The sequence below is a fragment of the Rhinolophus sinicus genome, chromosome 12, assembly GCF_057876585.1.
Source record: "Rhinolophus sinicus isolate RSI-liver-muscle chromosome 12, RSI-T2T, whole genome shotgun sequence".
Taxonomy (NCBI): Eukaryota; Metazoa; Chordata; class Mammalia; order Chiroptera; family Rhinolophidae; genus Rhinolophus; species Rhinolophus sinicus.
In genome coordinates, this window is record NC_142512.1 from 38,121,756 (window position 1) to 38,244,412 (window position 122,657).

At 49.0% G+C, this 122,657-nt stretch overlaps 7 protein-coding genes, 4 non-coding genes and 1 pseudogene across 20 annotated transcripts; 3 read left to right on the forward strand and 9 right to left on the reverse strand.

Annotated features, from left to right (window-relative positions):
* Positions 1–4,259: 4,259 nt before the first annotated feature.
* On the forward strand, positions 4,260–29,903 carry LOC109451973 (MLLT6, PHD finger containing). 6 transcript variants are annotated; one of them, XM_074319953.2, is made up of 22 exons: positions 4,262–4,813; positions 6,000–6,079; positions 6,556–6,610; positions 6,832–6,941; positions 7,865–7,968; positions 8,216–8,309; positions 10,586–10,762; positions 11,447–11,545; positions 14,024–14,240; positions 14,638–15,252; positions 15,722–15,903; positions 16,106–16,214; positions 17,323–17,389; positions 17,591–17,736; positions 18,226–18,423; positions 18,551–18,639; positions 19,755–20,104; positions 20,531–20,621; positions 21,215–21,571; positions 26,985–27,020; positions 27,922–28,041; positions 29,494–29,903. In XM_074319953.2, the coding sequence occupies exons 1-22, from the start codon at positions 4,705–4,707 to the stop codon at positions 29,671–29,673; spliced, it is 3,585 nt and encodes a 1,194-aa protein (XP_074176054.1). In that variant the 5' UTR covers positions 4,262–4,704; the 3' UTR covers positions 29,674–29,903. The 6 variants fall into 6 exon arrangements, with proteins under 6 accessions (XP_074176052.1, XP_074176051.1, XP_074176050.1 ...); XM_074319951.2 differs by lacking the exons at positions 26,985–27,020; positions 27,922–28,041; positions 29,494–29,903 and adding an exon at positions 22,161–25,962 and having other exon boundaries at positions 4,260–4,813; positions 14,024–14,159; XM_074319950.2 differs by lacking the exons at positions 26,985–27,020; positions 27,922–28,041; positions 29,494–29,903 and adding an exon at positions 22,161–25,962 and having other exon boundaries at positions 4,260–4,813; positions 10,589–10,762.
* Positions 29,904–30,115: 212 nt separating this feature from the next.
* Positions 30,116–41,603, reverse strand: PCGF2 (polycomb group ring finger 2). 4 transcript variants are annotated; one of them, XM_074319954.2, is made up of 10 exons: positions 41,498–41,603; positions 35,313–35,464; positions 34,622–34,718; positions 34,307–34,362; positions 34,170–34,220; positions 33,839–33,947; positions 33,623–33,677; positions 33,437–33,532; positions 32,347–32,427; positions 30,116–31,772 (listed from the first exon to the last, which is right to left on the reverse strand). In XM_074319954.2, the coding sequence occupies exons 2-10, from the start codon at positions 35,422–35,424 to the stop codon at positions 31,395–31,397; spliced, it is 1,035 nt and encodes a 344-aa protein (XP_074176055.1). In that variant the 5' UTR covers positions 35,425–35,464; positions 41,498–41,603; the 3' UTR covers positions 30,116–31,394. The 4 variants fall into 4 exon arrangements, with proteins under 4 accessions (XP_074176055.1, XP_019596188.1, XP_019596189.1 ...); XM_019740629.3 differs by having other exon boundaries at positions 33,437–33,535; positions 41,498–41,589; XM_019740630.3 differs by lacking the exon at positions 41,498–41,603 and adding an exon at positions 40,766–40,859 and having other exon boundaries at positions 33,437–33,535.
* Positions 41,604–45,011: 3,408 nt separating this feature from the next.
* TRNAN-GUU (transfer RNA asparagine (anticodon GUU)) lies at positions 45,012–45,085 on the reverse strand. The gene has a single exon. It is a non-coding gene; the product is annotated as a tRNA-Asn (tRNA).
* A 757-nt stretch (positions 45,086–45,842) lies between these two features.
* PSMB3 (proteasome 20S subunit beta 3) lies at positions 45,843–53,662 on the forward strand. The gene is made up of 6 exons (XM_019740633.3): positions 45,843–45,995; positions 46,316–46,500; positions 48,648–48,755; positions 50,955–51,132; positions 52,595–52,689; positions 53,564–53,662. Exons 1-6 carry the CDS (start codon positions 45,993–45,995, stop codon positions 53,610–53,612), a joined length of 618 nt encoding a protein of 205 aa, XP_019596192.1. The 5' UTR covers positions 45,843–45,992; the 3' UTR covers positions 53,613–53,662.
* A 1,503-nt stretch (positions 53,663–55,165) lies between these two features.
* Positions 55,166–81,490, reverse strand: PIP4K2B (phosphatidylinositol-5-phosphate 4-kinase type 2 beta). 2 transcript variants are annotated; one of them, XR_002138079.3, is made up of 11 exons: positions 81,179–81,490; positions 71,605–71,702; positions 68,236–68,332; positions 65,732–65,884; positions 64,710–64,856; positions 63,630–63,668; positions 63,011–63,124; positions 60,498–60,756; positions 59,927–60,030; positions 57,753–59,281; positions 55,166–57,668 (listed from the first exon to the last, which is right to left on the reverse strand). XR_002138079.3 is itself a non-coding variant. In XM_019740652.3 (10 exons), the coding sequence occupies exons 1-10, from the start codon at positions 81,335–81,337 to the stop codon at positions 59,201–59,203; spliced, it is 1,251 nt and encodes a 416-aa protein (XP_019596211.2). In that variant the 5' UTR covers positions 81,338–81,490; the 3' UTR covers positions 55,166–59,200. The 2 variants fall into 2 exon arrangements, 1 of the variants encoding a protein (XP_019596211.2); XM_019740652.3 differs by having other exon boundaries at positions 55,166–59,281.
* Positions 81,491–82,252: 762 nt separating this feature from the next.
* Positions 82,253–102,841, reverse strand: CWC25 (CWC25 spliceosome associated protein). Its single transcript, XM_074320573.2, has 10 exons — positions 102,652–102,841; positions 100,292–100,464; positions 94,143–94,379; positions 91,591–91,660; positions 90,753–90,880; positions 90,085–90,148; positions 89,244–89,455; positions 88,773–88,871; positions 84,428–84,589; positions 82,253–83,872 (listed from the first exon to the last, which is right to left on the reverse strand). Exons 1-10 carry the CDS (start codon positions 102,667–102,669, stop codon positions 83,758–83,760), a joined length of 1,278 nt encoding a protein of 425 aa, XP_074176674.2. The 5' UTR covers positions 102,670–102,841; the 3' UTR covers positions 82,253–83,757.
* LOC109451938 (mitochondrial import inner membrane translocase subunit Tim17-A pseudogene) lies at positions 95,370–95,935 on the forward strand (annotated as a pseudogene).
* Positions 102,842–106,463: 3,622 nt separating the features above from the next.
* TRNAC-GCA (transfer RNA cysteine (anticodon GCA)) lies at positions 106,464–106,535 on the reverse strand. Its single transcript has one exon. It is a non-coding gene; the product is annotated as a tRNA-Cys (tRNA).
* A 1,456-nt stretch (positions 106,536–107,991) lies between these two features.
* On the reverse strand, positions 107,992–110,968 carry SPMAP1 (sperm microtubule associated protein 1). The gene is made up of 3 exons (XM_019740582.3): positions 110,605–110,968; positions 109,111–109,210; positions 107,992–108,242 (listed from the first exon to the last, which is right to left on the reverse strand). The coding sequence occupies exons 1-3, from the start codon at positions 110,818–110,820 to the stop codon at positions 108,085–108,087; spliced, it is 474 nt and encodes a 157-aa protein (XP_019596141.3). The 5' UTR covers positions 110,821–110,968; the 3' UTR covers positions 107,992–108,084.
* Positions 110,969–112,999: 2,031 nt separating this feature from the next.
* Positions 113,000–117,047, reverse strand: RPL23 (ribosomal protein L23). The gene is made up of 5 exons (XM_019740689.3): positions 116,973–117,047; positions 116,305–116,388; positions 115,904–116,032; positions 113,269–113,382; positions 113,000–113,155 (listed from the first exon to the last, which is right to left on the reverse strand). Exons 1-5 carry the CDS (start codon positions 116,983–116,985, stop codon positions 113,073–113,075), a joined length of 423 nt encoding a protein of 140 aa, XP_019596248.1. The 5' UTR covers positions 116,986–117,047; the 3' UTR covers positions 113,000–113,072.
* LOC141569050 (small nucleolar RNA SNORA21) lies at positions 116,141–116,273 on the reverse strand. The gene has a single exon (XR_012492444.1). It is a non-coding gene; the product is annotated as a small nucleolar RNA SNORA21 (small nucleolar RNA).
* Positions 117,048–121,174: 4,127 nt separating the features above from the next.
* Positions 121,175–121,246, reverse strand: TRNAC-GCA (transfer RNA cysteine (anticodon GCA)). The gene has a single exon. It is a non-coding gene; the product is annotated as a tRNA-Cys (tRNA).
* Between the last annotated feature and the right edge of the window lie 1,411 nt (positions 121,247–122,657).

Consider the following 122,657-nt stretch of genomic DNA (forward strand, 5'->3'; position numbering starts at 1 on the left):
TAACAATTGTCACCCCAATAAACTTTAATTTAAAAAAAACTATAAATGATAAATAGCACTAATTGCATAGATATTACAAAATAAATCTTCGGAAGCCTAAAAAAAAGAAAAGAAAAGAAGAACACAGCTGGACAAGTGTGCTGTTCATCTGTCATCCCTCAGCTGGTAAACTTCCCCAGGAGCAGTCATCAACCACAGAATGTTAACTCCAAGGGGATTTTCAAGATCCGATCACTCAACCAAATGCCAGAGAGGGCAATTACTTTGTCCAACGTCACACAGCTGGCTAGGGGCAGGGCCGGGACTAGATTCCAGGTAGCTCTGGAAAAAGTTTGGGTACATGGCTACCTCATCCCATGAACCTCTTCCCTTTCTACCCATCTTAACTTCCTAAAGGAAGTGCCTTATGCCCTAACATGGTCAAAGGGACTATTCATAGCTCACTCACAGCTCTTAAAGCACCTGCTGGGACCTTGGCTGGCTGGAGTTGCCAAAGCCCTATAGATTGGAGGAGGAGAATCCCATTATCCCCATTTTACAGATTGGTAAACCAAGGCAGCGAGGCTCTGTGTCATACTGCTAGCTAATGGCAGAGGCAGTATTTGACACTAGGTAGAGAGAGAAAAAAATCCCACTTGTGCAGAGTCACTATTTACAATAATCATGACCACTGGCCTCCTATTGCCTGGGGAATCCCCTCACTCCCACCAGTTCCTCTTTAAGTCAAACCTTCATCCCTCTTGCACAGGATGTCTGATTTAGGAAAGAACCAATACACCCACCCTCACACCCCCACCAAGAGTCATAACCTTTGATGGGGAAATCACCTTTGACATTGCTGAATTTGGTACTACCGCCCCCATTCTGAGGTGGAGAAACTGCGGATCCCAGACAAGACATTGCTAATCCATGGTCAAAGCCAGTAAGTGGTGAGGCTGGGTCTCGAACCCAGTTCTTCCTGGCTCTAGAGCCCCCTCTTTCTATTCCGCCACGCCAGACTCTCCTACTCCGCAGGTAAACCACCTGAAGCTTCTTACTGGCTGGGTTATTTCGGGAAAGTAATTTAACCTCTCTGGGCAACCCCCAAGGTCAAAAACTTTGCTTTCGGGGAAGAAATCGGTATTCAAACAAGACACAAGCGAAATGCAAACCCGCGGGCGCCGGCACAGTCCTTTCCCGGAGTCTGGGGATTTCTAATGGGAGGGTGCGTCCCCAGACCCTGGGACCTGCGAAACCAAGCGCTCGGCCGGCTAGCAGAAACTAGACCTCAACACCCTTCTGCTTCCTCCGCTCGGTTCTGGGAACCCGCGGGTCAGGCTTTGTGAAAGCGCGCTCCGCTGCGCCCGCCTGGGGCCCCGGGCCCGCCCCGACTACAGCCCGCGGTCCCAGGCCGGGAGGTGAAGGGACCGGCGCGGTCGGGCCCGAGCAGCAGCGCGACGCGCGCTTCCGCCCCGCTCGCTCGGCGGCGGCCGCTGCGGCCCCACAATCCCCTTCTGGCTCCGGGGACGGGCGGGGCGGGGCGGGGCGGGGCGGGCAGAGCGGGCGGAAATAATTTTCTGTTTGGTCCTGTCTGCCCCAGTCCCTTAGCCGCGGTACGCGCGAGAAGGGCGAGGAAGCCGGAGGCGGGAAGCGGGAGCGGGAACGCGCTGCTCTGGCATGCTTAGAGGGGTGGAGAAGGGGCGAACGGGGATTGAGCGCCTACTGTGTGTCTTTGCGCTTTACAAAAGGATTTTCGTTCAACCTTCCCTACTGCTCTTGCCAGAGGGACTTAACGCCCCGTTTAAGAGGGACAAGCTGAGCCGCTGAGAAGTGAAGTCACTCGCCGAAAACTGCACACCCTGGATCAGCGTGACACCCCAAATCAGCACTTAGTTATGCGAGGAGACCACGATGAACTTGAACCACTTGTTGGCCGTGTCCCACTCTTGATTTTTTTTGAGGAGGGGGGATAGGCACATAGTAGGTGTTCGGAATAATTGGAAGATGGAGAATGAGTTTGACAGCTCAGCCTTGGAAGTACCTGCCGCGAATCCACCTCAACTCGCGGGGCACCGGGTTTCCCCCGACCTCGGAAGGGAACTTCTGCGATGGGCGGACATTCTAGTTCGATACAGGCATTCGGCGAACAAGTGGTGGCGGAGCCCCAGCCCTAGCGAAGGACAGACTGGGTTCAAATCCCCGCTCTTTCTTTTTCCACTTGTGTGACTTTGGGCAAGTCATTCAATCCCCTGGAACCTCAGTTGCTCCATCTATAAAATGGGGACATTAACACCCACCCTAAAGGGTTGTGGGGAGGATTAAGTGAAACTGTTTCTAATGCACTTACTAAACGCCTAAGTATCATCGCGCGTTCATCCCACAGGTTTCCCGCGGTGCACCGCACGGGATAGGACCCGAGACAAAGACTCCTTGGTCCCAGTCCCTAGGTCGCCCACCCCTGGACGCAGGGACCAACGGACCTTCCGACTGACCCTCGTCCAGCGAAACCCGAAACTGCGGCCACCTCTGCCGCGATGGGTCCCGAAAGTAAATATTGAAATATTCCGAAACTGGCGCATGGGTAGGGCTAACATTTTTGCGTTTAATCTTCTTGAAGTTTTATTCTTGTCAGTATAGTAATTCGTTAGAAACTCTTAAGTGAGACTTCCCGTCTGTGTCGTGTCTAACTTTTCGTGTGAGCGAAGTTCACAAAGCGGACCAAGATACTCGGTTGTGGCAATCCTCGCGGGGATCCCAACCTTCGGACCCGCCCCCGACAATCCCCGGGCTCTCGGCCCCTTCCCCAAAGCAAAGACGCGGCAATGACAGGCCACCGCTCCGCCCGTTTAGACAGGGACTCTTCGTCCTGGCAGCCCTCCGGGATTCCCGAATCCCTACAGGAGCAAGGGGAGGTAGGGGTTGCAGCCCAGAACTCAGCTTCTCTGACCTCCCCAAACTCCAGCATAGCCAGGATTAAAGGGAGTAAATCTCTTGACGCCACAGACCAGGTCAAGGACAAGTTCTCCCCCGCCCTATTCCCCCCACCCGCCTGGGCGGGGATTCAACCCCCCTTTCCCTGATGAAAGGTACTAGATAGACGCAAAGGGAGGGGTGGCGGCGGGCCCCGGCCCCTTGATGTTCCAGTTGAACAGGTGCTGGTGAAAAGGAGGCGGTCCCGGCGGAAGAGTTGGCTTGGGGGGCAGTCCGCCAAAGAGGGGGCAGCCTCCTCCACCTTCAGTCCCCTGCGGGTCTTCCCCTCTCCTCTCTGTCTGCCCCTCCTCCGCAGGAAGCGTTCCCGGCCGCGATGTCTTTGAAGTGTTGCTGAAGCCCCCCAGGGCGGCCTTTCCCCCTCCACCACCCCACCTCCCGCTGAGGGAGTGTAACCTTTGGTCCCTGCGGGCGTCCACCCCCTTTTAGGAAGTAGGGGGGTCAGATTTAGTCCCCTTTGCCCACACTGGTCTTGGGGAATGAAGCCTTCGAGCCGACATCCCCTCACTTCTTTCCAGACCCAGTTTTAAGGACTTTAATCCTTTGGGGGGCTGTGAGTGAGTTTATGTGTTGTGTTTGTGTGCATGCCTAAAGGTCAAGTGTAACTCTTGTTCGTCAGCACTTGTAGTCGTAGTCTTGGGTCCCTAAATCGCGTGTGTCTCTAAGCGCGCCTGTGGGTCTGGCTGGCATTTGCGTCTCCCTGAGAGGGTCAGGTGGTGTGTCTGGATGAGGCTGGGAGTGAGTTTGTGTCTGGGTGCCTCGGTGTGCCTCTAAGGTGAGTCCCTGTGCGTGTGCGTCTGTGAGCTGAACCGGAAACTCCCCGAGGGCAGGAATACCTGTTTTGTTCACTGTTGTATCCAGAGGCTGCACATAGTAAGGTCAATAAATACTTGTTGAATGAGCAAACCTCTGCGTGTGAGTGTCCACCCTCCAGAAGGGCCTCCAAGGAAAGAGCCCCCAGACACGGAGGGGCGAGCGGGTCGCTCCTGTTCCCGTGCCCCTTTCCCTGCTCTCCACTCCCAAGTTTCCTTGGGTTTGAAAAACAGCCTCAGAGAGGAAGACTTGGCCGAAGGGGCTGGAGAATCGGAGACCCGGGGCCGAGACAGAAGGGCAAGGCACAGGGAGGGCTCAGGAGCGCCAACCGAGAACCGCAGAAAGAAAAAGAAAGGAAAAATTAGCGCGGAGTAAGCGAGCGAAAAGCTCCCTACCAAGCCAGGCTTTGTTCCCTGAACCTAAGACTTTACCCAGCCGCGGGCGGCGGGCGGGCCGGGAGCGAGCGAGCGGAGGCGCGCGGCCATGGCGGCCGCGGCGGGGCAGGGGGGCCAGTGGGGCGGCGCGTGAGCGGGTGGTGCGGGGCGGGCACCCGCGATGTGCTACTCGGCGCCTCCCCCGCCGGGCCCCGGCTGCGTGGAAGCCGGGCGGCCCTGGTAACTGGGCGCGAGGCGCGGAGGGGGCGAGCCCGGCGCGCGGGTCTCATTGTTGGGGGGGGCCCGTCGGGGCATGAGGGCGAGAGCACGGCGGGGGGGGCGGCCAGACAGAGCGTGCGAGGAGGAGGAGGAGGAGGAGGACGCCGAGGAGGAGGAAGGAGGAGGCAAAGAAAAGAAGCGGCGGCGGCGGCGGCGGAGGAGGAGGAGGGAGCGAGGAGGCGCGCGGCCCCCCGCTCCCTCCCTCCCCCCCTGACCCCCGACCCCCGCCGGCCGGCCCCCCGCCCCAGCCCCGGAGGGAGCTCATGGGAGTATGAAGGAGATGGTAGGAGGCTGCTGCGTATGTTCGGACGAGAGGGGCTGGGCCGAAAACCCGCTGGTCTACTGTGATGGGCACGCGTGCAGCGTGGCTGTCCACCAAGGTACGGGGGTGGCCCGCGGGGGGCGGCGGGACCGCGGGGGCGGTGTGCGCAGGGCGCCCCGGGCCGCGCCCTCCGGAGACCTCCCGAGGTTTGGGCGCCCCTCCCCCACCCCACCTGAAGGGAAGGGAGGCGTCGGGGGCGCTCCCCCCGCCTGGTCCTGGAGGACCGGGTCAGGCATTGTTTTCTTGCCTATTGTTCCAGTCCCGCGCCCCCCACCCCAAGTTGAGGGAGTTTGGGGACAGTCTAGGGGGCAGTGAGTGCACTCTCCGCGCTCCACACCGCCAATGTCGGGGCCGCTGGCAGAATGTTTACCTTCGAGGTGTCCCCTCCTGCCCGGTTATTTTGGTCCAGGCTCCCAGAGGAGAGGTCAAGGGGGAGTCATCCCCCCTCCCGCTTCCGGATACTGGGAGGAGCGGAATTGAGAAGGGAGGAGAAGGGTCCCAGGGGAGAGGGGACTCCAAAAATCCTCCGGGGAAGAGCTGTGGATAGGAGAGAGGTTGTGCCGGGGGCCGGAATCGAGAAGAGGGAGGTTTGGAGTTTCCCCCAGCAGCACATGGTTCGGGAGTTAACTCCTTGAGGAATCTTGCCGAGGGCGCAGGCTGGTATCTCCCGCTTGTCTGGCACAGCCAGCTGCCTTCCCCCTTCCTGGGACTGCCCTAATGCTGTCGCTGTAGGCTCTTCTTGCCATTCTGCTATAGGTTACCTGCACTGCACCTGCCCTCAGCTTTGACTTTTGACCTGTACTTGTTATAGTTAGAGGCAGAAGATGAGGTTCTTGGACCCCCAACTTCCCGGCTCTTACCTTACTGGCCCTTTAAGAAATGACACCCCCCCCCCATAACAACCAAAACTGTGTTTCACTATTGTAAATGTTGCCCCTGTGGTTTTCTCTATTCCGGGTGGTAGAGGCTGGGTCCAGAAAGGGCACAGGGGGAGGATCTAGAGTTTAAGGTCAAGGACTCAGTCTTCCTGCCCCTGCTTGGAGTGCTTGGTTGTGTGGTTGAAGGCTGGCCTTGTGCTGTTGGGCATTCTTTGTGGTCCTGCTGGCTAGCTAGTGGGAGCAGCATCTGCCCCCCACACTGGAACTGTCTTTAGTTAGTCCTTTAGAGTGACCCCCCTTCCCAATTACTCTGGGAGAAGCCACTGCTGACAGATTTGCTCCATGACTCTCCTTCCCCACCCCTAGCTTGCTATGGCATCGTCCAGGTGCCAACAGGACCCTGGTTCTGCCGGAAATGTGAATCTCAGGAGCGAGCAGCCAGGGTGGTAAGTTTGAGACTCCCCTCCCCCCTCCAACCCATATACCTGAGCATCTCCCCGGGTTAAGCTAGGGTATTCTGAGGCTGAGGCTAGGGTGGGACTGTCACACAGGACTTCCTGTTTCCTGCACACCTATCACCAACCCCATCTCTCCCTCAGCTCATCCCTCATTCTGCCCCACCTCTGGCCCAGGACCTTTTATTTTTGTTTGCTTGTTTGTTTGAACTTTTTATTATGGAAAATTTCCAATCTGTACCAAAGTAGAGGGAATACTATGACTAATCTCATGTCCCCATCATCCATCGTCAACAATTACCAACTTGTGGCCAATCCTGTTTCCTCTGTACCCCTACCCATTCCCCAATAGACAGCTTATTTCCTCCTGGGACCCTTTGAATGTGTTCAGGGGGTCCAGCTCAGCAGATCACCCACCCCCTTTTGGAAAGGCTCCCCTCAATTCCTATGCCCGTTTGCATTGGCAGAGGTGTGAGCTGTGCCCACACAAAGACGGGGCATTGAAGAGGACTGACAATGGAGGTGAGGGGGGACCTGAGCTCCAGGGCTCGTCTGTTGAGGTCAGCAAGGCCCCCTGAGCAGGGTCTGGGAAGGCGGGGGGGGGGGGGGGGCTCAGCTTCCTGTTTGGCACTGGACTCTGATGGGAAAGCCATGGACAAGGGGACTGTCTGCAGTGTGAGGCTCTGAGTGGTCAGGGTCTCGGGCTTGCCATGGCAGCTGAGGCCAGCCCCACATTGTCCCAGGTTGGGCCCACGTGGTGTGTGCCCTCTACATCCCTGAGGTGCAGTTTGCCAACGTGCTCACCATGGAGCCCATCGTGCTGCAGTATGTGCCTCATGATCGCTTCAACAAGGTCAGCAGCCCCTACGGTGCCCCGGTGCCCTGTACCAGTCCCCTCCCTAGCTGGGTGCCTCCACCTTTCTCTTCATCCAGTGTAATTTGATTCTCTCCAGCCGACACTTTCAGGGAACTCGGGAGGTGGGGAGGCACCTAGGCACCATCCACTGACAGACATGCTCATGCTCCGGAGTTAAGTGCTGCCCCAGGGTAGACCTTAGCAAGCAATTCATTCGTTCATGCACTGAACACATTTACTGATTGACTACTATGTGCCAAACCTGGGGCAAGGTACCACTAGGTACAGTTTTCAGTGTTTTTCAAGAGAGATGTGCTCCTTGCTCCATGGAACTCACACTCTTATGTGGGAAAACTAAATAGTAGTAAACAAGTGAATAAAGTAAATGCAGTTTGTGGTAAGTGCTGTGAAGTAAACATGGTACTGAAATAAAGAATACCTCGGGGGGGGCTCCCTTTAAATAAAGTGATCAGGGAAAGAGCTATTTAGGCTGAGACCTGGGAGATGAGGAGCCAGCCTTGAGGAGGGTGGGGTTCCGGGTTGCAGGCAGAAGGAACTGCATACATAAAAGTCGAGAGGTGGGACTCAGCTCATCGGTGAGCAAGGCAGACACAGCCCCTGGCCTTGCAGGGCTCACTGCAAGGACTGTTCTATCCATTATGGTAGCCACCAGCCACATTGGCTATGTAAGTTAATTAAGATTAAACAGTATTTAAAATTCAGTTCCTAAGCTACATTTAAAGTGCTTAGTAGCCAGTGTGGTTCATAGTTACTGTATTGGACAGTGCAATATAGAACATTTCTATCATCACAGAAGGTTCTGTTGGATAGCACTGACTTAGGATCATGGGGAGAGGATGGAATTGAGGGGTCCCTTAGGTGGAAGGGAAGAGCGGACAATTACTCTGTGTGTTCTGTAGACATGTTACATCTGCGAGGAACAGGGCCGGGAGAGCAAGGCAGCCTCAGGAGCCTGTATGACCTGTAACCGCCACGGATGTCGACAAGCTTTCCATGTCACCTGGTGAGACCCCTGCCTGCCCCCACGCCTCAGGGTTCTCTGGGATCCCAGGCCAGCTGTACCCACCCCTCCCGATGTTTGCCATGGATTCCCGCCAAATGGGCTCGTCCCAGCTGCTGTCTCTGGTGATCATGGCACTGCTTTCCTTGGATGATCTTCGCTTTGCCCTAGCTGGGGTCCAAGAGAGGAGAAGGGAGGAGGCCGGTCTGGTTTGTGGCCACACCTTTCTCAATCTGACCTCTTTGGTTAGTGCGCAAATGGCAGGCCTGCTGTGTGAGGAAGAAGTGCTAGAGGTCGACAACGTCAAGTACTGCGGCTACTGCAAATACCACTTCAGCAAGATGGTGAGTGCATCTGCCAGGCGTGAGTGGCTCAGTCAGCCATGGTGTAGAGGGCATGGGCTTGGGGCCAGGCTGGGGCCTGCTGCTGGGAGGACAGAGAGGAAAGGAGCCTCGTCCCTGCCCTTGTGGATCCCTTCTTTGGGTGAAGAATAAATTGAAGTACAGGCTGAGGGGTGTGAATCAGAGGTGAACCAAGCAGCCCATCCCAGAAGACAGAGCTCAGACTCTGCCCCGCAGAGTCTGGGAGGCTTCAAAGACGAGTTTGCATAAAAGCTGGTGGAGGTGGGAACAAGAAGAGCCAGAATGTGGGTGGGGGGGATTACTGTGCCCTGGCCACTGGACTAAGCTCTCTATGTGTGTTACTTTGTGTGATCCTCCCAACAACCCTAAAAACTAGGCGTACTGTATTTTCCCATCGTACAGGTGAGTAAACGAAGACCCAACCAGGTTATGTCACTTACTTCACAGTGTACATGGCATTTAGAACAGGCAGTCTGATTTGAAAGCTCCTCAGGAGCTTGCCAGGCAAAGAGAGGAACACTGGGCAGGGGGACTAGCATGGGCCTCGTCCTGAAAGGAGGAGAATTGTGTGAGCAGCAGAACAGGGTGTTGGGTGGGGACGAGGCAGGACATGAGGTGAAAAAGCTCAGGCAGGGCCACAGCTGGGCTTGCTTCTGTCCCAGGCTTCAGGGACCCAAGGAGAGAGTTGAGTAGGGGTCCTGTCTCATATCTGTGGAAAGACTTACGTGTTGCAGAAGCTGTGGGGTGTCCTGGAGAGGTAGGCTGTAGTCCGATTGGGAACTCAGCGTGGACCTCACCCCCAGGCCACAGGCTTGTAAGGCTGCTTGTAAGTGGGAGGGTAACATGATCAGATTTGTTTTTTAGGAAGATTACCCTGGCAGACGCTGTGAAGCTGGATCCAAAGGGCCGGAGCTGGCGGCTGGGAGACAGCTGCGAGAGGGGGGGGATGGAGGGATGAGGCTGGACTCTCGAACCGTTTCTAGGTAGATTTGCCTACCTGTCGGGATGGCTGAGGAGGAGTTGAGGACGGCATATAGGAGGCAGGCTCTCCATGCTAGGTGCATCGGGCTTGAGCCCCTGGGAGTGCTGTGACTAGGACGCAGCAGGCTTCTGTAGGATTAGCGTCTGGCCTGGTCTACCCCAGACAGTCCCAGTTTGTGCCTTTTGTCCTCATGTAATAATTAACAGTTACTCCTTTCATTTTCTATTGTGTCCTGGTTTGGATCATAAGCCATGTGGTCACCTTGATGTCAAGGTTTGATGATGACTTAGGACAAGGTAGGGAACTCAGTTTGGTTTATAAGACGCGCCACATGAGAATGTTTAGGTTTGGTGGGTGTCAGATCTCCAGACAGGGTGGTAGTGCCAGCCCCAGCTATAGAAGGCTGGGGCTGGAATCCCCAGGTGCCCACCAGGGTAGGGTGTGAAGGGAACCATGAAGCAGAGTTTAAGGGCTTGGCAGGATTGGAGTGATGTCCATCCCTAGGAGGGCGATTGGGTCAGACGAGGTCTGAAATTAGTCCTTGGGTTTGGCAATTGGGAGGTAGTGGGTGACCTTAGAGGGAGCAGCTGCAAGTCGGGGACAGGGGAAGCCATCAGACTGGGCAGTGTATTAGCAGTGAAGGGAAGGCGGGGGCAGGCCCTGGCTGGGAGGAGGGGCAGCACAGAGGTCATTGGGTTTTCGTTGTGGACGTTTCCTCCCCTTTTCTTAAGGGCAGCAGGTCCTTTGGGACAGAAGGAACTGTGTTTGGTGGAGTCAGAGGGCCAGGAACAAGGGAGCAGGGCTGATAGCTGGAGCAAAGTGTCTGGAGGGGAGGATGGAGTGTGGAGTGCAGGGGTGCAGGGGCTCTCACAAAGGTCCCTCACATCTATCCCTGGGAAGGAGGTGGAGGTGGGCCATGGCTCAGGCTGCCTGAAATAGGCCAAGAGGGCACCATAGAAAGAGGTAGATGGAGAGTTAGGACCGGGGCCCCACTCCTACCTCCAGCATGCCTTGCTGCAGCCAAAACACCCCTGGCTCTTCTGGGCCTCAGTAGCCAAAACTGTGCACTGAACAGGCCAGCTGGGGAAGCTCTAGAGAATGCCCTTCTGTTGAGCAGAGTATCGTTGAGGACACAAGTTCTTCTTAGTGCCAGACAGGGCAGGGGGACTGGCCCCCAGGATCCCTTGAGCTTCAGGAACCTTTCCCTAACAGGAACCTTTCCCTAAACTAACGACAGGAGACGTTGGCAGCTCCTCTCTCTCAATTCTCTCCCCAGAAGACTTCCCGGCACACCAGCGGGGGAGGTGGGGGAGCAGGAGCAGGAGCAGGAGCAGGAGGAGGCAGTACCGGGGGAGGTAGCAGTGGCTTCATCACCGGCCGGAGAAGCCGGTCATCCTCGCCACCCACCCAGCAGGAGAAGCACCCTTCCCACCACGAGAGGGGCCAGAAGAAGGTAAAAGTCTTCTCCCTCTACTGGTCCTGCCTTCACTCACAAATATGCACCTCCTTCAAGAAGCCACCACAAGGTGCCCCCAGGGCCTTGGGACCTGCATCCTTTCTCCCACTGAAGCCCCTGAGAGCTGGGAGGGGACTGAGGAAGGAACAAGTGAGGGTCATAGAGTGAGGCGAGGGCCTGGCTTCCCTGGGGCGCTCTGTGTTTGTGTGGTTCCTCCAGTGTCCTTCCCGTAGCATGACAGTGTCCCCAAAGCTCCTAACACATGGCCCTGCATGTTCGCAAACATCACGACAGTCTAGCCTTGTAAATGTACATGCCTGCTTCCCCTCATGCCACACGTACCCGGGTGCCCATCTCCCGTTACTCTGCACAGCTCCATGTCCTGAGTGGACACCCTTGCAGGTGCATGCTCACGTGTGTGGTGCTCTGTGTCACTGGCGTGATAATGGGACAGGCTATTTTTAGCAGGCAGGGAGGAGGAGGGGGAGGGGCTTTGGGCTCTCAGAGGAACCTGCCTGAGCCACTTCTGTCCAGCCAAAGTTCCCCTGTTTCTCCATAGGGGGAGATGACGGCCTCAAAGCCCATCTCTGAGAAGAGTCCACTCCCCACATGAACATGTCATATTCATATTCACCCCCAAATGCCCCCAACACCAATATCTGGTCACCTCTCCTTCCCCAGAGTCGAAAGGACAAGGAACGCCTTAAACAGAAGCACAAGAAGCGGCCTGAGTCACCCCCCAGCATCCTCACCCCTCCCATGGTCCCCAATGCTGACAAGGTACGCTGCTCACACCCAGGAGGGATGGCCATGGTGGGGGGAGGTGGGCCAGGGACCTGGACACTCACAGCTGCAGGTTAATGTGCCTCTGTACCCCACCTCTACCCCTGCTACTCTCCTGTTCCAGCCTAGGAGGAGCCTGTGTTTCTCAGCCCCCTGGATCCCTGACCAACCAGGAGGGCGGGGGCAGGGTAGGGTACCGCCCTGTCTGCTGGCTCCCAGATGTTCACATCTGCTTCTGCCCAGACACAGCCTCAGCACTGGGCTCTTGTCTGCGGGTACAGTACTCAGGCCAGTTCTCCAAGCTTCTAGGGCCCGTACCCGAGAGTTAGGTAGAGAGGACCCTTCCGTCTCACCCCGCCTCAATATCAGACAGACCCCCAGAGCCTGTTCCGTAACCAAAAGCCCACTGCATGCAGGTTGGAGGGGCTGAAAGTGTAGCCCATGGTAGCATGGGGGGACAGGCCCCTGACAACTGAGCTCCCCACTCATCCCACCTTCCCAATAGGGGCAAGGTATGTGTCAGGCCTGTCTCCAGAAATGGGCAGCAACTGTCATGCCCTACGTGAGGCCAGGGTCACTAATCCAAGCCAGAGCAGCCTTCTCTGCCCCTCCTTCCAGCCAGCCCTCCCCAGGGAAGGAGAAAAAGGGCCTGGAGAAACTGCTTCCTCCTGTCACCATTATTGCCCCATTCACCTTCACTGCCTCAGGAGGTTGGCAGAGCTCTGGGCATCTTAGCAGGAGGCTCAGGTATCAGGTTCCCAGGGTGATGTTGCTGTGACAACTGTCCCAGTAACCCTCTCCCTGCCCTGCCTCCCAGAACTCACCTGGGAAAGCTTGTCATCTCTGCCCTCTGACCTTTCCCAGGGACCTGCAGGCACATGGAAAGAGGACCAGAGATCTGGGAGTTGCCCGGTGGCTAGGTGTCCCCTTGGACATGTTGGAGCATTCTGCCCTTCCTCCTCCACCCACCCCAGCATTTCAGCTACCCCTCCCCCTATTCCCTCTCCTCCCTTGCTCTCAGAACCACATCTGGCTCCCTTCAGAACTCCAGCTGTTGAAAAGAACAAAAAAGGAAGAGGAGACAAGGGCTCCGCCCAGTGAGGGCAAAGCAGGGTGGCTCTCATTCCCTCGTCCATCCTCCCTCTGGCATTTGTTGGTTTAGCAAACGTTTACTGTATACCTGGTCTCTACCAGAAGGAAAAGCGCCATCCCTGGCAGTTAATATGAAGCCCTAACTCACTCACCATCTGCCAGCGTCTCTTCTAGAACATGGGGATGGAAGGAGAGCGTAGGGATTAGCTCATTTAATCCCCCAAATAGTCCAATGAAGTAGGTCTTTCATTAATCCCATTTAATCAATGAAGAAACTGAGGCACAGAACATTTGCCTAAAAGTACACAGCTAGTAAATGGTGGAGTCAAGATTTGAACCCACGCAGTCTGGCTTGAAGGCCTCTACTTAACCACCACAGACACCGTCTCTGCAGTGTATTAATAGCAGCCACAGCCATCAGAATCATCATTAATGACCACACACTATGTATCTGGCATTATGCTCCTCGGAACTCTCAATAGGCATAATTAGCCCTGGACACTGAAGCTCAGCGAGGTTGAGACCATGTAATATAAACACGGCAGTAAATGGCAGAGCCCGCCAGGCTCACAGCCTGTTCTGCCCGACCCCGAGCCCATGCTTCACCAACCCCTGCCCTACCGCCCTCAGAGAGGTTACTGGAGGCCTCAGACATGGGGACAATAATTCAGTACAGTGTGGCAGCTATTGACATGGCTGCCGTGGGTACCTGGTGCCCTGGAAATAAGAGGACAGAGTAACTTGTACCACTCGTGGTGTCGAGTGGCTTCATGAAGAGGGGACTTCCGAGCTGGATTTTGAAGGATGAGACGTTTTCCAAGAAGAGTAAGGATAGGCTATCTTGGCACAGGACTTGGCAGTGCAAGCTCAACATTGTCTAGGAGGGCACAGTGTGGCCAGGGAATGGGGTGTCAGTCCCAGGTGGCTGCAGCTTGGGGTGAGCAGAGAGGGAGTGGTGATGACTGGAGGGCCTAAGGGGGGGGGGGCAGGGCAGCCCTCTTTGCTGCCCACACCACTTCCCAGCACAAGTCCATCCCTCTGGGGTCCCCCTAAGTATTTCTTGAACGAATGAACAGATGAGTACATCCGTATAGACTCGGGGACCATTTTCATCTCTCTCCTGCTTGAGGTGAAGAATAGATAGCTGCTTGGGTTCAGTGCACTCCCCTCTCACACCCAGATGTTCCACAGCTGCCTCCCCATCTCCCTGGTCTGTGGGCTCTCACCACCATCTCTCTCTCTCTGCCCAAAAGTCCTTCCTGAAGCTAATTCCAGACTCCCAGTAGAGCCCCAAGTCTTGTGTGTTCCTGCTCCACTCACAAGTCCAGCTGAGCCTAGGCCCAGGCAGCTGGCGTCACCCTTCCCCTCTCCTCCTTCCCTCAGGTCTCCTCAGCTGCTTCCTCTTCCCACCATGAGGCCGGCACTCAGGAGGCCTCTGAGAGCAGCAGGGACTCGAAGGGGAAAAAGTCTTCCAGCCATAGCCTGAGTCACAAGGGGAAGAAGCTGAGCAGTGGGAAAGGTGTGAGCAGTTTCACCTCCGCCTCCTCCTCCTCTTCCTCCTCCTCTTCCTCCTCCTCTGGGGGGCCCTTCCAGCCTGCAGGTGAGTGTGGGCAGGTGAGCCTCCTGGAGGCTGCCGGGAGTGGGACAGCCTTTGGCCCTGCATTTTTCTAGCAAGGGCCTTTGCATATTGGTTTGCATCTCATTTGCTTCTTAAATTGGTTCGTGTTAAAGATGGGGTATCCCCACCAAGTTACACTTCTCCAAACACTCCGCTTAACCCTTCTCTCTTGAGCTGGAACTCTCTCCTCCCACTTTATCATAAGTGGGGAAGCTGGGGGGTTGGTAGGGGTCACTCATCCCAGGACATAGAAACAGTGGCACAGCCGGGACAGGAAACCAGGCTTCCCCATCCCCCCCTTTCCTACTATTGCATGTTGGGAGTGGGAGGGAGCGAAGGATTTGGGGTCCAGCTATAATTCCGTTTTCCCTCTGTGCAGTTTCGTCCCTGCAGAGCTCCCCTGACTTCTCTGCCTTCCCCAAGTTGGAGCAACCAGAGGAGGACAAGTACTCCAAGCCCACAGCTCCCACCCCGTCAGCACCCCCCTCTCCCTCAGCCCCCGAGCCCCCCAAGGCTGACCTCTTTGAGCAGAAGGTGGTCTTCTCTGGTTTTGGGCCCATCATGCGCTTCTCCACCACCACCTCCAGCTCGGGCCGGGCCCGGGCCCCATCCCCTGGGGACTATAAGTCTCCCCACGTCTCTGGGTCCGGGGCCTCAGCAGGCACCCACAAGCGGATGCCCACACTGAGCGCTGCCCCTGCGCCTGCTGAGGAGACCCTTGAGACAGGCCTGAAGGAGAAGAAGCACAAAGCCAGCAAGAGGAGCCGACATGGGCCAGGCCGTCCCAAGGGCAGCCGGAATAAAGAGGGCACTGGGGGCCCAGCTGTTCCTCCCCTGCCTGGTGCCCAGCTGGCTGGCTTTACCGCCACTGCTGCCTCACCCTTCTCCGGAGGTTCCCTGGTTAGCTCCGGCCTGGGGGGTCTGGCCTCCCGCACCTTTGGGCCTTCTGGGAACCTGCCCAGCCTGAGCCTGGAGTCCCCCCTGCTAGGGGCAGGTTAGTGACCCTTGGGGATGGAGGGCATCTCAGGGCCCAGCCAGTTTAGTGATGAGACAGAAGCATAAACATGCAGTTAGAAGGAAATGTGATAGAAACTGCTCTAAAGGACAGATAAAGGATGGAGGTGACAGTTACCTCCAAGATATTCCCTGTACCTGTCTTCTGCATGTTGTGGTGGGAGAGATTGGGTTAGATTGTCAGTAGAACTTAGAAAGTTTTGGTTGGTGTATTAGAAAAGCTGGGAATTCCCTAGGCCTGGGAAGGGCAGTGTAATCAGCTGTCATGTCAAGCAGATGTCACCCAGGCAAGAAGTGACATCTCAGCAGCAAGAGGGTTAGACTGGTGTGTATGTGGCCAGATCCAGGGGAGTGTTCTCCTTGCGGAGGGGCTGCCCCAGCCACCTGATTGAGGAGGGATCTGGGAGACTGGTGATAATATGCTTCCCTCTGTGTCCTCGTGCCTTTAGGCATCTACACCAGTAATAAGGACCCCATCTCCCACGGTGGCGGAATGCTGCGGGCTGTCTGCAGCACCCCCCTCTCCTCCAGCCTGCTGGGGCCCCCAGGGACCTCAGCCTTGCCCCGTCTCAGCCGCTCCCCATTCACCAGCACCCTCCCCTCGTCCTCTGCTTCTATTTCCACCACTCAGGTGAGGCCTTATTCCTGGGCTCCTCCATCCCTGGGCAGGTGGGGGACAGGCAGCCACAGACCCCAGCCCTCCATGGGAACTTGAGAGATTGGGCTTGATCACCCCAGAACTTCTCCCTCTCTCTGATCCTCTCCTCCCCCGCACCCCTGTGCCCTAGATCCAAGCATAACCACTAGGCTGGACTCTGCCTCCTTTCCTTCAGGTGTTTTCTCTGGCTGGCTCTACCTTTAGCCTCCCTTCCACCCACATCTTTGGAACCCCCATGGGTGTTGTTAACCCCCTCCTCACCCAAGCAGAGAGCAGCCACACAGGTATGTGAGTCTCTGACCCCATGCCCCTATCCTCCCAAAGTCCCGAGGGGCACCCATCACCTGCATGTCACCCCAAAAAGGATGGGAGGGCTTTCTGGCTGCCCCCTCCCTCTGGCCATTGCCCACCCTACCAAAAAAAAAATCACAACAAACCAGGGTACAGGGAAGAATTACTACACCATCTCACAGGAGAAAGGCAGAGCCAGAGCTCAAATTCTGGTCCCCTGACTCCAAGCCCAGTTCTCTTACCGCCACAGCATAGCTCCCTGCTGCCTCTTAGTGAGTTCTTGGGTTCAGCGTTTATGAGATTCCGGAGCTGGGCAACCTGCTCTACAGGTATTTAGATGTTAAAGGGGCGGGTCACAGGCGCCCCACCCTCTCCCTGGAGAGTCAACGCCACCAATCCAGAGAGCGGATTGGTGCAGAGACACCACCTGGCCGTCTAGGGGGCGAGGTCTACCTTCCGTCAACCAATTCAAGTAGGCCTTAAAGGGGCCCGAATCGGATTCCATAATTAAAGACCTGAGAGAGAGTAGGGTGACTTTCTTCCGCTGAAACCCAAATCGAAATTCTGTGGTCCAACCAAAGGTTTTGCCGTCCAACTTGTGAGTTAATGAATATAAAAAGTCATACAAAACATTGTAATAACTATAATTATTAAGGGCTTGTTGCATGCAGTTTAACACTTCACATTTATTACCTTACTTTAATCCACAAAACAGTCACTTCAAAGGTTAGTTTCAAGACCAAGTTCACAGAGCAAGGATCAGGTCCAAGTTCAACCCAGGACTGTCCCCAAATTTCTATAACTCTGAAGCTTCCAGGAAAGAATTGGGAGGTGGATCTGAAAGTTGCTAGGCAGCGGGAGTCTTTCTGCCTAGAGAAAGGGATGGAGACCAAATCTATGGATTTACTTTCCAAGGGACCGGGTTTCCAAGCCGGGGCTCCCAGCGCCTTCCGACATATGTAACTGCTAGACGGGGGTTGGGAGATCCTGGGGAAAGGGATCTGTGGTAAGGCCCCAGATCCCGCACCCACTTACAGGCGGGGACACTGAGGCCGACCGCACCCCGTCCCCACTGATCCCTGCTCCCCTTCTCCTTCCAAGAGCCAGACCTGGAGGACTGCAGCTTCCGGTGTCGGGGGACCTCCCCCCAGGAGAGTCTGTCTTCCATGTGAGGGAGGGGGCGGCGGCTTGGGGGAGGGGCTGGGAGCGGGGCTGGAGGGACTTGGGAGGAAGGGACGGAGAGGTGGGCTCCAGGAGAGGGTGGGGTCCAGAAGGGGATGACTGGAACCCCGGAGGGGGGAGGAGAAAGAGAGGGAGACGAGTGAGGGCGTGAAGTAAGCCTGAGCTCGGTGTTACCTTCTGGCCCCAGGTCCCCCATCAGCAGCCTTCCAGCACTTTTCGACCAGACTGCGTCCGCACCCTGCGGGGGCGGCCAGTTAGACCCAGCAGCCCCCGGGACGACTAACATGGAGCAGCTGCTGGAGAAGCAGGGCGATGGCGAGGCCGGCGTCAACAGTGAGAAGGGGTGGCGCAGGGCTGGGAGACCTGCTCTGGGACCCCCAAACTTGGTCTCCCTTCTCCCCGAAGTCCCTAAACGTCTTTAAGGTTCCGCGCCTTGGCCCTGCCCCAGCTTTAACTCTTGCCAACCTTAGCCTCACCTTTAATCCTTGCTAGGCCCTGCTCCTGGCCCCTACCCCTCTGTACCCCGCCTTTGGTCCTCGCGGCCTGCTGGTCCATACCTTACTAAGCCCGAATTTCCACCACCTCTTCCCTGCCAATCACAAGGCCTCGAACCGCGCCTCAGACCCTGCTCCTCGCTCCTCTGGCTCCCCAGCTCACCAGAGTCCTTCGCTTGCCCGCGCCTAGTCTCCTAGACGTTTTTCAGATTTTCTCCGCTAGGCCCCGCCCTCCAGGCCACGCCTCAGGCCATCTGGCCCCGCCCTCAGCCCTTGCCCCGCCTCCCCAGACCCGCGGGGCTCAGTAGCTCTCGCCTTTGCTCTGCAGTAGTGGAGATGCTGAAGGCGCTGCACGCTCTGCAGAAGGAAAACCAGCGGCTTCAAGAGCAGATCCTGAGCCTGACGGCCAAGAAGGAGCGGCTGCAGATTCTCAACGTGCAGCTCTCTGTGCCCTTCCCCGCCCTACCTGCCGTCCTGCCTGCCGCCAACGGCCCTGTCCCTGGGCCCTATGGCCTGCCTCCCCAAGGTAGGTGTGATCCTACCAAGCCAGGGGTGGGGGGGGTGGGGGGAGGGGGGAGGGGGGCCTCTGCCGGACGTTAGGAAGTAGCCCTGACTTCAACCCCTGACCTCTTTCTCTGATCCCCCTCCCTCAGCCGGCAGCAGCGATTCCTTGAGCACCAGCAAGAGTCCCCCGGGGAAGAACAGTCTTGGCCTGGACAACTCGCTATCCACGTCTTCCGAGGTGGGCACCACAGGGAGGGACACTGGGAACGAGCAGGAGATGGGAGGCTCAGGCTGTATTGGAGGCTGGACAATGAAGTGATTGGCTGAGCAGTGGGTTGACTGATCCATTCATTCATTTTTTAAATAAGTAGTAATTATGAGGTGTCTACTTAGTGCCAGGCACTGGCCAAGCAATCAGTGAGCAAAATGGCCAGAGTCCTGCTCATGGAGATAAGTTAAATCTCAGCATACAATCAATAATTAGAAACCGGGAAAAGTGCTGAGATGGAAATAATTTAAAGGCTGTAAAGAAGGGGGGGGGGCAGGATTCTTCCGTACATATCAGGTGGTTAGTCAAGGCCTCTGTGAGAAGTGTTTGTGAAGGGTTTGTTGTAGTGCCTCACACAAAAGAATTCCTTTGCAATTGGTGATGGTTGGGGTAGCAGTTGCTATTGTTACATTGCAGTTATTCAAATCAAACAAACTTGTTTCTTGTTCTCTCTGCCACTTACTGTGACTTGGGCAATAATAATTATCATAATAACTAACATTAATTACACACTTGCCCTTTGTCATGTCCTGTGCTGAGATGTTTAAAAGTATTGGTTTGTTCTCCTAGTCTTCACTATGGAATAGGTACTTACGAAATAGGTACTACTGTTACCTCCATGTTTTGAGTGAGTAAACTGAGGCAGAGAAGCCTTCCAGGCCATTGCATTATGGACATAGGATTTGAACCTGAGCCTTTCACTCCAGCTGTCTGCAGAGTTACTTAGCCTAAGAATCAAGGGCTTCACCTGTAAAATGGGAATAGTGAGACAGTGCAGGTTAGGCACTGAACCCCGGGTCTGGTTTACTAGATGCTCACTATCATCATCGATGTTCGGTATCAAACAAGGATGATGAGGGGTGCTGCGGCCCCCAGGAAGTGGTCTCTAGATATGACTTGTGAAGACAGTTTGGATTCTTAGCCTTAAGCCCTGGGCCTTGCTTCTTCCTTCTGGGTGGCTCTGCCTGGGGGTGAGGTATGGGTGGCTGTGCTCTGTGAATGCTGACGGGTGCTGGGCCGGGGGGCCAGAAAGGTCATGCTGGCCCCCTGCCCCTCTGACCCCTCCCTTCCCCCTCCCTCCCCAGGACCCACACTCAGGCTGCCCCAGCCGCAGCAGCTCGTCGCTGTCCTTCCACAGCACGCCCCCACCGCTGCCCCTGCTCCAGCAGAGCCCTGCTACTCTGCCCCTGGCCCTGCCGGGGGCCCCTGCCCCGCTCCCGCCCCAGCCACAGAACGGGCTGGGCCGGGCACCCGGGGCAGCGGGGCTGGGGGCTATGCCCATGGCTGAGGGGCTGTTGGGGGGGCTGGCGGGCAGCGGGGCCCTGCCCCTCAATGGGCTCCTGGGGGGGTTGAATGGGGCTGCCGCCCCCAACCCTGCGGGCTTGAGCCAGGCTGGCGGGGCCCCCACGCTGCAGCTGCCAGGTTGTCTCAACAGGTGAGGGAGAGCTCAGCCTGGGAAAGGGAACGGGGAGGCTGGCTCTGGGAGGGACTCCCCCCAAACACCCATAGTCCCCCAAAGGAAAAATATCCTCCAGTCTTACAGGGTATAGAATCTAGTCACCTCTTGGCCCCAGGAACTCCCTAGGTATAAGTGCCGTATGGATGGCAACTCTGCATTGACAAAATCGTCTGATTATCTCTTATACCCCAATCTAGGTTTTCCTTTTGGGAAAATTCTTCCATCTAACTTGTCTCCCTCCCACTATATTCTCTGAGCTCAGTCTGTTTCTCTTAGTTCACTAAAATCGCACATCCCTGCCTCTCTCCACCTGGGTCTGAGGGAGTCTGGGAACTTGTGGGGGCTAGGGAGGAGTGTTTCCCTGTCCCTTCCCATGGTCTGTATTTTGTCCCTCTGCCTCAGCCTAACGGAGCAGCAGAGACACCTCCTGCAGCAGCAAGAGCAGCAGCTCCAACAGCTCCAGCAGCTCCTTGCCTCCCCCCAGCTGACCCCGGTAATACCCTCCCTTCACAGGCCACCTACCCTCCCAGAAGGGCCTGTCTCAGGGGGTCGAGGCCACCCTGGGGAGGGAGGGCAGCCCCAGGCTGGGCTGAGATTACACCTGTGAGACTGGGGCTGGGCACCTATGGAACATCGGCCTCTGTGGAGCATCCCTTATGGGACAGCGGGGAGAAGGGTTGCTCTCGGTCCTGGGCATTGGGGAAGGGACGCTGTAGTGGCCCCAATCACATCCTATTGAGAGCAGGTCTAGAGGGCAGTGAGTCCTCAGTTACTGAGCATTTCCGATCTGCCCCAAGGATCTTCAGGGGGGTTGAGGAACCGTGTTAGTAACGGGGGTGGGGCCAGGGATGTAAACACCCTGTGCTTGGCCTGTAGTGCCCCAGCTGACCCACTGATGGTGTGCAGCCACTTTCTTGCCCGGATGGGGAGACTGACGCCCAGAGTGGGGAGTTAGAAACAAGAGAAGCTTGACTATGTCCCAGGTCTCCTGCCTCAGGGCTCTACTGTGACGGGAGGGGACCCAGGCCAAGCAGGGCATGCTGGCTGCGGGGACCACCGGCTGCTGACCCGTCTGGCCTATTGCAGGAGCACCAGACCGTCGTCTACCAGATGCTCCAGCAGCTCCAGCAGAAGCGGGACCTGCAGCGGCTGCAGATGGCGGGGGGCTCCCCGCTGCCCATGGCCAGCCTGCTGGCAGGAAGCTCCACCCCGCTGCTGTCCGCTGGCACGCCTGGCCTGCTGCCCACAGCGTCTGCCCCACCCCTGCTGCCCGCCGGAGCCCTGGTGGCTCCCTCCCTCGGCAACAACACAAGTCTCATGGCCGCAGCAGCTGCAGCCGCAGCAGTAGCAGCAGCAGGCGGCCCTCCAGTCCTGACTGCCCAGACCAACCCCTTTCTCAGCCTATCGGGGGCAGACGGCAGTGGCAGTGGCCCCAAAGGAGGGGTGAGTAAGGGGTCCTGGGCCATTCTGTCTTCCTTCTCCACGATGGGCAGAAGTGGAGCATCAGAAGGTACATCATTAGGAGGAAGGAAGTGACCCCTAGGTCAGCAAAGCACCCTTTCCAGATGCCAGGGCCTCTGCTAGCACGTGGGTGCCCTCCTGTAGATGCAAGAAAGATACACTCTGAACATAGACTAATAGTAAAAGGACCAATTAGAAAGCAGCATTCCTCTGGGTACAATTTGAGAAGGCCATTTCCTCTCTGAGTGGACCGATTAGAAAAAGCTGATGCTCTGGGTGGGCCATTTCCCGAAAGGCTCTCCCTCCTTCCTCTGAGGGCATACTGCAAGAGCTCGGGGTGCTGGCTGGCGTGGGCTGGCACAAGCCTGCTTAGCCAGGCACCCCTGTGCAGGGCAACTTCTCCCTCAACAAGTTGACCCTGGTGTGGACCCACCCGAGCCCAGTCCAAGAGCTTCAGCGGGGCTCCCTCACTGTACTCGACAACAGCTTTCTTAACCCAGGGAGCTATTTTCAACTGGGTTTTGGGACCAAACACCTTCCAAACCCCCAGCTTCCCTTCCTCTCTTTCCAGACCGCTGACAAGGGAGCCTCAGCTAACCAGGAAAAAGGCTAAATCCACCCATACCCCTCCTGACCTCCCCCCCCCAAGTGGAGGGGGCAGTCCTGGCCTCAGGGCCTAACCTGGAGCAGGCACCTGCGCCCAGACACTGGAGAGCCCAGGCCCAGAGCACGTGCTGAGACCTGGGGAGTGTTTGACATGCTGGCTGGCGCTGAGGACTGAGATGAGAGGGAGGCGTTCCTTCCATCTGGCCCCTCCCCCGTCTGCACTAACCTTTTGTGAGGGGCTCAGAGGGAGGACAGGCTCTAAGTCCGCCTAGAAGCCCCTACTCTCAGCAAATGTTTTAAGGTCCCCCAGAGAGCAAAGTGGGCCACAGCATAAGTGGGGGGTTGGATGGACCTGCCACATAAAATGGATCAGCACTTGAGTGGGGAGAGTGGGGGGACAGGCCCTGGGCCTGCCCCTTCACAGAAATCTTAGAAGAAGGGGTGGTCCTACTGTACCTGCAGTTTCTTCCCAACTTGGGTAGATGGCAGGAGGGATCCCTTGGACTGTTCTCACCACTCCCCTTCCGCTGCCCCCCAAAAAGGGTCACAAGCTGAGCTTGTAAAAGCCCATAGACTAGGGGGCTGAGGAAGGGGTCGGATGGCCTCAAACTCTGCCCAAGCCTCCCCACTCGGTGGGGGTGGGCAATGATGGGATGGTGGGGGACAGGGAGGAGGTCCAGCCCCCTGGGTGCCCTGCCCCTTGTTTGCACTATTGGATTTAGGAGTGCCGAGGGTGGGGAGATGGAGCTGCCTGACTCAGAGAGCGTGTGTGCGTTTGCGTGTGTGTCTGTCTGTCTATCTCCCCCTGGACCTGGAGCAGCTGAGGCCAGGGGTGGAGTAGTGCTCGAGGCGGGGGAGGCTCCCAGCTCTTGTTTGTACCTTCCCCACCTCACCAACTTTGGTCCCTTTCCGGGGCACGAATGGTTAACAAAAACCAGAACAGTACTCCAATATTGGAGAGTAACTGGGCGCTGAGGGCTTTGAATCAGGGTAATATCCTGCCTTCCCTCCCCCAGACCCCACACGGTCTCAGTGCCCTTTCAGAGCTCCCCTTCCCCCACTGGTAGTTGGTCCTGCCTCCTGGCACAGGGGAGCTCCAGGGATTGGGGGACAGGGCAAGGGTGGGTAAAGTGCCACTTTCTTTAGTGAAGACCTCCCTCCCAGAATTAGCCAGCCCGTTTCCTGCACCCTACCCCCACCCCCACCAACCAGGGGAGACTTAAGCTTAAGCTGACCTAACTGTCCTTTCGCCCACCAGCTATTTCCCCCTGGGTATAGTAGGCAACACTTAAATTTTCACCTTAAAGAGTCCACCTGCCCAGAGCCTTTGGTGACTAAGGCCCAAGGGCCGGTGGGACAGCCAGGAGAGGGGCTAGGTTGAAGCCTGTGTCTGTGTTTCAGTTGCACTGGGGTTGGAGCCAGGAGAAGGCATTTCCAGCTTTCCCTGATGCTCATGTCTTGTCAGTTTCTTTGCATGTGTGGATTTTTTGTGTGTGTGTTTCTGTTTGGGTTTTTGTTGTTGTTGGTTTTTTTTTTTAATAAAGCAAAGAAGATGTGTATATTTTTGGCAATGACAGAAATGTAGTGCAGATATATTTTTGCCTGTGCTGCTCAACTGGTTTTTTTCTGATACTGAAAATAATATTAATATTCCTGTTGATAAGACTTTGTAAGATGTTAGGGAGCTGATAATGGAGGGGGGGTGGGACTCCTTCAGAGGCAATTTCTTAGGCACTTGCAAGGGCTTGTGGGAGGGGAGATGCAGTTGTGATGACCTCAGAAATACTTTTTATTAATGCTAAATATCAGTTAGAAAGAAATTATAGAATTCAGCATTTTATTCATCTTCATCTATTAAGCTCTCTAACTCCCTGCCCCCAAACCACTGAAAAGAAAAATAACCTTCGGAGATTCTTAAAAGAATTATTCATTCACACCCACACCCTTGCCCAAGGCCCGCCCACTTAGAGCTGAAGTCAACTTCTCTGCTGGATGGTGATGAAGTACATCCGCCCAAGACTGCTGTGGTGGAGAGTGAGAGGTCTAAATGATTTAGTGCACTGGAAACAAGGCCCTCCCTCCCAGCCCCCACGAGTCTGGGGTTCTCATCTCCAAGAATCTGTTTTCCAGCTTTCCCCAGGCTGGGGTGCAGCAGCTGTTTGTCAGGTTAGATTTACAGACAGGACCTAGGCTGCATATGGGTTGGTGCTGTCCCTCTCCTTCGATTTGGGGTTGGGGGGCGGTGTAGGAGAATGGTGGTATCTTTCCACCCTTTAGGGAGCTTTATATTAATAGGAAAGGTCTGGAGATCTTCACGAGGGATCAGGGTCCCAATATGGGGGGGGGGGGGGAGGATGGCTATACTGACCTCACCCTCCTCTCCAAGCCTCGGTCCCTTTTTCCAGGATGAATTTGGATGTGGAGTGGGAAGGGATGCAGATTTATAGATCTCTGTCTACGGGAGCGGAAGGATGTGGTTTGTGGGGCAGAAGTGGGGTTTGAAAATGCATGAGCGTGGAGCTTCGTGTGTCATCACCCTCAGCTTGGAGGTATGAGTGGGGTATGCACGCAGAGCTACTGTCTGGTCTTGAGGTCACAGCTGGTGCATGAGTGTCAGAGCTGGAAGGGACCTGTCTTTAAAGGTTTGAGCCAGCTCCTCACTTCACAGGTGATACCTCCAAGCCTCAGAGGGATAGGGGACCAGCCCTCAGGACCCTGGCCTCCTGGTCCTCCACTCTCCCCACTGCACTGCCTCCATGGGCTGTCTGTCTGTCGCTGTGTGTGTGACGTGCGTGAGTGCAGGGCTGTGCCCAGGGTGGGAGGGTATCTATGTAGCACTGTCTTAGCTCAGAGCTGATGGATCCTCTTCATAGACAATGACACTTTAAAGATTGCTTTTGAAAAGTTTTTCCTGTGTGTGAGTTTCTTTCCCTCAGGCTCCTGGGTCTGCTACTGCCTCCAGGTGCCCTTACCTTGAGGCTGATGAGCACACACCTGCCATCTTGTACTGAGTTCTAGGGAAGTACTCCTAGGAAGGGCCCAGACCATGAGGGGAGCCAGAGCCAGGGGCCAACTCTGAGGAAGGGTAACCTCCACATTTCCCTTTCCCAAACTGGAAATGCAGACAAGTTTTCAAAGGCAGTCTCCCCCTGCTAGTTTCCAGCATCTTCCTTGTGTGGTGGGCCTGAGTTAGGGGTAGGCAGCTTGCTCCCAATTCTCCTTTGTCTCAACTTATTTTCCTGGGGCGAGGTGCCTGGAGGGATTCAAGTCACTTCCATTGGGAGTTTGGAAGAAGGTGGGGCCCAATATGGGCAGCCTCCAGCCACATCAATCCCATTAAGTGTCTAGCTCCCTACCACTTTGACTTGATCTGCTGAAAAGTTGGGGACTGTGGGGTGCCTTCCATTGCCCGTTGTTTGTTTCCTCCAGCCCAACTTGGGACTTAGGTGGGGGGACTGGAGACCCAAACCCTGACTCCTACCTCCCCTTCCCATCCCAGCCTGTCTCAATGTAGCAGACCCTTCCTCGGGGAGCAGGGAGGGAAAGCCACAGTTTGCAAACCCAGGGCTCCTTTTTCATTCTTTCTAAAACCTCCTTTATATCCGCAACCCAAAAGGCAATGCCCCCCCTGCCATCTCCAAGCCTGGAATTGTGCATAACCTGGACCTTGTATCTTTGTATAACGGATGTTATTTGTACGAAGGGCAGTTCGTATACAGCACTTGTTCTTTTAATAAAAGAATGTTTTACAAAAAACAAAAAAGGAAGAGACCCTGCTTTGTCTGGCTTCATTAAAGGTAAAGAGGTGGCCTGCCAACTGTAGGAGCCGTGGGAAGGAATGGGGGGCAATCTTACATTTGTCCAAGCACTCAGAATAATAGGTCACAAGAATGCACCAGATACCCAGGCTGCATATTGAGCGCTCGGATACCTGTGCCCCTCCCACAAGGATGTGATGTACAGGCCTGGCCGACAGGAATCTGGTCAAAAACAAGCTCCCTAGGTGATGAGATGTACTCGCACTGCACTTGTAGAAACACTGCCTTAGACTCTGCAGGAGCAAACGGCTCCCAGGAGGGTCCTCACTCACACGGGTGGTGGGAGGGTGTGTGTGGCCTGAGAGGAGCAGGCAAGGAAACGCGAAGCGATGCTCTGCGGGTCATTCCGCAGACACGCCTGTACGAGAGGGGGCTCCGGGAGAGCCCCAGCCACACCCCCAGGAGACCCGAGCAGGCTGCGGAGCTGACATTTGGTTTGGCTTCCGGCGGCTGAGGCTGGACCGGACAGCGCAGGCCCTCAACCCCCACCCGAGCGGAACCCCGCGGAGTCTTCCGGGCCGGGGCGGGGCCCGGTTGGCCCGGAGGCGGGGGAAACGTTAAGGTGACCCCGGCGCAGGGCGGAGCCGGCACGGCGTAGCGGCGGGGACCAGTATGGGCGACGTGGGCGCGCTCCTGCGACGGGTGGCCTGGGTGAGCATCCCCCGCCCCCGCTCCTTGCCCAATGCCCCCTCCCATGCCCAGCCCCGCCTGCCCTCCGCTGAGCGTCCCCGTCTCCGCATCGCCTTGTGCTTTGCAGCCCTCCCTGAGCATTTGCTGCGTGCCAGCACCTCCCCAGCGACTCTCCTTCCCCTCTTGTGACCCATTTTCTCTCCCTCTCATTTCTCGTACGGCCCTAAGCCGTTGTCTGTTCCCTCCCAGATGACTCCCTTCTGGAAGTTCTCCGCTTCTTTCTATTGACTTTGTTTTTCTGCTTCCAAACCACCGTCTGGTGATGACTGTGTGTCTTGCAGAATCTGAACCAGAGGCGGGATATCTCCTCCTGGCTGGTAAGTACCCTGTCCCCCGCCCCCCCTCAACCAGGCTGAGATCCCAAAAGTAGAGACCAGGGAATGGAACCAGAAAGGGTCAGCCCTGCTTCCGGGACTCTAGCCTGAGAATGCCTTGCCCGTAGCCACCTCCAGATGGCTCAGGGCAGGTAGACTGGACCAGAGGGCACAGGGCAGGGAGCTAGTCTTCTGCGCTGGGAACAGTGGTGCCTGCTAAACCAAGCCCCAGGTGCAGTTGGTCTGCTTGGGCTGTCATGCAGGGTGTCATGCAGGGTCTCAGCTCCCGCTCCCCACATAAGAACGCAGAATATGGTGAGGCCAAAAAGGAACACCCACGGAGCCACAGATAGGGGAGTCATACCAGTATACTCCGCGCCTCGCTGCAATCCGCGCTTGCTAGCTCAGCCACTGTCCGCTTGCTAGCCCCCATTTGCTGCTAGCATAGCCACGGCAGTTATATTAGTGGCCAATGGCTCACTGGTTACAGCTGATGGCCAAACTAGCCACAGCTGATGGCCATCCAATCACAGCTGATGGCCATTTACTACCCGAGTGAGCACCTTTCCACATGAGGGCGAGAGCCTGGAAACTGTACTCCTGGCTCTGTCCCCACAAGCTGTCAGGATCCTGGCCCTCCCCTCTAGCATCCAGGTGGAGCCAGGGTTTGAACGGAAGGCAGCTGGACCCCAAAACCTGAATGCCTTGAAATCCCTTCCCTATCTTGAGCTCAGTGCTCTTATAGTGTCTTGGGAGGAATATCCTTGCTGGGTGGCATCAGATCAGCCTCTGCAGAAGTCGTCTGCCACAAGCCTGGGCCAGTGGGAAACTGGACAAGGCCTTAGGCAGGAAAGCACTTCCAGGGTCTGGGCTGACTCCAGGCCCTTCATCTTCCCTGCCACAGGCCAAATGGTTCCCCAAAACCCCAGCCAAGTCCGTGGTGGCCCTGAAAACACCTATCAAGTTGGAGCTGGTAGCAGGGAAAACCTACAGGTGGTGTGTGTGTGGCCGTAGCAAGAAGCAGGTGAGACCACTACCCCCACCTTCCCACTGACATTTAACACTCCTGGTTGGGACAGCAGGCTGTCTCCTGGGAGCTTCCCCTCAAGATGGGTCCTCTTTTCCCCACACATACCTGAAGGGATAAGGGAGGTCGGAGATGAAAGAATACTTTTAGGCCAGCACCACCCACAGCCTTGAGCTTTGAAATGAGCCTAGAGACAGAAACTCAGTCACACAGCTAAATGGGTGGAGCCCAGGATTCTGGACTTTGTTCTGGTGCTCCCTCCTCCTCAGAGGAACCTTCCAGGCTTCTATTCCAAGCACTGAGAGGCTTACCTCTCTCCCTCCTTGCTCCTTCCAGGAAGCATCTGCGCCAGATTCCCAGGCCTAGGACCCCCACATTGGGAACGCTGCCCAGCTCCGCTGTCCCTTCCTGGTGTCTTCTGAAAGCCTTCCCCTTTCTATTTATGTGACTTGCCTGCTTGCTTGCCACAGCCTGTTGTCTTCTCAGCCAGGCTGCCTGCTCCCAGCTGGTTCTCCCTTCTGCCTTAGGAGCCTCTCCTCCTGTGGGAACCTGCTGCATGTTATTAGCCTCCAGGGCCTTTCCTTCCTGAGCTGAGCTCTTAACTGTTTTCCTCCAAGAAGTGTGGCATGTTGTCAGCGCCCTACTTTGCCAGTTTTGACTTTGAGCAAGTCCTCATGAGGGTGGAGCAGTGCTAAGGGAATGCCAGCTGTAGTGTGGCCTCACCTCTCTGCCTCCTGCCCTCTGGGAACTGGTGGCTGATGTTTATCTGCATATATCCCTCATCTCTCCTATCCCACCCTGACCCCAAGGTCAAGAAGCCCACTAACAGCAAGATACTGCACTTCTCTGGCCTTGGTTTCCATTACCCAGTCTCTGCTTGAACACCTCCCTGCATGGTCGGGGAGTATTTGCTGGCACCGGGCAGCCAGTTCACAATCGGCTATCCCTGTCTTCTTTCACATCCACTCTATATGCTCCATTGTTTCCTGGAGCCCAAAAATTGATACTCCAGTCTTAAAGTCCTGTGATGCACGCAGGTTCTCCCTATCCAGAGTTTACCTCAGACTATGGGTATGGAAATGCGTTTCATGAACCAATGGAGACTGAAAGCCATCGGAAAAAAAACAAAAAACAACCTATCAGTGTAACATTGCTGATACCCAAGGTCTCATTTCACCTTGAAAATTCTGTCCTTGTGTCCTGGAGACTAATGCTATGACTCAGTTACTGAACACTTACTACATGCAAAGTGCATAATAACCATTATTCATTTCCTTGGGACAACTCGACTCTTATTACCCTCACATTACATAGGAGTATGAGAGGTAAACTAATGAACCCTGGCGTTGTCACTCGGTAGCCTGAGCCCTAACTGGTGTGTAGCTCTTCCCGGACCTGCCCAGCCCCAGCACGTGGGGTCGGGTTTCTAACTTTTCTTTCCCTCACCAGCCCTTCTGTGATGGCTCCCACTTCTTCCAACGCACTGGCCTCTCCCCACTCAAGTTCAAGGCCCAGGAGACCCGCATGGTGGCCTTATGTACCTGCAAGGCCACTCAGAAGCCCCCATACTGTGATGGCACCCACAGGAGTGAGCGGGTACAGCAGGCAGAATTGGGCTCCCCACTCTGAGTGGGTAGCTGCTGCCTAGCCCCAGGCATCTGACAGACACCTCCTTTGTGGGAAAGGAAAGTGAGTGCTAAGCCCAAGAAAGGATCATCCAGGGACCCCAGTACCCACAGCTGGCTTGTAAAGGACTTGCTCCCCATAACCTGAGATTTCCAGTCTGGGGCAGCCAGGAACAGGCCCCTGGTTCAGCAACTACTGGTGGAGATGTCATTAAACAAGCATGCCTGGCTGAAGGGGTATTCTTGTGGTCACTGGTGTGAGGCAGAGCCTACTACTGCTCTGGACCCTAACCTAGGCTGGGGGCTCCACAGGGCGGGGGCAGCTCAGGTTCATTCCATATGGGGTCCCCCAAGGCAGGCTGAGCCGAGACAAGAAGCATGCGATGGAGGCCGGGGGACCCACCAACCCTTTCCCTATCCCCTCTACCCCAAAGAACTAGAGGCTCTGGAGAGTATGCAGCATTTATTACAAAGCAGGATACAAATGTCCCAGGGCGGGAGGAGGGTACAGCCACAGCACCTCAGACACAGGACAAGGTGCAAACACAAACAAACCTGTTGGCAGGGTCCAACCCCAAACACCTAGGTTATGCCAGAACCTTGCCTTCTCCCTTCCTCCCCAATTTGATCTATGTACATTGGAAGAAAACAGGTGGGCAGCGATTTATTGGGAATGGGCCCCTCAGGGGGTGGTCCACTGACCTCTTGGGATGGAGTTGAGGACAGAGCTTACAGGTGTCTGTCTTGTGCTTTTAGGGGCTCCTGTGGCTCTATCCTGACTTGGCCTCAGCTGGGGGTTGGGAGGGGACTAGAGGGGCTGTTTGCCTTTGGCAAAATCTGGGGCTGTGCTTGTCTGAGGTTAACCCGACTCCACCTCTCTACGCCAGGCCCCCAAGTGCGGCTTTATCATCAGCCTTGCTGGGGAGCGTTCCTGGGTGGGGGCAGGGGTCCAAGGGGGCGAAACAGTTCACAATACTAAAGCCACAGTGGGATTTCAAGGGCTGAGGCCTCCCAGGGCCTTAATCTTCTCTTCCACAAGAAAAAGGATGCGAAGGCCACACACACAGGGAAAAAAAGGCAAAACTATATTCTTTGCACAAAGTTTCCACTGCAAGAGGAGGTAAAGGAGATGCCATCTCCGCCGCCCACTCACGCCTCAGAACCAGGGGATAAATTGCATTTGTAAAAGGCACTGTCTTAGCAAGTCTCTGGACATTCAACAATGGGGGTGGGGCATTGGGGCAGGACAGCAGACAAGATGGGGAGAGAAAGGGTAGACCCCATACACAGCCAGTCAGAGTTGTACCTAAAGCTTTGGGAGCTGGTGGGCCCCTCAACAACCCATCTGCCTTGGGAAACATACGGAGGATGGGTCAGAGCTTTACTGAGCCTCAAGTGGCCCCTCCAGTACACCTCCAGGCACCCCCAAAAAGAGTAGAGCAAATTACACAAGACTCCCTAAAAATGAACACCCCACCCCCCACACATACACACACACATAAAGTTTGTTTCCTGTGGCATTTAAATTAATCTGGTTGGTCCATAGAAAATAAGTATGTATATTTGGTTTTTCCTATGTACATATATATATAGATTTATTTATAAAACCCACCCCCCACTCCTAAGGTGGGAATAGCTGGAGAAAGTAGAAGTGGAAAAGGGGGTCCAGAAAAAATGGAGGGGTGGAGAGGCATGTCTGGAAAAGGAGGGAGAAGGTCCCTTTCCTCAAGTTAAGGGGGGCACAGGAGCGCCATTGACAGTCATCTTGCGCCCCCTGCTGGTGGAAGATGGTGTCTGCAGGCAGTTCGAGGTGCCCCCGTTGGTAGCTGTGGTGACCCCACTTGCTGCTGAAGGAGGAGTGGGGGAGGTAGGGTGGGTGGCCGGTGGCCCATGGGAACTGGGAGAGCCATGAGAAGGGGTGGCTGGGCTGGGCAGGGAGGAGGAGGTGGCTGGAAGGGTGGCAGGGCTGGGAGCCTTGTCGCTGACTGACTCACACTCGGAGGCTCCACTGGTGTTGGTGCCCTCAGATGGGGTGGGCGCTGTGGGCAAGGTAAGCCTCTTGCAGGCTGGCTGGACCCGATACTTGAGGGGGAGAGGGCCATTCTGCAAGGAGAGCAAGGGGGAGAGGCAGGGAAGGGCTGGGTGTCAGGAGAAAGGCCTACCAGGCAGCCACCCACCTTCACCCCACAGTGCCCAAACAGACAGGCAAGGTCGGGGCCTTGGAGAGAAAGATCCGGCAGAGTAAGAGGACCTAGGCAAAGCGTGACTGAGCTAGCAAGCCTGGAGCTACAGGGTCACACAAGACCCAGAGAGAGGCAGAGAGAATGTGTAAGACTAGAGACTGGAGAGAAAAAGAAAGGGAGGCCAAAGAGCAGAAAGCAACATTTACTCCCCCACAGCCACCAGACCCTCTTTTCTAACCCCAAATCGGAGCACATAATCTGCCCAAGGATCTTTTCCTCCTTCTAAGTGTGGGAGACCATCAGTGAGAGGGCTCCAAGGCTAACCTGGTATGGGGGCCACCCTGGACACGGCCAGCTCATGGGATAACAGATGAACTGTGACTAGAGCAGGGTGGCCCATGTGGTCACTGTGGCCACAGACCAATGCCAGACCTGCAAGGGGCCCCTCCCAGCCCTGCCCTGTCCATCCTGCACCCCCGCCCCACCCTGCTCACCCGCCTCCAGGGGTAGATGTAGGCAATATCCATGAGGGTGTAGTATTCCTTCAGTGGCTCATCCTCGTATAGAACCTCCACCTGCAGGAGAGGGAGAACACCATGACCCAGGCCGGGATTAAGGCTCTAGCCATTTGGCAAAGAGGCTCCAACCTAGGAGTCTTGGGGGTAGGAGGGGGCGCAAAGTGAACTTGCAGGTGGCCCCTCATTACTCTGGGGTTTCATGGTAAATTCAATATCCACACCAGGGTTGTCCCAACATAACTCTTGACCACCAGGTGGGAAGGGATCCAGAGAAGATACACATAACACAACCCCTGCCCCCAGCCATCCACACAGCCATTTGGGTCTCCTTATATCCCTGCCAGGTCCCCCAGAGAAGCTAACAGGCAAAGAAAAGGCCCAGGTAAGAAGGATCTCATGGAGCACTGGCTCTCACCCAGGATGCACAGCGGCATCACCCAGGGAATTTTTAAAATACCAATGCTTGGGTCTCATCCCCAGAGATTGTTCATTTAATTGGTATGACTTGAGTTTTAAAGCTCCCCATGTGATTCTGACATGCAGCACAGCTTGGGTTTCACCGTCCCAGACCTTTGATACTCAAAGTGTGCTCTGTGGACCAGTAGCATTGGCAGCACCTGAGAGCTTGCTAGAAATGCAGAATCTACTGAATCAGAATCTGCATTTTAACAAGATCTCTAGGGGATCACAGACACATTCAAGTTTAAGAAGCAATGTCCTAGAGCTCCGTTGGAATTTCAGACTAGCCTTTCTTCAGCCAGCTGGCCCCAGGTAAGACCCTGTATTTTTGCACATATACCTCTGCTATTGTTCTGAGTGTGCAAGCATGTGCGTGCACGCACATACACACACCCCACCTTGTTCTCATGTATTTCTCTGCACACTGGTTTCAACAAAGACTGCCCCACCTTAACCTTGGTTTCAATTACCTTTTTACTTGGGCTCAATTACACAATCAGGTAGGCCCTTGATGACACCCAGCCAGCCAGGAACAATGGCCGGGATGCACAGATTGTCAGACACACCCACCTACAGACACACTTTTCGAGAGGGCCCAGGGAGTCACCTTGTATTTGCTGGGCACATCCATCTTGTTTCGGAGAAACTTGGCCAGATGCATGACGGTCATAGCTGCTGGACATCGCAGGAAGCGCACCCCTGTCTGCTGGGGGACAGGCACCCAAGGGCTGGGGTTCACCCAGGCACTCTCTCCCAACCCACATCCCACTCTGAGGCAGGCCCCAGCACTTACCTTCTCTTTATCCCCATCGCCATTCTCCAGGGGGCCCTTCTTCTCCTCCCGGTCCCTGGGGGATGAGAAAGAAGGAATCTAGGAAAACCCCGGTTCAGGCAGGATGCCCTAGTGCACATATCCAGAAGGCCCTCCCTCCTAGAGTAATGGGGTCAGGGCGGAAGAAGGGGGTGACACACCTGGACCCCAAAAGGACCAGATGTGGGTCATACTTGCCTGACAGTTTCATAGAATTCGATGGAGAGGCTGACAATCTCGTCGTCGCTCAGGGCCCCCTTCTCTTGCTCCAGGACCTCGCCACGGTCTTCATTGGAGCCATTGGGGACTGCAAAAGGAGAGAACTCTGAGGGTTTAGCCTCGGATGGGGGAAAGAGCCCCAAGGACCCAGGATCTTGGGGCTCAGCGGGGTGAGCCGTCGTCCTCTGGTCCAGGGAGGTGGCATGGTCGTGCGTGGAGGATGGACAGCCCAGAGCATCCAGCCCTTATGCAAGGGACAGTGCCACACACACACATGCTCCCAGGCTTGGGAGCACACACACAAACTCACCTTCTGTCAGGGGGTATGCTGCATAGAAATCCCGTCGCCTTTTCATCTCATCTAGAAGAAGGAAGGAAGCAGGGTAGAGAGCGAGCAACAGACTGGGAAGTGAAGGGCGGCAGGCAGCAGGAAGGGTGTGTGGATACCTTTGAAAAGCCCAGGGACCAATTTGTAAACGATATCTTGGAGGGTTTTGTCAGATCTGGAAAAAAAAACATACAGGGGCCTGTCAGCAAGCCCCTTACCCTGATCTCCCCAGACAGGGACCCCACTTCTCACCTCCTTTCCTTAGATTCAGGGCCCAGCACTGGGGTCCTTGTAGACTAATCTTTACCCCTCCATTATTTCTCAGCTGGATACAAGCCAGAGGGAACGGGCCTAGTGCTCCTCCCCCACCTGCCACTTGGGCTCCAGGAATAAGGGGGGCTGAGGGACGGCGGGGAGCTGACCCAGAGGCCCACCTGATGCTCAGCAGCGGCCGGGTTTTATGGACCTGAACATCACACATGGGGCAGTACTTGTTGGTCTCCAGGTAGCGCACGATGCAGGTTTTGCAGACTTGGGGGCGTAGAGAGAGGGAGGAGAGTCAGAGCTCCCTTTGTAACCAGGCCCAGCCCCCACGCCTCTGCTCAGGTGCAGGTGTCCCTTCGTCTTCGCCTTGTCCCTGCAGTTCAGGGCTGTTCGGAGGCCCAACGTGCCCTGTTTTGCACAGATGGCAACTGCCCCATATCCATCCTTGGGGAAGGGCAGATGTGTGTGTGTGTATGTGTGTGGCCAATGTCATCTGTCATGTATAAGATGAGCTCCAAGTCCCAAACTCCTCTTATGGAGCACAAAACAGCCAGCCTGTTAGACGTTTCCCGGGGTCCCTGATCCCCTGCCCCCCAGCCCAGAGTGTACAACAGAGTCACCTGCCCCTTCACGGGTGACATTTCAGCCACAATTTCAGATCAAGTCCCTGAAATGAACTTCTGGGTTAAAGCCTCTGCTCTCCCCTCCAGACAGCCTCTCTCTGACCTAGGGACCCCCACCAGATACACAGACATGTCCACCCTTCAGGACGGGGCCTGTGTTCTGCCTCCCCCAGGCAGTGCCCCTCCAACCTGGGCAGAGGCCACCCACCCTGAGAAGCAGCCCCTCCACCCAACTCACAGGAATGCAGGCACTCCACGATGGTAGTGGCATCAATGAAGTACCCCCCACAGAGGGCACACATGAGGTGAGGGTTTAGCTCCGTGATTTTGATCCGTGTGGTCCGATGCATGATGCCAAGGAGGGGGTTGGGGGGGTTGGGGAGCGTCACCCTGGGGAACGAAAGTGGAATCAGAAATCCAGAGATCCAACATCTCTCCCTGGGCCCAAGCAAGGCCCTTCCTCTGTGCCTTCAAGGCCAGATTAGGTACACGCATGGGCTGGTTCTTTCTGGCCCCCCGTGAGTGTTCAATGGGTGCCGGGGGCTCTGGAAATTCACACAACCTTGAGCGACAAGGTCAGGCTCCACCTCAGGAACAGCAGGAAAGACTGAGGTTAGACCACAGGAAGGACTACCCAACTCTCCAAAGGATGTGGGAAGGCAGGAAAATGGAAGAGAACAGACTTTTAAGAAATCTCCCTAATCCCGACTCATTCACTCAAGTGAGTGCTAGGAGCTCTGTGGAAACTCAGATAAATAAGCCAGTGCCCCGAACCTCAAGAAAATACAAGGGAAAGAATATTGTCCCTGCCCCCCTCACCACTTCTATATAAGTGTAAGGCCCCTGACTTGGTCTTTCTACTCCATCCTACCCTCCTTTCAACCCATCCATCTTCCTCCAGGAAGCCTTCTCTGGAAACACTGTGGGCACGGGCTGCCCTAAGTTGGAAGGGGCACCTCATCACTTATCCTCTAGCTCTCCAACCAGCCCCGGGCCCAAAGCTGCAACCTGGAAATCCATTGTATGCTGACCATGCGAGTTCCAGGCCTGGCGCTCAGGCAGGAAATACTGAGGACAGTCCTTACATGCCTGAAGTCGGGACCACGCAGCCCATGAGCACACCTCCAGGAACCACCCTCCCATGCACACGCAGGAATTTCCCCCACGTGGGCACTGCCACCTACCCACTGTCTCCCACCTGGTGACACCTTCTCTGCAACCTGTCCACAGGCTGTCCAGCAACAGACCACAGGCTCTCGGAGATGCTGGGCAAAAAGTTTCCTGTCCCCAGCCCACCCAAGCACCCAGCCAAGCCCTGGCAGAGTCCGGGGAGGTCAGGCAAAGCCCAGCTCTGGATAGGCTGATGTGCTTTCTTCTTGGTATAAAAATCAAAGCCGGGGTGGCCGGTTAGCTCAGTAGATTAGAGCGTGGTGCTGATAACACTGAGGTTGCTGGTTCAGTCCCCACGTGGGCCACTGTGAGCTGTGCCCTCCTTAAAAAAAAAAAAAGGGCTAAAAGAAAAACAGTCAACCTAGAATTCTCTATTAGATGATGAGATCCTTCACCAAAAAAAAAAAAAAAAGTGAAATAAAGACATTAAAAAGAAAAACAAAAATCAAAGCTGCACCTAGAAGGGAGGGCCCCTCCCTTCTTCTTCTTTCCCAGAATAAAAGCCCAAGGGGTGGGGCTTGGGAGAGTGGCCAAACCCCAACGGCTCCTTTACAACACACACCCGACTATCCTTTCCAGAAACATTTCTAAAGCCACCACATTGGGTTTTCTAGGACCAGAAATTCACAGCCAGGATCAGCAGTTTCTATAGAGACCCTAGGATGAGTCTGGCCAGGACCCAAAGAGCCAACAGAGGCTGGCCAGAGACCGAAAGAGATGGAGAGACACCAAGTTGCAGGGTAAACAGTGGGGAACAAGCAGTAAGCCCAGAGAGCCAGTGGAGATGCAGTGGCCAAGACCTGCAGACCAGGCCAGAGGAAAAGGGTTCTGACCCCACACAGGGTGGCCTCGTTCTGCCTTCCCTGCACGGGTCCCCCTTCACAATTATGTAGCAGGCTTGTTGGCCACTCCACTGTTTGGTCGTTTCCATAGTAACCCCGTCCCTGGCAAGATGCCCAAATATTATTACAACCATCCACAGGAGAGAACAAACTCCAAGTGGACGTCTCATTGAGTGTGTGTAATAGCCATCGGATGTGTGTACGTGCCGTCTGGGCCTCCAAAGGTACTTCATGTGACTGCTTGTCCTGTGTGTGTCTGTGTCCAAATGAATCTATATGAATGTACAGCCAGAAACAAAACATTTTGGGGTCTGCTAATACTTGGGGGTCCAGGTTGCTATAAGTGAATCTCATACCCCCTTCTTTTTCTCTTCCTCACACATGCACACATGTACGTACACACAAACACGTAGCACTCCACACTGCCTTAACCACCTCATTCACACACTTGCTGTGTTTTCAAACACTTGCTCTTAAGAACTCTGATCTAGGTCTTATGGCCTCAACACGTAGGAGCTCCTGGCACATGGCTGTGACCCTTCACCCTCTCACTTCCTTGTGCATTTGTGAGGCTTCAGATCCAGACTATCCCTCAAGCTCCTTTCTAGACGCATTGGCGAAGGAACAAGCTGTGGTGCTTGTTGAAGGAATGAAATGTTCCTCGTCCCCTTTAAGAAATGAGCCCCCGTGACACTCCCAGTTCCCCAACCCCATCCCGGAGCCTCAGGAGCCTCAGACTATTACCTCTGGGGTTGGGGGTGGGGAAAAGTCTTGATTGGTTCCTCAACTGATTGCCATGGTTACCTGCAGGGCCCTGCCAGCAGGTGCCAAGAACTGTAAACAGGAGTTCTATTCCCCCAAGCACCCCCTCCCCACCTTTCCCCACCAGGAAGCCTTAGGACCCTATACCTGATACCCAGTTCCTCCCCAGTTGCAAGTAGCTGGTATGTTGTGGGAAGGAGAGGAAAGAAGGGTGATGGGTGGCTGGACTGCCAGCATCATCGCTTTAGGGAAGAGGCTGGGAGATGGGAACAGCCTGAGGGAGACAGAGAGGGAGAGACAAATCCAAGAAGCAGAAAAGGAAAACCAAGGGCCTTTTGGAAGTGGCCTCTGTGGAGCTCTGGGAGCTCTAACAGTTCAGTCCCAACCGTATTCCCACAGTGGACCTGAACACCATCTCCCACCCCAATGCCTTCCCCTAACCAGGGTCCAGGTCCTTCAGTATCTTTTGTCCCCAAACCATTGTCTTTGCAAGGGCACCATAGTTGGGCTGCCCACGCTCCTGGCCCCTGGGGTCCTTGGTCTCAGCTATAGTGACAGGAAAGGAACTTGATCAGCACCCAATTCCAGCTCCTCCTTGCCATTTAAACCTGGCATCTGTCTTCCCCCATCCTCAAAGTCCCCTACTAATAGAGACCACCCCCATCTCTCTGTTTTAACCAAGCTCTTTCTGGAAGCTTCCCCAAGATTTAGTCCTCTCTCGCTGTCAGGATTTTTGTGCTTTTTTTTCTTTTTCTTTTTCCCCTGCAGAAGTAGCCAGTCTCTGATAACCCAATGGTCCCTCTCCTCCTCTGGATGCCCAGCTGCAGTATTCTTTGCTCTTCCTTTCCTCCAAATGAAATTAGCCCAACTCCCTCACTAGAAAACCTCCAGGTCTTGGAAAAAGTCACTCAAGGTCACATCTAGAATTGCAGAGGTAGAAGGAATCTTAGAAAGCATCTTGTCCAATCTTTTCATTTTCCATAAGAAGAAACTAAGAAAGAAGTGACTTGTCTAAGGTCACTCAGCAATGCAGTGGCAGTCCGAGAATTAGAAACTGCCTGACTCCCAGTTCAGTGTTTTTTACACGTTGGCACCCATGCCAGGGTCCCCACTCATCTAAAAAACCATAAGGACTCCAGGTTCCCTAGAAAACCACTCATTAAGCCTTCTGGGAGGGGTCAAAGTCTGGACAAAACATGACCATCAGCAAGCATTCTGACCTTGAAGTAGGAAGAGGGAGCAGAGGCTAATCACTTCATCCCCATTCCATGGTACACACAGGAAAACTGAGGCTGCACGGAAGCACACTGAGCCTGGGTGTACTATCAAGACTCAGACCCTGGGTTCCAAGAGTCCATTCCTCTGCCAACTGTAGGGGTGCAAATATGCAAGCCCCGGGCACTTGTGTGTGGGGGAGAGAGGGGGTATGGAGGTCTACCTGGGAGCACTGTCAACCTCTCATTCTCCCTTGAACTTTGACCCTGGGAGAAGGTACGGCTCTCCCACCAGCAGCACTGAGAAAGGCTGGGCTCACTCTACCTTCCCTCCCTTTCCCACCTCTCAGCTTCCTAAGATCAAACAGATCAAACAAAGACAAAAACGAAAAACATACAGAGCTACAATTGCCACACACACACACACCCAGAGCCAGACACACCCCCTCCATCTCTCTCACACAACACACAAGGCCAGACACCACACACACAGCCAGACAGATACTTGGCCAGACACACACACACAGACACACCCCATCACACATACAGCCAGACCAGAACCAGGCCCACATTTGCCAGATGCATAGCCACTCCCACCCACCCTATCCAGAAGCACACAGTCTGACATCCCTGCCTGAAACCAGAGCTGCAAACACACACTAACCTTTTGTGCATCCCTGGTCCACCCAGTGTAAATTATAACAGAAGTCTTCTGGCAACAAAGGCAGTGCGGCTCCCAACCTCCATTCTGGGGGCACAGGCTGGAGGAGTGGGGTGGGCATCTGACCTGCACAACATGTAACCTCTTCCTGTTCAGGCTCTCTATTCCCATGGCAACAGATTCATCCTCCAAGATCTCTCAGGCAAGGAAGGCCAGGGGCAGCAGAAAGCCCCCTTCCTGCCCACCCCCCAAGACTTCAACTTGAACCCCACCCAGCTACACAGTGTCTGGATCTTGAATCCCAGGTCTCACCTGGGGTGTTTCCTGCCTCCTTTCAGACAGTTCTAAGACTGCAATCTCCAACTCCAAACCAGGGAACCCCTGGGAAAACCTCCCCACCAAAAACTGCAACAGAGCTGGCTTTATGCTCCTTTTCCAAGTACTAACACCTTGGAACAGAGTGGAAGGGGGAGGAAGAAGAGAAATTAGAGTTTCAGGAACAAATACAAACTACAAGAGACCCATAGAAGGAGGCATGAGAACGGAGTGGGAGACTACCAAGAGACCTCCCCACCCCCAGAGACAGGAAACCCTGGAGAGACTGAGGCAGGATGGGGTGGGGGGTGGGGGTAACTGTGAGACAAAGACCAGGGGCAAGCGCCGAATAATACTTTCACAACATTTACAGGCAAATTCACCACTCCAGGCCTCCTCCAGCCATCCGGAGCAATTCTGGGCAGATGGGGACCTTGGGGGAGGGGGAGAGGCATGCCTGGGCCCACCGTGGAGACAGGAGGGGCAGGGGTGTCGCATGCCGAGGGGTCCCACCCTCAGAACTAGCAGCAGGAGGACCTAGAGAGGGAGGGGGCAGCCCGGCTCCTCCGAGTTAAAGGGGCCAGTCAATCATCCTCCTCCTGCCGCCGCTGGCGATGGGAAATATCGCGATAAACCTTCCCCATCTCCATTGTACCCCCTCCACCCTGGCTCACCCCGGAGCCCGGGTCAGAGGATCGGGGACCCGTTACCGGGTGGCCGCTCCTACCTTCCCTACAGCCAAACTTTCGGCGGGGCCCAAGGAGGGGTGTTCCGGAGGAGGCTCTGCTGAGGTGGTTGGGGAGGGGGCGGGGCGCCCAGCCCTGGGATGGGGGGGAAAGGGACTGGCTGGGGGAGGTGCCCGAGAGGACCCGGACCCCCGCAGGGAAGAGCGCCCTCCCCCGGCCCCGCAGCGATCAAAAATGCCTGTCCCCTTCCTCCGGGCCTCAAGTCCTTGCGCGTCCACGACGCCCGGGTGTTCACGGAAGAAGCAGAGAGCGACCCCTCCCCAGACCGAGGGGCGTAGGGGGTAGAGCCAGGGCCGCTCTGGCTCGTGGGGAGGGATAGGGGGAGAGATCCACCCCACCACGTAGCCCCAAAGCTCTTGTGGCTGCCTCAGACCCTCCCCTTCGCTACCTCGGGAGCAGATCTAGGAGGGGGCTGCGGCACAAAGAGGTGGTGGTCGAGAAGGACGCCAAATCGTTAAGAGGGGGACTCCACATCGGCCATCTTGGAAGGGAAAGAAAGGAAAAGGGAAGAGAAAAAAGGGAGAAAGAAAGGCGGACCGGGAGAGCTAGATAGGGGCTGGCGGAGGTGGGGCGCAGACGCGAGCGGCAGGCCCGGCTCCGAGCCTCCCCCTCCCACAGGGGTGTGTAAAGAGGATGCACCGGCCCCCCATCCCAATCCCCAGATGGTTACGGGATAGGAGGAGAAAAGGAAAGGGCAGTCTGCGTCCGCTTACCTGGGTTCGGGATCCGGTGGGTCTCGGGGAGGGGGGATGGGAGGGAGGGAGGGAAAGGGGGGAGGGGGGCCGCAGCCCTGTCGCTCGCTCAGACAGCTGGAGGGGAGAAACCTACGGTAAGAAAGGAGTTAGTGGAAGCGGCTTGGGGTGGGTGGGAGAGAGGGGAGGGGAGGGGACAGGGGGGAGGGGAGGGACCAGGGCCGGGGGGGGGGGACAAAATGGCTTTTTTCCTTCAGACTAGAGTAGGTCCCGCCCACTACTCACCCACGTGACCTCATTCCTTCAGGGTGTTTGCCGAGAGGGGCAGAGGCGGAGGGGGAGAGGCTAACGGGGATGCCCCCCCACCGGGTATTGGGCCCCCCAAACTAGGACACGACCTCACCCTTCCCAAACAGCCCCTGACTCTGGAGGATGAATCCTCTTTTCTGTTACCCTCCGCAACTCACCCCCCTCAATAAAAATACGTGTGCGCCCCCCACCCCCTGACCCTGCGATCTCTGCCCCTAGCTGGGGCGCCTAGAAAATGGTGAAATGACGACTGCAGTCCTCCAGCCTCGGCCTCAGCCAAAAGGCTCTAGGCTCCAGCGGGGGACGCGACGCCTCGGCCACGCGTCCGAGTTATTTTCATTCACTCTAAGTGACACTCCCTTAAAATTAATAACTGCATTTGTAAGAGAGAGCGTATCCTCCCCACCCTTCTCGGCGGCGGTATCACCGGCTCAAAAACGCAGCACTCTGGGACCCAGCCCGGCGCCTCGGGGTAGCAAACAGAGTTAGAGGCGGTGGGGGAGATGTCTCGTGGCGGGGTCTCAGTCGCTATGGTGCAGGCTGGCGCCCCCGGCGTGGAGAAAAATGGAACACAACCTGGACCTGGAGATGAACTAAAGACCGGGACTCAGGCCCCGGGCCCAGGACACAATAACCCGCCAGAATGCAAGAGGCCCGAATAAACTAGAAAACCAGGTGCGGGGGCTGGAAAGTGGGCCCGCGCTTTTTTCCCTGCCTCGCGCTGATTCCCGCATTTTTCGCCCCGGTGCCGATTCGCGCTCTGCGTTCTGCGTGGTTGGTGCGCCTCCCTCGCAGCGACGGCGGGAGGAGCCCAACTCCGGCAGTCGGTCCTGTGCGCAGCGGCGCCCGCCGTGGAGAGAGGACCCAAGAGGGAGGCTTGTACAAGCCCGGCTGAGGCCGGCTCTGGGGAAGCTAATCAATACTACGTTCAGACGACCTCCGTGGGCCTGCCTCATTAGGACGGTCGATTCGCTTATTCGTTAGTCAAGATTTATTAGGGATGGTCACTGTGTCTGTCTCTCCAAATAGCTCGAGCATCCGGCCAGAAGCGCCATTAAGCGCACTGGCGGTGGCTGGATCGAGTTAGGAAATTAGGAGACGAATCTTGGACAAGCTTCTGAGCGCCTGCCTCCTCCTCCTCCTCCTTCCCTCCTCGCTCGCAGCTCAGGCTGACCCGAAGCTGGGGGTGGCAGACTGCATGCTTTCACCCTCTGGCCGGCAATCAGGAGATCTTCGGACACTGGCCGCCGAGTGACCCCAGCTTCAGCCTTCAGCCCACACCGGCCGAATGGGGGCGGGGAGGAAGAGGAGGGAGTAGAGAGATTTCCTCCCAGAGGGGGTGGTCCGAGAACCTGAAGGAGAAGAGCTGGGGGAGGATCCGGTCACCTGCTCCCCTGTCTTTGCACGCGGAGACCAGGAGATTGCTGACCTTCAGGGAAAGGGGGCTCTTGGCGTGGACACGCCCACTGTCCCTAGGGCAAGTGTGTCGCCTGAGTCTTGGACTCTGCCAGGAAAGACCCGTGCATCTTCCTCTGTCCCACAATCGCCTTACAGAGAAGAAAGCACAACACAAACTTCTGTTCTGCCACTCCTTTCAGGCTAGAAGATCCTGGGCAAGAGAAATCTATAGATTTGCAAAGATCTCCATCCCACCAACGACCCATATGGGCATCCAGGGCTACCCTTGGGTGTGTGTGTGTGGGGGGCGGGTATCTGCTACTAGGAAGAGGGCTGACATCCCTCTGAGTCCCCACTGTGCCCTTTAATCCTGGCGTTCTGCCCCAGGGTGCCACCGTGCTCACAGGGGGTCCATTCACTTGTTCCTCAGTTATTAAGCACCAGTCACAAGCAAACCGCAAGACAGAAGGAACATGCTGAAGACCAGCTACCCACTAAAACTTTATTTTAATAATTTCTGTCCTGGGCGACAGGTCCCCACATACTTGGTTTAGCAGGGGAACCTTCTAACCCAACCCTTCCCACATCTAAACTCTGGTTTCCCGACAAAGCAGAGTATCAATGTTAAATACTGCATCAGGCACAGGGCACATAAAGCTGATGAGCTGGGTGGGCTTTTCCCCACAGGGTGCTCGCAGGTCGGTGGGGGCAAACTGGAGGGTCACATAGCCTGTCCGGTTAGCTCCCATGGCACTGTGTACCCTCCGGTTTGCCCTCACCTCACCTGGCAGGTAAGCCCTGGGGAGGGCTTTCAGAAGAGGCCTCCTTTGAGCCCAATCTTAAGAAGAGCAGATATGAAAGATAACTGCTTGAGTGCGAGTCCTTTGCTTAGCTCCTTCATAAAAGGGAAGACTCCGACCATGTGCCCTCAGATGCACCTCTGGCAGACGTTAGTTGCCAATGCTTCCCCTCAGTTCTGTTAGTTGTAGTATCTCACATGGTCCTCTACCTGACAACTATTCATCAGAAGAGTCAATGTATCTGTGACAGACTTGAAGTTTCTAGAGAGCAGGAACCCGGGAAACCTAGGTAATTATTTCCAGCGCATACCAAGAGCCACTGCCAGGATAAGATCACACTGAAAATGACAATGGTAAGGAGAGGGAGTCTGCTGTCCTTTACTCCTGTCGCCCAAATAATGTCCTTTGTCAGTTTCTGCTTCTATTTCCCCATCCTCACTTAAGTGTGTGTATTTCTGGAAAAAAAATGTTTTGTTGTTGCTTTCCTTTCTCTGATGCTTCTCATATTAACTGCTTTTTTCCTTCTCTCCATTTCTGTTTTCCACTCGCACTGCCTCTTTCCTCTGTCATGCCCCCTTATTCTGTCTCTCTGTATATCACAGCTATGTTCTCCCCTTCTCACATTTCTCTTCATCCCTCAGTTTGTCTTTGCCTTTGTCTATCGCACTTTTTCCCCTTCCAAATGTATTTCGAGAATGTAACATCGGTGAGGCCAACAATGGAATACTGTCCAACCTCCGCTGCAAATTCATTCTTAATCCTACGAAAAATGCAACCTGAAACGTATTTTGCACAGAGACAAACACCTCTGTCTTCCTTTTTCCTGCAATCCAGTTTGAGGGCGGAGGGGTAGGGAGGCGGTGGAGGAAATGCCGGAGAAATTACCCCATTAACTGAACAACAAATGTTCAATCACAATTGCTCTCTGATTTGCCATAGAAAAAATGTTGTGTCTGCCATTTCCACACCAAATTTGGCTTTTCAGCGGTTGGGATGATAATGCTTGGGGGGTGGGGGGAATGGAAGAGCGTCCCTGGGTGGAGTTGAACCACCAACCTTTCGGTTAACAGCCGAACGCGCTAACCGATTGCGCCACAGAGACCACATAACTGCTCCATCCGTGGCGAGCCGAGTCAATCACAGAGAGCCTGCGACGGCGCAGGAATCGGAACAGAAACCCGGCAATGGGGCGAAAGAAGTCAGATCCCGGGGAGAAAAAGAAGAGTTCCCGATCCGGGGAGGGAAGGAGGCAGGACGCGCACGCGTCTCCTCCACTGGCTCTGGAGAGGTTGGCGCCGGCTTCCTCCGGATATTAGATAAGGCAAGCTTGGAACGTCCCTTTTTAGGGTGACCCGAGACTTGGGGATATGTTAAGTCGACTTACTGAGATCCCCCAAAGCAGAACAACCTTCGGCCTCAAACCTCCCCTTTCCAGATTAATCCCTGCAGCTGCAGAATACCCGCCACGCCCTCCTACCTATCCTCTTCGTATTATTAAATATGCGCTTCATGGGCGCCTCCTAAATATCAGGCACCGTTCTAGGCCAGTTAATGTCCAGAGCCTAGCGTAGTGCCAAGCACACAATAGATGTGAGGATTTCTGGAATAATAAATGAAACAAGTTAACATGAGTAATAAGGTTGACCCATACAGCGTGTTGATAAGGCAACACTGTAGCCCTTCAGCAGCCCACGTGCAAGCAGGTCCGGTCCCTAGTCCCCTGAGTATTGAGACTGGAACAGCCACAATCCCAGCCTGCATCGCGACGCCAGATTCTTCCGCACTCACAGTGACTTTTCATTTTCCTCTTTCCGCTTTTCGTTTTGACTTCTCAACGAAACATCCCGTGCTAGTGACTGGCAGGGTGAAGAGCCAATAAGAGAGCAAAAGTATCCCGGAAGGGCCGTCTTTCAGCCAATAGAGAGAAAGTAGCGAGAGTGATTGCGCTGTGAGGGCCCGGGCTGGTTTGCTGGAGTAGTGGCGATTGGAGGTCCTTATACACTGAAATCATGGTGAGATGGGGAGCAAGGAGAAGGGACACGGGGTAGGGCTTGAGAAACGGGGAGGGGGTCATGGGAGGTTTGGGAAGCGGAGAGGGGTCTGTGATCGACTGAAGGACGCGGCTCCAGTTTCAAGGGGAGCGCACTGCAGTGAGGACCAAGGGGGCTCCTCGCAGCCCCATGGGGCTAATCTCAGAGCTGGAGTTCGGGACGTTCAGGCGCCTCCAGAATGGAGGACAGTGTGTACAGGAGCCTCCGGATCAGGGGCTGGGCCAGGGGCTATGGCCGCGTTTGGCCCCTCGCGCTGAGCCCCTCCGCTCTGTCTGCCCCAGTCTATTATGTCCTATAACGGAGGGGCCGTCATGGCCATGAAGGGGAAGGACTGTGTGGCCATCGCTGCCGACAGGCGCTTCGGGATCCAGGCCCAGATGGTGACCACGGACTTCCAGAAGATCTTTCCCATGGGCGACCGGCTGTACATCGGCCTGGCCGGGCTAGCCACCGACGTCCAGACCGTGTAAGTGTCGGGGTACCCAGCCCACACCCAGGCCTCTTCTTGGACCAGCCTTGCCTGGCGTCGTGAGTGGCCTGGGTGTCAGTCACGTACCAAACAGCACCAGTGAGTCTGAGTCTTTGCCGGTCACCGTAAGTATCCCAACCAATTTATACCAGTACTTACTCTGTGCCAGACTGTGGAACGCACCTTACCTGCATGGACTTATTTAATCCTTTTAACGACATTACCATGGTGCTGCCCTATTTTGCAGATGAGAAACCGAGGGTCTCAGAGTGTTTTGACCGAGATGCAAGCTAATGAAATGTCAGCTCAGATCCCATGCAGGCCTCTATGAAGCCAAAGCCTGCACTCAGTCCGGAAGAACTTCAGGTCTAGTTGGGAGACAAGACAGGCATACAGAAAGATAACTGACCCATGATGAGCTGGTGCATAGTAACCGCTAGATTTGTTATCTAGTTGGCAGTGGATCTGTGATTTGAGAGAAGGGAGGGTTTGGGAGTAGGTAGCTATTGCGCTGGTCCAGGTGTGAGGGTTATGGTCCTAACAGGGCGTGGTGGTAGGGAAAGAAAGGAAGATACTTCTGAGAGTTGTTGCTGACCAGCCTTAGTGACTACTTGGATACTCTGAAGCTAAGGAACCATTCATTGAGGTCAGGGTCATGTCTTATCTGTTACTAGTGTCTGGACTAGTTACCTGACATGTAGGCAACCCAGAAATGTTTTAAAGATGGTTTCTATTTTGAGTATGTTGACTAATAACAGGAATTGGGAGGACTAGTTTTAGAGGAAGAAGATGACCTTGATTTTGACACCAATTTTGAGAGGACAAGGCAAGCCAAGTAGAAACATCTTGCGAGCAGTTGAGGTATGAAATTATATCTCAAGAGCCGGAGAGGCATTGGTGAGCTGTTAAATCTATGGAAACAGATTCTGCAGAGACAAAGTAGAGGGAATAAATAAGTTGCAGTTCAAGAGCTGAATGTGTAATTAACAGTGGGGAATAGAAGAGAAGCCAGAGAAAAAGAGAAAAGAATCAAGATAGGGTTTCAAGAGGGAAGATGCGATCACAGGTGGCAGGGCCTGCAGGAAGCTGGTAGCCTAAGCAGCAGTTCCTAGACTTAGTTCCTACAAGATTGAGAGACCAGTTCACTAATGTGGGTGAAAGCTTGGCATAAAAATTTCTCATTTCCCTTAAAGCTCTCTGTTTCAAGAACATACAATTTGGAAATTATTCCTGAGATCTAACCCAACCAGCCATTTTTTCCTGGTCCTGGTACCATCAGAGAATCCCATCAGTGTGAAGGCCCCCATCAGCCTGCCTCTGTGCGGTCACTGCTGCTCTCCTCACGCCATTTCCTTTTCTTCAGGAGGCTTTTCTCACCAAATGTGCTTGCTTGTGGGCATAATTGCTAATTTTGCGAGGCCAGTTTCCTCACTTGTAAGATGAAGCTAAGGTCATGTCTGAGGCTTTTTGTTCTGGTGGCCTGTGACTCTGCCTCCAGCAGGTATGACATTAGTCTGCTCCCTGCAGGGGCATATCCCTGAGCTCTCTGATGGCCCTGGAGTTGTGGCCTTTTTCTTAGGCAACTTCCAGTCCTTTAGTGCAACAGCTGCTGCTTAAAACACATAAGACTTTGTAGTTTTCCAAGGCTCTTGTCATATACCCATACGTTACTTCACCACCAGGTGGTTTATTTTGTCCTCATCTTATGGATGGAAAAATTAAGTTGGAGGATGAAGGCTTAGCCCAAGTCAGCTCACTCAGTCCACTTTTCTGCTGTGAGCTGCCATGACTATGTCTGCAGCCGATGCCTGCCAAGAGTATAGAAGGAGCTGTTCATTTTACTGTATATAAATTATTCCTCAAAAAAAGGGGGGAAATATACTTTTTTACTCCCCTCTTCTCCTCTCAAAAGACGTATGGGAAAAAAGGTTAGTAGAATGGTATGTTTGCAGGTGTTAAGTGTTAGACAAGTCCTGAAACATGGACATGAGGGTGGATTCTGGTGAGGGAATCACTGGGACGGGAAGAGGCGAGTCTTGGCGAGGGCTGAAACTGTGTCGTCCGATGCACCTCCTGACCTTCACAGGTGGGACTCTAGGGGACATTCAGCAGTGACTTACTAACTCACTTTTCTTCTTTGACAGTGCCCAGCGCCTCAAGTTCCGACTGAACCTGTATGAGCTGAAGGAAGGTCGGCAGATCAAGCCTTACACCCTCATGAGCATGGTGGCCAATCTCTTGTATGAGAAACGGTGAGTGGAAATAGAGCAGGTCCTCAAATAACATTTTGTTCAACATCGTTTTGTTATAATGTTGATGAGATGCCATAGGTACTTAAGTCCTGTTTATATCAATTAGCCAGTGATACAGTTGGTTTTGTTACACACCGTTTCGCTTAAAGTCACAGAACCTATCGACAGCGTTAAGTGAGGACTTGCTGTGTAGCCTGGGACCCGGGGAATGCAGCACCTTTGATTGGCCAAGTAGGCATGTAGTATGGAGGGGTGCCCAGGAAGGGGATCCCTTTTTGTTCTCCCTTTTCTTATTTGCAGGACAATACCTTTATTTTATGGGTCTGTTTTCTATGAGACTGACAACCAAATAGAAAAGAAAAAGCTATTTCAGAAGGCAGGGAATAGAGCAGCCCTTACTCTACAACGAATTCTGTGACATAGATTCTCTGGAATAGCAGGGAATCTAAGCAATGGGTATGTTGATTTTTGTAAGTTCTCTTTGAGGACTTTATGATGAGAAAAGAAGGGGGCCAACCTGTAGAATTCAGTGCAGAAGCTGGGATGGAATTGCAGGGAGAAGCCCATAGGTACTTTCCCCACCTACCTCTGGGCAAAACTGTCAAGAAGACATGTTCAGCTCTTTTTTCTTTTTTTAGCTTTTTATTTTGGAGTAATTTTAGACTTTTTAGAAAAGTTGTGTAAGTACTCTTTAGCTTTCAAAACTAAGTCTTTGCTCTTTCCCTACCTGGAGCAATATTATTGCTTTTTTAATATTAAAAAGCTAAAAACAAAAAAAGTGTTACTTTTTTCTTTTTAAGTAGAAGTTAATATCCTCAGCTGTGAATTGTCTGTAGTAATCATGTTTATGAAAAGCCAAAACTGAGAAAGGCTTAACAAAAGGTTTTTAAAATTGATTTATATGGGGGTGAGGCAGGGGTCCTCTAAAGTTGTAAAAATTAACTCACATTAAGGTATATATTCAATGGCTCATGTTTATTGAAAACAATAAAAATATAGGACATTGAGGCTCACCTGGAAAATTCTGGATTCTAACCTGCTATATAGCCAGGAGCTTTCTCTACAAGCCCAACTAAAATTGATTTTCCAGTAGGATAGGCTAATACAGTGATTTACAAAGTTGAGCAGACAGTTTTTAAAGGAATAGCTTCTCGTGGAACCCAGAGAATCCATCAGGCACCTCTGTTTGTGAAAGACTGCAGGAAAAGTTAAACACTGACCTTTGGGTGATACCTTGGCAGCAACATTATTGGAAGTGCAAATGCAGGCCCTGAACTGGGTTACTGTATTTAGTTTAAGACTGTTACCCAGATAATCCAGGATATTCCTCTATGAACTTTATTTTCAGTTTATTGAGAGGAAATACAAAAATTCAAGTTTCTTATAGAAATTGATACCCAGGGATCTGTTTGAAAAACACCAGATCATAGTACCTTACCCCACCCCATACCTTTACCTTCAACTTATTTGTTTAGAATTCTCTTTTACAGAGCTATAACTTAATGTCATGCCCTCAGAAAACTGAGAGCCAATATAAGACATAGGTAATGCCTCTTTATGTACAGTTTCTATTGAGAATACTGGCCAGTAGTTTTCAAGTATTTCTATACTAAGATCCCTAAGATTGATTCTCCTCAAAGCTCAGGGTCTAGAAGAAGTTTCTGATGAGCGGCAACTTTGTGTTGGCAGACGATGGGAATGAGCCAGCCCGCTGAACACCCCTCTTTGCCTTGCCTTCTAAGAGGCTGACATCAAAACTTTGTGTTTAGTCTGAGTGTCTTGTATTCTGTCTTAGTGATTTCACTTCATTTTTCAGTGTTTTTCTTATAAATTGCCTCAAATCCATTTTTGAAAGGAATAAAGGTATAGATGTATAAAGAGAGGAATTGAATGATGCTAGGACCTGGATTAGGATAGGGAAGATTAGGAGAAAGCAGAATTCCCAAAGAAAGGAGGAGGAAGAGAGGGTCAGAGGTGAGAAGGATATGAAGGTAAATGCCAGAGAAAAGAGAATAAAAATCTTAAAGCATTGCCAGATGCCAGGAGAGGGGGAAAGAGTTCATCAAAGCTGGCTACAGGGAAAGGGGATCTTTCCGTGCAGGCCCTCCGTTTTCCTCCCAGGGCCTGGGCCAGGGGCCTTGTCTGAACAGGAAAGTGAGTGTTAAGTTCTGGTTTCTCTCTCTGCTCCTGGCCCCACAGGTTTGGCCCCTACTACACCGAGCCAGTCATTGCTGGGTTGGATCCCAAGACCTTTAAGCCCTTCATTTGCTCTCTAGACCTCATTGGCTGCCCCATGGTGACTGACGACTTTGTGGTCAGTGGCACCTGCGCGGAGCAGATGTATGGGATGTGCGAGTCTCTCTGGGAGCCCAACATGGTGAGTTCGTGGGGTGGGGTGGGGCTGGGCTCTGAGAGATCCACCCCTCCTTGGCCGTCAGGGAAAAATGTGTTTACCTGGCAGGTAGTGGGGAGAAGGGTGCAGGCCGGAGAGAAAGCCACAGTTGCTGAGCCAGAAACTCCATCCGCCAGGGCCTTGGTGTGAGCTGCTGGCTGCAGGGGAGAGGGCCTTCTGTTAGGACACTCCAGTTATGTATTAGCTAGAACAACAAGTAATTCCTCACATTGGGTTTTCAAGATTCTCACATTCATTCACTGAACAAACATTTAACAAAGTGCAGGGTTAGAGGCAGCTCAACGGAATGGGCTCTGGAACCAAGTTGTCTGGGTTGGAAAACGAGCTGCACCTACCACTTCATTAGTTGTGTTCTTGGGTAAATCAGTTTACCTCTCTGCCTCCATTTTATCGGCTGTAAAATGGGGGTGATAATAGAACCTACCTTATGAGTGGAAGTGTGAGGAAAACACATGAAAAGATTGGAACAATGCCTGACAGTGGGTTGTCTGCTGTGCCGGATCTGGCAGGCTCTGGGGAAACCAGATAGTCTGTCTGCAAAGGCTACTGCAGCCTAACGAAGCAGTACCTGTTAAAATGCCATTTGCGAGGAAGAGGAGGAAAGGGCCTGATTGGCAGAAGGAACAGCCTGTGCACAGGTCCAGGTGGGACCCAGTGTGTTCAGAGACTGGGGAGAGCTCTCTGTGGCGGCTGGAATGTGGGCAGGAAGTGGGGTGAGATGACCACGGAAAGTGAGGTTGGGATGAGACTTCAAAGTGCCTTGAATGCCGTACCAAGGAGTTTGAATTTCTTTTGGCCTAGTGTCAAAGGCAATTGGGAACCCAAGGAACCAGAGGCCTGCAGGTAGATGGGAGAGGCTATTGTAGTCCCCAGCAGGCGGGAGGCACTGAGGTCCTGAACAGAGACAGTGGCGGTGGCAGGGGGCAGCCAGAGTCTAGAGGAGTTGGTCACTTAAAACAGAAGTGAGGGAATTGGAGATATGAAGACCCCTGACTTTTCTAGCTATGCCAAGCTAGAGCATGTAGGAGAAAGAACAGGTTTAGGGGGAAATGTGCTGTCATGCCTGGACAGATTGACTATTGAGGTACCTATGGGACAACCATGGGGAGAGTCCATCAGATATCTGACAAAGCACATGGGAGCCAGATAGGGAATCTTCTTCCCATTTTACAGAAGAGGAATCGAGGCTCAGTGATGGGACATGTGACTTGCCCAAGGTCACACTGCCGGTTAGTGGAGGAAGTTTTGGGTTTGAACTTTACCTTGTATAACTCTGCTTCCTTCTGAGGGGGAGCTGAGGGGGCTTCTCACTTCAGGCACAGGAGGGGCCACAGCTGGGGACCTTGAGCCTAGAAAAAAGAGTTTAGGAGCCAGGCCAAGTTAGGGTCCAAGGCTCTGGGGATTGAAAGGCTTCTGCTATTGTCAGGATCCAGAACACCTGTTTGAAACCATCTCACAAGCCATGTTGAATGCTGTGGACCGAGATGCAGTGTCAGGCATGGGTGTCGTCGTCCATATCATGTGAGTATGAGTTGAAAGTCTAGAAACTTCGCAGACACTTCCCTCTTCCTCCCCCACAAACACCTCATCTTCCCAGCCCCCTGGTCAGGTGCGAGATAAGAAAGGCATTTGTGACAGACATGCAGGATAACAGAAATCTATGCTTCCCTAAGTGTGGCAGCTACCTAGATTCTCCTGCCCTACAGCAGGTGAGGCTCCATGACCCCGAGTCTCCCTCTTTGCTCACAATAGACATTTCCTTCCTTCCTTAAGTGCCCCCAGAGTCTCAGGGACCTGTGTGGTGATGAGCTGCAGATTGATGAAAATTCTCGCAGCTCCCCTCCTTTCTCCCAATTCCCACCAGTCGTGGAACCCACAACTGTGTGAAGCACTGAACTCTGGGAACTATCTCTAATCTCCAGCCTGCTCCCTAACTGCTATCCCCTTTTCGTCTTAACTGTTTGGGGCTGTCACAGGAACCTGATGGGATGCAGTAGGCGGTATCCTCCCAGCTGCTTTCCTTGGGTGCATCGCAGAATAAGCATTTGGACTCTTGTTATGGGATAGCCTGCTTAACGACCATGAAAAACAGATTGGTTCTTTTATGTTCTTGAGGTGAAAGCCAGCATACTTCCTTCCTAAATGACTCGTTCTCTAGGCCTGGAGGAGTTCCTTCCCTTCTTTGGAGGGCTTCCAGCCCGGAATCTCCTCAACTCTTGATGGTTGAAGTCTTCACCAGTCTTCCCATCTCTCCATTCTCCCGTTCCTCACCACAGGCTGAGGAGACAAGCTATTATTAATGTAACATGAGCAAAACAGTTAAACCTAGTTAGGACAGCCTTTTGTTCTGCAGTCTAGATGGGTGTTGATGTTTTGTTACTTTCTCCCTCTGCAGTGAGAAGGACAAAATCACCACCAGGACACTGAAGGCCCGAATGGACTAACCTTGTTCCCAGAGCCCACTTTTTTTTTTTAAATAAAAGTTTTTCTTTCACTCCTGCTTCTTTGTATTTGAATCTTTCACTACGGATCTCTGTTCCCTGCTGGGCAGTTACAAATAGCTGCTCAGGGTATAGCTCAGCACTCACGTGTTCTTGACTTGCAGCGTTGCCTACTGGCACACCAGTGGGAACAGTATCTCCACACCACTTGAGTGCCTACTCTGTTAGGCCCTGCACAAAGTGCTGTGCACATTCTGGAATGGAATCATCGTCAAGACTTAAGGTCGCTGATGTTATCCTTAAGCACAGTTAAATCATTTGCTCATGGCCACTTTACCAAGTGGTTCCATTTGACTTCAAAGCCTAGAAGCCTTTTCACTCAACAACTGGAAAACCCTTAATCTTTCCGTTTCAGGTAGACATTTGGCTAAGTACTCACAAGTAATAGTACCCTTGTAGATCAGTGTTTCTTAACCTCGGCTGCACATTAGCCACCTGGGGAGCTTCTAAAACAGGTATTTTGATCCCATTCCTCAAGATTCTGACTTAATTGGCCTTTTTTTTTAAAAAAAAAAATATTTTTATTGGGGAAGGGGAACAGGACTTTATTGGGGAACAGTGTGTACTTCCAGGACTTTTTATTTTTTCCAAGTCAAGTTGTTGTCCTTTCAGTCTTAGTTGTGGAGGGCGCAGCTCAGCTCCAGGTCCAGTTGCCGTTGCTAGTTGCAGGGGGCACAGCCCACCATCCCTTGCGGGAGTCGAACCGGCAACCTTGTGGTTGAGAGGACACACTCCAACCAACTGGCCATCCGGGACCGCTCAGCTCAAGGTGCCGTGTTCAATCTTAGTTGCAGGGGGTGGAGCCCACCATCCCTTGTGGGACTCGAGGGAATGAACTGGCAACCTTGTGGTTGACAGCCCACTGGCCCATGTGGGAATCAAACCGGCAGCCTTCGGAGTTAGGCGCATGGAGCTCTAACCGCCTGAGTGATTCCCCTTGGCAGCCTGTAGTAGATTCCCTAATAAGCAAGTAGGAAGTTTGTATAGCACAGTGGTTCCCAAATTTTAGCCTCTATGAGAATCACTTGGAGGGGTTGTTAGAATGTTTGATTCAGACCTGAGGGACCCGAGAATTTATGTTTGATTCACGGGTGCTGCTGACACTGCTGGTCTGGGACCCCACCTCGAGAACCACTAGATTTTAAGTTCAGAGTCTAGATGGAGAACCTGAGGTATGGAGATGACATGTTTAAAGTCAGCCACAGTTAGTCAAGGGAGAGCGGTGTGGCAGGTGTGGCCCCTGGCCAGTGTTGGTTCTCCACAGCTGGAGAAGTGAGGGCTGGGTGGTTTGTCCATTTCTCAGCGTGCATGGTAATGACAGCTGACACACCAGCTCCAGTGCCTTGCTCTTAACCACTGCTTATTAACCACATCTGAAAGTGGGTGACCAGTCATTGTCTTTCTCCAAACTCAAGCCATACAGATTTAGCAGCCTCTAAAACTTGGACCAAAACCTTTTAGTTCTGAAAAAAATAAAAGGCTCATTTCCAAAGGACTCAATGTATACACAAAGCTTTTTAAGTTTTATTTTCCTTGGGTTGGAGATTCATCTTAACACGCATGCATTTTAAAACAGTAACAGGGTCTCGAATTGTTCGGAGCAGACATTAGACAAGCACGGGGGGCTGAAAATTCCTATTTAAAAAATGGAAACTGCAGTGGGAAATGGAGAAGTCACACACACACGGTAGGGTGGTAGTTTATCCTGCTCCCCCCAAGAATTGAATCTAAACTTCACATTTTTTTATTACAATGATCTGACCTGACGCTTGGGTGTGCTGAGCAGCATCAGGCCTTCTCTCAAAGGTTGTGGGTTCCTACTTCCTTACAAAATGGCTCTGAGCAAGGGGAAGGGGGTCCTCTGGAAGATTCTTCTCCAGCCTCCAAAGGATCTCAGCAAAACCTGCTGGGAGAGCTGACTCTGCTCTTCCCTTGGAGGCACTCTCATAAGTGGCACCTCTCAGAGGAAGGCTAGGGCCATGTCAATGACCCCTGCGGATGGCTGGTAAATTTGGGGGCAGTTATTTGTTTTCCCTTTGATTCCTGTGCTCAGAGTGGACCCCTCTCCCCATTTTTACAAGAGGTGAGGTCCTAGACTTGGGGGAGCCACAGGTCTAAGGCCAGAGCTCTAAGGGTTTGTTTCAACACTCCCTTCGGCCCCTAACACTTGAGTAGCTCAAATGCTGGGGAGTGCTGAAGTTTCTTCTCTCTCCCAACTTGAACTGGTAAAAAGACAATTGGGGGATGGCATTGGCTACTGAGAAAAGTCCTGGGTCTTTGGTCCATCTCCCCAGGGTAGGCCCCGGCAGACCGTGACGAGGAGCTCACTAGGGCAGGAGTCTGTAGTCCCAAGCCCTGAGTACTACCAGGTGCCTGTTTGAGGCCTAAAGCACAGGCAAGAGAAACAAGTGAAGTAGGAAGAGGGAGGGGAGGAAGAGCTGCCTGTGGTGGGAATTTAGGGAGCGCCACTGAGAACAGCCACAGGGGCGACTTGTGGCACCTGCCACAGACCGGTAACCCCTGAGCTAGGTACGGGGAGAGAACACGGCTTCAGCCTGTGCTCCTGGAACTGCTGGCTTCCCAGCCCTGTTCCCTAGCCGCCGCCCCCCCCGGCCCCCGGGGGGCAGGGAAGGAGCTTGCACTGGGGGGACGAGACTCAGTGATTCAGTAACAGGAACAAGGGCCAGAGGCCTTCTCTAGTGGTCTAAGTGGAGTTTTCAGAGAGCCCTGCACTTTGGCTAGGAGACCTGGGAGCCTATAGCTTCTTAGGTGTAGACTTTCAGAAGAGGGGGTAACGGGAGAAGCCATGACTGGTTAGGGGGTGGATGGAGGGCATGGGAGAGGAATCCTGCCCTCATCCACCTCCAGACCTCACCCATCAGCCATGTCCTATTATACCTTTGTTCTTAGGAGACCCAAAATTATTCTGGGATACCGGAAGGCTGTTGACCTTCCTGGCTCCAAAGATTTAGATTGAGGGCAGTTACTTCCCCTTAGATACTTTCTACTGCCCAGAAAGGGAATGATGGGATTCGGGGGGGAAAAGTGGGGGCAGACAGAAATGTGGGGATCAGTTCACTTTCTCTACATTCAGACTGCACACCAAATATAGTATCTTCATCATTACAAAAAGGAGAGAAAGAAAACTTGTATAAACCAAGATAAATAGTTTTTAAACATTTGAATGCTAAAAAGAATTCGAGGGCAAAACCCAAGGCTTTGAAGATAGCACAGAGAATGACCTTTTAAAAAAATCTAAAATCCACCAAACCACAGCTCGAATATTCAGACCCAATCAACAATACTGTCAGAAACACAAAAAGAGCATTTGAAACAGGTTCTACCTCTCAAAAATGTAAACAATATACAAAAAAAAAAAAGAAAAAAGAAAAAGAAAACTCCACAAAAACTCAATGTTAAAGAAGTTAGATACCTGGTAGCTCATCTTTAACTGATAGGATTGTGTTACATGGTGCATACACGTTATGGCAACATGATCAGACCAAATGCAGGAAGCCGGTAGGAGCCTGAGGCTGTGGAGCTGCCGGAGGGCTGCCCGCCAAGCTCTGGAGTTGCTGGGCCCAACCAGGAGCAGATCCAAATTTTCATTCTTGATTAGGAGGTGGGGAAATCAACTCCAAACATTATTCCTATATAATCCTTTCCTAAGTCAAAATTGTTTTCCTCCATGAGCCACTTGGTTCCAAATTCTTCCCCAAGTCACTTCATGGTCTTACTGCTGTGGTTCAGAGCTACCTATGGCCCCTTGCTGGGGCCAGGCAGTTGTTGAACCCCTGTCTGCCTCTTGCAGAAGGGTCCTGGCAGCCCCAGAGAAGTTCAAGAATGCTGTCGCCATTCCTTCTTGACATAAATGCTGCAGATAGGGCACAGAGACGGTGCTGATTCCTGCTCCAGAAGCCCAGCTTGGTCAGGTTTGGAGGGAGCCACAGGAAACCAATCCATCCATATTCAAGATGTTTCCACAAACTTTCTTCGCATCTGTGGGGTTATCTACATGTTTTACCAGCTCTCATTCCAAATCCCCATTTCTTGGGGAGGGGGTAAGAAGATATAGGAACGTACCTCCCCTAGCGCAGGGCCGTTTTCTTTCCTAGCCGGATCAGACTGCACTGATGTCATCACAGAACAACACACAGCTCAATTCTGAGGCCTGGGTAGCAAGGCTCAGAAGGTGGGTGGAGATTCTGAAGGAAGCTGCAGGGTGCCACTCCTGAGGAAGCCTGTGGGTGGCAGATCTGCTAAGTCTAGAGAGGGGCCTCAAGGAAAAACAGCTCCAAGGCGGGGACTAGGTCCAACCCCACATCAAGCCTCCAAATTGGATTTCCTGGGTAACATCCTCAAGTGACAAACTCAGGCTTGGGAGCCACTCTCCAAGGTGAGGGTCATCACTCCCTGCTGGCCATAACATCCAGGTGACAAATCATAGGCACAGGGAGTCCGATTACCTACATGGTAACCCTGGGGCTAGAAGAGGAGTCTCTGTAAGGAGCACCCCAGGTGCCTGGGATCTACCCCCAGTTAAAGGCTCACCTACAAGTGAGGGTACCTAGGAGAAAGTCAGAAGGAAGTAAGTAGATGGAGGTCACAAACTGTCATTTGATACTCATCAGCCTCTGGGGTTTAAGAGAGAAATAACCATTTAAGCACAGGGTCCCCTCTCGTTTCTCTTGACACAGGCTTTAGAGAGAGGACATCTGATCTTCAGGGGCCGAGAGCGCCCAGGGGCTTGAGTGATGACTGGAGGGTTCTCTGAGAACCAGCTGTCCGAGAGCCCATCAGCAACCCCGACCCCTTACAATCCCATGAGGACGAATGTACTCCCTCTGAGATCTTTGTTTCTGATGCAAGATGACTGATGTTGGTCTGGAGTGTTCCTTCAGGAGGACAGCATTCAGATGGTAGAATCATTGGGATCCAAGGAGGAAAGGTGAAGGAAGTTGTGCACAGTACTTCATAATATTAAAGACTTAATCCAGACAAGGTCAAACGCAGCAGGGCTGAGGCGTCTGACCTCCTCTCTGGCACCAGAGCACCTGGCTCTGAGAGGGCTCTGGCTGGGTCTATGGGGTGCCTCTTTCATTGAGGGGAACTCAGGGCAGGGACATGGAAGGTGGACAGGGTGATGATATACATCGTTATAAATAACAAACCTGGAGCAATGAAATTTCAGAAACAAAACCCAAATAAACCCACAGTCACCTCTAGCCCCAAGGTATCTTAAAAGGTTATAAGGTAACACAGGAAACCCCCTTTTAACCTGGGTCAAATGGGGGATAAAAATCAAGAATAAACAGGTGAGGCTACATCCTGTGAACACGTACACACACAGCACATCCCCTCCTCCCCAGCAAGTCCCTTTCAGTGTCACAGGCTGCAGTCTCACTGCTAAAGCCCTCCCCGACCCCCAACTCCGCTCCCACCCCTCCCATCTAGCCCAAATACACCCTCTTCCCCTTCCGATCCCCGACCCCACATCTTGCTCTCTGGCTCCGGCTGAAGGTAGAAGGTCACTACGTCAGGATGTTGGACATGAACTCGTTGAAACGTTTAGAGTACTGCTCAGGGTTCACAGTCGAGATCTCAGCCCCTGCCTATAATACAACACAGAGGCCAATTCAGGTCCAGCTCCTTGACCCTCATCAGGAGGCTGCACCTGCGAGGGGCCTGGGTATTCAGGCGCCTCTGGATCTACACTAGATCTGGATACGACACCCGAGACTGGGAAGGCCACCTCAAGAAGTGGTGGCCATGCCTCAGAATTGCCCTGGCCCCCTCCTCTGACTCACAACCCCAGGGCTGCACCCACTAACGTAGGGACAAGCTGTGGGGAGTAGCCACGAGACTCCGATCTGTGGGGGCCGCTGTCTGGAGAACAGCAGCTTTAAGCCCATGGGGACATGGGCCCCTGGGGAGCAGTGTGAGCATGTAAACAAAGCTATTACTGGAGGTCAACAAGACGCACAACGTGCCTAGCAGCCCTGGGGAAAGACGCCAGCAGGCTCGGAGTCCTGAGGGCCAGAGAACAAAGGGAAAAACAAGTTGGGCGTATTACCCCGGGGTGGGGTGTAGATGGCAGAGAGAGAACACCAAGCAAACAGGCAGGCTGCTCTTCCCGTTCCCTGCTCTGGGAGAGGGGGGCGGGAGAATGTCTCCTTCAAGCAGGAGGCCAGAGACCACCCTCCCTGGGGATCTGAGGGCCCACCCACTGGGTCTGGACGGAGATAGGGAGAACTCACCCCATGTTTCACCGTTTTGGCAGCATGTGCAGCTTTCTTCTTAGCATCATACGGAGTAAGGATATCAATGATGGCCATGAAATAGACCTCCTTCTTGGGGGCATCTGAATGGGGAGGGGAAGCAGGAAAGGAAGAAGAGGTGAAAGGGAGAAGAGCAGAAAGCAGCTAGGTCCATAACCCTTCAGACGTAAGATCCAGATCCATCCTTATGATCTCGAATCTGACAAAAGGAATGACTAATAGAGTCCTTCTTAGGAGCTTTCATAGCTCTTATTTGATCTTCACAGCTCCCCTGTGGGGATGACATCACAGTATTCATAAGGTTTTGTCCATCCCATGAATCAGAGGACCATGCCTCAGGTATCCAGGACAAGCAGAGAGGTGAAGAAAGGCCTAACAGAGAAGGACCGCAGGGCCCAGGAGGCAGAGTTACTGGTGGTGCCCCAATATGAGAGCTTAGAGGTAGAAAGAAGCCAAAGCCAGCAATTAATGAGGTGGAGGTCCAGACACCCACTGGGACATCTAAATAATGGGCCAGAGGTGGGCAGGGCAGGCACAGGCTCCCACTTACTTTCATGACTTTTCATGGCATAGACATCAACAGAGGGATCAAATTCCCCAGGACCGAAGAACCGGGGAAAGCTGAGGAGGTTGCCAGGGCTGTCCGGAGGCGTGCCGTAGGAGCAGAGCAGGTTGCCGCCCAGCCCGTCATTCTCACACTCCTCGTCCTCTGCCCGCTCCTCCACCTCCATCTCCTCCTGCTCTGCCCGGTCCACATCGTGAATGCCCACCAGCAGGCTGTAGTCCATGATCTTTAGCTGGGCCAGAAACTAGGGGAGGTGGGGAAGGAGAGATGGAAGGAAGAGGTTAGACGGGACATCCCAGTAGCATGTGGAAAGGGCAGAAAAGGTGTTCCTTTCAACTCAGTTCTCCAATTCTGAAACACAACAGAGAATAAGACATCAGAGTTTTTGCCCTAAATGAGCTCAGCGTCTAATGGGGAAGAAAGTCATTCTACAAGGGCAAGGGGCTGCGGGCGTCCAGAGCAGTGGCCACCCTGAGGAGACGGTTGAGACTGAGCCTGATGGGTGAAGAGGAGTCAGGCAGGCAGAGCGGCAGGAGGAAAGGTAGAACAAGCACTGCAGAAAGAGGGACGGCCATACAATCTGTGCCCAGACACTTGGTCAAATATTATTCCGAGTGTGCCTGTGAGGGCGTTTATGGATGAAATTAACCTTTGAATAGGTAAAGTGAATAAAGCAGATGGCCCTCCCTCGTGTGGCTGAGCCTCAAACAATCAGTTCCAATCAGCCTGAGTAGAAGAATAAGGCGGATCCTCCTTGTGAGGAAAAGGTAACTCACCCTGCCTGCCTACCTCTGAGCTGGAACATCAGTTTTTTCCTGCCTTCAGATGCGGACTGGAACATCTGCTCTTTCTGGGTCTCGAGCCTACCGGCCTCCGGACTGAAACTCTGCTATTAGCTCTCCTGGGTCTACAGCTTGCCAACTGCAGATCTTGGGACTTGCCAGCCTCCATAACTGTGTGAGCCAATTCCTTATAATAAACAACTATCTATCTATCAACCAATTTACCTATCTACACCTTGTTGGTTCTGTTTCTCTGGAGAATCTTAACTAATACACCAACTGTCCATTGGAGGATGAATGGGTTAACAAAACATGGTATATGTACACAATGGAATATTAGTCAGCCTTAAAAAGGCCATTTTGACACATGCTACAACATGGATGAACCTTCAAGACATTACAGTAAGTTAAATAAGCCAGACATAAAGGACAAATACTGTATGCTTCCACTCATATGAGGGTCCTAGAGTAATCAATTTCATTGAGACAGAAAGAATGGTGGTTGTCAGGGGTAGAGAGAAGGGGGAATGGGGAATTTGTGTTTAATGGGTACAGAGTTTAGGAAGACGAAAAGGTTCTGAAGAAGGATGGTGGTGATGGTTGCACAACAATGTGAATGTACTTAATGCCACTGAAATGTACACTAAAAAATGGTTTAAAACGGTAAATTTTGTTACGCATATTTTACCACAAAAAAGTAAAACTTTTAAAAAAAGTTTATAGGGTTTGGTTTTAATGAGCAGGCTCCTAATCTATTTAAATAGAAGGAGGCACTGAGTTATCAAGTGGCCCAGATATCACATTCACTATTTAGCACGTGTCCTCCCTGGAGGAGCTTCTCCACAGGAAGTCCCATTCCAAACAGAAGGTTACTAGGTAAGTGGAGAATCAGAGCCAGTAAACGGGCATGTAGGTAGAGCTCACTAGCTGTTTCCTGTTGCTCTGATGGCCAGATGCCCCCTCCACTATGGGGACCACCAAAAAGGAAGTTTGAAGGGGAGTTAAAAAAGGTATTGGAGCGGGGCTGGGCTGGTGGCTCAGGCGGTTATAGCTCCATGCTCCTAACTCCGAAGGCTGCCGGTTCGATTCCCACATGGGCCAGTGGGCTCTCAACCACAAGGTTGCCGGTTCAACTCCTCGAGTCCTGCAAGGGATGGTGGGCTCTACCCCCTGCAACTTGAACACGCCACCTTGAGCTGAGCTGCCTCCCGGATGGCTCAGTTGGTTGGAGCATGTCCTCTCAACCACAAGGTTGCCGGTTCGACTCCTGCAAGGGATGGTGGGCTGCGCCCCCTGCAACTGGACCTGGAGCTCAGCTGCGCCCCCCACAACTAAGGTTGAAAGGACAACAACTTGACTTGGAAAAAGTCCTGGAAGTACACACTGTTTCCCAATAAAGTCCTGTTCCCCTTCCCCAATAAAATCTTCAAAAAAAAAGGTATTGGAGCAGATTAGTGAAAAGATGAGAGAAAGTATTCAATACTGAGTCACCAAGGTTCTACTGGGACAAACTGTGTCCTCCCAAATAGAAGGTTCATGTGCACTAGCTTTAGATGCAAATAACTAACTACGCACACTGCTCAAATCTCCACCCTTTCTTTTGTCTACACTCTTGGAAAACAGTGAATTGAATTTTTCTCAAGGTTAAAGAGGCTCCTGATCTGGGAACAAGAAGGGGCTTGCTGAACCAAGGTGAAAATGAGCATTAGTAAGTACCTCTACATCCCGTTTCAGTTTTTCCAGGAAGTTCTTTTTACTCTCCTCTCCCACATGCAGCTTCTGCCCTTCGTTGAGGAAGTCGTTGTCTTTAAATGTTGGCAAGTCCTTGGCCTGGGAGAGTAATAGCAGTGTTAGCTGGGTGGCCTGATTCATTCACCACAAGGAGTCCTGCTGGGGGTGATGGCACAGAAAGGGGAAGGGCTTTAGAGCACAGATGATCAATCTGCCAAATCCACAGCTCAGCACAGGAGGCTAACAGTCCTGGGCTTCGGGCAGGCAGTGACGGCAAATGTAAGGACTGACGAAAGCACGCCTTCCTGCAGAGCCCGGACTACCTCAGGGCTCAGGCAGCTACTCGCCGATTTCAGGCTGGACCTTGAGACGGAAACTACCAGCCCTCCAGGACTATGAGGAACCCAGCAAGGGCAGGGGTAAAAGGTTGGAGACCAAGGCCAAGGCTGTGGCCGAGGACAGGCTTAGTGACAGGGTACTGGCAGACTACATGTCTGGGAAGTGGGCTAGGGGCTACGATGGAAGAAGGGACAGGATGGCCGATAGGTGTTTCACATTCCAAGCGACCCATTCCATTATTTGATCAGCACTGGTGCCAGCATACCTTCTCCTTGTCACTCGCTTCTCTGGCAACAGTAGAACCCTGCAAGGATAAGAGCCATCAGGAGAAGTCCATCTGAGGTAAACTCCGTTGAGTGAGAAAACATGCACCGGTCTTTGGGGAGAGGCAGCAGGTGAACGGAACTGGCTGGTTAGAATCCTAGAGGGGCCAGGAGGCAGCAACTTGTTCACTTCCTCTGTCACAGACTGTTTACAGAGCCCTGACTATGGATACACACATGCTCAGGAAACAGGACTGTACCAAGAGACGCAGTCCCTGCCCTTAGGGAACTTTCCTTCTAACAGGGGAGACAGGCATTAAGCAGCAGTTATGCAATTAATTAATCCATTAATCACAACGACGCTAAGTGGTACAGGGGAGGAGACAGGGCATTCTGGGGCATGTGGCACAGGGGAGGGGCCTGGATTGGAAAGGGGCAGTGGCCCAGGCCTGCTTCCTGGAAGAAGTGATATTTGAGCTGAGCTCAGAAGGGTAAGAAGGAATAATTAGGTGTGGGAAGGTGAACGTGGAGAAAAGGGCAGGGAGGGAAGGGTCTAGGCAGCCTATGTGAGATCCTGGGGAGGAGAGCACAGCACTGCAGGAATGGACGGACAATCGTGGAGCTGCAGCAGAGAGGGACAGTGGCGTGAGGTGACAGAAGTCAGGAAGTCAGCTTAAGACTAACAACGCAGTGGTTCACAGGCACAAGTGTGTTCTTTTTGGTGTCTAGAAAAGCACTGTGCTCAGTCCACGGGGCCTGGCCAGATGCCAGAGTGTGTGCGCCAACACGGCCTGGCCTGTCCCCCTACTGCTGCCCTTGGTGTGTTCAACTGACAGGAGTTGAACAGCAATTGTTACATAAATATGGTACATTAGGGGCTTAAATAACCTCTTGTCACTGACGCCTGGACTTCAAACAGCCTTTGGCCCACAGGAATTAGGCCTATCAACTCCAGAGGCAGCTGTCCGTGCCAAACACATGCTCTGGCTTTCTCACTATGTGGCAATGGCAGTTGGAGTCACGGCCCCTCCAAGCCTCAGGGAGAGGACAGCCACAGACCTGGGAAACACAGAGCCCTTTACCTTGAGGTCATACTTGCGGTGTACAGTGAGCCGATGGCTGAACACATTCCTGGTGACCACCATGTAGGTTTCTACGCCATCCACGGTCAGGCGGTACATGCCCAAGAACTGGGGCAAAAGGGTGTTGCCATGACACTCCACTATGAACTGCAAAAGAGGGAAGGCTAAGAAGCATATGAAGGTGCCAGGATGGACAGGACTCTCCCCAGGCTGAAACACTCCCTGCCTGGGATTCTAAATTGGGTTCTGTGAAGTCACGGGGTTTCTTAGACTTACAACAAGCAACTACCACCCCTGCCCTCAACTGGCACAGTTGCAGGCAGTGCTGAGGAGCCCCTCTGGTTTCACACTGTTGGGATTCCATCACAGGAGAATCACTGATCTGGGCCTTGCATCTATCTCCTCTGTGGCCTGAAATGGGAAAGCCGCAGGGCAGAGAGGGGCTGCAGAGGCAGAGTTGTGATCCAGCTGTCTGGGAAAACAGAACGGTCCCACACCGAAAGCTTTGCCCACGTCGTGCCCCAGGGTTTTCTGCTGGGGTAACTCCCAAAAAGACCAGAAGTCCCTTTCAACATTTCTCAGGTGCCCTAGAGAGAAGCCAGCTTTCCTTGAAGATCCAAAAGGCTTGGGGCAGGCACTCAGATGGTGCCACTGCACTCCCTGGTTCTCTCTCCTGGACGGGTTCCATATGAGTGGGGAGTAGGAATGGGAACAGAAGCTGACTGGACCTCTTTTAGAAGAAATGAGGCAGGTGTCAGAGTGTGAAAACTTCCTAACTCTGACAAGAAACAGCTGTTCAACTAGGACTGAGTCAGTAACATGCCTTCGTTTATCCTTTTCATTTTTTCAAGTAGGCATTTCTCCTCACAGAAACACGGTACCGGGGAAGGGCCAAGTGCTTAGTTATCAGGAGGCTTTGGCCATTGCCACAAGACCAGTGCCTTTCTAGGAAACTCCGCCAGGGGCTCCCTTCTCCCTTGTCCAATCCACCCTCTACTGTCCATGCTCCGGACTCACCATACCTGGTGGTACTTCTTTAAGATGTTGTGCATTTCGGCCACATCCTCACTTGACACAGTCTTGATGACAAAACGCCGGTCATACGTAGTGAGGAAACGTGTGCCACATCGGCCCTGGCTGTCACTGTTGATAGGGGCGCTGCGTGTCACAGAATTCTGATGGACCAAGACAAAAGCGGGCTGGTCTCAGGAGGGGAACAGGACTCTTTTACTCTGAGTCTTTGGTTATGGGCCAGATTGATCTAAAGCCAATAACGCTGAGATAGATGGGACCTTACCCACCCCTTTCTCATGGGAAGTTCAGATCTCTCCCAAAAGTCTTCCTTAAGAGTGACAAGAGTTGTTCCTAATCCTTGACTGGGATGGAAAGAGGATTTACTGTGAAACATTTCCTTTCCTTCTGATCCCAGGCAGCTACCTCAGATGTTAGGGAACTGGGTTCTAATCCTGCCACTCACATGTCATATGACCCTTGGGTGAGCCATTTAACTTCTCTACTCCTGAGTTTCCTCACCTGGAACAAAAGGAGGCAGACTAAGATGACTTTCCCAATTCCTTGGGGTGACAAAGACAAAGCTGAAGTAATATTCACAGTCTAGCATAAAGAAGCAATGGACATGATCATCTCTTTACCTGTATGTACGCTGACGCTGGAAAACCCTTCCCGAAGCAGGAAGTTGGTCCTCACCTCTCTGTCCAACACCTCTCCCCGCACCTCAAACTCCTGCTTGTCTGTGCAGGGCTCTGAGGCAGTTCTGGGGAGCCTTTCTGGTTCTATCCCTGCTCTTACTCAAGGCCCCATTCCCATTAGGATCAGAGAGCAGTAGAAGCCTCAAGAGGAGGGGCAGGGGAAGGTGTGAGTCAACCAAAGGGACGTGTTCATCAAGCAGATGCCCAGAGGAGACCTTTGGGAGGCAAGGCAGAGAGGGAGATCCCAGCTGTCCCTATTGCCAAGAAAACACATGTGGCGATCTGCTCTCAGAAACACCTTCTCTCCAAGCCTTTGTCTCATCTCTTACCTAGGACCCTACTGTTTACCTTCACCTAATGCCTCCTCATGAGATGCTGGGGGAGGAAGGAGCACCACCTTCATGGGGGAAACTAAAGTCTGAAGTGGTGAGGGGCTTTCTACACTAAAGAAGCACCCCCTAAAACAGGGTGTCCCAATGCAGAAATGCTGAGTAGGCTGCATGACTGAGGGCCTCTCTCGCCCAGCCTGGTCCTTCTATCAGGAAGATTTATAGGCCTCAAGCCTCATTGGGAGGCCTAGTTCTATCCCTGCCTTATTTCCTGGCAGCATTTTCTGATTCTCTAAATCACGGACAGTCCATGAGTACTGAGTCTCCTCCCTGAACACCATCCTCCCTGCCCGTATTTCAGCTTGAGCACAATCATTTGCCCATAGGGCTTTTAGAGCAAAAATGCAGACGCTGACAGGACGTGGTTAGATGGCCACGGGGAGCGAAGGAGCTGCAGTGGAAGGAAGATGTCTGAGCAACTGGGGTTGGAATAATGAAAAGTGTTCAGAATGCCCCAGGCTCCAATCAGGTCATGATGTGGTTTGGGATTCGGTCCTAACAGAGGGGCTGGAGGGACCTCCCCGCACCTCTTACATAGACATTCCTGATGTCTAAGTTCCTGGCATCTCCGCTTCTCACACGCCCTCACCGTCCTCTGCAGGACACACATCTTTGCAGGAGGCCCTCCAGAGTGGGGAGAGGGGAGGGCCACTCACCCGAGGCCCATCTGCTTCTTGTGAAAGGCTTACTGGGAGTGGGCTGGAGGAATTTGTGTTTTAAAAGATGGGGCATCCATTTTAGATTTCACTAGACTATACATTCCTTTTTTCCCCATAGACAAGTGAAAGTCAGCTGTATTTCTTACTGCTACAAAAATGAAGTGGAGGATTCTGTCGCCTTCACCACCAGGTGGAGAAGTAACAGAAACTATAGACTGAGTCAGACTATAATGTCCCTGATACTGGGATTGATTCCTCCCAATAGGCCAAAGGCCTCTATGACAATATCACCCCCTGAAGCGGGTAACCTCAGAACCGGGGACAAGTTAGGAGGTGGAACTCATACCTGGCAAGAGGTTACACTACCCTTTGACGTCTTCCTTTTCTAATCTGTCTTATCTGCTTTAAGAGGCCTCATCTCCTGCTGGCAACAATTCTCTCTCTTTTAAGTCAAACTATGAAGGAGAAGGGTTCTTCAGCCTAGACCGGAAATGTCAGACTAAAATGAAGCAGCTTCCATAGACCTCTCCCTCCCACTGCTCTCCCTCCCCAGGGAGAGGAGCCTGAGCCTATCAGGAAGGCATCACCAGAAGCATGTCTAAGAGCCCCTCCGAGAGCCCACCACCACGAGAAGACTGCCTGGGCTAGAGAGAAACATGACAGGAAGACACAGTACAAGGAACAGTAGACACTTTTTTCTCTGCTCGTCCTGTGGCTTCCAACCCCACTCCACTCCCTACCCCGTCTGACTTTGCAAAGACAGCCGTACCTGGTAATCCTGATCATCAATCCCAAACCTCTCCCGGAGATTTCGGAACACCATGGGGCAGTACTCCTTAAACTTAAAGCGGCTGGGGAGGTTCTCCCTAGGGAAAAACACAAGAAATGTCTTTGTGAAGGTCTCTTGCTCATCTTAATTCTTACATCTGAACTTCTCACACTGTGGTCCACAGATCACTGGGATCTGAACCATCTGCAGTGCTTAAAATGTCAGTTTCTAGGCCCCAGAAATTCTGGAGGTGAATCTGGAAATCTTCATTTTTAACAAACTCTCCAGGTGACTCTGACCATGTAAAAATTTAAAACCTTTACATCCTTTGTGTTCACTTTGTAAAAATTAATCTAGCTGTATACTCATGATTTGTGTACTTTTTCTGAGTGTATGTTATCTTTCAATAACATTTACACTAAAGGGAAAACCTCACCTGCCGAGAAGTGAGCCTGAGTGTAGGCCTCACTCCACAAGCACCATCCTAACTACAGTTGGTGGCTGCTTGTGAACAGTCGCTGTGAGGTGAATGTCCGTATGACTGCTAAAGGGAAAGGCCTGTTTCATCAAAGGGACCCTCTCCTCTGGGGATGTGCCCATCAAAACATCCTGGTTATATCCAGGAAGCCCTGCCCTTGGCTTCCACTGGAATGGAGGAGGAGGGCACTTGATTTTTTAATAAATTTCATTGGGGAATATTGGGGAACAGTGTGTTTCTCCAGGGCCCATCAGCTCCAAGTCATTGTCCTTCAATCTAGCCGTGAATAGCTGTGGCGGGCGCAGCTCAGCTCCAAGTCCAGTTGCCGTTTTCAATCTTTAGTTGCAGGGGGCACAGCCCACCATCCCATGCGGGGAATTGAACCAGCAACCTTGTTGTTGAGAGCTCGCGCTCTAAACCAACTGAGCCATCCAGCCACCCCTCCGGCAGCTCAGTGGCAGCTCGCTGTCTTCAATCTAGTTGTGGAGGGTGCAGCTCACTGGCCCATGTGGGAATCGAACCGGCAACCCTGTTGTTCAGAGCTCACACTCTAATCAACTGAGCCATCCAGCCACCCAGGAGGAGGGCACTTTAGATTGAAGAGATCCTTAGTCAATTAACTGGGATCCCATTTTACATGAAGCCTCGTTTGTTGGCACCAAACTCCACCCTTCCCACTCCTTACTCAATCCACAGGCTCCCTGGAAGGGACAGAATCCTTGAAGTGATGCCTCTTCCAAATCACCCTGTTTCGGAACTCCCTTTCAGAAATATGTCCCTGACTCCTCCAGGATGATCGATTTCAAGGAAATAAAAAGCAGTGGCTTCCATGGGTCAAATCTGGCCAGCCACCTGTTTTTGTAAATAAAGTCTTATTGGAAAACTTAAAAAATAGACAGATAGTAGTGGCTCTCATGAAGGCAGGGGCCTAGTCTGCTTTATTGTACCCTCTGTTCTAGAAAATAGTACTGTAGTCTAACAACTAGCACGTAGACAGTTGTTGATAGGACAAAAGGAGTAAGACAAAAGAAAATAAGAGACTGAATGCGCTGCTATAGGTCAAAATGTTAAGGTGGTGGAACGTCAGAGGCCACGGACCCTGAAATGGGCAGTGGTGCAAGGCCCACTTCCAAAGCCCTGACCTCTGGGACAGAACACACTCCCTTCCTGCCTCTGAGCCAAGGGCTGCCTCTCCTTCCTCAGGTGGTGAGACACTGTGATGTAATAAGAAATGTATATTTGGTTTTCACCCTGTTTCTGCCATAGAGTTCCTCAAACCCTTGAGTTTCCTAAGTGATAAGAGCAATAATGGTATCTTTCGTTATTCATAACAAGTCCCTTCCAACACCTGAGTTTACGTTAATGAGATGACTTTTGGAAAGCCTCTAAGGATGGGTGCTGGTTGTCAGGGGAACCAACCAGGATTACAGTGTTGGAACTTTCAGTCCCACGCCCCAGGGAGGGGAGAGGGACTAGAGGTTGAATCAATCACCAACGGCCAATTATTTAATCAATTATGCCTTCATAATGAAGCCTCCATAAAAATCCAAAAGGCCTGGGTTCAGGAGCTTCCAGATTGAGGACAGGGGTGCACCCGGAGAGGGCGTGGAAGCTCCGCACCTTTTCCCCATACCTTGCCCTATGCATGTCTTCCGTCTGATTATTCCCGAGTTGTAATCTTTCATAATAAACCAGTAATCTAGTAAGTAAACTGTTTTCCTGAGTTCTGTGCACCACTGGAACAAATTAATTGAAACCAAGGGTCATGGGAACCTCTGATCTATATAGCAGGTCAGTCAAAAGCACAGGTGACAACCTGGACTTGCAACTGGCATCTGAAGTTGGGAGGCGCCATGTGGGGGGACTGAGCCCTTTGTCAGTGGGACCTGACGCTAACTTGAACTGTAGCACACCAAGCTGGTGTCCTACAAGATTGTTTGATGTGTGGAAAACCCACACATCTGGTGTCAGAAATGAAGTGAAACAGGGTAGTAACATGAAAGTAGAGAAGAAACACAGGAGAGTTTTTCTTCTATACAGGTGGCCACTTTAGTAGCCAGCAGTTATGAAGACAGATGGCTTCTAGAATAAGATGTTACTACTTACTACGCCAGAGAGGCCACCAAGGGACATTTTCAAATCAAACGTCTCCCAGCTAACAGTCTGGGATTGGTGGGGTGACAGCCCAGCTGGTGAGGTGGTGGGGACTGTGGGACAATGGAGAGTAGAACCAGGATTCAAATGCAGAAAGGAAGAGAGTGTGAGCAACAAAGAGTTCCTGGGGTGACTCATAAACTCAAGGCCTCCACAGGGCTTAGAGAAGGCCCCAAACTACGTCAGGTGAGATGGCTGCTCCAACAAAGGCAGAGACAACCTTCAAACACCAGTGTTAATCCAAGAAGCCACAATGAACAAAAGTGGGAAGAATTACTTTGGACGGCGCCCTCGGGCACCATGCTCAGCCTCCTGTTCACACACCAGCTGGAGAGAAAAGGGCTTGGCTGCATCCCAGGCCAGGAACATGGCGGGCATCGTCTTGCCTCAAACTAAGATCAAGATAGGGACACTGTTGTCAGCTTCATACTAGGTATCTCAGCTCCTGAGCAGCTCACTTCTTCCTAAACTGGCCACAGATCAATCACCCTGGGCCAAGCCACATGCCCCGAGGGACACTGGCGGTATGCTGATAAAGGAGTGAGATGACAAGACAACAGGGAGACACATAATGAATGTATTTTTCTAGCAAGTTTTTCAGCTCTGTGATCCAGGTGTTGCTGTTACACCCTGCCAGGTGCTGGCTTGGCCCCACCGTGCGCAGGGTTTCCGAAGCTCTCTGCCTTGAGGGAAACGACTGCCCCACAAAACCTGAGCCCACTCAATAGGCAACTTACTTATTGAAGAGATGATTGTCCACCTTGATCTTGCTGTATGCTTTGAAGTCATCTGGCATTAGCATGACAGGAACAGGGACATTGCTCAACTCATTGATCTGCAAAGCAAGGGAAAGTGAGGTTCTCAGCCAGGAGGCCACCAGCCTCAGAGAAACAATATGCTACAATGTGGATGCTACTGTCTCACCAAAAACACATCCATGAATTCCCTCCTGTCTTAATTTCTGCTCTTCTCTTAAAATAAGTTCCCAACCTCATCTCCACCTTTTGAGATTCTCCCGCTTGATAAGGTCCAGCTCAAAAAGGCACCTCCTCCATGAAGCTTTCCATGACTCTCTAGACCATAAATGTTCTTTCCCATCTTAGAATTCCTGAAACACGGTTTGTGTCCATCTTTTGGCCATTTCACAGCCTCCCACATATTGTAGTTAATGCATAGGCAAGACCGTATTACTGATCTTTGTCAGCAAAGATCATCTAACTGATCTCTGGGGCTCCATGGTACTTAGCCCCATGATTTGCATATGGCAGGTACTATATAAATACTTGTCAAATGCAATGATAAACGGATCAAATGAATAAATGTCACCCAACCTACATGGATATTGAGAGCTTTGAACATCTTTGCACAAATTGTGGGTCATGCAAGAAATCAGCCTGGGGCAGGAAAAGAGCTGGGTATGTAACTCATCTCCAAAGTAAAGGCTTAAATTTAAAGTGAGCAGAAGAGGTAGACATCTGGCAACCAGCTCACTCTTATTACTCTCCTGTTTAATGCAGGGCCCGTTCCTAAAGCTGTGTCCTGCCTTAATGCTGACCTGGGGGAGACGGGGTCGGGTGCTTTGCCCTCACTGCAAACAAACATCATTGTCTTTCATCCCCCTTCAGGGAGCTGGAGCCTGGACAAGGGGCGGGCTTCCCATTGGTGCAGTGCTGAAAAGGCAAATCCTGTGCTTCCCCATCCCCAGTTTGCCAATTAGTGGTCTAATTAGCCACAGATGTCCTCTCCCATCACAGCAGAGTATTTGACATTTGACCCTCAACCCAGTTACCATTAGTGCATTCGGGATTTACAGAGGAAACCTTAGTCTTGCCTTAATGGATGGGGGGAGGGAGGGCACAGCCTTGTGTCTCCCAGATAATTTCCTTGCAAATCCTATTATCTCAATGAGGCCCCATGTGGCAGCGAGGGAATAACCTAGAGTCATTAGGACTCCTCTAGGAGCATAAATGGGGGAAAATGGCATTTAATTTACTGCCCCTTTTATGTTCCAAACCTTTTTTATTTAGAAATGTCAGAAGATGGAGGAAGTACAAGTTAATGCAGTAACTGGGCTGGGGATACCTTCCTAGAGTTGGTGAAGAACCCAGCTGACTCATGGGGAAATTAAGGAAGGCACAGAAGTATATGGGGAGTGGGAAGGGCAGTATTATCAGTGGACAGTAGAGCAGAGACTCAATACATTGGTGGGAAAAACTGACTGGCATAGGTACAAGAATACATCCTGTATGATTCCATTTATATGAAATTCTAGAACAAGAATCTATAGTGACAGAAATCCACTAGGTTGCCTGGGTTGGGTTGGGGAGAGTTAACTGCAAAGGGACAAGAGAGGTGTGATTCTAGGGTGATAGAAATGTTCTATGTTGTGTGGGGTGATAATTACACGGGAAAATACACATTTGTCTAAATGCATCAAACTGTACACTTAAAATTCCCAGCATCCAGGTCTGTGATGCCCGCCACTGGCTACAAGACCACACACACACAAGCACACCCACACAAACGCACGCCACACCAGTTCCCATTCCAGGGGGTGCTCACAAGGGAACCTGATTGTTAAGTGTGTGCCTATGGAGGAAACCATTCCACTTCCTTGTTTTTCTGCCAACAGAAACAATTCATGGTAGCTGTCCCACTTCCTTTTTCCTGGCATTTAAACTTGGCTCTGAGAGTTAAGGAAGAAGTTCATGGCTCTTATGTAATTCTGCATTTTCTAGCTCATACCGTCATGCTAGAGAGAACATACAACTGACTCGACGAGTATGGTTTTATACCAAAACGTTCTAGTATCTGCTACTAATTGATTCTGGGTTAGTCTAATATCCAAACTCAGTGCCAAGGCCAGGGGTACTGGCAGAACTACAAAGACTAACACATGTGCTTGAGAGGGGTCAATTGCCCCTTAGCCAGGATGAAGTATTCCAACAGGAGTGATTTAGAAACGCTCTAGTCATTAATCCCGTGTAACTCTTAGTGTAGCATAATTTGAATGGTGATAAGTTGGTTGGTTTTCAGTTCTCACTTTCTCTCTATTCTTGACTATACAACCCAAGAGCAGGACATTTCTAACTGAGATGATATATTGGTGAGCATTCCATAGATCTGAACTATGTACACTCACCCCTCATTCCACCGGACCACATGGAGATGATTCACTCAAGGGATTAACTGTACCATTTTTTTTTAGTTGTGCTAAATTTTATATCCACAGAGTCCTATTCAATTTCAATTGAAGAAGCATTTGCTGAAATACCTACTACATGCTTCATTTCGTTAGGGAGGAGGGGGCACGCGCACAAAAGTAGGAGGCTTATCCTCTGAACAGGGAGATGAGACAAACCCATGATACAGTGAAACTTGAAGTCAAGGGGCTACAAGTAAGTGAGAACATAAGGACAGGGACATCCAGAAGAGCCGAGCTTCAGAGAAGGGTGAGTTTAGTATGGTCAGAGCGTCAGACTGCGTCCTCACACATCAGGGTAGAAACAGGGCACCTGATGCCCCTCCTGGTATTGCCAAGAGCATTTGACACTGGAAGAATCTACAAGATCATGTTACGCCCTTGCTTAAAAATCTTCCATGGCTCCTCATAAACCTCAGGGTAAAGTTTTAATTCCTTAGCCTCGCATTTACGATCTTTCCTGATCTGACTCAGACTCGGCCAAACTTCTATTCAGTTTGCTTCTACTCAAAGTATTGAGTAGTACTGTGCCAGAAGCTGGGGATTCAAAAAATGAAAAGACATGGTCTCTGTTTAGCTGGGAAGACAGACAACAAATAACTAATACAATGTGATGAGTGCTACAGAGTTATGAATAAAGGGAGATGGAAAAACAGATCAAGAAATGATTGCTTCTGACTGGGAGTGGGAGTGAGAGAGTTGGTTGCTAGAGGAAGCCACAGAGAAATAATGTGAGGAAGGCCTAGGAGGGTAGTTCTAAATAGACAGCTAGACAGACGAATAAAATAAAATAAAAAAGAGGAAGGCAATCCCAGGCCATGGGAAGAGTCAGAACCACGGCTCAGACTTGTGAAAGTACTGCCCATTTTAGGTATTGGGGGAGGGGAGTCTGTAGGGTGGCAGAGTAGGACAGAGGTACTAAGAAGCAGAGGGAGATAATACAGGAAAGACAGGTACACAGCCCACCATACTATCAATTAATAAATAATAGCTATTTCTATTTACTGAATGCCTATAAACGGCTGGTGCTTTATGTCATTATATGTTATATATCACATGTATCACAATATCATATATATTTTGTTCTCTGCTATTATTTCTAATACTTAATAGTAACATAAAGTATTATTAATCTGATTTTGCAAAAGAGGTTCAGGGTACCTTGCTCAAGGTCACACAGACAATACGTGCAGAGTCAGGACTTGCTCCCAGGTCTGTCTGGTGCCATCACTTGGGTTCTTCATACTGTTCTTACGGCTAGCTACCTTGACTAAGGTAGTGTTTTCCTTCCCTTGCCTCTATCCTAAAAATCTGCAAGGAAAGTGTTGTGCACATTTTATAGAAAAGGAAAATGAAGCCCAGGGAGAAAAATCAGTACTCCAAAGCTATTCTAATAATAAGGGGCCGAGCCTGGATTTGAACTTAAGTTTGATCACTATATGATAAATTTGGACTCGACTATGAAGGCAATGGGAAGTCCTCTCAGGTTCAAGTCTGGGAATTCACATGATCAGGCGGGTGATACAGATGGTAACTCTGGAAACAAAATCAAGTAAGGATCAGAAAAGGCAAGACCATTTATGGGGCCATTACAATAGTTCAGGTAACAGACTGTAGCAGCAAGAATAGAAGAAGGAACTGACTCTGGGTGGTGAACACACAATGGGATTTATAGATGATGTAATACAGAACTGCACACCTGAAATCTATGTAACTTTACTAACAATTGTCACCCCAATAAACTTTAATAAAAAATAAAAAAAAGAATAGAAGAAGGGATAAAGCTAAGAGAATCATCCAAGATCTGGCTGACACTTCCTCTGCAAGAGTCTCTGTTTTCCCCAGGATGAATTAATTGCTCATTCCTCTGTGCATCTTTATATCCTAAATATCACATTCACTTGGTAATTATTTGTTTACATGTTTAATTTGTCCACTAGGTTGTGAGCCCCTATAAAGGAAGAGACTATTTTGCCCATTTTTTATGTCCCTAGCACAACCGGCACATAATAGTTGTACAACAAATGTTGGATGGAGGGATTAATGACTAGAAAAGGGGACTGAAGATGGGCTAACAGGATAAAGAAAAAAGGGGGCGGATGGATGGCTCAGTTGGTGCTGGTTCGATTCCCACATGGGCCAGTGAGCTGCGCCCTCCACAACTAGATTGAAGACAACAAGCTTCCAGAGCTGACGGAGGGGTGGCTGGATAGCTTAGTTGGTTAGAGCGTGAGCTCTCAACAACAAGGTTGCCGGTTCAATTCTCGCATGGGATGGTGGGCTGCGTCCCCTGCAACTAAAGATTAAAAAATGGCAACTGGACTTGGAGCTAAGCTGTGCCCTTCACAGCTAGATTGAAGGACAATGACTTGGAGCTGATGGGTCCTGGAGAAACAACACTGTTACCCAATATTCCCCAATTAAAAACAAAACAAAACAAAAAAACCAGAGAACTTAAATTTGAAAAAAAAAAGAAAAAGAAAAAGAGAGCAAAGCTAGGGTGACCATGGTTTGCCAGGGTGACCATGGCAAAGTTTCACAGTCTGGAGGATGGGAAAGGAAATTAAGGTTAACTATCGAGGTTATAACCAGACTGTAAAGAATCTTAAATACCAGTGAGAGGATAAACTTTATTTGGTAGACAAAGGGGAGTGACTAAAAGTCTTGGAGCATGGAAGGTCATGCCTAAAGCAATGCTTCAGGAAAATATGCTATCTCCTTTACTATCTATCACATTTCTGGGCCAACCTTTCACCTTCAGCAGAAGTGCACTTGTGGAATGCAAACTCATTTGAATATCATGCTAAATACAACATAGTAAGATGGTAAGTCTGTTGTATCTCATATCATCTAAGTGGTTTTTGGATTATCCACATGATTAACTCCATAAGCCATTAGCATATATAATGAGGAGGCTAACCAAGCTGAATGAGGAACAACTTAGAAGCGGAGTTCACTCTATGCTGATCCTACTGGAGATGAAAATTCAGCCACCAGTTCTAGTCTAGTGAACTTCTGATTCCAGAAGCCTCCACTTCCCTGTGTGACCTTCATTGGAATTGTTATCTAGGAGGCATGGGTTGGGCATGCAGGCTTCCTGACATGTCCCAGAGTTGTGTGGATGACTCTGCAATGGATGGGCCACTACTGACAATCATTTGTTACCTACCACCATCAGAAAACATGATGGGTTGGGGAACCATATTCTCAATACCAAGGAGTTCCAAGCAAGACCTGAAACTCCAGAGAAGGAAAGGCAAGACCAGAGAGCCACAGATGCCAACAAATTCATCCCTGGATTTATTCCTCCATTTTATACCTTGGTTTTTCTTCTCCTTCTGTTTGAGTCCCACTGTTCTCTATGAGGTGGGAAGGCCTGCTAAAGGACAAATTCATCAAAGGCCTCACTAGAGCAGAAAAATTTACTAATGGTTTATAAAGAAGCAGGGCAAGAGAAAAAAATCAGGTAAAAGAGGTTCTGGGTCTGCATTAAGCAAAGAAAATACATGGACAGAATGGGGTTGGAATGTGGCAGAGAAATGAACAGCTTTAAGAATGAATCTGTTTCTCGCACCATACACAAAAATTAACTCAAAATGGATTACAAACCTAAATGTAAGAGCTAAAACTATTAAGTTTTTCTTAGAAGAAAATATAGGAAAAAGATCTTCATGACCTTGGGGTTAGGCAAAGCCTTCTTAGATATGACACCAAAAGCACAAATAACCAAGGAAAACAGATAAATTGGACTTTATCAAAATTAAAAATTTGAGCTTCAGAAGAAACCATCAAGTGAAAAAGACAAAACAAAGAATGAGATAAAAAATTTGCAAATCATATATCTAATAAGGCACTTGTATCCAGAATATATAAGGTACTCTTACAACTCAATAATAAAGAGAAATAACCCAATTAAAAAAACAGGCAAAAAAAGTTTTTTAAAAATGGGCAAATTATACTAATACACATTTCTTCAATGAAAATACGGACATGGCCAATACATATATGAAAAGATGCTCAACATCATTAGTTACCAAGGAAACACAAATCAAAATCACAATGAGAGAACACTTCACACCCACTAAGACGACTATAATGAAAAAGACAGATAATAACAAGTGTTGCCAAGGATGTGGAGAAACTGGAACCCCCACACATGGCTGGTGGAAATGTAAAACGTGCAGTCGCTTTGAAGAACACGCCTGGCAGCTTCCCAAATGGTTAACCATAGTTACCATCAGCTGCTCCTATTCCTCCTGATTACCTGGGTGAACCTTCACACATACCTGGTTGCTAAAATGGCCAACTGGTTATCAAACCAAGTCTGCCTCCTCTGGTCTCCACTCTGGTCTGCCACTCTCTGAAGCCATCTCTTCCCTAACTCCAGACCCTCTGAAATGTTTTCACCCACTGAAACACTGGTTTCTTCGCTTTATGAGTTCTCCCCTGACAGCTCCAAAGTCTTCTGATTCTTCTCCCTGTTTCCTACACAGTCTTCCTCCACCAAGTCTGTGGGTTGCATCCCTGTCCAGGAGAGCAGCTCATGTTACAACACTGAGCTCAAAGGCCTCTCTTTTCCCACCTAGAAGTAACCAACCACCTCCTGAGAGAGTAACTAATTTTACTGTAGATAAAGACATATCCATCCTTTATATCTCATACACCATCAGCCATAGACCATCATGGCCTAAATGCCTAAATGGGTGAGAAACTAAAGAAACAAAGAAAAGGTAGTATCCGAAACCTTAGATTGCAAAAAGTTGCAAAAGTGGGCTTCTGAAGTAAGGTAATCTCCAAGAAAGGCTAGCAATCCACCAAGAACAATGTGGTCCTGACCCTCTAGTGAATTGCAAGATTTTACAAACTTCTTCTGGGGAGATGCCTCCATTTCCCAGATGGGGACCTTTAAACACTAGACTTATTTCAGGCTCAGTTGAAGCAATAAAACTTGGGAATAACTGACCCCTGAAGCTTGGCCTGTCCAGAGCATTTCCCCTGAGGTGCTCACTCATTATGTTCACCCATTAAGTTCTAACTGAAAATCAGTGACTTACCAGCTAGCCCTCAAACAAATTTTCTTAAAGTTAGCAAAGAAAGAGACTGATTGCCTAGTCCAACAGAGTAGGAATCACAGATACCTGTTCATCTGCCATACAGAGGCTCCCACCTGATGCCCACATCTGGGCAGCCGGATAACCTGCCCAGCAGAAAACCAAGTACCACACACACTCCCAAGAACTGGCATGCACAGGCACACACACTTGAGCATACATCGAGGTAGGTTCTCTAACAAGACTATAATTCCCAACTGTCCTGGCACTTGAGTGAGAGGCTAGGACAAAGAACAGGAGGCAAAGAAAATGAGACCTGCCTCTCAAGCACCACGAATGGCCAACAAAGCACATAATGCTGGACAATGAGCTGAATCTTTTGATGTGACCATAGGCGAGCTAATCTTCCACCCGGGGCCTCCATTTCTTCAGGTATAAAATAAGGGACCCAAGTTCCCTTATTGCTAGCTGTAATATTCCTGATTCTCAGACTTCCACCAGTTCTCTGCAGAGACAGGATGCTTTCTAGTGAGAAGCAGGATGCAGAACAAAATCAAGGGCTGACTTCTAGGCAGGGACACAGGGTTCACATTTTGATGACCCAGTTTCCTTTGTAATGTTGTCAAATGACCCCTGAGGCAGCAGGAACCAGGAGGAACAAACTCTGCTGAACGATTGGCCAGAAGCAGCTCCCAAAGATCTGGGCATTAAACCAGTGTACTCCCTACCCTGGCCAGGACCCTCACCTCAGTACTGAAAACAGTAACCTGCCCAAGACCAAAAAACATCAACAACAAAGACCTCACCATACACAAGTGCTTTTCTGTATTAGATGTGAAGATCTAAAACCTTGGCTCAGACTACAGTTCATCAATCTCCAGCCAAAGGCTCCTCTATCAAAGCAAAAAAAAAAACCGTTGCTGGCCCCGAGGCCTTCTGTCATCATCTGGTCTTACTGGCAATTTTAAATGCTCAGAAAAGTCAGGGAAACTAAATAACCGAAATCCACGGGAAATCCACGTCATTAGATTCACCTTCCTCATTTCAAACTTTTAGTTGGTGAAGTTGGGTCTTTCAAGTCCTTTTACTTCCTATGCTCATTCCTGGCGTAGGGACTTAACAATGAAAGGGTCAGAATGCAAGGAGTAAGTGGCTGCAAGAGGAAGAAGAAAGACCCTAAACAAACAGGACATAAACCAAGTGAACAGCTCAAACACTGTCCGGCTCCAACTTCCTGACTGGGGCTATTGGACAATCTCAAAGCACCCTAAGGATCCAGGGGATCTCTCATCTTAATCACCATCCTTTATCACACCCTTCATGACCATACAATAGGAAGCTGAACAAATGAGAAGTCAATGTCTGTGACACAGGAGAATGCAGGAAGACACATTATTTCTACTAAGAATAGTCTTTACAATCAGGCCTCACCTTCTCTGAAATGGTTACATTCTCTAGTCTCCCTAACCCAGGAAGACCTTGGTAAAATGTCTGTGGTTCAAACAAGCCTGTGCTTCTCCAGTTGATACATCTTGTTTAAGAAGGAAAAAAAGAAACCCAGGGATGATTTCCATAGTCGGGGTAGGCAGGTGTGGAGGGTGGTAAACTTTGAGGAGTCACACCAACCAAATGACCAGAAATAGGGGCATAATCAGGCAGGCCAATGCTTTCCCTGTCAACTGGTCAGTTAGCTGGCAGTGGGTTCTAAGGAACAAGGGGTAAAACACATGCTACAAACAGGGTGAGGTGAGAAGTGGAGAGGATGAAAGCGATTCCACGGCACCCAGGCCTTGCCTCTGAGTTCCAGGGGCGGCCCGAAGCGAGCATACCAGACGCGGGAAGCCAGAGGGGCTGGAGGGAAGGGGAGGCGGCGACAGCATACCACGGAGACACCAGGCCTCGCGGGGCGCTGAGACTGCACACCGGCCAGGACGGCGTGCAAGGGTCGGGTGGGCGTGCAAGTGGTTTGGAGAGGTGTTGCAGGCATCCCTGGCAGGGCCCGTGAGGCGAGGGCCGGGGGCGGCAGGGGGCGTGGGAGCGCGCGGGGGAGCTGGTTACCGTGTGGTTCACCCCCCACATCAGGACGCTGAGGATCGGCTCGCTGGCCCGGAATAGCTTCACTTTCTGGCACACGAAATGCTTCTTCTTGGTCTTGGTCTTGCTGGCGCTCAGCGGCGCCACCGCCACCGCCGTGGTGCTGGTGCAGTTGGACGACATGCCCGGGGCGGCGGCGGCGGCGGCGGCGGCGGCGAAAGGGGGGGCGGCCGAGAAGGCGCACAAGCCAGCGGCCCCAGGCCTCCCCGGGACCGATCCCCACCTCCGCTCCCTCACCGCGCCATGGTCGCGCCCGTCCCGTTACCTCCCCACCCCGCCCCGGTGGTTCCGTCCGCCCAACGCTCCGCCCTCCCCGCCCCGCCCCCAGGGAGCTGGCCGGCCCGCTCCGTACCCCGCCCCTGAGCTGTACCACCGCCCTGCAGTCACTAGGACCTATCCTCCCTCCCGGGGTGGTACGGCCGATCCCGGGGAGGCAGCGGCTGCCCCGCCCGCCCCTCCTCCCCGGGCCTAACAAGAACCCGGCCGGCCTCCGCGAGCTTCAAAGCCCCGCACCGGAACAGGGAGGGTAGGAGGGTTGGGTGGGTCTCGCTGTCTACCACGGGAGGGGCTCCCTGTCCGGACCCTTTAAAGCCAGGGTTTGGCTCTTTCCCTCAACCTGACATGCAAAGATGGCGGCGGCGCCGCTGCTCGGGAGGGGAGAAGGGGCGGGAATGCGAGGAGGGTGGGACGTACCATCCCCACCCCGGGGGAGAGAGAAGGAACATAGCAAGGGAAAAAGGAAGTCCTGCCGGGAAAACCAAGGAACGCCCCCTCGCCCCACCCAAGCGTGGATCTTCCCACTCCCCTGGGCCTAACGCGCGCTCTACCCGCGGGACACGCCCCTCTTCCCCAGGGCCAATGAGAACAGCCGGCTGAGAACCCTGAGTTTTATGAATGGGTCCCACACCCACCCACCTGCTGCCAGCCTCCTCCCGCCAAAGGGTCGAGTTAAGGGACCGCTGGCACCTTAACCCACCTGTCCTACAGCCGAGAGTCATAATCGTCTTATTCTCCGATTCACTTCATGAAATCTTTGAGTAAACTATCCACACTTTATTACATAATTCCTCTCGGACCAAGGATCTCCAGATATTCAATACAAATTATGGGGCAATAGTGTTCTGTATAGAAATTCGAAAATTCGGTTCTCAGTACATGGTTGCTCTTTAAAGTTACAAAAATAAATGTAGTCTTTATTACCAAGTAATATAATAAAAGACATAATTAACCCTAGCATAGGGGAGCAGGACTGGGGTGATTAAATGAATAACAAGTGTGTATTACACTCTGGGGAATGACTGGATTTTAAGTATTACAGTGCCTGGCATCATAAGTGCTCAAAAATGTAAATCCAAATTTGTTTCAAGCAGAATTAGGAATTAGCAGAAAAGGAGGTAGCGCAGCTAACGTGTGGGTCAAGAGAGCCCAGGAGTTCGTGTGTCAAATGAGGGTTTCTGGTGAAAGAACAGAGAAGGGAAAGAAGAAAGAGATTGGTCCCATCAGTTTTGGGGTTTTCTTTTAATACCTGACTAAAAAATAGTAGCAAACAACTCCTGAACGTCTAGAATTGCAATAAGATTACTACATGATAAAAGGGAAGCCATGAAATAAACAGCTTCCATTTTATTTGCTTTTAAGAGCCAGAGAGCATACTGGCAATTTGGTCCTGATTCCTAAAATCATTTGACTTCACCACTGCACTGCCTACATGAAAACTCTAAGAAATGGAAAAGGATAAATACCCTGGATCTTATCAGTAAACCCAGGCCCCTCCTAGACTAGCTGGATTCACAGATGAAAAAAAAGCTGTCTGCCTTACTATGTCACTCGATTACAAAATACAATGTGGTTCATTTCATAGTAAAGTCACTTACCAAACTATATATTCTCACAAAGCTAACTTTTTTTAAAAGCATGTAAAAATTATACATTTATACATATGCACACTATATACTTTTACAGTTTCAAAGATACTCCAATGGTTCAACGGTTCATTTATGGATTTTTTAATATTGTTTTCCCTTTCAGATTCTTTGTCATTCCCTTGGCTCTGCCCTAACCTGACATCATTCTGTGACATATCTACTAAATGGAGTAAATGTTCATTTACCCTAGTAAGCACAATGTATCTGGGTGACTGACTCTGGAGATGGAGGTTTCCAGAAGGTCTGGTCTATACTGAAGTGGTGGGATAGGTCTGTTCACACAGGTGGGAGGGAAGTGGCATGGTAAGAATCACGACCACAGGAAGCAGCCTTCCAGAGCAGGAGGAGGGCTCACATCTAGATGGTCCAGTGTCCACCCACTGAAAACAGTTAAAACACACTGCACCCAGCAAAAGTTACTGAGAGTCCCATAAAGTCAGTGACACTGGTTCTCAAAGGAAGTAGCTGTTTCTGGAATCGATGTAGGAGAGTCACTTTGAACAGTGGTGGTTTGACATCTGTGGAAGAAGTCACTTGAACTCTTATAAAGAGAATTTTTAAGGGGATCAGCAGTTTCCCTGGAAAATTCAGGAAAGCCAGCAAGAGAGGGCATGGTTTTCATCTTTTCATAAAGTTCTTCTCCAGAGCTACTGAGGTTCTCTGTAGAGAGTAGATATTCCGCTTCACCCGATCCTCTAGGGTGGAAGTAGACGCGCTTTCTAGCTTCATGCGGCTAGAGAGAGAAGACAGGCAAATGTAACAAATGTGTCAAGTGGTCAAAGAAACAGGTTAGAAGAAACAGGTTATTAGCCACAAAGCAGCTGTAGAAACACAAGTTCTTTTAAGCCCACATAGGTAACTTTCGAGTAATTCCATCTGGAACTCAATTTTTTAAACCAGTTCCATTAAGGGAAAATTTATCTGTTTTGGAAAATAAGTCAAAGCCTCATTGGAAAAAGGATTCCTGAGCCACGAATTCTTATTTAACACGTTGCGTACGGCGGGGTTTAAATCCCTCGTGAAGATTCTCGTGATCCGTACGCAACGTGTTAAAAGGAAGGCCAAAGAGATTTGATGAAAATACCAATTCACTTCTCCCCTCAAGTATAAAACACTCCACTGTCTGGCCAGGAGGTGGGAGTAGTACAAAGGTGGTCTGGAGGTTGAGCTGCCCGTGTTCTCTGCACAGACACAGAAACACTGGGAACACAATGAATGAACCAGATGCCCACTGCCTCCTTGGGACCATAGCCATGAAAGCCATTAGGCAGGAAGAAGATGCACTCACTGGATAAACTTCCCATCCCGGGAGTCCAGCTTCTCCAGCCTCTGCTCCCGTTCGTCATCCTTAGCATGCCTCTTGAGGATGTTCAGTCTCTCCTCCTCCCGCCACTTGGCGTTTTCCATCATCTCTTGCCGTTTTCGCTCTAGTTCCTCTGAGGAGAGCTTTCTGTTGAATACAAAAACCATCCTATCAGGTCTACTTCTCTCCTAGCAAAAAATAGAACCACCTCAGGGAGAAGAGAAATCAGGTAGGACCCCAGGTTCTCTAGCTCACTGCTCTCTTTCCACGTACATGCCCAGCCCAGTGCCAACCAAACTCAGCATGACATCTTGTTCAGGTGGTTTCATCCAAATTTCAAACACTTTTAGTGAAGGATTCTGAAACACTAAATATAAAATACTCCAATTGTTTGCTCAACAACTTTATAGAACAGAAGACTAAGTTATCCACATGACTGCTGACATCTACCATCTACCCACTGGAGATGCTAAGAAATGCATGGACATAGCCCATAAACATAATAAGCATAACACTTTAGGACCAAACTAGAGGCCAGATGCCTGGAGAATTCAATTTCACTTCAGAAATAGATGGGTCTTCTTTCCTAGCACTCAGTGCAAAGGAAGTTAGAGCAAGAAGCGTAGGAGATTAACCAGCTCAATCACTATTTAACAACGTTAGACATCCAAATCCATTACTTCTCAAATGGGTGTGACATAAGATCCCCCTTTAAAAGGAAAAATAATTATTGGAGCCCCATGAGGGAATGAGAGCCCAATTTTGAGAAACAAACTTAAGATACAAAACCCTGACATTGTTATTTACAGTGAAATGATATGCTCCCTTCCCAAAATGCCACTAAATAAAATATATAAAACCACAAAGAGAATGGGAGAGAAGATAACACTGGATAAGATGTCAACAAAATGTTGGAAAGCAGAAGTGGGTGAAGGAGTGGTTAACTACTTTAACAGATTGGAGGAAACTGAATGCTAAGTGCCTGATGTTAATCAGAAGCTAAATCCAAGAAAGGCTCAAAGGGGGCTGGCCCGGTGGCTCAGGTGGTTAGAGCTCCATGCTCCTAACTCCGAAGGCTGCCGGTTCGATTCCCACATGGGCCAGTGGGCTCTCAACCACAAGGTTGACAGTTCAATTCCTCCCATCCCCCAAGGGATGGTGGGCAGTGCCCCTGCAACTAAGATTGAACACAGCACCTTGAGCTGAGCTGCCACTGAGCTCAGTTGGGTGGAGTGCATCCTCTCAACCACAAGGTTGCCAGTTCGACTCCCACAAGGGATGGTGGGCTGCGCCCCCTGCAACTAGCAACTAGCAACGGTAACTGGACCTGGACCTGGACCTGGGCTGCGCCCTCCACAACTAAGACTGAAAGGACAACAACTTGACTTGGAAAAAAGTCCTGGAAGTACACACTGTTCCCCAATAAACTCCTGTTCCCCTCCCCCAATAAAATCTTCCAAAAAAAAATTTACAATGAAAAAAATCTCACTCTGAGATAACAAATGAAATATATTATTACATCACTGAAATGAGAAATAGGAGGCTTTTTTAAAAGAACAATCAGAACATGAATGAACACTTAGAAATTAGGGAGAACAAAGAAATAATACCAGAAAATTTCCCAGAACTGAAAGCCATGGGTCAGATTAAAAGAGGCAAATATTGACCCTAGAAAAAAATGTAAAGAAAGGAAATGTAACCTCAGTATTCCACTTGGCAATGAAAAGTATCAGTGAACAATATTTATATGACATAGTAACACGAATCCACATATTGATTAAAACAAAAATTGTGATATAACTATAATGTAAAGATGGGGTGAGAAAAACACATGGGACTGGGAGTGTGTAAGAGCTCATTTACTCTAAGACCTCATTTACTCTAACAGTAAGAAAATACCTAATATCTATAACTTATTAATTAAGAGATGGCAACATATGTATATTTTTAGAAAAGGATAGCTGCCAAAGGAAACAGCTCAAAAAGCTGAAAGTGGGGCGGCCAGATGGCTCAGTTGGTTAGAACAGGAGCTCTGAACAGGAGCTCTGAACAACAAGGTTGCCAGTTCGATTCCCACATGGACCAGTGAGCTGCACCCTCCACAACTAGATTGAAGACAACGAGCTGCAGCTGAGCTGCCCCGAGCTGCCCCAAGCTGCATCTGAGCTGCCTGAGGGGCGGCCGGATGGCTCAGATGGTTAGAGCAGGAGCTCTCAACAACAAAGTTGCCAGTTCAATTCCCACATGGGATGGTGGGCTGTGCTCCTGCAACTAAGATTGGAAAAGGTAACTGGACTTGGAGCTGAGCTGCACCCTCTACAACTAGATTGAAGGACAGCGACTTGGAGCTGATGGGCCCTGGAGAAACACATTGTTCCCCAATAAAACATTTCAAAACAATAGAATTAAAGAAAAGCTGACAGTGGTTGCTTCCAGGCAGGATGACTAGAAGTAAGGTCAGGCAGGGCAAAGGAACTGGTGGTTTTATTATAAGATTTTTAATAGTTTTTGACTTTTTAAAAATATGTATACCTATTAAAAATATGTACCTCCAGAGTAATTGTAATTAATGCAAGAATAATAACTCCATTTTCTATTTCCTATCGTCACTTTTGTTCTGGGTAATTTATAAGCCCAACAGAAGGAATTTTAGCCCCTTCTGGAATGTGACCTTATGCTAGTGTTTTTTTATTTGTTTTAAGCGTACATATTTTTTAAATTAAAAAAATGTGTTGCCTGTAAGAAATTTAGAAAGCACTGAAAGCAGTGAAAAATAATATAAATTAAATGGAAATCCCACAAGACCCCAAACATTTTTAAAAGAAAAAAATAGTCTTAGTCTATATAAAAATTGCTTTAGATTGGGATTCTCACTGAAAAAGAGAAGTTTCATCTTTTCAGCTGGTAAGAAAGCTGTTTCAGATCACTAGTGAAAAGAAAGCACACACACAAAAGAAAACACAAAAATTTAAAAGTACTCAGAACTCTCCTTGAGGAACTATCCAGTGTCTCTCAATCTGAGACACACTGATTAAATAGTGCTAAGAAAGGTTTTACAGCCACAATTTTTCTCTTTTTGTCTTGAGCATCGTCTTACTTACATAAAGAAACCTCCACTAACCTGAAACACCAAATCAAAATAAAGAGATATCACCAAATCCATGCATTCAAGTTTCTGTGTTTTTACCCCTGGAAAAGAGAGGTCTTGAGGGCTCCAACTCCTTTTCAATCACAAAATTCAACACAAATTCTAAGGGCAATAAAAAAGACTCACAAAGTAAGGCAAATTCAAGTGATGACAGATGGCAAGAGAGACAAAACCAAAGCAGGATCTGAGAAAGCACAGTCACGTGCTGACCAAGAGCCTTAAAATATATTAAAAAATACACGCAGTGATGTACATCCCTCTCTAAGAGGAGCATGAATTATAGCACAGCTGAAGAACTAACCCAGTGTCACCGATAAAAGAGTAAATGTACTCTGTCTGGGAAGGCAGAGAAATATGTAAAATATTTTAGAAAGTTGCCAGTCAAATTTAAACCTTTTAAAAAAGTTTCTGTTCCCTGGAAACTTAGGGAGTCAGGCAATTAAGAGTTAAAAGGGACCTTAGGGCCTGCCTCTCTTCTAACAACATAATGAATACAAGAGGTTGTAGTCTCTCAGTGGTTCTCAATGATGGCTACACATTGGCACCACTGGGGAACTTTAAAAATACTGATGTCTGGGCCCACCCCCAGAGATTACGATGTAACGGGGCTGGGGTGTAGCTGGGTAATGGGAATGATTCTAATGTGCAGCCAATTTGGTCAGTAAAAGAAAGTTCACAAAAGTTGTCCACCTCACCTAAACTTTTACTAAGAGCAATCAAGACTCCTAGGGACAACCTTTCATGGGCACAGCCTCAGGTGCCAGGGCTGCACCTCTGTACTCTGTCTCACCCACTCCACAAGCAACTCAAACACAGAATCCATCTTAGGATGTCTGCCCTCAATGAGAGCAGCCTGCTTCCCTTTCAGCTGATGCCTCAAGAAAGGAATACTCTTTCAAGAAAAGTTGCTCTGTGGAAATCTCTATACGAATTTACATGTTTACACATGTTGAGAGACAGTCAATTACTTGTTCACTAAATCAAAACTACTCACGTTGTCCTTTCAGTGTACCTCACATGACGAGAAGGCGAAGCAGACTGTTAAAAGTTGACAAGAATGAAAAAAGTTGGTTGGGCAAAAAGGTGCTATACTGGACAATAGATTGTCCACTTGCCCTGGTTTGCGCCACTCTTAGACTCAGGCCTGCAGTTTGAAGTTAATCTCCTGGGCTCTTGACTAACCTGGTATATCCAGGCGCATGCCGCCTTTGGTAGACTTCTTTTTTAGGAGACGGGCTCTTAGTTCGGCCTCTCTCTTTCCTGTTTACCTTAGAGTTATGCCTGTAACAGACACAGAGGGCAGAGAGGAGAAAAGCTTTTACAATACAGGGGCTTTTATCATGTTTCTCAAATGGTGGAAGAAAAGCTAACTGTCTAAGAATTCTAATCCAAATTGAAAAGAATAGAAGACAGAAATAGAAGAAAAAATAAGGCATAAAGATATATAAGATTTGATATTAAACTCACTCTAAAGATTCCACAGCTCAGGGACCTGAGCTGGGAAAAAAAGCTAAGGTGGGAGAAAAAAATGATGTAAAGGGAATAACAAAGACATTTGGAAAAATTCATGAATAGACTTCACCAAAAGCAAATACCTGCTGTGACCAGGCCGCCATATGCACAGGTAATTTCCCAGTAAATTCCCACACTCACGGTTTGCTTGGTCTTGGGGACCGTGACCTTCTGCCTGGGGATCGAGACCTCCTGTCTCGGGACCCTGCTTCTCTGGTGCTCTTCCTGCTGGCATGTCTGGGAGGTGAGTGGGAGGAGCTTCTGGACCTGGAGTGATGTTTCCACCCATGCGCTCCCTTTGGCTCAGCCACCAGAGGACCCTGCAGTCCCTGGCTATGGTCAGAGCCCCTGATCTGTATCATCAAGGAAAGGAAGAAAGGCTAGTCATAGGAAAATCCAGCAGCTCAGGAGAAAATGCAGTGAAACAAGAAAATGAATGAGCACTGAGGTTCTGTAAGGAGCCAACTAGATAAACCAATCCCTTCACAGAGAACCACACAAACTTAGGAAAGTTATCTTCAGAATTTCCTTAAAGAATGTACCCACCCAACCACCTAATTGCCTTGGCTTTTCACTGCAGCCTAAGAAGGAGCAACAGGCACACCATGAAGGACAGGACCTCGGGTTAAACATACTGAGGGAAAAGAAGGAATCCAGAGGGGTGTACATTTGTCAAAAGTCATCTATCGGTATATGTAAATGTATACATTTCATGTAAATTATTTGCAGAGGGATGGGCAGAATGCCTAAATGCTCCACTGGTGGTTTAGCCTCTCTGCTCAGAGGGCCCTCAACCACAGTCAGAGGCTCAGGAATAGGAAATGGGCCTGTTCCCCAGCAGCCCGATCTTTGCTACCTAAACTCTCCTCTCCCCACATGATGTTTGATTGGCTGCTAAAAACACTCTATATCCACAAAGGCTGTCAAGTTGGCACATTCCACAGTCCCATCATCACTCCCTTTGAGAAGCCCACATCCTTACCTGTAAGCCATATCCAGGAACTTTGGACAAAACAGAGGAAGAATTTGCCATCTTCTTTTGAGATCTAAGAGATTAGAAATACACACTCATTGAAAAAGGAAACGCGAGAAGGTCCAGTTTAAATCTCTTGTGCTGAAACGTGCTTCCTGCTCCAAACGTGGCCTTTCCCACCTCCCACCTATTACTTGGGAATGTGTCTCTCTATTTGGACTGTCTGTGCTAGAAGATGCATCAGCACAGTCATGTTTTTCCTGTGAAAAACCGTGGGCCTAGCTTTCAGCTCCAACGCCCGAACATTCTCCTCTCACCTCGTGCTGCTATTCCAGGGATTAAGAGTGAGTCAGCAGCGACAGTGCTGATTGCTCCCACAGAGAAGACACAGAATGGGCCCAGATGGGCCCATTAATGCATTAAAAAAAAAAAGCCTACATAAAATTCGCTTTAGTCTTGGCGAAATCACCATCTTAGATGAAAGTCATAACCAGGATGTCTGACCAAAGACCTATGAGGCTACAGTCAGCTCTGTTATGGAGCCTTGCCAAGATCTCCAAGGAGCTCTGTGGGTACAGGGCCCGTGTACGAGTTCACCACTGAAACCACAGCGAGTGTCTACGGAATGAATGAGTGAATGAATCAGTGACGAGGGAGGCCCGCCTCCACATGCTCACCTCCCCCGGCTGCGCTCGTCCTCACTGCTGCCATGATCACTACTTGAGCTCCTGTGCTTATGTTTCTTGTGCTTCTTTTTCTTCTCCTTCTTTTTCTTCTTCTCCTTTTTTTCCAGACTCATTTGCAACTAGAAAATGCCCAGGTCATAATCACACATTATTACTGAGACTCCGGTCAGTCCTTCTGGGTTATGGATTATGCACAGCCTATAGTACTTGACTCCTAGCATGTGGGTCTACGCGGGGCCAGGACATTCTCAGAGTTTCCCTATCAACAACAGGGAGGGTCTTAACCTTGGTTGTGCACAAAGGGGCCTTAGAATAGTGAACAGAATCTCTGGTGGGTGGGGCTAGGAACTTGTGTTTTTTAACAGTCCCTGGAACTACTGCCTAGCAGTTTTCACCTGTCAAAAGAACTTCAGCTCCACCAAAAGCAATCAGGGCCTACAAGACTAATCTTCCAATTTTCCTTACCAACTGATTCAAGGATCAATCACATAATACGTCATGTGAATGACGAAGACGCCCTGGAGGCTCTACCACCTGATCTCCTGAAAACACTGTAGGATCATGCTTTCCACAGGCATATCCCATACCATTCTTTTTCAGGAAAAATTATATCATGTGGTGCTTTTCCAACCAAAAGACATAAAAGGAAATCAAGCTTAATTAAACTTGATAAATTAAATCTATATAAAATCACCAAGAAAAGATCTCTAAAAGACAAAAATTTTTTAAACCATTTTGTTTTAACATATTGTAAGGTAAGAGTAAATGGAGAGTTCTCACATGTAGTAGATAAAAGATACTCCTGGTGTTTATTTGATACATTACTTACCAATTCTTTGATTTTCTTCATTTTCACAGGATTATTCAATACTTCTCTTTTTTTCTCCTCCTCTTTCTTCCTAAAGAAAGGGAAGAAATTATAAAAATCATGACTATTTCTTTTGGAAAAGAGATTAAGTCATTCATTCTACTCTCCACAATTCTATGTAGCAATCTTTTTCAAATGCATGAAGACAGACCCTATGTTAAAGACCCTATGTTAAAATCGACATGATGGTGTGGAAGCCAGAAATCTTCCTCAAATCTGCATAAGGGATTAAATATTGTGGCGAAAGTCCACACTGATTCCGTGTAGTGCAAGAAAGTGAGTTTGTTGTTTCTCCTTAGTCTTCATGCTCAGGGCTTCCCAACTGGTAAAGTAAATGGGTGTCATCCTGTATGTCAACTGATTGCTGTGTATCAACTGGTTGCAATATTCCAGTATTACGTCCACTGTTCAGCATGATAAGCACCTGGGAAATAAAGAGAATGGATTCCTCTTTCAAGAAGTATCACTCTCTTATGTTGTTAATAGGAGGGTAAATTGGTCAACCTTCCTGGAGGACAATTTGGCAACACCTATCAGAGCCTGCACTTACTCTTTGGTCTCAAAAATTCTTCCTCAAGACTTTGTTACTGTAAGGAAATATCAAGGAAGGTCACTATAAAGGTGTTTGTATTTTAACAATGAAAATTTGAAGGGCAGCCAGATGGCTCAGTTGGTTAGAGCACGAGCTCTCAACAACAAGGTTGCTGGTTCCATTCCCGCATGGGATGATGGGCTGCGCCCCCTGCAACTAAGATTGAAAACGGTGCTGATGGGTCCTGGAGAAACACACTGTTCCCCAATATTCCCCAATAAAAAAAGAAAAAAGAAAATTTGGAAACAAGTTAGGGACCCAGAGAGTATTAATAAAATAAATTATGGTACATCCATACAATATTTTCATAAAAATGATGTTATAGAAGCATAATTAGTGACATAGAAAGATTTTCAATATAAATGATTAGGTGAAAAACAAGTAGATTATAAAATAAGATGCACAATATTAGTACACCAACATTCACAGCAGAGTTATTCACAATAGCCCAAAGGTGGAACTAAGCCAAATGTCCATCCACAGTCGAATGAATAAACAAAATGTATGCAATGAAATATTATTCACCCTTTACAAGGAAGGAAATTCTGATACATGCTACAACATGGATGGACTTTGAAGACATTATGCTAAGTGAAATAAACTAGTCCCAAAAAGTCAAATATTGTATGCTTTCACTTATATGAAGTTCCTAGAATAGTCAAACTCATAAAACCGGAGTAGAATGGTGGTTCCCAGGAGCTGCAGTGAAGGGGAAATAGAGAGCTGTGTTTAATTGGTATAGAGCTTCAGTTTTGCAAGATGAAAAACGTAGAGATTGACTGGTTGCACAAGGTGGATACCTTTAATACTACTGAACTGTTCACTCAGAATGGTTAAAATGCAAATTTAATGTTATGTGTATTCCACCATAATTTTTTAAAAAAGGATATCCTGATACATGTTAACCTAGGATGAACCTTGAAGACATTTTACTGAGTAAAATAAGCCAGCTGCAAAAGGATAACTACTGTATGATTCAATTCCACTTACATGAAGTAACTAGAGGAGTTAAATTCACAGAGACAGAAAGCAGAATGGTGGTTGCCAGGTGCTGTGAGGAGGAGGGAATGAGGAGTCGTTGTTTAATGAGTATAGAGTTTCAGTTTGGGATGATGGAAAAATTCTGGAGATAGATGGTGGTGATGGTTGCACAACAATGTGAGTGTACTTAATACCACTGAATGCAAACTTAAAAATGGTTAAAATGATAAATTTTATGTTATGCATATCTTACTACAATTAATTTAGAAGCTAACAAAACAGGAGAAAATATTTGCATATACATACTGTACAATATCTTTACATATACATATGCAATATCTTTAACATATAACTTCAAAAGAATTTTCAAAAGAAGAAATGTAAATAACAAATAACCATTTCTGAATGTTTAACCTTACACACTTTAAATAAAATATTGCAAATTAAACCCCCAAAAATATACACAGCATGATCTTATTTAGCACCAAAAATGCAGCTCTATTTTGATCTGTTATATACTAGTTTCAAATAAGATTTTAAAATTTCTTTTTAAAGGGTTCTGCTGCAGAAAAAAAATGGGGGGGAATGGGGAAAGAGGGCCTGTTCACCCACCTAACCAACTCTGCACATATCCCCAAATTTCCAAGAAGCTGCCAGCCTTTGTCTCCTTGTTTCTATCTCCTATTTTTGTTTAAGGGACAACAGAAAATGAATAAATCTGGTCTGGTCCATTTGCCAATCTCTTTCCCGATGGCCTAGATCAGGCACCCTTAATGGAGCCTCCTTCCCAACACTGTGATGCCCAAACGGAGACAAATCCTTTACATGACAGATAAAAGCTGAGAGGATGAGAGGAAACCAACTATGAAGTGAAAGGCTATCTAACATCTCTACTAAGTATCTCTGTAACAAAACCCCCTTCCCAGCCCCTCATCAGTACCTGATGATGAAGAGCGGGTCCTCCCGGATTTTGCTAGCCATGTCAAGAAGGGAATTGGCACCCGACGGGGCAAAGATAGAGCCTGGGAGGAGTCCTGTCTCAGAAGAACAGCCTGTCTCCTTCTCCTCCATCTTTTCGAAAACGTATTTGTCAATGGGGCGCCCCAGCAAGTACTCATCACGGTTCACCATCCCACCAGGACCCTGGTACATCCAGTCCAATTTTTCTTCTTTTTTCCTAGTTCAAGGAAAAAAAAAAAAAGAAAAGAAAAAAAAAAAAATATATATATATATATATGTACACACACATAATCAAAGGAAATGTAGACCACTGCAAACCTACACACAAAACCTGAACATAAAGGATATGTAACCACAGCTGGTCAGAGCAGGACTCATTCCACAGGCACATAGCACAGGTAAACACGGTACTCCACGTGGCACAAGGGAAGAAATGCTGCTTGCCAGCATGAAGCTTACCATTCGATGGAGAGATCGTTTCCACACACATAAAGCAACTGACGAGGAAAAATAGAGTTCCTCAACCTGGGACATGGATCTTTGATCAGGGCTTCTCAAGTCTCCTGTACAAATTCTTTACATTAGCCTTTCACTTCAAGGGTAACATGAAACAATAATTATATCCTGGATCGTTTTATTACCAAGAACAATTTCAGTGGCCACATATGTAGTTATGTTGATTGTATGTTTTGGTGCTTAGTGTCATGCTGGCACAAGTGGTAAAACTACATATGAGGGGACAATGAGAAAAGACCAGAGGTAACCCAATAAGCAAACTATGCTTTCAAGCCAAAACAGGGGAGCCAAATTATGTCACAGTATCATGCCAAACAAATATTTTCCTATGTTTCTGAGAAAAAAGTGGTGAGGCAATTGAACCCTCATACAACAGAAAGGAAAGGCTTGGTGAATTCATAAGAGCATGGGTTGAAGCAGCCAATGCCACATTCACACTGCAAGCAGCGAAGTAGTTTCATCAAAACAGCATTATCTATAACATTAAATAAAAGGTTTTTGAATGACTTTTTGGTTTAATTTGTATATTTATTTTTCTCTTAGATAATGTAACAACTATGAGCATAAAGAATGCCTTCCTATCATGTTTCCTCAAAAATAAGACTTGACTGGAAAATAAGCCATAGCCTGATTTTTCAGGATGCTCGTAATATAAAATAAGCCCTAACGCGTCTTTTGGAGCAAAAATTAATATAAGACCCGGTCTTATTTTCGGGGAAATACGGTGCCCTGGCCAACTGTGGAAGACTGTGGTGGCGCCTTTTTGAGTACCACAGATAGTGGCGTCTTTCAAGCTATGAGAGTGTTTTGCCCTTCTCCAGTGGGAGTAAACCAGAGACTACAAGGGGGGTTGACGGCTATTAAAAACAGGCTTTCACAGTTGGGAGGTAGCTTTGTAGTTTGAGGAGGTCTGTTTTCTATGATTGACTGCAGTATGGTTCAAGTTAGAGGGAAAGAAGATCCCTGGAGTTCCATCACAAGTGTTTCCCTAACAGGAGCCATACTGCCAAGCAACAAATGGAACAGTGGCCATGGTTGTTGGGTCAGCTGTGATGGGTGGCATTTTCCTAGTTTTGATTGGAGGAGCTGGTATCTTACTGATAAGATTTGCCTTTGTGCAGTTTCCCAACGGTCCTTAATTTACTGTGGACCACACCCCCCCCTCCACAGTTGCCTTCAACCCAGTTACCACCCTCACCTTTTGGAGAACATGGACAATATCAACAGGAGTTCTTTCCCAGGATTTCTTTAACATAATGAGCTATAGTTCAAGAATGATTTTGGAAGACCCAGATACAGTCTGTTTTTAAACCATAGAACAACTATGGTTAAATAGGTTATGAAGACATTAGGCACTTTTTTCTATTTAAAGGAACATGGGGGAGGGCAGGGAAGGTGTAAAAAGTTAATATATTTATTTATTCACACTTGGATTATATTTGTGATCAAAATAAATTCTAACAGCATTAAAAGAAAACATAACAAGGTCTTAGAAGATGGAGGACCAAAAGACAAATAATAGTGAAACATGACCATCATTTCCTTTGGGACTTTTCTGCCTGGTTTTGTGTGTTCTGTTTTTCAAACAAAAAAAGTTCTGGGAAGGGGCAGCCAGATGGCTCAGTTGGTTAGAGCGTGAGCTCTGAACAACAGGGTTGCCAGTTTGATTCCCACATAGGCCAGCGAGCTGTGCCCTCCACAACTAGATTGAAGACGAGCTGCTACTGAGCTGTCTCAGTTGGTTAGAGCGTGAGCTCTTAACAACAAGGTTGCTAGTTCAATTCCCACATAGAAAGGTGAGCTGCGCCCCCTGCAACTAAGATTGAAAAGGGTGACTGGACTTGGAGCTGAGCTATGCCCTCCACAGACAGACTGAAGGACAATGACTTGACTTGGAGCTGATGGGCCTGGAAAAACACTGTTCCCAGTATTCCCCAATAAAAAATTAAATAAAAAAAAAAAAGAATTCAAGCATCATATAAATTATCACCAACATTAAAAAAAAAAAAAGTTCTGGGGAGGGAAAAAAGGACTGATTATGAAAGGAAAACTGTATCAGATCTTGTCTAAAGAAGTATGAGCAGGAAGATCAGTGGAAGAATATTCTAGAAAGCTCATTTTCTTGAAAGACAGTATAACATAATAGTTAAGAGCAACCTCCGGAATCAAGAAACATGGAATCTTGAGTCTAACGCCAAGAAACTTCTCTGAGCCTTGATGGCCTCACATGTAAAATGGTGTTAGGTTGGTGCAAAAGTGATAGCAGTTTTTGCAATTTTTTTAACCTTTTAAACCGCAATTATTTTTGCACCAATCTAATACCTACCTCACAGGGTTGTTGGGGCTTAAATAAGTCAATGGATTTTTTTGTTTGTTTTTAAATTATTGGGGAACAGTGTGTTTCTCCAGGGCCCATCAGCTCCAAGTCATTGTCCTTCAATCTAGTTGTGGAGGGAGCAGCTCAGCTCCAAGTCCTATCGCTGTTTTCAATCTTAATTGCAGGGAGCGCAGCCCACCACCCCATGCAGGAATTTAACTGGGAACCTAGTTCTTAAGAGCTCACAGGGCCGTCCCAGTGCCTCAGGCAGTTGGAGCTTAGTGCTCCTAATGCTGCCGGTTCAATTCCCACACGGGCCAGTGGGCTCTCAACCACAAGGTTGCCAGTTCAATTCCTGGAGTCTCGCAAGGGATGGTGGGCTCTGCCCCCTGCAACTAACAACGGCAACTGGACCTGGAGCTGAGCTGCGCCCTCCACTACTAAGATTGAAAGGACAACAACTTGACTTGGAAAAAAAGTCCTGGAAGTACAAACTTTTTCCCAATAAAGTCCTGTTTCCCTTCCCCAATGAAAAATCTTTTTTAAAAAAAAAGAGCTCCAACTGAGCCTTCCGGCCTGCCCATTCAATGGATTTTTAAGGCATTCAGAAAAGTGCACGGCACAAAGCAAGTACTGAATAAACACTAGCTAGTCTTTTATTTTATCTATATGTGTTTCTTTCTCCCACTAGGTTTTCTTAAACTCCTAGCTACCGTGTTTCCCCGAAAATAGACCTAGCCAGACAATCAGCTGTAATGCGTCTTTTGGAGCAAAAATTAATATAAGACCCGGACTTATTCTATTATAATATAAGACCTGGTATAATATAATATAATGTAATGTAATGTAATACAATACAATACAATACCAGGTCTTATATTAATTTTTGCTCCAAAAGACGCATTAGAGCTGATTGTCCGGCTAGGTCTTATTTTCAGGGAAACAGGGTAGTAAGAGAACATATCGTATAGTTGAGATCCAGGGCCACAGTACTTGGTCTGGTTCCACCACTAACCAGCTAGGTAACCGTGCAAGCGACTTCTGTGCATGTCCATATCCTCACGTCTAAAATGAAGTTACTAACTGCCATCTCTCATTGTTCCTCTTTTTATTTATTTAAATTTAAGTTTTTGTATTTTGTATTTTCTTTAGTCGTTTTGTTATTGTTGTTGTTACTCTGACTTTATAAATGAGAAAATATTTAGAGTAAAAGCCACACAAAAGCGAAACGATCTAGAGATTTTTCCTGTTGTTATCATTAAGGATATAGGCCAGGTTCTCAGTCGCGGCTGCCCTGTAGGATCACCCGGGGAGCTCTTAACCCACACACTCCCTGGTATTCTTAGGGAATCTGTTTGGGCGGGAATCACTCCCATCTTTATTTAATCTTCCAGGAATACCCTACAGTGTAAAGGTTGAGAAACTCTGGTATAGACCACTGTCTAGACAACATAATTTTCTAACATTATCAGTAAATACTAAAGCAACACTATTGCAAAGAGGGATTTGGAGACCCAGGATAATACATGAATTAAGGTTTTTATTTGTTCTGAGAGATGCATTTCAAACATAGAAATGATTATCTGAACCATAGAGGTGAATCATTAGATAGTAAAAGGTTTTTAATGGTATTTTATAGGATAAATTAAAAGCCTGACACTATGCAAAGAACTATACAAAATAGCCAGATGGACAAGCAGATCCTCTAAATATGTCTGCAAGGAAAGACAAAAAGACCTACACGCTGACCTTTGTGTTATATAACGTGGGAGGATATGAGAGGGGGCGAAAAAAATCAAAACAATAGAAAATCAACTTCTTCCCATTTGCAGAGACAAGCAGGCATGAGGGCCAGCAACAGGGTAAACGTTTGCCTCCCAGCTCTGAGGCTATTCATCTATATTCCAACCTCATTAATTAGACTCTGTAAAGACCAAATTTCTGACATATCAGGCATATGACGTGTAACCCTTTGTTGAACCAAAATTTCAAAGTAATATTTTACCTTTGGCTAGTGGAAAAGTGAACTTTTATGACTAATGAGTATTCAGTCTAAAATTGATATCTGTTTTAAAATTAAAGTTTCACAAATCTAAAACTTCACATATAACAATGTGTGTTCACCTTATAAGCTGCCCAGGAATTAATTTGAATGTTTGATATTTATTTACATTAAATTATAATGTAAAGTATGTAAGTTATATAAAGTACATAAAGTAAAATAATTTAATGTGTGTCGATGGTAAAAAAAAACCACAAAAACATAAAATTTCACTCTCATCTCATTTTACGTATTAACGCCCTAAATATACTTTAAAATTCTAAAACTCCATTTATTTTAAAACATTTCAAATTTCATACTTAAATCAGAATGGTCTTCTCCCCAACCCATGATCCTCAAAGCATGTAACTGTTGTCCTGCCATAAGTTTCATAATGCCATTTCCATGAATTGAAACTAAGTCTCATACACGCACACGTCACAAATCCTCCTGTCATAAAATTATTAAGAAAAAGCCCTGTAAAAAAGAGGGACACATGCCACACACCACCCTGGAGACCTGCCCACAAGGAAATAAACAAGGGCAGTGATAGTACAGATTACTCAATTTTAAGAGTATCTATAGTTTTTATTCGATTCTGTCTGATTAAGGAATGCACTGCATATTTTATGCTTTTTATTTTCCTTAGAACACATTTAACTCCTACCTCCTTTTATGAGATGGGTAGGATAATTATTATCCTAGTCTTATCCTACATTATATAAGAGGAAACTAAAGTAGGGTAAAATCGAGTGGGACTTTCCAGTTACACAGCTTTCACTGACAGACACACATCCATCTCCTTCCATGGGACCTCACTGCCCCTTTGAACTGAGCCTGCAATACGTAAACAAACAAAAAAAGGACTGAGGCCTTGACACATACTGAGAGGCAGGTCGAGGCAATCCTCCTCAGTCACTTTTATTTGTCGATAATCTACCATGAGCTTGGCCTACACTAAGCCCTTTACATGACCTCATGTGATCCTCAAGAAACCTTAGGCACTGGGTACTCTCACTCTCCTGGGTCTACTGAGGTAATCATGGCTCCCAAACTTGTCCCCAGTTACATGGCTCGGCTAGTACATGCAAAGCCAGCCTCAGAACCAAGGTCAGTCGGACTTCAAAACCCAAGCTCTCAAGCATCTATTATGCAACAACTGAATGAAGCACCTGCAGACCAGCCCTTTAGTTGCCTACATACCTGGACACCCCCAACCCAAACTGCACCCCCACACCCTAAGCTCCTGGCTTACTTGACAGCCCCAACGTCCTCAGCATAGCGCTGCATCTCTTCCCGGGCCCTCTCCTCCCGCAGCTCCCGCTGAAGCTCCTCAATCTTCTTCCGCTCAGCCTCATGCTTCTGCTCAGCCTTCCACACTTTCTCCACATTGCGGAGGGTCTGTGGGTGCCAGCTCTTCTTCAGATTCTGTGGTAAATGAAAGGAGTGAGAAAACAATTCAGGGACTGTGCGAGTGGTGAGTATAACTGGCCCTGCCCCACCCACCCCTCTATATTCATGCTAAGGCAGACACACGGAAAGGCAAGACATCTTTAGCAATGGCAAGGTCCGCACCCAATAATCTCTCACACACAGGGGTGGGGGTTGTTCAAGTACATAAAGCTTCAGGATAGAAAGGCCTTTCCTGGATTCCCTTCAAATACTTTCAACCTGAAATGCATATGAGTCTGACTTCCATTGGCCATGCCTGAAGCGAGAGAGTTGGTGATGACAACACAGGAGGAATGGGGCAGGGAGGTGGGCATGTATAGACTCTACAGAAAGGCAACAGAACTAAAGTGCTTTTGGCACTGGACATTCACTGTTATGAACACAACCTTCTTTTCCTTGAGTCTACTTAACTTGCATGGTTTACAACTCCATCTAGAACCTGTTTCAACCTTCCTTCCTAGGAATCTCCCCTTAGTTCTGATCTCCCCTTCACCTTCGAGGAATGCTTCTCCTTTCCCTCCTCCCCATGAGCCACTGCTCTGGTTTAGCTTTCCAATGAAGGAAGGTTTCCTGGAGGAAGTGACATCTAACGACAATTATAAACTAGCACAGTGATGTAGGAATGGGGAGGAGGGGGAAAGATTTCCAAACAGAGGGAACAGCACACACAGGTACAGGCCCAAAGTGAAGAAGGAACACAGCACAAATAATTCAGTGTGGCTGGACATGGAGTAAGCTGATGGGGAGGGGACTCAAGATGAAGCCAGCTAAGAAAGGAAGAGATAAAGGGCCTTAGAAACCATGATAAAGGGCTGGACTTCATTCTGTTGACAGCAGAAAACACTAAATAGTCACATGCAGGTGAGATGCATGACTAGCTATCACATGAAGAATGGACGAGAGGGCCAAGGTTGGGGCCCAGGAGACCAGTTAAGAAGTCTAAATGAGAAAATGTACGCAAGGTACCTGGCGCGTGGAAGGTGTTCAGTCAATGAGTTCTCCCTTTTCTGTCTTCTTATCTTTCCTTTCCCCTCATCAGGTCACCCAGTCCTTCCTTCTTTCCTTCCTTCTTTCCTTCCTGCCCACCATGCCCCACCCCCTGCCAACCTTGACTTCTTGGTCTTCCTCTCCCTCCTCTAACATGATTGACTTTGCCCCTGAGAGAACATATGGCAAGGCTTGGAGACACTTTGAGTTGTCGCAATTGGGGGAGAAGGGTGGTAATGGCATCTAGTGGCTAGAGGCCAGGGATGCTGCTAAACATCCTACAATGCAAAGGACCACACACAAAAACAAAGATTTATCCATCCCAAAATGTCAATAGCACTGAGGCTGGCAAACCCTGGATTAGAGCGTTCCTGTCCCTAAATGCAGTTACCTGAAGAATACACTAAATCAGGAAATTTGATGAAGTCTTGGAACTCATTTTAATTGATAACACCAACAAACGCTAAAACAGCTACTGGATAGGTGGCTAAATTGATCTATTTGCTAATCCAATTAGCTACGCTTTCCAGACCTTAGCATTTTTCTGATCTTGCACCATACTCTTATGGGTCATTTGCCCTACTTGGGGCCTTAGACACCTACAAATGAACTATACAGGTTAAGAGAAATTGCCACATAACTTATATTAAGTGCTGTGGATTCAGAAGAAAGCGCTGTCACTATAGATCAGAATACAGCATTGAAGGAGAAGCATAAGTCACAAAGGTGGACTGTGACGATCCTTTCAGGCTTTAAATGGACCCCAGGACATGGCTCAGGGGAGAGGAGAATGGGGCAAAAAAACCCTACTACAGCCCAGGACAAGAAGACTCTGAGCTCCTAGCTGAAGAAGAGAGATGTGTCCTAAGACAAGACATACAAAATAACGCCTGCGTGACCCATCCTCGATAGCCGCCTTCTTTCCTAGCCATGGTTCGAACCCCCGCCCCCCAGGCCTTCCCAGAATTTCCAGCCGGGAAGGTCCCCGCTAACAAACACCACTTGCCACGATTGGCGACACAGAGTGATCCGTCCCCTCTCCAGAACTACGGCTCCCTCCCCCACGAAAGGAAGGCTGCGTGGCCAGTTACCCACTGCCACCCCCACCAATTTCCGTCCTCAGCCCCAGCCGGTCTCCCGCCTCAGTGCTCCCCAGACCGGGCCTCCCTCACTTACCAGGTCTCCGCCCCCCATGGCGGTGGAGACGTCTCCTCACTGCCTAGACCTGGGAGATTCAGGAAGGCTCGAGAGGAAACGTAGAGAAATAGTTCCGGTGCGACCACCCCAGATCCGCTCTCGGCGGACACCGGCTGCCACTTTCACTGCCCGACCTGGAGCCCACTTCCGGGAGGACGTCCTATTCCCGCGACGTTGTCGCGGGAAGATGACGTTTAGTACTCGCCGTAGCTCTTCGTGGCAGTAGCGTCACGTGAAGTTTCGCAGTTCGAGGCCCTGTTGTCGCGGCATCTTGGTCTCGTTGTGGACGCCTCGGGTTGGCATCGCACCTGCTATCCCTAAGGGTGTGTTAAAACGCCCGGCTCTGGTCAGTTAAAATTGCCGATGGGCCTAACCCCAAGGTTCTGTTGCCATGGCAGCGCCCCACGGCGTCCCCCTCGGGGCGCCACTCCGTGTGTCCGGGAGAAGCCCCAGGGTGGACCAGCCTTGGCTGCCTCGCCCCTGCACACTCCGGTTTTCCAAACGGCTTTTCAAACCCGCACTGTCCTCAAACCTCAACACAGGGCTGACTCCTTTACTCCAGGCCAACTTTACAAACATAAGTAACCGTCAAACCGAAAGTCCTTTGGCTGCCCTGCACCAAACCTTTCTTCATCTTGCCTCTTAGGTTCTGCCTAAGGTCTTTTCACATGACGTACTCTCCCTGGGTGATCTCATCTACTCACAGGGCTTCAGTTATCATCTACATGCTGATGAATCCCAAGTTCATTATCTCTAGTCATATCCCTCTTTCAAGCTGCAGGGTTTTAAGCCTGGGTATTAGGCATTTTCAGCTGAACATCTGGAAGGCACTTAAGTTGAACTCACTTACTCCCTGCCCCTACGCCCCCCAATCCAGCTCTTTTCTCCCGTTATCACCACTTCTCCATCTAGACATCATTCTAAACTCTCTCTCTAAACATATGTGAATTATATCAAAGCTTTTATTTGAAAAAAAAATAAACAGCATCACTTGCCATAAATTGAATGGTAAATCAAATAGAATATTATTAAACATTACCTAGATATCTATGTCTGCTCTCTTTGATTAAAAAATTGTCAGAGCCTGCCGACGAGACGAACGGTTCCTGAAGTGGGGAGTGAGGATTGAGAAAAAAATAGACAAGAGACAAAGATGGAATCGGGAGGGCGAGCAGTTCTAATTAGACTGCAGCACCTGTTTTATTTTCCAGCTTTCTTTTATACACACAGAAACAAGAAGGTTACATAGAGCGGCTGAGGCAGCAAGTACAGATTAGATATGTTTTCTCAAAGTTTGACCCTGACTGTCTTTACCTTTTTGATAATTCCTCATCCCCAGAACAGCTGGTGCCTGTTTGTTCTTTATGCTTATCGGAGTTCCCCTTAGATCCTCCCAACCTCTGCTTGAAGTTACATTTTCTTAACCCTTGATGCTCCAGCTCCCTACAAAAAATAAATAAGAGGAATCTGGGGGCCAGCCCGGTGGCTCAGGGGGTTAGAGTTCCATGCTCCTAACTCCAAAGGCTGCCGGTTTGATTCCCGCATGGGCCAGTGGGCTCTCAACCACAAGGTTGCCAGTTCAATTCCTCAAGTCCCGCAAGGGATGGTGGGCAGCACCCCCTGCAACTAAAGATTGAACACGGCACCTTGAGATGAGCTGCCACTGAGCTCCCGAATGGCTCAGTTGGTTGGAGCATAGGCTCTCAACCACAAGGTTCCCAGTTCAACTCCCGCAAGGGATGGTGGGCTATGCCCCCTGCAACTAGCAATGACAACTGGACCTGGAGCTGAGCTGCGTCCTCCATAACTAAGATTGAAAGGACAACAACTTGACTTGGAAAAAAGTCCTGGAAGTACACACTGTTCTCCAATAAAGTCCTGTTCCCCTTCCCCAATAAAATCTTAAAAAAAAAAAGAACGAAAATCCTAAGATTTTATAGAGAGAAACAGGTCATGCGGGAGACTTATCAAGAGAATCTAGAAGACAATGGAGATTTGCAAACCTCTGAAAAATATTTTCAAGAATTCTATTCCCAGATAAACTACCTCTCAAGCATTCAGGGAAAATAAAGATATTTTCAGACATGCAAGGCACTCAAACATTTTACTTCCCATATATTCTTTCTCGGGAAGCTCCTGGGGGTTATTTCCCACATATAAAGGAGGAAACCAAGAAAAAGGAGGACATGATCCAAGAAAAAAAAAGAATCCAACACAGAAGAGAGGGAATGGGAATTCCCAAGGCACCAGCTGGGTAGCAGGTCTAAACAGCCTGAAGCTCAAGAATGGAAAGTGTCAGGAAGACTAGCTTGAAAAAATTAATTTTATAGCTTTGGACCAGGTGAATAATTGTACTGTGAGGCTGTTGAAGAATTTGAAAATAATTGTCAGCAGGCACAAAGAAAAATACACAAAAAAATGAAGTATTATCTTCAGAAAAAAATTTCAAAAAAGGAAATGCTATCATGGTAGGTATTATAGATTGACTCAATAGTAAATAGTATTTATATGATCATGATAATGTGAACATAATTGATTTAATACAAAAGTTTGACCTAATTTGACTGCTGGAATTGGAAACTGATAAATTATCACACTCTCTCTTTAAAATGGTTTCTTCGAGGAGAAAAAAAGGGTTTGTGGTGATATATCCATTTTTGCATCCAAATGCTCCTTCAGTTCTGGGGAAATATTCATGTTGTCAAACTTGGTGAGGTAACACAACTTCTTCCTCTACCTGGTGTAAATAGGCACACGCGTCAGACCACGGCTCAGCCAATCAAATGCTTCCACTTGGCATTTTGAAACTCAAGGAATTGTGCTGAAGATGCAGGTGCAGCTAGAACAATATCCATGGTGTAGTGACAAGTGCCAGAGTTGGTGGCACCAGCAGTAGACACTTCCAGGGACAGGACCTGAGCAGAATTTCCGTTTGGCAGCCACTCATAGTTAACTGCTTTCTGAATTAGGTTCTCCAGCTTTCCATCAACTCTGTATCTACCATGTCTCCAGTAGACTGCTTTTCTGCTTAAAGCGGCCAGAGTAGATATCCATTCAAAGAACTGACAATGAACAACTAAGAAGAAAGTGCCCCTAACCCTGAAGAGAGGGGATTACACAGTGATACAAGCAACAGGTTAATAATATTTTTCAGGGGGGAGGGGGGTTGACACAGTGTGAGGGATATAAATGATAAACGTCTAAGTATGACTTTGTTTTGTGCACCGGAAACTAATAATAAAAAAAGAAAGTATACTAAAATAAAATAAACAATTACTATTTGGAAAAAAAAAATTCTTCAGATCAGGTAGAAATATCCCTTCAAATTGTGGGGAAGCTTCCATTAGAAATTATGTCTGGAAAAAAATGGGTAGGTATTTTCAAAAGATATTTTTGAGGTACAAACATTCCTCCTCTGACAGCTGTGTATGAATGGTGTCAACTACCACTAGACTGAAAGCTCCCTGAGGACAAGGACCCTCTTTCCTCTTTTAATTCACAGCAGCCTTGAATGTACTAAGCTCTCAAAAACACCATTTGTATGAATGCTGTTATCTTTACTATCATACATCAGACAGATAGTTTGTATTCACAGATCTGACTTAATCTTAGATTTAGAATCTCCTAGGGACTTGTTTTAACTGAAGCCCAGCATGGTGCTCCAGGGCCCTCTCCTAAGTGATCATTTGTAATGTGGAAGTAATTTGTATTTCCAGTCAAGAATGAATTGTGAGAGTTCCTTGTCTTCTCTAGTATTTACTTCTATTTAATGGATGTGGAAAATGGAAGGAAGGGGGCACCCGGATTTGAACCGGGGACCTCTTGATCTGCAGTCAAATGCTCTACCCCTGAGCTATACCCCCATGACCTGTTGTCCTGCTCCTGCTTGTCCACTTATGGTGACTCAATACAATCAGGTTCCACCCACGCTAGAGCTCTGGCAAGCTTTGTGTTCTTAAGCTCCACCTTCTTTTGTATCCATCAGCTGTTTTGGCTTTTCTCCTGACCCCCAATACACTGGGTGGGGCACTTGAAAACTACAGCCTGGAAACTAGCTGAAAAGGAAACTGACATAGCAGTAGTAGGGAAAGTGTCCACAAACACAGTATTACTGTGTCAGAATCCTCAGGCTAAAAAGCAACCCAGATATCACCTTGTTCATGCCCTGCTTCTTGTAGTCACACAACAGCCTAGCCAACTGTCCCCCCCCGTGTCTTTCCTTAAGGAAAGAAGAGTCTGTGAGACTGTGCCTTTCTGGGACTTTGTTCCATCCTTATGTTTACACCTTATGTCTCTCTGTCTGGTCCCCAAAAGAAGGTTTGCAGCCAAAGACGGGTAAGATATCTCACGGGAGATACAACCTAAGCCAGGCGGAACCGAGTGGGGACCCCCAATGAGCTGCCTTAGAAAAATATGGGAAGGGGCCTTGCCTCCCCTTCCCCCCCGCCTGGGAAAAGCTGTTGCCGGCTCTGGCTTTTCCCTGGCACCTGTTTGTGAGAAAAGTTACAAAAACAATAAAGATCAGTTCTCTCCACTTAGCTCAAGGGAACTGTTACAAAATGAGAGACTTGACCCCCAGAAGGTACATACCTTAATTAAGACATTGTGGGACCTTGTGCTTCAGCTGTTGACTGACAAAGGGTGATTGAGATAAATATTTTTCTGTTATGATGTGAGAGTTTCAGAGACCGTGTACGAAACAATGTTGCTTTCTCTTGTTTTTGTATACCTACTCAATACAAACCCCCAGTCGGCCTTATTCTGGGCTCCAGTCCTCTGAGACTGAGAGACCCCTGGCCTTCGGAGAAATTTAACTGCATTAAGTCTCTGTTTCTTTCTTTCTTAAAAACAACCCAAACCACCCCTTCTCGCACCCTCACTGCCTGTGTTGCGCTGGACGCGACAGCTTCTTGATGAATCTGAGGGTGGAATGGAGAAGAAAAATGTCAATTCTTTTGGATGGGATGACTTTCATGAAAATCAGGAAATCCTTCTCAGGGCAACCAACAGCCAATCCCTGTGTCTGCAATGCCCGCTCTGTTCTTGATGGAAACAGCCACCTTCTGACCTGGCCCTGCTAATACCTGGGAAAGAGCTTTGTTGAGATCTAGGTAGTATAGTTCCTCCTTATCACACCAGCAAGAGAGAACCAAGGCTTCTCAAACCTGGCACTCGTTATCATGAAATATAAGAGCACAGGCCTGAGACTCACTTTCTCCTCTCACCACCTCTCCATTGGGTAGAGAAGCTGAGGGTGGAGAAACTAGCTTGTCCCCTTTTCCCAACTCAAGGAAGAAACAGCACACTTGGAGGCACAAACAAAAATTTTTTTTATGTAAAATAACATTGAGCGTTCATCTAAACATCTGTCATAGAAATTCAGGTGGAGAGGTGTGAAGGGAAGAGCTGCTGTTAGAAGAGAGGGAATTGGGTGACCTCTCCAAAGACAGATGTGTGCTGGCGGAGGGCTGGGGTGTTCCTGCGATAGCCAAACTGACCATTGAACCCTCTGGTCTTTTTCACATTGGCATTGTAGTAGTCATGCCCCATCACCTGCTGGAGGGAATACCCTTGTGGGTAGACAAAGAGACCTGAGCCTGCATTCAGCCCCCTCTTTGCTTTCCCCACCCCCATAGGGCTGGTATCAGGATGCCAACCCAGCTATAGTCACCGTGTTCCCCATGTCCGGCTGAACCCTCAATCCTCAAATGTCTTGAGCTAAGTGTTGGTGAAGTCAAGGAGATAGATGGCTTTCCAGAAACCCAACCTCATACCAGGAATAGCGTGCAGGAGGAGTGTGAATATAGTACAGGAGGGTTAGAAACTTCTGGGCTTGGCTGAACTTGCCTTGCTCCCAGGAGAACTGAGAAAATTTCACCCTTGCCTCTGAACCATCTGGAGAAAATAGATAAGTACAGTTTGGCCAAACAGTACGAAGGGTCAGGGACTCAGAATGCAGCCAAAGAGTGGTGGAGTTGGGGTGGGAGGAGGGTTCACCCCGTCAGAAAAACCCCTCTCAACTCTCCCTTTTCCATTGCCGCTTAATTGGGCCTGGAAAATGAGCAGGACACAGCCTGCTCAGGAGCAATGAGAGCAACGCAGGCTTTAGAGTTGGAAAGAGTGGAATTCCAATCCTAGCTCAGCCCTTCTCAGCAAATCACTTTAACTTCCTAAATCTCAGTTTCCCAGGCTGTAACATGGGGATAGTGTGAGGGTAAAAAGCAGCTGACATACAGCAGGTGCTCAGTAACTAAATATAGGAAGTACTGTGACACCATCTGCTCATGTCTGAGAAGAAAAGCTGGACGATGCAGTCCCTGGTGCTCTTACCCCCAACTAGGTCTCTCTAAGGCCCAATTTTTCTCTCTGAACTATGGGGTGCATACCACTCTTCCTAGGTGGGGACCATGGGGAGGCTGAAAACAAGGTGGCACTTGCCTGCCCCTGCCCAGTTTCTCCTGTTGAGGTATCTTTGTCCTTGCCCGAAGATGTGGAAATAATCCACTATCCAGCCATCCCTTCCTGTACCGCCATGATCCTGAGAGTGAGAGAGAATACAGAAGACTGTCAGCCACCATGCTCAGAGATGAATGGTGCAAACTCCCCTGAGGCTTGTTGAGGGGAGGGGGCAGAGGTCACAGCCAGGGGTAACAGGGCCAGACAGATTAAATATACTTATTGACCTATTGCCTCTCCGGAGAGGCAGTTTAGCTTCATACTTAAGTGCTCAGTGTCTGCTGCCAGACAATCAAGTTCCAAATCCAGCTCTGTCACTAACAAGCTGTGTGACCTACGCCAATGGCACACCTTTTCTGGACCTCCATTTCCTCATCAGTAAAAAGAGGGTTGCTATGAGATTTAAATGAGATAGTTCAAATAAAGGGCCTGGCATAGTAAAGCTTTGATAAACATTATCTACATTTAAATGAAAATAATACCTACCACAAATGCTGGTTGTGACCATTAATACTTATAAAATGGAATATACAACAGTTTCAAAAGTGTACACCATACTATTTTCAAGCTTCTAACTACTCAAATTTTTCTTTTTTTTTCTCCTCCAGACTCTGGCTCCTTCTGTTATAAAAGTTACATGAGTAGACAGCAAGTACACACTTAAGCATGGCACACACAAATATGTGTTCATGTATATTATATGTATTGAACACACGTGCACACACACAAACAGCCAGGACCACAAAACCCCTTAAGATTTGTTCACAGAAGAACTACTACGTCATATCGATACCATTGTGACATATGTGGACACCAATATTGGAGGCAAAAGTGGTGAAAACAATTGGAGCCCTCAGCAAATAGCCTTAGAATCTTGGATCCCTGGGAAGAACTCTGCTGAGGAGGGGCAATACCCCCAAGCGAAAGGTCTGGGGAAAAGAAAGGTCCTCAAAGGTTTGGGAGGTTTCACTTGTGTCAGCTCACTGGTCCAAGCAAGGGAACCCACCCAGCAACTATCGAGTCACCACTGGACATAGGCGGCGGCTGGTGGGTCTAAGCAGTTTTCTTTGTCTTGTTCACGGAGGTCACACGGATTTTCGAGCTTTTAGAGAATTTGCAGTGTGAGGTCATCCCACAATGCATGTTCCTGACATCAAAAAGGACAATGAAACCGATTTGTTTGTGAGAAGCGGGCTTTGAGCCTGGTCCCCCAAGCTTGCAGAAACCCAAAAAGAGATCATTCTCAAGTTCAGGGTTAGAAGGTGATTCTGTGAGCCCAGTGGACTCGCGCTCAACACCATTATCACCCCTGCCAGTTCTGGGGTTTCATTAAGAAAACAGGATGTAAGTGGGGGAAGCCTCCCTGGTGGTGAGGACCCAGGACTGAGACTTCCTGGTTTGAGACGTTGTCCTGGACACCAAAGCCAACCTCTGAGGGCATCGACAGTGGGATGATACTCTGGGCTACTCCTATACCTGATCAGTTTTCCGCAAAATGGGCGGAACCACGTGGCTCTTGAAGTACCGGGAGGCGTGCCAGTCCTGCTGAGCGTTGTAAGGTGGGATCGCCGACCAGAGCTTGGGCCTCAAATGCTCATAGGTGCGGGCTATGGTGCTCACGGCCACGCCATCCAAGATGAAACTCTTCTCCAACCGCAGAGGGCACTCGCAGCAGTGTGCCATCCCAAACATAGCAGCCTTGGAGCCTCGGTGATGCGAGTGGAGAGTCGTAGGTGGGGGCTCCCCTGCGCGTTGTTACGCATTGTTACGTTGTCAGGAGCCATGCGACACAAACCCTATTGTCCCTATTCAATGGGGTAGGCTTTTAGAAAAGGCTGTGGGAGAAGTTGTTTGCATGGCCCTGAGATGACGGATGACCAGGAGACTATGCAAGAGGAATAGGAGATTGAAGGGGAGAAGAGGGTATTAACTGAATGTGGGCCTTTTGAGTGCAGTCAGGTCCAACTTCCCAGCTTTTAAGAGCCAAGTTCTCCGCTCCCATTGTATCATACACATTTTCCCACCTTAGTTGGGTTGAAAAAGCTTCTATGTACCCAGAATGGTTCAGAAAGAGGTCAGATAGCATCTACTTCCAACTCTTATTTTACATACTGGAAGTGAAAGCTTAGAAATGTTGGCATATTCCTTAAATCCATTTAGTAGCAGATCCAGAACCAGAATTCAGGCCTCCTGACTTCCAGTCAGGTTCACTTAAAGTACCTTCCCCCACCCCACCCAATTCTTTTCCTCAGCCAGCATTCCTCCTCCTGTTAAGAAATTTGTAATACTCAAAAAAACAGGTTGACACATTACCATATTTTCTCTGGCTAATTTTATGTATGTACTCATATACCGGGACACAGCAAACGTCAACAATAATTTTTCTCTAGTTGCTGTGACTACAGATGATTTTTTATTTCCTTCTTTAAACTTTTTTCCTCCAATTTTCCCCTTGAATAATAAACCCTTATATAGATGCTTTACATATCAAAGCTCCTTATACAAACTGCTCCTCACAGAGGTGCAATTATCACTTTACAAGCTCAAGGAAGGACTTTTATATTCACTATTAGTATTACATAAAGGCACATGTATTAATTAGAAAAAGGTGTATAAACCTATACACAAAAATCACTAATCCTGACAATTCCATACTCAGGCTATTTAATATTTCTACAATATGACAGGAGACCCAAATCTGAAATCACAGGTACTTAAGTCTAAAATAGTTTAACTCCATTCTATTAAACCTTGGAAAGAACCAGGAAAAAACCTGGACACAAGAGAATGGGGAAAGATGACAGGCCTGGCCCTCACACCTCATATTTGAAGCAGAAAGGTGAGAAAATTTAACACAGGAGTATGCCTCACACAACAGGGTAAAATTGATTTTCAATAGAGGACTTGGGGGCTTCACGTCACATTAGATTTTAAACTCACCAGGCTGGAGGATGCCTTAGTAGAGGGAGCCAAGTCTCTTTTAGATTTCCCGATTTGTTTATTCCTAAAATCAAGACCAGCTCACTCTAGCGTACTACTTCTCAATCTCCACTGCATCTTGGAAATCTGGGCAGCTTTAAGTACTGATGCGAGTCCTACCTTCACAGTCTGACTTAATTGGTCTAGGATATGGCCTAGACTCATTTTTTAACTCCTCAGGTTGAGAACCACTGTTCTCTAGTTTTGGTCCATTCCATTCCTAATCTTGGACAAAAGGGTAGTAGTCGTCTCACCAAATGACTATGTACTAGTGTCATCACATATACTAATCTTCACCCTTGCATTATACCCAACTTACAGGTAACATTTCAGGCTGCGTATTTTCAGATACTAGACACACAAACACAAACTTTCTCAAATTAGGGTTTAAGCAGATATTAAAACATTTTGATGGAAAAAAAACCTGCAGATATTAACTCAAGTATCTTCCTTCCACAAGAGCAAATTTACATGTTAGCTTTTACATAAACTCATTTATGCATAAATTTACTCAAAGAAAACCTGTAACTGCAAGTGTGCACATATGCACGTGCACCTGGTTTTTACTCACATCACTCCTTGGATTCCAGGAGTAGGTCTAGGATCTGACCACTCTACCTTTTATCTCGAATACCTGCAGGGCAGTTACCTGGGGTAAACTGTCATCAAGCAGTATTTGCAATTGACTTTTAAGGACTTCAAACCCAAATAACTAGTTTTCATAGTAAAAATTATAAAGTCCCAAAAGTCCTGTACGATCGATCACTTAAGTGCAAAGACTGTCTCTTTTTTCATACATGCCCACAGAAAATCTGCACTGACTAGTTTCATTTTACAAAAGAGGCACGGGTTAGATGGTTTAGTGACATGTAGAAATAAACAGGAAGGCAAGTACTGACACCAAATAATTTTAATGTTTGTGGTTTTTTTTTTTTTGGTTTTTTTTTTACAAATACACCGAAGAATCATGCAATGCTACCAGCATTGGATGCAATCCTGGGCCACAAATCTGCACACTCCTTTGCAACTGGTCCTGTGATGGCAGAACCTGTATAAAATAAAATGAGGCAATCAATAAGATCAGAGGGTCCTTTGCACTCCTTGATTCAAGAGGTAAATCATCTAATCTCAAGGATCTAACAAACAAGGTGTATCCCTTACCTTTCATCTCGCCTTTATTGTTTACTATAACCCCTGCATTATCTTCAAAATAAAGAAACACGCCATCTTTTCTCCGATATGACTTTCGTTGTCGAATTACCACGGCTGGATGTACTAAGAGGGAAAAAAGTGCAGCGGTCATCAATCAGTTAGGTCCCAGTGTCACAAGAAAGCTTACATGTTATCTAGCTTCCCAGCATTTCCCACTTGCACAGCAAGTATGCAGGAAACTTGCTAAGCACTTCCTATACTTTTTCCCACTTTACTCTCAACAGGTGGGTATTGTTAAGATCCTAGTATCACAGAACAGGGAATGGGTCTCCCTCCTCAGACCGAATGAGTGCAGAGGCCAAGCTGTTAACTCAAATGTATACACATTTTAAGACATGAAATAACTGCATTAAAATTGTAATACTCAATATATACCGATAACAAAAGAATATAAGTTGTGTGCACATGTTTTTGGCACCCCGGGTATATCAAAACCTTCAAGTTCATACCTTGATCTAAAAATTACTGCTTGTAAGAATTTGTTGTAATTATGTCCCATACCTTAGGTTTTACAAATATAAACTCATTTACACACCAATTTACCCAAAGAAAACCCGCAACTGCTAGTGTGCATATGTACACACACACTCCCCAAGTCCGTCCAGAATCTTACTACCTCATCTCATGTGCGTTTCTAACTGCAGGGCATAAAAGCTTTTAGAGCAAAAACTTGGAATCAACCCAATCAATTATGTGGGTCTGTAATTTCTTTCATATAGGACAATCACGTACAGCAAGAACGGGTTATGGGAAGGTAATGGTGCCATTTACATAGGAAAGTTCACAAGCAAATTTTTTTTTGCATACAAGTCAGGAAAGGACCGACAACGAAATATTATCAATGATCATCTCTTGGAGGTCTAAGAGTTGGGTGACGGAAATTCAACTTGTATTTTTCTTCTTTTTTTATTGGAGAAAGAGAACAGGACTTTATTGGGGGACAGTGTGCACTTCCAGGGCTTTTTCCCAAGTCAAGTTGTTGTCCTTTCAATCTTAGTTGTGGAGGGAGTAGCTTAGCTCCAGGTCCAGCTGCCATTGCTAGTTGTCTGGGGCACAGCCCACCATCCCTTGCAGGAGTCGAACAGGCAACCAGCAACCCTGTGATAGAGGACTCACTCCAACCAACTGAGCCATCTTGGAGATCAGTGGCAGCTCAGCTGAAGGTGCAGTGCTCAGTCTTAGTTGCAGGGGGCGCAGCCCACCATCCCTTGCAGGAGTCGGGCAACCTTATGGTTGAGAGCCCACTGGCCCATGTGGGAATCGAACCAGCAGCCTTTGGCATTAGGAGCACGGAGCTCCAACCACCTGAGCCACCAGGCTGGCCCTCAACTTGTATTTCTTGTGTAATTAACTATTCAACTTAAAAAAACAAAACAAAAAACACTTGCATTTATTTTAAGTGTATTTTTCCAGGACCCATCAGCTGCAAGTCAAGTAGTTGTTTTAATCTAGTTGTGGAAGACGCAGCTCACACTGGCCCATGCGGGGATCAAACTGGCAACCCTGGTGTTACAAGTATTGTGCTCTAACCAACTGAACTAACTGGCTGCCCCTATTTAATTTTTTGAGGAACCATTTCCCAAGATCAAAAGTTAACTTTTTCAACCCTACCTACACTAAAGTGAACACTTCCAGAACTTCAAAATGAAGCATCCACTGCACTTGAAAGAACTAGTCAGACATACCTAGATTTAAATTTTGACTGATACAAGGTAATCTTTTGAGGTTTAAATTTTCCTATTGTAAAATTGGGGTAATAGTTACCATTTCCATAGTCAAGATCAGACACTGTAAATACAGGACTTTTTTAAAGGACACGGAGGCTGGCTATCCTTGAGTCAAGTACTGTCTATGTATGTAGACAGCCTCTGATCAAGTTTTTAACAAGGACACACACTGACAAGTAACTAATGTTTACTGAAAACCTCCTATGTTGGGCCCTCATCTACTTAAAAACCATTGAAATGTTCACAAATGAATCTAGCAGATAAGCAAATCCACACAAATCCAGGACTCCGGTCTTCCAGTCCTGCCCCTTTCCACATTTCCGTGTGACACACACACACACACACACACACACACACACCGTGTTTCCCCAAAAATAAGACCTGGTCGGACCATCAGCTCTAATGCGTCTTTTGGAGCAAAAAGTAATACAAGACCCGGTCTTATTATCATGTTAGATAAAACCTGGTCTTGTATTAAAATAAGATCGGGTCTTGTATTAATTTTTGCTCCGAAAGACACATGAGATGACGGTCTGGCTAGGTCTTATTTTCTGGGAAACACGGTAGTTAAGTGACAAGACTTACATTTTTAAAAGATGAACCCTGGCTTCAGAGCAGCAACTACATTTGAGCAAGGGGGCAAGAAGGAATACAGTAAAGCCAGATAGGGTAGAGAATGGTCTCTAAGACAGCAAGAGCAGAACTTCAATTGCAGCTATTATCTCACACCGACTCTCAAAGGAAATCAAACTTCAAGAAGCCTTGAGAATGGTAAAATTATTGTCCTATTTTTCAATAAAGGGAGGAATCTGCAATTGTCCACCAAGAGATAAGGAGGGTTCAGCTTATCTTCTTACCCTTCTTTCTGAGCTCTGGTTTGCCTTTCTTGACTGTGGCCATCACCATGTCACCCACACCAGCAGCAGGAAGTCTGTTCAGTCGTCCCTTGATCCCCTTCACAGAGATGATATACAGATTTTTGGCTCCTATAGAAGGACGTAAACAAAATTTTTTTTGGAGGGCTGATCAGGCAGTTCTGCGGTGTAACATTTCCACAACACCTCCACAGCCTCTCCTTCCCCCAAGGTGGTACACCTTGTCACACCACCGATTGAAGCAAAACAACACATGTTGCCGCTTCACCCAAAAGTGGTGTTTTTACTTTGCCCTTTCTTGACGGCTCGGTGGGTCATTAGCAAAAGGCCCAATGAGTGCTTTTAAAAGGGCGAGTCTGGCAGGGTGCAGCCGAAGATCTCACCTGTGTTGTCCGCACAATTGATCACGGCTCCTACCGGAAGACCCAAGGAAATCCGGAATTTCGCACCAGAGGACCCACCACGTCCTGAGTACGAAGGAAAACAGGAGACGTCATTGTCCAGTCGTGGTTCGGAGCTCCCTCTACATTTTCAAGGTATAAATTCATTCGCATATGCTTTGGGAAGCGGTACATTATAGATTCGCTGTAGGAATCTACTATTCCCTCCACATGTGCCACCCAGTTCTCTTGGCAAACAGCCAATTCCTCACTATTACCACCCTTACGTTCAGAGGAAGGGATCTGGACGGCTCAATCCTAGCTCCAACTTTTGCAGCACGGAGTTCTTCCTGCGAGGCGTTAGAATGCGCAAGTCCCCCACTCAGAGACCTAAGGCAGTCCAGCTTCAACCCCTTAACTGCAGCGCTAGGCGCAGAGCGATCCTGCGGGGTTCGTTCTAGAATCATGTACGGATTCTGCTAGCTCGACTCTCCAGACCTCCCCACTGCCACTTTCGAGGGCCCTTCCAGTGCTCTCGCGGTGTCCCTCCTCACTCTCTCCGGCCCGGAGGAGAGGAAAGCGCCCCAGCTGCCCATGGCTGCCGATCCCGGCGATGCCAGCAGCCACCGCGCGGCAGATGGTGGAGGATTCCCCCAAAGCCAAAACCTCACCTCGCTTAGACATCTTGAACGCCGGAAAAGGACAGAAAGGAAGTAGTTACAGAGGATGCTGGGATATGAACTTTGCCGCCCCGCCCGCTCTGGTCACGTGACATGGAGCATTTGCTCAACCCGCCTCCTCCCCTAAGGCGCGGTCTTATTACGTAGTAAGTCCTCCAAGTGGGTGGTGGTTCGGGTGAAGGCTCCCCGAGCGAGTGAAACCTTGAGTCTCCTCTTTACAAGCTCGAAAGTAGTTGGCAACACAGAAGCCTTGGTTTGTTAATTTACCCAACAATATCTTTTGAGCACTTAATGTCAGGGACCTCGCTGGATACTAGAGGTTCATAAATGAGTAATACATCTGTGTTGTCTAAGCCCCCCCCCCCCAAAGAACACAAGGAGTGGGAGGGTGAGGGAGAAAGAGCGCTCGCTAAATGGTCTCGTTGGGATGTGATATAAGAAGTGCCAGTCTAGCACTACAGATAATTCCATATATATGTGTGCCTGTTCCCATATCCGTCTGTATTTTACATATCTTGATTTATTATCCCTTTCACAGATTCAACCTCCCCCATTCTTCTGGTTTCTTTCCTTGTGTCAGTATATTCATTTAAATATAAATTGAGTGTCCACTTTGTGCCAGATACTGTCCTGGGAATACACAGACTTCATCAGGGACCTGAACAGATCAACATTCTTGCCCTTCTGGAGCTCACATTCTGCTGGCGTGGCAGTGAAAGTGGATATTAGACACCAAACAATAGATCTAATAATTGAAGTATATAGTATGTTAGACGGTGATTAGTATTATGGAAAAATAAAAGTAAGACAAGGTAAGAGGGATCAGGAAGTGGAAGGCAAGGCAGATTGCAATTTAGAATAGAATGGTCAGTGTGGGCTTCATGGAAAAAGTTGACATTAGATATTTTAAGGTGAGGGAGTCAGCAATACCAAAGTCTAGGCAATAAGCAGTCCAGATAGAGCAATTAGCTAATAAAAGGCCCTAAGGCAGGAGTATACCTGAACAAAATGAGGACCAGCAAGCAAGACAGGTGTGACTGGGCAGCGATAAGTGAAGGGAAGAGTAGTAGGACACAAGGTCGGAAGTAATGGAATCATATCATGTAGCACTTTGGACACCATTATGGACTTTGGTATTTGTGGACTGAAATGGGGAATCATTTCCCTGTTTTAAGCAGAGGGACATGATCTGACATATGTCAGAAGGGTCACTCTAATTGAGACTAAACTGTGGAAGGGGACACAAAGATATAAGTAAGGAGATCTGTTAGGAAGCTCTTCCAGTAACCCTGAGAGAAATGATGGTGGTTCGCACTCAAGTGGTAGCAGTAGCAGTAATGACTGAAATTATACTCAAAATTATGTAAACTGAAATTATACTAGAAAGGTCAGCATACCTAGCATTTCACACTGGGACTATTTCTACCTTTTCATTTTTTTCTGAAAACAAGTTTTATTTAAATAAGGATTTAAATACCTTACATAACATTAAAACTGAAGGGGGGAAATCAATTTACTTCACATGGCGTTAGGCAACTGTTACTAGAAAGTTGCAAGCTATTTAGCTACTTACATGACTGACACATCAGTTTGAAATTTGTTCCCTTGTCAAAAGTTTTACTCTGATACAAGGTTGGCCTCACATTCTGGTGTTTGGACATCGATTAGCTAGGATTTGTCTGGTGGAAAAGAACTTGGTGGCAAGCCAGATGTCCTATTGCCTCACTAGAGGGAAGGTGGCTGCTTTAAGCTCCACCCACCCAGTCAGGATGGAGACACCAAGGGATCTTTGACCACCGGAGGCTGCAGTTGCTGTCTTGCCCCAACTTCTCTCCTCTCAGCTTCACCGAAGGCTGTTCAGGTGGTGACATTCTCTTAGGGCAGGGAACTCTGCAGAGGGAGATCCAATGAGCTTCTGGCCAGACAGAGCCACTGTGACCTTGGGGCTCTGGGCTTGGCTGAAACATCATGTTATTGCTGTGTTTCAGGCTGGACATTGCCAGGCACCTACTGCTTGAGCTCTGTTTAAATGAGGGACTTGAAGACCAGACAGCATAGCTCTTTTCAATTTATTGCATAAAGGGGTTAAACACTAGTCCAAGTTAACAGCAGACCCCAAATGGTTACATTATACAAACTGAGGTTTTTAAACTTGTGACAAGGGGCAGAAGGGAATCCTCACTTAAGCTTCAGTGAGCCAAAAGCACTTAAAATCCACGAACCTTCAGGTGGTTGTCCTTAGCCAGTTCAATCTCTATGAGAACCTGGCATACGAGGCGTGATCAAAAACTACGGTTAATATTTAAATAAAAAAGTTATTATAGTAAAAGACACATTACCATTAATCCCCCTCCAAATACTCCCCCTTGCTCCAAACACACTTATCCCATCATTCTTGTCACTTTCTGAAGCAGTTCTGAAGTCGTCTTTCATGAGTGTCTTTAATTGCGTCACTATGCTATACTGCTATCTCCTCCTTCCTCGTGGTCCCTTCTCATTGTATTGCCCTGGGTGATCACACCCACCCAACAGCTTCAATTACTGTCTATATGCTGACCACTCTCCAGTCTATATCTCTAGCCCAGACATTTCTGCTTAACTGTAGCCGATACAGATGGTCCCACATTTACGACAGTTCGACTTATGATTTTTTGACTTTACAATGGTGCAAAAGCAAAATGTATTCAGTAGAAATTGTACTTCGAATTTTGATCTTTTCCTGGGCTAGTGAGGTGCAGTATGGTTCTCTAGTGATCCTGGGTAGTGGCAGTAAGCTGCAGCTCCCAGTAAGCCATGCGATCACGGGGTAAACAACCATACCCTACAATGTATGTATGTAGTATTACATGCAGTTTGGACTTATGATATTTTTAACTTGTGATGGGTTTATCAGGACGTAACCTCATCATAAGTTGAGGAGCGTCTGCATATGAAACTGGTGATTGGGACACCTCTGTCCCACAAGCACTTCAAATCCAACATGTCCAAAAGAGAAATCATAATTTTCTCAGAAAATCTGCTCTTCTGCCTGTATTAGTTTTCTTGGTTGGTGCTACAACCAATGTCTGAAACAGAAAGCAGGGGCACAATTGATTCTCCTCTTTCTCCAGGCTCCCAGACCTAATCACCAAGGTCTACTGAGCTGACTCTACTTCCTAAATTTTTCTGCCCAAAGGCCTGCCTTTCAGGGGCTATTGTAACAGCCTCTAAATGGTCTAACCATACCTCCCATGGATTAAAACTCTGTGTTGGCACTCTAGTGCTTATAGAATAAAGTCCAGATTCCTTAGCATTAGAGCTTTTCCTGAAAGGACTTACCTTCTCCCTGGCCTCATCTCCTGTCACCTTGCTTTTACACTTCACACTCCAACAACTCCAAACTGCTTAGGATTTCTGGACTCTTCCTTGCTTTATCCACTACCCATTCTTCAAAACTCTCCTCAAATGCCATCTTTTCCCTGTGCCATCTCACAACCCCAGCATTCTCCCTCTGAGCCACCTCTTTACATAGAGCAGTGATTCTCAAATATTTTCATCTGAAGATAATTTACATTCTTAAATTATTGAGGATCCCAAAAAGTTTTGTTTTATATGGGTTACATCTATTGACATTTATCAGATTAGAAATTAAAATTGTGACTGTTTAATTATTTGTTAATTCATTTAAGACAATAAGCCTGAAAAATAACTACATTTTCCTAATCAAAAATAATCTAACGAGAAGAGTTGTTTTGCTTTACATGCTTTTGGAAATCCCTTTACTATCTGGTTTAATGTATGACAGCTGGATTTTCATGTTTCCATATTTAATCTTTTGTGATACCACACATCATGTAACTTCTGGAAAGCTCCACTGCATACTCTTGAAAGAACAGAAGTGAAACAGGTAAATAATGCACTATTATGATAACAATTCTATTTTCTTATCAGAAAGGATCTCAAGGATATCCCCGCAGTTCCCCCACTACACTTTGAGAACCTGACCTAAGACACATCTGAAATGTTGCAGATATCACTTGGTACAGTAATCCCTTTGTTTACACATTGACCCAGATACTGAAATCCATGGGGCTGAGGTTTATTCATTTCTTGATCTTCAGAACACATCGCAGAATTGACAATACTTGCTTCATTAAAGCTACTTTCCCTTTGTTACCATCTTGATGTTGGTAAGGCTTAAAAGGGAAACCACCAGGGGGCACCCGGATTTGAACCGGGGACCTCTTGATCTGCAGTCAAATGCTCTACCCCTGAGCTATACCCCCTCTAGCGGGAAGGGGAAGAATACAACTTAATTACAGTGTTTACTGGCCAGCCATCGTCTGTGTTGATTAACAATAGTTTGGTATTTATGATCGATTGCTTCAGGTTTTCCGAAGTAATAGTAAAGAACTAAAAGAAGATTGCAGAGGCAATCCAAACACAAGTGGTGGGAGAGAAGAGCGAAGTCTGCTTTGATTCAGGCTTGAAGGACCTGTGGATGTGTGCAATGGGATTCGTCTCCTACATTAACTACAGCCTTTTCTACCTCTGGCATCTGGTGATTCTTCAAGTCTAATGTCCATCTTTCCTGCCTCCAATCTGAGCTGCATTGAATTCCCAGCCCAGTGCTTTGCACACAAGAGGAAGTGCTTCCCTCTTTGCTCTTGTACCAGAAGTGCCCTCATTGTCTCCATTCTCTCCAGTATCTTCAGTCACTTCCTCCTCTTCCTTGACTCCTTCAAATATCAACAGGCTTCCCCTGGATTAAAAAATCCTTCCTGTCTCAAACCTTCCACACCTTGAATCTCCTCCTCACTCTCTTAGCAGAAGAGCTCGCCTCTTCCTTTTTGGAGAAAATTAGAATCAGTTATAGGCGGCAGTGTGCTGGTGAATGACTAACAACATGCTCCAGGGGGCCTGATTTCCCAAGGTGCAAGTATTCTTACCTGCTGATTTTAAGCTACCAAAGAGAAGTCAACTGGCTTTAAAAATTCCTGAAAATTTAACCATCGGTTATCGCAAGCTGGTATGAACCAAATCTAGCACACTTCTGGAATCAACCATCTCCTTCATCAGCTACCAACTAACCAGACACTGACAAATCCAAAAATTTTATTTCCATCCTGGACCTCTCCCTGAATTCCAGAATTAACTGGTTCTCCAACTGCATACTTAACATCTCCTCTTAAATGTCTGTGGGGCACTTCAAACTTAACATGTTGACCTCATCCTTGAATGTGAAGTCCATGAGGATAGGAAGCTATGCTTTATTACTTTCTGTGTAAGAGTTTTAAAAAGAAACTCTTGAATTTTTTCCCCCCTAAATTTACTCTTTTCCCAGTGTTCTTTATCTCAGGAAACTACACCACCATCCACCCCGAGAGTGAAGACCAAAAAAAAAAGTCATTCTTGATTTTCTCTTTCCTTCATTTCCCCCAAGCCATCCACTGTACAAGAAGCGTGTGGCTCTCCTGCTATGTTCAGTCTGGATGCCAGCACTCCCCTCCAGCTCTGCTGATGCACTGTGGTAAGCTAAACAGTGGCCCTCAAACATGTCCTCATCCCAATCCCCTTGTGAATATGCTACCTTACATGACAAAAAGGACGTTGCAGGCAGATGTAATTAAGTTAAGGATCTTGAGATGGGGAGATTATCCTGGATTATCCTAGTGAGTTTAATGTAATCACAAGGGC

What these genes read in the sequence shown, in the direction of transcription:
- LOC109451973 (XM_074319953.2), top strand. Translation starts at nt 4,705, where the DNA reads ATGAAGGAGATGGTAGGAGGCTGCTGCGTATGTTCGGACGAGAGGGGC. An exon ending in TGGTCCCCAATGCTGACAAG is followed by an intron (nt 11,546 to 14,023) that starts GTACGCTGCTCA and finishes TCCTTCCCTCAG; the next exon opens with GTCTCCTCAGCTGCTTCCTC. An exon ending in GGGGCCCTTCCAGCCTGCAG is followed by an intron (nt 14,241 to 14,637) that starts GTGAGTGTGGGC and finishes CCCTCTGTGCAG; the next exon opens with TTTCGTCCCTGCAGAGCTCC.
- PCGF2 (XM_019740629.3), bottom strand. Translation starts at nt 35,424, where the DNA reads ATGCATCGGACCACACGGATCAAAATCACGGAGCTAAACCCTCACCTC. An exon ending in AGCATACCCCCTGACAGAAG is followed by an intron (nt 33,948 to 34,169) that starts GTGAGTTTGTGT and finishes CTCCTTTTGCAG; the next exon opens with TCCCCAATGGCTCCAATGAA. An exon ending in GCGATGGGGATAAAGAGAAG is followed by an intron (nt 33,536 to 33,622) that starts GTAAGTGCTGGG and finishes CCTGTCCCCCAG; the next exon opens with CAGACAGGGGTGCGCTTCCT.
- PSMB3 (XM_019740633.3), top strand. An exon ending in CTCTCTGGGAGCCCAACATG is followed by an intron (nt 51,133 to 52,594) that starts GTGAGTTCGTGG and finishes TGCTATTGTCAG; the next exon opens with GATCCAGAACACCTGTTTGA. An exon ending in GGTGTCGTCGTCCATATCAT is followed by an intron (nt 52,690 to 53,563) that starts GTGAGTATGAGT and finishes CTCCCTCTGCAG; the next exon opens with TGAGAAGGACAAAATCACCA.
- PIP4K2B (XM_019740652.3), bottom strand. Translation starts at nt 81,337, where the DNA reads ATGTCGTCCAACTGCACCAGCACCACGGCGGTGGCGGTGGCGCCGCTG. An exon ending in TCTTAAAGAAGTACCACCAG is followed by an intron (nt 64,857 to 65,731) that starts GTATGGTGAGTC and finishes CCTCTTTTGCAG; the next exon opens with TTCATAGTGGAGTGTCATGG. An exon ending in AAGCGAGTGACAAGGAGAAG is followed by an intron (nt 63,125 to 63,629) that starts GTATGCTGGCAC and finishes TTACTCTCCCAG; the next exon opens with GCCAAGGACTTGCCAACATT.
- CWC25 (XM_074320573.2), bottom strand. An exon ending in GACGAGCGCAGCCGGGGGAG is followed by an intron (nt 90,149 to 90,752) that starts GTGAGCATGTGG and finishes CTAATCTCTTAG; the next exon opens with ATCTCAAAAGAAGATGGCAA. An exon ending in CATGCGCCTGGATATACCAG is followed by an intron (nt 84,590 to 88,772) that starts GTTAGTCAAGAG and finishes TGTATTCAACAG; the next exon opens with AAAGCTCTCCTCAGAGGAAC.
- SPMAP1 (XM_019740582.3), bottom strand. Translation starts at nt 110,820, where the DNA reads ATGTTTGGGATGGCACACTGCTGCGAGTGCCCTCTGCGGTTGGAGAAG. An exon ending in TTTTGCGGAAAACTGATCAG is followed by an intron (nt 109,211 to 110,604) that starts GTATAGGAGTAG and finishes TCTCACTCTCAG; the next exon opens with GATCATGGCGGTACAGGAAG. An exon ending in GAGAAACTGGGCAGGGGCAG is followed by an intron (nt 108,243 to 109,110) that starts GCAAGTGCCACC and finishes TCTACCCACAAG; the next exon opens with GGTATTCCCTCCAGCAGGTG.
- RPL23 (XM_019740689.3), bottom strand. An exon ending in ACCAGAGCTCAGAAAGAAGG is followed by an intron (nt 113,383 to 115,903) that starts GTAAGAAGATAA and finishes TTTCCCTCTTAG; the next exon opens with TACATCCAGCCGTGGTAATT. An exon ending in CAATAAAGGCGAGATGAAAG is followed by an intron (nt 113,156 to 113,268) that starts GTAAGGGATACA and finishes TATTTTATACAG; the next exon opens with GTTCTGCCATCACAGGACCA.